This window comes from Schistocerca nitens, chromosome 9 (genome assembly GCF_023898315.1).
Source record: "Schistocerca nitens isolate TAMUIC-IGC-003100 chromosome 9, iqSchNite1.1, whole genome shotgun sequence".
Taxonomy (NCBI): domain Eukaryota; kingdom Metazoa; phylum Arthropoda; class Insecta; order Orthoptera; family Acrididae; genus Schistocerca; species Schistocerca nitens.
The window spans coordinates 382,223,095-382,367,273 of record NC_064622.1 but is presented as its reverse complement, the minus strand read 5'-3'; the positions used below and the strand labels follow the sequence as shown (position 1 = coordinate 382,367,273).

General features: G+C 42.6%; 1 protein-coding gene across 1 annotated transcript; it reads left to right on the top strand.

Moving 5' to 3' along the window:
• Nucleotides 1-85,326: 85,326 nt before the first annotated feature.
• Nucleotides 85,327-137,619, top strand: LOC126204435 (protein takeout-like). The gene is made up of 6 exons (XM_049938824.1): nucleotides 85,327-85,461; nucleotides 109,448-109,540; nucleotides 117,849-117,999; nucleotides 122,279-122,415; nucleotides 129,557-129,706; nucleotides 137,356-137,619. The coding sequence occupies exons 1-6, from the start codon at nucleotides 85,383-85,385 to the stop codon at nucleotides 137,508-137,510; spliced, it is 765 nt and encodes a 254-aa protein (XP_049794781.1). The 5' UTR covers nucleotides 85,327-85,382; the 3' UTR covers nucleotides 137,511-137,619.
• Nucleotides 137,620-144,179: the final 6,560 nt, after the last annotated feature.

Here is a 144,179-nt window from a genome sequence, read left to right as displayed (position 1 = left end):
TATGAGCAGAACTATTCAGTAATTGATGTTGAGACTGGGGATGCTAAACGATGGGTGTGAGATTTAGATATATGAAATATTACGTCTGTTGAATTTAAAGAGCACTTGGTACAAGACTAATGGTCAGAACAGAAACAGGACAGCGAGTTTGTCGTCAGTAAAATGCCAACGCTAGTTGAAAAAAATATCTTAAAAGAAATTTATGAGACTTATTTTGTAAACTACTACATTTAAAGGGAAGGAAGTCAGAATCTGAAATCGTATGAGAGATGTGGAAGGAGCTGCAAGACGGTGCTAAGAGATTCGTAGGAAGAAAAATAAGGTGTTTGAAGCCTTTTTGGAAAAAGTACAAGAGTGTGATTACTGGCACAATATTCATGAAGAGTGAGTTGAGTAGCGTTATAATAGACTCATGCTGACGTCTTTGTCACCAAATTCACTTGTTCAGAACCCGATGGAGTACATTTGGGGCGCTGTCGGGCGTCATTTCCGTACACAAAGACCACTGTCGCGTATTTACGTTGAATCTCTGCTACGCAGAATTGCTACTGTATTGTTTTCCAAAAGTGGACCACCACGGTATAAGTACGTCGTTATAATGTTCTGGTTCCCCTTTGTATCGTTACTTGTTCAGGCTCTATTTTCACAGGATATTACTCAGTTTTGATATGCTCTCTTTATTACTGTGAAAAATTTGTTCTACACACAAGTTTTCCCTGATATATTAGTCGATATGTGACTCCATATGTAGTTTTGCACTGAGTTAAAGGACTTAGTTACACAATGTAACGTGCGGTAGCATTTTTATGGTATGTCCATGCAGTAGTAAATTGCAGAAGCATAAATAAAAACATATGTGTGAAAAAAAGAGTCTGTGTTCAGCAGTGAGTATGTTGTCTCAACTTAGCACGCCAATGCCGCTCCCTCCGACGAAAGTTATATGTTCCCCGTTTCATAGTCCAAGCTGTTTTCTCCACTGGAGTGGTATTATTTAACTACATGAGTGTACTGAGCTTCAGGGATTTTGAGTAACTTCCACTTTACGCAAGTTTTACTACCTTACTTTTTTGTTGACAATTTCGCTGGATCAACATGAGAACACAAGATCGTCTGTTGCGGGGTCCTGAACGGTTTAAATTTCCTCCTATCCCGCTTTACAGAGCGAGCGAGCCTCCGACATCCACCTTCTGTGATGGAACTTGAACGTCCAACACAATGAGGCCTACTCATGGTTTCATAGTACTTAATTTTCCTCAGATTCTGTAGCTTCCCCGTTTCCGTGATACTGGTTTCCTGGCACAGGACCATGACAACTTGCTCTTTGTCAAAGCCGTTTATGTCAGTGGATTTCTCCATTTTCTGGCTGTATTGTCGATAGAACGGTTCATCATTCACATATGCTGTGGTGGGCAGTGGCCATAAAGTTTAGGCTTGTCAATGTCTGTAAAACTGTTTGGGACAGGGTTAGAATGGGAGTGTTGTTTAGCTGGTGATTGTGCTACCGTGGGCTTGATCTATACTTTATAAAAAAAAAGTTGCACAACAGAGCACGTAAGAATACCAAAGTCTTTGCGCTCAGCCAGATGGAATTCAGTAATCTGATGACAAGAATTCAAAACAATATTTCACCTCAAAAATTTAATACAAATTTGGGCAACAATAAAATATAGGTAAAGAGAACTGCTACTGCCTCTGCGCACGAACTTTTTGCAGAAGGGCAGCAGAATACATGACAACATGCTTCTGCCCATAAATAACATTATAAGAGGGCACTAAAACAAAATGAGGACTTACTTCTACACGTAAATTACTTGACAAGGATGCCCTATACTAAAATAAGACAAGAACAGCGATTCATTTTATAACTAACTAAAATCCACTACTTCCAACCTTCGCCGTATCAGGTACGAGACTAACACGACAACACAACTATGTGGAAATACACTACTACACCGTTGACAAGAAAAATGAAATCAAACGAAAAAAAAAAAAAGAAATCGAAGACATCACGTTCCCTGTTGACTGAATAAACTGTTTATTTCAGTATTGCAGTCTTGCCCTTTGGGCCACTATCAATGACCTGAACTGTATACATCTCAGAGTATTTGAAAGTCTGACGCGTGTTGAAGCAAAATCTCTTGCAGTACAGTTAAATAATGGCCTCAAAGCCGAAACTGCAATAGTGACATAAATAATTTATACTGTCAATGGCGAACATGATGCCCATAAAAAAATTCTACATGACCGTGAACCCCGACCATAACAAGCTAAGCGAAAATACAATATCTTGTCACATATACAAACTTATTGTACGATAGCCTCGCCAGGTCTTTGAATTCACAATCAAACTTGTGTACTGATGACACCACGGTTCCACCAAGTAGATACGTTTAGCAACTCTTTTGGCACACTGAAGTTTGTCCTGGCCAGCCATGCTTCTTTACCCACAAAGTGAACCAAGGTGATTCTACTTATCTGGCAACACTGCCTCACAGCTTTCTGATCTTGCATATAGCAAATAACGGCACACCAAAGCACATGTAACTTTACACTCTGCACTGCCTCGCCTTTACCAGACTGTCTAGCATGCTCTCTGTGGTGTCACCGCTAGACACCACACTTGCTAGGTGGTAACTTAAATCGGCCGCGGTCCTGTAGTACATGTCGGACCCGCGTGTCGCCACTGTGGGATCGCAAACCTAGCGCCACCACAAGGCAGGTCTCGAGAGACTGAGGAGACCTCAGCCCCAGTTGTACGGACAACATAGCTAGCGATTGGACGTGCTAAGCCTTGCTCTCATTTGCCGAGAGATAGACAGTAGAATAGCCCTCTGCTAAGTTAACTGGCGACCACCTAGCAAGGCGCCATTTGTATCAGTGCCTATAGCTTACTAATATTCAAGAGAGATGTATTCCAAGGACTAATTAAAAGTTAAGTAACAAGCATCTACGTACTTTTCTTCTTATTCATTTATAAGTCTCATGTTCCAGACCTCACGCCCGTCTGCGTTAGCATTGCGTGCCCTATCGGCTACAGCATTGTGTCTAGGCTGTATGGTCTAGACACAACATTATTGGCGACGAGAAAAAGAGTTTGTATTAATTCGTTTGTGTCATGGCTTCGCCACAATCTCCGGATGTACTGTCCGAATTTTTTCGCTTGCAGAATCAGCAGACGCAGGCGTTATTGGATGCACTTGGACAGCTTGTCCAGGGTCAACGTGTGCTGCAACACGATGCGGCAGCCGCCGCTTCATCGCTACCGCAGCCACAACACGCCATTGCACCGCAATTTAGGCCATTCGTGGCGGCCGAAGAAACATGGCAAGAATGGTCCCGCCAGTTCCAGTTTCATCTAACAGCCTACAGAATTCAAGGTAACGAGCGGCAGCCGTTTTTGCTTTCTTGTGTCGGTGTGTCTCCCTACCGTGTGATAGTGAAATTGTTTCCCCGACGCGACGTAGCAACTCTGACCTACGAAGAAATTTTGTCTGCTTTAGATGCCTATTTCAAGGAAACAGTTAATGTAGTTGCAAAAAGGTATACGTTCTTTCGTACAAAACGTACGGCCGGTCAGACTTATAGGGAGTGGGTTGCGACATTGCAAGGACTTACTAGGGAGTGTGCGTTTGAATGTGAATGTGGCCTCCCTTATTCAGATACTATGGTGCGTGATGCAATTGCACAGAACGTTTCTGATGTTCGCATACGGGAACAGATTTTGAAACTAGTAAATCCCTCCCTTCAACAAGTGATAGACATATTGGATAGGCAAGACACACTTGACTCTGCTCAGGACTCATTTGAAACTTCGCCAGCAGTGTGTCACATTAACCGGCCCGCCGGGCCCGCTGCACGGGACGCTACGCGGCCCTCGCGCCCGTCACAGCAGCGGCAGCCTACCTTGCCAACACGTGCGCCGCGTAAGCCAGCAACTGCAGTGAAATCATGCCCGCGGTGTGCAACTAGACATTCGCGTGAAAATTGCCCGTCACGCCAAGCTATTTGCTTTTACTGTCAAAAGAAAGGACATGTTCAAAGTGTTTGCCAGAAAAAGCTTAGATCAGACAATCACAATAATTCCAGGCCCTTTGCTTCGCGCCGGAATCGAACCCAGGATAATCAGGCTCGTGGACCTTCGCCCATGGACATTCATGTAGTTCATTCCCACCCGTCCAGTGACACTTTAGCTAACAGTGACTGTGTTAGTCCCACAAACAGAGTGCGTCGACGTCGCCGAAAATCCCGTAAAGTCGCAAGTGCTTCTGTACCTGTATCAGTTCAAATTGCACGTGACAGTCGCTCTTGTCGTCAGCAGGACAATAAACTTTTTGTGGACTTAAACTTTGAAGGCAAAGTGATACCATTCCAGCTCGATACCGGAGCTGCAGTTTCATTGCTCAATCACGACACGTACAAACAACTGGGCACACCGCCATTGCGTGCCGCAAATGTTAAGTTACATAGTTACTCAGGACAGCATATCCCTGTGTTAGGACAGTGCAGCCTTCTTGCAACATACAAGGGACAAACGAAACTTGTTTCATTTTACGTTCTTCGTTCTTCTACTGCAGTGAACTTGTTTGGTTTAGATTTATTTCAATTGTTTAATATGTCTATAGTAAATCAGGTCCTATCAGTGAATCCGACTGTGCCTTCCGCCAGTGTTTCTAGTCTTTGTGAAGAATTTGCAGACATTTTTGCAGCGGGCCTTGGTTGCGCTAAGAACTATGAAGCGCATTTGGAACTGCAAGAAAACGCGCAACCGAAATTTTTCAGAGCGCGCAATGTTCCCCACGCATTGCGTGATGAGGTCGCCAGAACATTAGCCGATTTAGAATCTCAAGGTGTCATTGAACGTGTGCAGGCTTCTCTCTGGGCCTCACCCTTAGTAATTTTGCCAAAACCTTCCGGTAAACTGAGACTTTGTGTGGACTTCAAGGCAACAGTGAATCCACAACTTGTGACAGCCACTTTTCCTTTGCCCCGCCCGGACGATCTTTTTGACAAACTGTGCCCGGGAAAATATTTTTCCAAATTGGACCTAGCAGATGCGTACTTGCAAATACCTGTGGACGAAGAATCCCAGCGCGTCTTAGTGGTTAACACGCATCTTGGCTTGTATCGCTTCAAAAGACTACCGTTCGGGTGTGCATCCGCCCCTGCTTTGTTTCAGCAATATTTACAAACTGTTTGTGCGTCGGTCCCTACTGCTGCGAACTATCTGGACGATATTGTGATCTCAGGAAAGACAGAAGCCGAACATTTGCAAAATCTCCGAACATTATTTCAGGTCTTGCGTCAGAATGGTCTTCGCTTGAGGAAGGACAAATGTGTGTTTTTTGCTCGGGACTTACCCTACCTGGGGCATGTCTTAAATGCCCAAGGTATACATCCGAGTCCAGAGCACCTCCGTGCCATACAGGAGTTGCCTTCGCCACGGGATGTTAAACAACTACAGAGTGTGCTGGGTAAAATTAATTATTATGCAAAGTTTGTGCGCAATGCTTCTTCCATTTCAGCTCCGCTTCATCGCTTACGCCGTAAAGGTGTTCCGTTCGTCTGGACGACGGAATGCGAACGCGCCTTTCGCCAGTTGAAATCGGCGTTACTTTCAAATACGTGCCTTACGCCATTCGATCCCCAGAAACCCCTTTTGTTGATGGTAGATGCATCGGATTTCGGGATCGGTGCTGTGCTTGCGCACAAGGATGGCTCGCATGATCGCCCTATTGCCTTTGCGTCCAAATTGCTCTCATCTGCGCAAAGAAATTATTCACAGATAGAGAAAGAAGCTTTAGCTCTCGTGTTTGGTGTTACAAAGTTTCATGATTTCTTGTATGGTCGTCACTTTACAATCATCACGGACCACAAACCTTTGACATCGCTTTTTCATCCGAACAAGCCTGTACCTCCACGTACAGCGCAGAAATTCATCCGCTGGTCTCTTTTTCTCTCGCAGTACCGCTACGATATCTTGTATCGGTCCACTGCTAAGCACGGAAACGCTGATGCGTTGTCCCGTTTGCCTGTTGCTGAGGATAAAGCATTCGATTCTTCCGAACTTGCTTGCATGTTCATTGATTCGGAAACCGATGACGTGGTCGAATCGTTTCCGATTGATTTTCGTCGTGTAGCTACAGCCACAGCTGCTGACCCTGTCCTTGCTACTGTTTTGCGTTTTGTTGCTACGCAATGGCCCTTGTCAAAGTCACGGATCGAGGATCCTTTGGTTCGCCGTTTTTTTGCTCACAAGGAGAGACTTTTTGTCCGACGTGGTGTTTTGTTGTTGCGTTCCGATAATGATCAGTCCAGAGTCGTGGTCCCACGTTCGTTACAGTCCTCTGTCTTAAAGCTTCTTCACCAAGGACATTGGGGTATAGTGCGCACGAAACAACTTGCTCGTCAGCACTGTACTTGGTTCGGAATCGATGCGGCGATTACGAATATGTGCTCTTCTTGCATGGCGTGTGCCGAACAACAATCCGCACCGCCGCGGAAATTCTTTGCATGGCCGAAAGCCACTTCCCCTTGGCAACGCTTGCACATCGATTTTGCTGGTCCATTCTGGAATGCTCGATGGTTGGTTGTGGTCGATGCTTTCAGTAATTTTCCTTTTGTTGTCCGGATGTCTTCCACGACGTCTTCTGCCACAATCCAAGCCTTGTCTGCTATCTTTTGCATTGAAGGTCTTCCGCAGACTATTGTTTCCGACAATGGCCCACAATTCATGTCCGCTGAATTTCAGTCATTCTGCAAGGCCAATGGTATTCAACATCTGACATCCGCGCCGTTTTCGCCTCAGTCAAACGGTGCCGCTGAACGATTGATCCGGACTTTCAAGTCACAGATGTTGAAATTGAAAGAGTCGCATTCTCGGGAGGCCGCTTTGTTGCTCTTTTTGTCCTCGTATCGCTCTCAGCCCCGCGATGGTCGCTCGCCGGCTGAATTGCTCCATGGTCGTTCTCATCGCACCTTGATGTCTTTGCTGCATCCGCCACATCAGGTTCCTGTGCAGCGGCAGACTCCTGCTTTTGCTCCTGGCGACGTTGTCTATTATCGCACCTATCGCGGTTCACAGCGTTGGCTCGCAGGGCGCATTCTTCGCTGCCTCGGCCGCGCGATGTATTTGGTTTTGGGGGCCTCTGGTGAGGTGCGTCGGCATCTCAATCAGCTGCGCCTCAGTCGTCGCCTGGGTTCTGCCGCTCCCCGTCTGCTTTCAGCGACGGAGCCGTCCGGTCAGCGCCTTGGGGACCCATCTACTGGCTCGTCTCATCCCCAGGTGTTACCGACGCTGCCTTCCCTTTTTTCTCATGGCGTCGCGCCGCCGCCGCAGCCGCCGCCGGCGCCGCCCGCAGTGGACGCTTCGCTGCAACCGCCCGGCGCCTCCCAGGGTCACGCGCCGCCGCTCGCTTCCCGTGACCAGCCGTCCTCCGCCATGGACCTCTTGCCCGCTCCGGACCAGATGTCGTCATCGCGCGTCGGATTCCCCGACGCAATGGAGGTCGACCCTTCGGCCCCTCCTGTCTCATTACGTGCGCATACACCGCATGTTGACGTGCACCCTGGACTAGGTTTTCAGGCGTTTCCTAGCTCCCCTCGGACCGAATGGCCGGGTGCGGGTGGCACAGCCTCGCCTGTTGTTAGGCTCCCCACCTCATCGCATACGTCGACATGCGGTCCTCCCCACGGCGGGCGGAAGCCTTATCTCACGACCGTTCGCCGATTTGCGGGGGAGGAATGTGGTGTCACCGCTAGACACCACACTTGCTAGGTGGTAACTTAAATCGGCCGCGGTCCTGTAGTACATGTCGGACCCGCGTGTCGCCACTGTGGGATCGCAAACCTAGCGCCACCAAAAGGCAGGTCTCGAGAGACTGAGGAGACCTCAGCCCCAGTTGTACGGACAACATAGCTAGCGATTGGACGTGCTAAGCCTTGCTCTCATTTGCCGAGAGATAGACAGTAGAATAGCCCTCTGCTAAGTTAACTGGCGACCACCTAGCAAGGCGCCATTTGTATCAGTGCCTATAGCTTACTAATATTCAAGAGAGATGTATTCCAAGGACTAATTAAAAGTTAAGTAACAAGCATCTACGTACTTTTCTTCTTATTCATTTATAAGTCTCATGTTCCAGACCTCACGCCCGTCTGCGTTAGCATTGCGTGCCCTATCGGCTACAGCATTGTGTCTAGGCTGTATGGTCTAGACACAACACTCTTTCTGTGCCTACGAGTTGTCGCATTCTTCCGAAAGCCAGCAGGACGACACCACCCATAACCCCAATTTAATTATGTCTGTGTTACAGCTGGCCACTTGCAATTCACAGCAGCTGTTTCGAGGCTGCTGGCGACTCCACCACACTCCCTTCTCCAGCGTCTGTTTTCCGCTATGGCCATCGACAAATCACGACTGCTCTCAGCGCCTCCTGACGACATGACATGCTGACTCCTTGAGACAGCCACGCTGACGCAAAACAAGCGTGGTCATAGAGCCACATATGTCCCTGCGCTGCCTCACAACTCGTCCAGCATTGCCCACAGCGAGCTCCAGCTGTAGCTCAAATCGATGTCACCACTTCCATCCGGTGCTCCAGATTGCCCACCCGCTGTATCATGTTACCAGAACAAACCTTGCTGTGGCACTGCTTCCTCGAACAAACCTCCAGATGTGCCCTCTGGTGAGACTTGCACGCTTGACACACATTGGCACGACCAGCAGGACAGTTGGGGATACAGTCAGGCTGGGATTGTGGATGGATATCTAGGCAGTATTGAAAGACGTGGGGACACAGTCGAGCTGAGGTTGTGGATGGATTTCTCGGCACAACTGAAAGACTAGAAAAAATGAAGGAAAATGGAGACCAAGTTACTTTATGTTGCAAACCTGACGACAAAATGTAAGTACGAAGGCGTGCTGAAATGCAAAGCCTCGGCATTATTACATGAAAAGTGTTAAGGCGTTTTAAATAAAACAAATGCTATTCGACACATTTATTCTTCATGTGTATTCATTTATTTCCCAACATAGTCACCCTGGCGACGAACACATTTTTCCCAATGAGAGACAAGTTTGTTGATACAGTCATTGTAGAATGTTTAATTTTGTTGACGGAGCCACTGCCCCACTTCCGCTTACGCCGCTTCACCACTATCAAAGTGATGTCCTTCAAGGCGCTCTTTAAGTTCTGAAAATAGATGAGAATTCGGTGGAGTCAATACAGGACTGTGTAGAGGATGATTGTTGAGAGTGAACGCAAGTCATCGATTGTTGCAAATGCTGCAGCGCCAGTGTGTGCTCTGAGATTTCGTTTCGAAGAAGAGGGTGCTCCAGGGGAGGCCGAATTCTTCAAATTAGAAACCCGATTGCGGCACGTTGTTTCTCACACGCTAACATAGTTTCGTTTCATTGCACACCGCCACGTTACACACTATCATTCATAGACCTCTACCGGCAGACGTATGCAAATGTATAGACGTTAAGGATGCTGAGAATGTTGATAACGTTAGTTTCATGTAAGATTTAAGGATTTTAACATAAAAAATTCGGAGATTTTACTTTTGAGCACGCCCTCGTGTGTTTGTCAGTTTGCTTACGTTGAGTGTAGCCCATTTTGTGTATGTAAACTTGTTAAGAAATTTATAAGCAATGAATTACTATGTCGCAGTATTGAAATAATTCATTAACGAATTTTGTACTTACGAGATGAGCGTTGGCAACCAGCTGGGATCAATATATTGCAGAAACAAAAAAATGTACCAGTTTATAAAGGTGACGAACAAAAAGATGCACTCTCTTCCAAACACGCTGTAGTTCTATCACTGGAAAAAACAAATTTCCATCTCATATACTGAAATGATCCCCGTTTCGGCTCGCCGGCCGGTGTGGCTGTGCGGTTCGAGGCGCTTCAGTTAGGAACCGCGTGACCGCTACGGTCGCAGGTTCGAATCCTGCATCGGGCATGGATGTGTGTGATGTCCTTAGGGTAGTTAGGTTTAAGTAGTTCTAAGTTGTAGGGGAATGATGACCTCAGATGTTAAGTCCCATAGTGCTCAGAGCCATTTGAACCCGTTTCGGCTCGAAACAGCGACGTTCTTCACGCCAGCTATGGTCTTGAATGTGCTCGCCAACAGATAACAACCTGAACTGGCTAATTTACAAGCGACAGTAAAGGAATTGTGTCATACTACAACGCATTACTTTTCTTGCCATCGGCCAGGACAGTTTACAGACCTTAAAGGCTCTCCCAGCGGCTAGCACAGTAAAGGAATTACAGTCATATCTCGGAATCGCTAATTTACTCAGCACATTTATTCAAAACTTTGTGTATGTGGCAAGACCGTTTCTTAAAGAAGGGCGTAAAGTATCACTGCATTCGTGACTGCGAAGCAGTATTTAAATGATTAAAAGATGTTAGGCGTATTCACCACCGGTCATGTCCTCACTTTTCACGACTTTAAAAAACAGTCTATTTTGTCATGTGACTCAGGCAACCCTGTTCCCGCTGTGTTTTGAACCAAGACGCAGATTGAAATTAATACCGAACAGCTCATGTTGCTAGTCATCTCAATAACAACGGAGAAAAACTATTCGGCTACAAGAAAGGAAATTTTTGGCATTACACATTCCATTATCTGTATGGTCTACGTTTTGAAGGTCATAACGTACCGCGCGGCGCTGAAACGGCTTCTCACATTTAAGTGCTTGGCAGAGGGTTCATCGAACCACAATCATACTACACTCCTGGAAATGGAAAAAAGAACACATTGACACCGGTGGGTCAGACCCACCATACTTGCTCCGGACACTGCGAGAGGGCTGTACAAGCAATGATCACACGCACGGCACAGCGGACACACCAGGAACCGCGGTGTTGGCCGTCGAATGGCGCTAGCTGCGCAGCATTTGTGCACCGCCGCCGTCAGTGTCAGCCAGTTTGCCGTGGCATACGGAGCTCCATCGCAGTCTTTAACACTGGTAGCATGCCGCGACAGCGTGGACGCGAACCGTATGTGCAGTTGACGGACTTTGAGCGAGGGCGTATAGTGGGCATGCGGGAGGCCGGGTGGACGTACCGCCGAATTGCTCAACACGTGAGGTCTCCACAGTACATCGATGTTGCCGCCAGTGGTCGGCGGAAGGTGCACGTGCCCGTCGACCTGGGACCGGACCGCAGCGACGCACGGATGCACGCCAAGACCGTAGGATCCTACGCAGTGCCGTAGGGGACCGCACCGCCACTTCCCAGCAAATTAGGGACACTGTTGCTCCTGGGGTATCGGCGAGGACCATTCGCAACCGTCTCCATGAAGCTGGGCTACGGTTCCGCACACCGTTAGGCCGTCTTCCGCTCACGCCCCAACATCGTGCAGCCCGCCTCCAGTGGTGTCGCGACAGGCGTGAATGGAGGGACGAATGGAGACGTGTCGTCTTCAGCGATGAGAGTCGCTTCTGCCTTGGTGCCAATGATGGTCGTATGCGTGTTTGGCGCCGTGCAGGTGAGCGCCACAAGCAGCACTGCATACGACCGAGGCACACAGGGCCAACACCTGGCATCATGGTGTGGGGAGCGATCTCCTACACTGGCCGTACACCACTGGTGATCGTCGAGGGGACACTGAATAGTGCACGGTACATCCAAACCGTCATCGAACCCATCGTTCTACCATTCCTAGACCGGCAAGGGAACTTGCTGTTCCAACAGGACAATGCACGTCCGCATGCATCCCGTGCCACCCAACGTGCTCTAGAAGGTGTAAGTCAACTACCCTGGCCAGCAAGATCTCCGGATCTGTCCCCCATTGAGCATGTTTGGGACTGGATGAAGCGTCGTCTCACGCGGTCTGCACGTCCAGCATGAACGCTGGTCCAACTGAGGCGCCAGGTGGAAATGGCATGGCAAGTCGTTCCACAGGACTACATCCAGCATCTCTACGATCGTCTCCATGGGAGAATAGCAGCCTGCATTGCTGCGAAAGGTGTATATACACTGTACTAGTGCCGACATTGTGCATGCTCTGTTGCCTGTGTCTATGTGCCTGTGGTTCTGTCAGTGTGATCATGTGATGTATCTGACCCCAGGAATGTGTCAATAAAGTTTCCCCTTCCTGGGACAATGAATTCACGGTGTTCTTATTTCAATTTCCAGGAGTGTATCTCTCTACCATTCCACTACCGAACAGCGCGCGGGAAAAACGAACACCTAAACCTTTCTGTTCGAGCTCTGATTTCTCTTATTTTATTTAGATGATCATTCCTACCTATGTATGTTGGGCTCAACAAAATATTTTCGCATTCGGAAGAGAAAGTTGGTGACTGAAATTTCGTAAATAGATCTCGCCGCAACGAAAAACGTCTTTGCTGTAATGACTTCCATCCCAATTTGCGTATCATATCTGCCACACTCTCTCCCCTACTACGTGATAATACAAAACGAGCTGCCCTTTTTTGCACCCTTTCGATGTCCTCCGTCAATCCCACCTGGTAAGGATCCCACACCGCGCAGCAATATTCTAACAGAGGACGAACGAGTGTAGTGTAAGCTGTCTCTTTAGTGGACTTGTTGCATCTTCTAAGTGTCCTGCCAATGAAACGCAACCTTTGGCTCGCCTTCCCCACAATATTATCTATGTGGTCTTTCCAACTGAAGTTGTTCGTAATTTTAACACCCAGGTACTTAGTTGAATTGACAGCCTTGAGAATTGTACTATTTATCGAGTAATCGAATTCCAACGGATTTCTTTTGGAACTCATGTGGATCACCTCACACTTTTCGTTATTTAGCGTCAACTGCCACCTGCCACACCATACAGCAATCTTTTCTAAATGACTTTGCAACTGATACTGGTCTTCGGATGACCTTACTAGACGGTAAATTACTGCATGGCTAAGCTTGCTTTTGATTTTGTAAGTTCTCCAAGGAAGTCACATGGGAATGCTGGCGGACCAAGCCAAAATAATTGCACCACACAATGTATTGGGGCAAACGCAGAAGAATGCACAGAGCTCAGGCGACTGACCACTGACCTGGTTTGTCAGTGATGCACGAGGCAACCGCAGATCAGCTGTGACCGTGGAGTACTGTGTAAGGAAACAAGTAGCGGCCACCGGATAGCTGCACCTGCAAATATGTGGAACGAAATACTGACGCAGGCTGACTATTCCTTTTTGGCAGGACATAGTGGCGACATGCCACAGAACGTCACATTGCAGACAATATTTGGTGCCTGACGAGGAAGCAAGATGTAGAGCGCTGCATAAAGAACTGCATCCCTTGGGCTCATAGAGCCTGACTCACTCGTCAGAGAATCAAATTTCAAAGATACCTGATGTGAATAGACGATTCCAGATGATGGACAATATTGATCCCTTCCCACAAACACCAGCAGAGAATCGGTATGTGTTAATTATAATCTATTATTTCTCTAGTTTCTTGCCGATGATAGCTATACTAAATCAACAGGCAGAAACGGTGGCACATGCTATGGTTAGACAATGAGTACTGAAATTTGGAATGCTGGTGGCTGTAGTAACTGAGCAAAGCCCTATCTTTATGTCTGAGGTGCTGAGGTAGTTTTGTCAGCATACAGAAGTTACGAGGCAGTGCACTGCACCCACAAACAAATGGCAGGAATGATAAAGTTCACCAAAGGAAAGGCGAAATGCTGTTAACACATAAATAGCAGCGATAATAATTGAGACGCTGTACACCTTATGTAATACCAGCTTATAACTCGCAGATGCACTAGAATACGGGCTTACTACCTTATGAGATTGTTTTTGACTAAAAAATGCTCTCCTCTTTTGATTTATACAAACCTATCCCAGGAGAGGATATATCCTCCATTATATATTCTGGCAAAAGGTGAAAGCATCTGACTCCAGGTTAAAAAGATGAATACCATGTCGGCCAGTGGGTAATGTTATCTAATAGTTACATACTGAAAGGAAGAAGTAAAAAGTTCATTTCGCGTTACCAAACTACCTTATCAGGTAGTCAAGGTGAAGTCTTCAGTTAATTACAATCCACACCTGAGTCGAAGTACAGCTCTGTATGTAGGAAGGGTAGGTCCATTTTAGGGTGAACGGCAAGCACTGCCTCAGTTGCTGGCACCTCCGTCTGAAAGGGAATGAAAGCGAAGCCAGTGAAGCAGAATGTGCCTATTTCGACATATCCATACATCTTGATATCTTGTAGTGGCCTTGTGAACTAATTTTTTGTGTCTTTTTGTTAGTAGGGGTATTTATGAGAATATATTATGGTTATATCTTCGTTTGTGTTGCATTTTGAGAGAGGCTCATGAGTGAGCGTAAAGGAAACATTCTTGTTTGGGTAATAGGTTAAATTAAGTTTGAGGTGACGTCTTATTAACAATGTTAGCGAAACTTAGTAATATAGTTCAGAAGGGAAACATCCGTGTCGCAGATGCAGTACGTTTATTGTTTTGTCAAGTATGCGTTTTGGGTAGACCTGCGACAGGACGAAGGATAGCAGGAAATGGGAGTGAACATTTTTATATGGGAAACACTTTGAATTTTAATGTGAAGGTGAAAGATTCTTTGTAACGGATGTTTGCTAGGTCATTTCCAAAAATGGTTCAAATGGCTCTGAGCACTATGGGACTTAACTGCTGAGGTCATCAGTCCCCTAGAACTTAGAACTACTTAAACCTAACTAACCTAAGGACATCACACACATCCATGCCCAAGGCAGGATTCGAACCTGCGACCGTAGCGGTCGCGCGGTTCCAGACTGTAGCGCCTAGAACCGCTCGGCCACTCCGGCCGGCTAGGTCATTTCAGCCATTACAGTTGTGGGTGATATGATGATCTGCTACCATCCACTACGGAATTACTATGGTGTAGTGGAGCTGCACCTGCTACAAACGAGATCATTTTGGTGGCGCTTAGACAATATATATGTAGGGGCAAAGGTTGTTGACCGATCGTATACGATACGACACCTCAGGACCTACTTTCCAGTTACAAACCGGAACCACAAAACTAAACACCAACTACTCGTTAATCTACCTGCCAGACCCGGCCTTCAAGATCCTGCCCAGGGAATACTTAATTTATCTAAATTGCGCGATAGTCTCGACCCTGCTTGCTTTCCTGGATCAGATGATGTTTGAGCATTCCAAGAGTGAGTTAATTTACATAATGTAACATAAAAAGGGGTCTCATTTAATGTAAGCTCGAAATAGAAAAATTCCTAAACCTCGTAATAATAATAATAAAAAAATTCAGTAACCTGGTAAAATTTGGACGACAGCAGTGCTGCGTCATGGCCCTGTAAGATCATTCTGAATAAAAAGCAAAAATTCTTACCTCGATAAAGTTGGCAACTGTCTGCTCTTATAATAGCTTTTTCCGGCACAGCTCCGTGCAATGCTGGCCTATACATTTGTCATTTATGAAAGGAAGCAACTGAATTTTCTTTTGCAACAATCGGAATGATCATGGATTGGAGAAATTAGTAAATTCTTTAAATTGAAATGAATGCTTGTTAGAAATTACTTTATATGACAAAGATTATTATTAGGACATTTTTAAAACATTTACATGGGAGTTCACATAACATTACTAGATATGCGCGAGGCTGCTTTTACCTTATACTATAACGCTCAGGCTCCGCCATCGGTGCACCACGACCGGCTCAGCCAACACGATGCACCAGACTCCTCGCTAGCAACAACTTACTGCTACACAGTTCCTACTGCATACAACACTGCTCTTTGGTCTCAGATTCTCTTATAGCTTACATATCGCAGGCAGCGCGTGAGCAATCCATCGAAATTACATCTGCCCGAGTGCGCTAGCAACAAATTCCTTAATCATGGACTTCTTACATAACCCTCCACTGGGGGTGGGGGGGGGGGGGCAAAAATTTGGCAGCGATGGTGAGTCAATTGGACTTGCCATGAGCAACAAATTTTTCTATAATCTACTTAATTAACTAAGTCTACAGTCACAGAGTATATACACTATTGATAAGTGCAGAACATATTAAGAAAGACAAAATGTATGGGCAATGAATACAAAATATATTAACAAATGACATAAAGTGCACACGCGCTGTAAAAGTCTTTAGTATTTTTACATAACATATCATGGAGTGAAATAAAGTGCACACACACTGTAGAAGTCTTTAGAATTTGTACATAACATATCATCGAGTGAAATAAAGTGCACACGCACTGTAGAAGTCTTCAGCATTTGTACATAACATTTCATGGAGTGAAATAAAGTGCACACTCACTGTAGAAGTCTTTAGCATTTTTACATAACACATCATGGAGAGAAATAAAGTGCACACGCACTGTAGAAGTCTTTATCATTTTTCAAGAATTTAAACGCACTGTATAAGTCTTTACCATTTTACAAGAACTAGGAAAGGAATGGGAAGGATTGCATCAAGGTTGTAACACAGTAGGTTGCACGTAGCTGTACTGAAAGTCCATATCTTTCTACAGAAGCACAACACCAAGTGAGACAATCTGAAGTTTTCTTCCTGAAGTATTTATCAGTGTACCCAAGACACTGAAATGTTGTATTAATATTGTATGTTATCATTTTGGTAGTACATTAGGTACACAAAATAGTACAACCATAATAACATCTCCATTGTTCAAGGTGGTGGGCAGCATAATGTGTCAACACCACACTCTTTCATCAACGTAGAATTACTACAAAAACCAAATATGGTGCTCCATGATCATAAGGATGGACAGGACAAACGGATATTGCAGTAATTTCTGGTAATTAGGTCAGAAGGTGAAGGACATTAGGTCTTATGCTAGTCATCATTGAGAATTACACTAGTCTATCAACCGATTTGAGTAATTGGTGGCACTCATCGCCTAGTTACTAAACATTTCTGTACTATGTATGAAGTATTACAGAATAATGTTCATAAGTCATCTGATTACAGTGAACATTGGCACTCATTGGCCAGTTACAAACCATTTTTATGCATTATTCAAAAGTGATCATTCAAAACAAGAGTTAATTAATGGCATACCATTTACATAATTCATCTAGTTATAGTAATCATTGGCACTCATTGGCCAGTTACAAACCATCAGAAGTCATCATCCAAAAGAGGAGCTAATAAGTGTAGCATCAAGCTACTGGTATTCATATATAATAGCATGTAAGTGACATAATACAAATTTAAAATATAAGAAACAGTGGCATTCATTGGCCAGTTACTAAATATATAGCAAGTATTAAATATTACAAAACATTTTTCATCATTCAAGTGACATACGACATATTTAAAATAATTATTGGCACTCATCGGCCGGTTACAAACCATCAGAAGTCATCATTAAAAATGAGAGTTAATTATTAGCATAGCATTTATAGAGTGTAACAAAAATATTATTTACAGAAATTATTGGCATTGCATGTATGCATTATTACAAAATATCATTCACTATTACTCAGAACTCATCATTCAAGTGACATATGACATATTTAAAATCTAACACACTGTAACTATTACTCAAGGTCTGTGATTAGAAAACGTCATTCAGTATCACTCAGAACTCTCTTAAACTGGTAGCATTATTTGGGACTGGTAATACATTTTTTTTGTGCTAGCAATGCATTGCATTGGGATCGATAATTAATTGCTGGGGCATGAAAATATTTGCTTTTGACTTAGTGCTGCAAAAAAAAGGATTAGTAACGTCATTCGTCATGAGTCGGCTGTAGCAAGGTTATGAAACAAGTAGACTATGTGTGATCACATTCATGAATGACACACACAAATGGGTAAAAAAAATGCAAGTACTACAACAGGTTTAATAACTAACTGCTTATAGAACATTAATTTCATGAATAGCTTCTCCTGTAAAAAATACAAAATGGATTATTAAGCTGAAAGAAGAAACGCATATTATGCTGAAAAGTAGTGAACTTCGAATTAACAGGTAATGAAACGTGGAATCTATGTACTCTAGCTGTCCTTTCCAAAACATTCAGTCATTATACCATGTGACATAAGACATACTTTCAAAACGAACTGCAACAAATACTTAAATAACTACATAGCATTTCTTAACTAACAGTAAATATATAAACTTCATCATTATCCTCATCTGCAAAGAAAAACTTAAAAGTGGTGCGTTAAGTGGCCGTATAAAATTTATCGCTATCATCACCTGCAAAGAAAAACTTCGTTATTCATATTAGCATATTCTTCATATAACTATTCATCATCATTCATTACCATCTGCAAAAAGACACTTCATTATTCATTATTCATATTACCATTTACTTCATACAACTATTCATGGTATAGAGTTTCTTATTCTAGCATATTTCATCACTAAAACTAAGATGTGTAGTTCTGTCTGATAGCCTGCATCAATCGCCTCGTATTCTGAAAGAAAAATAATTAGTTAAGACTGCTATCATACGATGTATATAGTATATTCTTGTTAATGCTTGTTAATTCTGATCCATTTACTCTTCGTGACGAGGTATTGCAACTTCTTTCGTTCATTCCGAAGATCTAATTCCCATTTGATAGTAATCCACTGTGGTTTGTTTAATTTATTTCTTTACACGTTATTGCTTTCTGAAAATGTTGAATAAGGATTAAAATCTTGCATTTAAATCATATACCCATTAAATAAAAACTGGTATCTAGTGATATAATTAAGCATACAGCATAGCATGACAGAAAACGTATTATGTCAAAAACAGAAAGTGTTCAGGTGCAAAAATGTACACAGAGTATCATATTGTAGTAGCAAAAAAATGTAAAATAGTCACGCTGTTGAGATATCATAAGGCAAAATGTCAAAGTCAACTGGTGTTTGTTATATCTTAAAGATTTCGTACTGAATACAAACAAAACAGGAAAACAATCATATATACATCAAAAATTAAAATGTGCACAGTCTGATATATAACGACAAGAAATGACTTTCTTTGTGTTCAGCTTGTATGTTGTGTAGTTGATAGAGGCGAGAGTTGAAGACTTTAATGGAGAAAGAATTTGATAAAATTAATATGTCACTAGATAGAATTGCATAATTGGTCATAAAATATGTAAGTTTATCTGGAAAAATGTGCACGGTCTTATGTGTAACGACAAGAAAAGCGACCTGCTAACCTTACCTTGCCGGGCACTTGCCAAGAAAAAATATGATAATCATCAGTAAGTAGTTACATAAATATAATTGCATCATTGGTCATATAAAAATTAGGAAATGGCATTACAGTGTTGATAAATCATAAAGTATGTTCATTCAATAAAGGGTTTAATATTGGAGACATGGTGATTGCCTTTACTTTTTCTGGTTCTCAGAGTTTAGACGTGTACTACATTGGGGTGAGGAATGCTGCGAATTCGATATGGACCTGCGTATAGAAGCTCAAATTTACTGCATCTATTCTTTCCTCTGTTGGATAAATAGTGTGTGCGTACTAATATCTTCTGTCCAATGTGAAAGTCACGGCGTGTTCAAACCTGTTTTTGCTGTCTTCTCCGGCGCTCTGCGGCACGTTTGATGTTGTTCAGCGCAATGTCAATTATTTCATGGTGTCGCAGTCGACGAGATGTAGGAAAGGATACTAATTCTTTAATTTTGTTAGGTGGTTCAACATTTTTCAGTATAACAGTCGGAGATAGCATAGTGGATCCATTTGGTATGGACTTAATTACATCCTGGAATGACAGTATGTGTGTATCCCAATCCATATGTCTTTTATGGCAGTATATTCTACACAGTTTACCAATTTCTTTCATTAGTCGTTCACAAGGGTTCGAAGAAGCGTGATACTTGGACATATAAATCGGAGAAATGCTTCTTGTTTGTAACATACGTGTCCACATAGCAGATCGAAACTGTGATCCATTGTCGGAAATTACTTTCAATACATGTGTCGTACATGAAATAGAAAATGCTTTATAAATGCTTTCGAAACAGATTTAGCAGTAGCTTTGCGTAACGGAGTGAAGGTAATAAATTTTGAAGTGAGTTCAACAGCGACAAAGATGTAGCAAAAACCTCTATTAGTTCTGGGAATCGGACCAAAAATGCCTACAGCGGCCATGTGTCTCTATTTAATAGGTACAGTGCGACGTAATGGAGGAATATGTGAAGTCGTATCTGACTTTGCTTTCTGGCAGATTTTACATGACGCTAAAACTCGTCGAATACGTTTCTCCATGTTGGCAAAATAACAGTTCTGTCTCAGTATAAGAAAACATTTTCTGGCTCCGTAATGTGCGTAACTTAAATGAGTATACCAAATTAATTTGTTAACAAGCTCGTCAGGAATGCATAGTAACCAATTGTTGCTGTCAGGTTGAGAGCGGGGAAACAGAATGTTATTGCGTACAGTGTAATGGTTTCTGATGGTAACATTATTCCTATCTTGCCAAAGGTGTTTAAATTCTTTCCACACGTTGTCTTTGCTCTGCTCTTGAAATGAAATTTTCAAATGCAACTTGTTGAATATACATGACGCTAAAATTTGCTTGGCAGACGTTGGTTGCGATGTCTTGCTGATTGTTGCTGAGAGAACGGGATAGTGCGTCTGCTACAATATTTTGCGTACCGGGAATATGAACAATTATAAAATTAAATTCCTGTAAATAGAGTTTCCATCTGCTTAACCTGTCATGTGTAAATTTTGCTGAAAGTAAAAACTGTATAGCTCTATGATCTGTGTAAACGGTCGTATGTCTTCCATAAAGAAAATGCCTAAATCTCGTAAATGCCCATACAACACAATGTTTCAAGTTCTGTGACAGAATAATTACGTTCAGCAGGTGACAGAATGCGACTCGCAAAGGCGATGTTTTTAATTACTGTAGTACCATCTTCTTCAATTTCCTGAAAAATGTGTACGCCTAAAGCGGTGTTAGAACTGTCGGTGGCAATGGAAAAATTTCTAGTAAGATCTGGATGTGATAAAAGTGGTGCATTCAACAAAGCTTCTTTCAGATTCACAAATTCGTAATGCTCTTGGCGATCCCACGACCAAATAGTGCTTTTACCCGTCAACTGACATAATCTAGGGGTGTCTAAAGCAGAGTAATGAATAAACTTACTAAAAAAGTTAATTAAACCCAAAAAGCTGCGTAGTTGTTTCTTCGTCGTAGGAACAGTAATGTCACGTAAAGCTTGAAGTTTTTCCGGGTCAGGCGCAATGCCTTCTGCTGAAATTACATGTCCAAGAAATTTTATACAAGTTTTGCCAAAGTGCGATTTACTGAGATTAACTGTGAGTCCTTGTGCACGAAAAGTTCGTAACAGTTGTTCAAGAATCAGATTGTGTTCAGACCAGTTAGCTTCTGCAATAAGAATGTCGTCTACATACGTTGTGATTCTGTCTTTAAGTTCTGTCGGGAGTATAGCATTCAAACCGCGAATAAATGCTGCTGAAGAAATAGTTAAACCAAACGGTAATTTACAAACTTGATAACAGTCACCAAAACAGAGAAAAGCCGTGTACTTTCTGCAGTCCGGATGGAGCTGAATTTGCCAAAATCCCGATTTCAAATCTAACGTGGAATAAATAGCAGTACCATGAAATTTCTGTAGAAGTTCTTCTAGTGTCTGTGGGCGATCTGTTTCATTAATAATAATGTCGTTGATGTGACGCGAATCAAGTACGAGACGAAGTGAACCATCCTTTTTCTTAACAATATGGAGTGGGTTTATGTACAGACTAACTGCCGGTTCAATAATACCTTGGTCAAGTATAGCTTGCAATTCTTTCTTAACTTGTTCTCTGTGAATAGTCGGAATGGGATAATGTTTGGCTTTAAATGTGTCGTGCTGTTTAACTTGAAATTCATACATAAAACCAGACATAGTACCAGGCACGTTGTCAAAAACTGGAGCTTGCTGTAAAAGAATTTTGCGTAGTTGCGTGCGTTCGTCGTCTGTATTTGCACTGCTCTGTTTAACTTTATCAGAAATCATTTGCATAACGTCATAGTCGGCTTCGTCTGGAGTATTATAGTTGTGTACGTAGGTATCTGTGAACAATGTGGAATGACAGTCTATGTTACGTGATGCGGAAATGACCTCTGTACGATTAATTGTTTGTTCTTCTACAGATAAAGAGTGCTGAAATTCTAAAGCCAGTTGTACATTTTCATCCTTTAACATTAAATAGGAGTTTTGAAAGTCAATAATTGCGTCGTGTTGTACCAGAAAATTCGTACCTAAAATAACGTCTGTTGTCAATAAGGCAACAATCCAAAAATTTGAGTGAAATGTATGACCTGCAATACAAAATGATAAATGTGTTTGTAATTTTACATCTACTCCTTTACCAGATACTGCTCCTTTTACTTTAGTTTTGCCTAATGGTAACGTAGGATAGGTATTCTCTTTGTTACATTCGTTGAAAGTTTCCTCATTTATAACTGACATAGGTGATCCAGAATCTATTACTGCTGAAAATTTGGATGATCCAATCTTTACTTCAATGACAGGGTGTGAAATGGTTTTTTTAATAACTGGTCTTTCCTGCAAAAGAGTGTCTCGAATGTCGTCATAAGTAATAACATTTTCGTGAACAAGATTCTGCGTGTCAAAAGTATTGCTTGCGTTACTGGAAGATGCAGCCTCTACTGAATCTAGTCAAATTCTATCTGACGTGCTATTATTTTCGGGAGGATTCTGTGGCATTTCGGCTATTTGTACTGTTCTGTTATTTCGTCCTGACGTATTACGTTCGGGATGATATCTACTGTCTGGTTCATTCATGATAATCTGTTGTTGCGGATGATTTTGCTGCTGGTAAAACCGACTGTTATTAAACGTACGCTGAAAATTGTGCTCATTACTTTTACGTCTGTCATGATAATCATTGCTATACGGCGCGTTTCGATACGAGTTAAAATGATGTGTTTTCTGTACGTAGTGATTTCCTTGTTGCTGCGCGTTACTGTTTGGCGGAGCCGACGCTATACGTGTAGACGGCGAAACATTAAAGCTTGGTTGTGTTGTGTCTAGCTCATAAAGCATAGACACAATGAGGTAGCTAGGTGCACGCTAAACTAACGCAGACGGGCTTGAAGTTCTGGAACATGAGACTTATTAATGAATAAGAAGAAAAGTACGTAGATGTTACTTAACTTTTATTCTCTTGTTGGAATACATCTCTTGAATAGTAGTAAGCTATAAGCACTGATACAAATGGCGCCTTGCTAGGTAGTAGCTATGGACTAAGCTGAAGGCTATTCTATCTGTCTCTCGGCAAATGAGAGGAAAGCTTCGTACGTCTGGTCGCAAGCTATGTCGTCCGTACAACTGGGGCGAGGTCATGTCCGTGTCTTGTGACCTGCCATGTGGTGGCGCTAGGTTTGCGATTACACAGTGGCGACACGCGGGTCCGACATGTACTACAGGACCGCGGCCGATTTAAGTTACCACCTAGCAAGTGTGGTGTCTAGCGGTGACACCACATTCCTCCCCCGCAAATCGGCGACCGGTCGTGAGATAAGGCTTCCGCCCGCCGTGGGGAGGACCCCATGTTGACGTATGCGATGAGGTGGGGAGCCTAACAACAGGCGAGGCTGTGCCACCCGCACCCGGCCATTCGGTCCGAGGGGAGCTAGGAAACGCCTGGAAACCTAGTCCAGGGTGCACGTCAACATGAGGTGTATGCGCACGTAAGGAGACAAGAGGCGCCGAAGGGTCGACCTCCATGTGGTCGGGGAAGCCGACGCGCGACGACGACACCTGGTCCGGAGCGGGCAAGAGGTCCATGGCTGAGGACGGCTGGGCACGGGAAGCGAGCGGCGGCGCGTGACCCAGGTAGGCGCCAGGCGGCTGCAGCGAAGCGTCCGCTGCGGGCGGCGCCGGCGGCGGCGGCTGCGGCGGCGGCGCGACGCCATGAGGCAAAATGGAAGGCAGCGTCGGTAACACCTGGGGAAGAGGCGAGCCAGTAGATGGGTCCCCAGGGCGCTGACCTGACGGCACCGTCGCTGAAAGCAGACGGGGAGCGGCAGAACCCAGGCGACGACAGAGGCGCAGCTGATTGAGATGCCGACGCACCTCACCAGAGGCCCCCAAAACCAAATACATCGCGCGGCCGAGGCAGCGAAGAATGCGCCCTGCGAGCCAACGCTGTGAACCGCGATAGTTGCGATAATAGACAACGTCGCCAAGAGCAAAAGCAGGAGTCCGCCGCTGCACAGGAACCTGATGTGGCGGATGCAGCAAAGACATCAGGGTGCGATGAGATCGACCATGGAGCAATTCAGCCGGCGAGCGACCATCGCGGGGCTGAGAGCGATACGATGACAAAAAGAGTAACAAAGCGTCCTCCCGAGAATGCGATTCTTTCAATTTCAACATCTGTGACTTGAAAGTCCGGACCAAGCGTTCAGCGGCACCGTTTGACTGAGGCGAAAACGGCGCGGACGTCAGATGTTGAATACCATTGGCCTTGCAGAATGACTGAAATTCTGCGGACAGGAATTGTGGGCCAGTGTCGGAAACAATAGTCTGCGGAAGACCCTCAATGCAAAAGATAGCAGACAAGGCTTGGATTGTGGCAGAAGACGTCGTGGAAGACATCCGGACAACAAAAGGAAAATTACTGAAAGCTTCGACCACAACCAACCATCGAGCATTCCAGAATGGACCAGCAAAATCGATGTGCAAGCGTTGCCAAGGGGAAGTGGCTTTCGGCCATGCAAAGAATTTCCGCGGCGGTGCGGATTGTTGTTCGGCACACGCCACGCAAGAGGAGCACATATTCGTAATCGCAGCATCGATTCCGAACCAAGTACAGTGCTGACGAGCAAGTTGTTTCGTACGCACTATACCCCAATGTCCTTGGTGGAGAAGCTTTAAGACAGATGACTGTAACGAACGTGGGACCACGACTCTGGACCGATCATTATCGGAACGCAACAACAAAACACCACGTCGTACAAAAAGTCTCTTCTTGTGAGCAAAAAAACGACGAACCAAAGGATCTTCGATCCGTGACTTGGACAAGGGCCATTGCGTAGCAACAAAACGCAAAACAGTAGCAAGGACAGGGTCAGCAGCTGTGGCTGTAGCTACACGACGAAAATCAATCGGAAACGATTCGACCACGTCATCGGTTTCCGAATCAATGAACATGCAAGCAAGTTCGGAAGAATCGAATGCTTTATCCTCAGCAACAGGCAAACGGGACAACGCATCAGCGTTGCCGTGTTTAGCAGTGGACCGATACAAGATATCGTAGCGGTACTGCGAGAGAAAAAGTGACCAGCGAATGAATTTCTGCGCTGTACGTGGAGGTACAGGCTTGCTCGGATGAAAAAGCGATGTCAACGGTTTGTGGTCTGTGATGATGGTAAAGTGACGACCATACAAGAAGTCATGGAACTTGGTAACACCAAACACGAGAGCTAAAGCTTCTTTCTCTATTTGTGAATAATTTCTTTGCGCAGAGGAGAGCAATTTGGACGCAAAGGCAATAGGGCGATCATGCGAGCCATCTTTGTGCGCAAGCACAGCACCGATCCCGAAATCCGATGCATCTACCATCAACAAAAGGGGTTTTCGGGGATCGAATGGCGTAAGGCAAGTAGTTGAAAGTAACGCCGATTTCAACTGGCGAAAGGCGCGTTCGCATTCCGTCGTCCAGACGAACGGAACACCTTTACGGCGTAAGCGATGAAGCGGAGCTGAAATGGAAGAAGCATTGCGCACAAACTTTGAATAATACGTAATTGTACCCAGCACACTCTGTAGCTGTTTTAAGTTCTGCGGAGCAGGTAAGTCCTGTATGGCACGGAGGTGCTCTGGACTCGGATGTATACCTTGGGCATTAATGACATGCCCCAGGTAGGGTAAGTCCCGAGCAAAAAAAACACATTTGTCCTTCCTCAAGCGAAGACCATTCTGACGCAATACCTGAAATAATGTTCGGAGGTTTTGCAAATGTTCTGCTTCTGTCTGTCCTGAGATCACAATATCGTCCAGATAGTTCGCAGCAGTAGGGACCGACGCACAAATAGTTTGTAAATATTGCTGAAACAATGCAGGGGCGGATGCACACCCGAATGGCAGTTGTTTGAAGCGATACAAGCCAAGATGCGTGTTCACCACCAAGACGCGCTGGGATTCGTCGTCCACAGGTATCTGCAAGTACGCATCTGCTAGGTCCAATTTGGAAAATATTTTCCCGGGCACAGTTCGTCAAAAAGATCTTCCGGGCGGGGCAAAGGAAAAGTAGCAGTCACAAGTTGTGGATTCACAGTGGCCTTGAAGTCCACACAAAGTCGCAATTTTCCGGAAGGTTTTGGCAAAATTACTAAGGGTGAGGCCCAGAGAGAAGCCTGCACACGTTCAATTACACCTTGAGATTCTAAATCGTGCAATGTTCTTGCGACCTCATCACGCAATGCGTGGGGAACATTGCGCGCTCTGAAAAATTTCGGTTGCGCGTTGTCTTGCAATTCCAAATGTGCAGCATAGTTCTTAGCGCAACCAAGGCCCGGTGCAAAAATGTCTGCAAATTCTTCACAAAGACTAGAAACACTGGCGGAAGGCACAGTCTGATTCACTGATAGGACCTGATTTACGATAGACATATTAAACAATTGAAACAAATCTAAACCAAACAAGTTCACTGCAGTAGAAGAACGAAGAACGTAAAATGATACAAGTTTTGTTTGTCCCTTGTATGTTGCAAGAAGGCTGCACTGTCCTAACACAGGGATATGCTGTCCTGAGTAACTATGTAACTTAACATTTGCGGCACGCAACGGCGGTTGGCCCAGTTGTTTGTACGTGTCGTGATTGAGCAATGAAACTGCAGCTCCGGTATCGAGCTGGAATGGTATCACTTTGCCGTCAAAGTCTAAGTCCACAAAAAGTTTATTGTCCTGCTGACGACAAGAGCGACTGTCACGTGCAATTTGAACTGATACAGGTACAGAAGCACTTGCGACTTTACGGGATTTTCGGCGACGTCGACACACACTTTGGGTGGGACGAACACAGTCACTGTTAGCTAAAGTGTCACTGGACGGGTGGGAATGAACTACATTAATGTCCATGGGTGAAGGTCCACGAGCCTGATTGTCCTGGGTTCGATTCCGGCGCAAAGCAAAGGGCCTGGAATTATTGTGATTGTCTGATCTAAGCTTTTTCCGGCAAACACTTTGAACATGTCCTTTCTTTTGGCAGTAAAAGCAAATAGCTTGGCGTGACGGGCAATTTTCACGCGAATGTCTAGTTGCACACCGCGGGCATGATTTCACTGCAGTTGCTTGCTTACGCGGCGCACGTGTTTGCAAGGTAGGCTGCCGCTGCTGTGCGGACGGGCGCGAGGCCCGTTTAGCGTCCCGTGCAGCGCGGCCGGCGGGCCGGTTTATGTGACACACTGCTGGCGAAGTTTCAAAAGAGGCCTGAGCAAAGTCAAGTGTGTCTTGCCTATCCAATATGTCTATCACTTGTTGAAGGGAGGGATTTACGAGTTTCAAAATCTGTTCCCTTATGCGAACATCAGAAACGTTCTGTGCTATTGCATCACGCACCATAGTATCTGAATAAGGGAGGCCACAGTCACATTCAAAGGCACACTCCCTAGTAAGTCCTTGCAAAGTTGCAACCCACTCCCTATTAGTCTGACCGGCCGTACGTTTTGTACGAAAGAACGTATACCGTTTTGCAACTACATTGACTGTTTCTTTGAAATAGGCATCTAAAGCAGACAAAATTTCTTCGTAGGACAGAGTTGCTACGTCGCGTCGGGGAAACAATTTCACTATCACACGGTAGGTAGACACACCGACACAAGAAAGCAAAAACGGCTGCCGCTCTTTACCTTGAATTCTGTAGGCTGCGAGATGAAAGTTGAACTGGCTGGCCCACTCAGTCCAGGTTTCGCACTCGGCCTCAAAGGGCCTAAATGGCGGTGCGACAGCGTTGTGTGACTGCGGTAGCGATGAAGCGGCGGCTGCCGCATCGGTTTGCAGCGCACGTTGACCCTGGACGAGCTGTCCTAGGGCTTCCAATAACGCCTGCGTCTGCTGATTCTGCAAGCGAAAAAATTCGGACAGTACATCTGGAGATTGTGGCGACGCCATGACACAAGCAAATCAGAGCAAAGTACAATCAAGTAAAGCAACGTGGGCTCGGCACCACTCCTCGGCGCCAATTTATGTTGTGTCTAGCTCATAAAGCATAGACACAATGAGGTAGCTAGGTGCACGCTAAACTAACGCAGACGGGCTTGAAGTTCTGGAACATGAGACTTATTAATGAATAAGAAGAAAAGTACGTAGATGTTACTTAACTTTTATTCTCTTGTTGGAATACATCTCTTGAATAGTAGTAAGCTATAAGCACTGATACAAATGGCGCCTTGCTAGGTAGTAGCTATGGACTAAGCTGAAGGCTATTCTATCTGTCTCTCGGCAAATGAGAGGAAAGCTTCGTACGTCTGGTCGCAAGCTATGTCGTCCGTACAACTGGGGCGAGGTCATGTCCGTGTCTTGTGACCTGCCATGTGGTGGCGCTAGGTTTGCGATTACACAGTGGCGACACGCGGGTCCGACATGTACTACAGGACCGCGGCCGATTTAAGTTACCACCTAGCAAGTGTGGTGTCTAGCGGTGACACCACAGGTTGACCTTGCACATTACATTGTTGGTTAGGTATGCTAACCGGCTGGCTTTGATGCTGTTGCGGAGAAAAACCTGTATTGTTACCAAAATGTGTTTGCGACTGCTGAAAATTTTGTACATACTGATGATTAAAATTTGGTTTGTTATTAAAATTACGGCGGTAGTTGTCATTTCGGGAGTGTCTAAAGAAAACTGTCACTTTCGGTAAAATTTGTCATATCAGGTTTTCTTTACTCATTCCTAATTCTAGATAGATCGATAGTTGAAGAGCTGTTTTGATATAAAGGATAGTAAAAGAGAAGGCAGCAGTGCAGAAAACTAAAGATGAAACAGCACTACTACGGCTCGGTGCCCTGTGCACGCTACGGCACATACTCATCGAAGCGTAATGAATCCCCTGAGGTCTATTACGCACTGCAAATAAATTTTAGTTTCTGCGTTACAGGCAATGCCGGTGAAAATTCAAAAGCAAATTGTCGTATCCAGTCGAAAGAGTGAATCTGTGTTCTGTCATTATTAAATACCTTAAATTTTCTCACGGATAGAAAGTGTTTGTGTAAGTAGGCTGTTTAGGTTTTTTTACTGGTAACGCCACCTCTGTATGAAAATCACTGGCTGTGCTGTGTGCAGTCTGTGGCTGCTTTACATTGTTGTAATACTCGCCATTGTAGTGTTAGGCAGCTGGCTGTGAACAGCGCGTAGCGTTGCGCAGTTTGAGGTGAGCCGCCAGCAGTGGTGGATGTGGGGAGATAGATGGCGGAGTTTTGAAATTTGTCATGAACTGCTATATATATTATGACTATTGAGGTAAATACATTGGTTGTTCTCTATCAAAATCTTTCATTTGCTAACTATGCCTATCAGTAGTTAATGCCTTCAGTAGTTTGAATCTTTTATTTAGCTGGCAGTAGTGGCGCTCGCTGTACTGCAGTAGCTTGAGTAGCGAAGATTTTTGTGAGGTAAGTGAAGCTAAGTTCTGCAGAAGCCAATGCACTTACCTCATGATACACCAAAATTCAAGTAAACCAAAATGTTGCATTAAAATCTCATTAGCAGTACTGGTAAATGTTCTAAGTATGTGAGCCTTATAGTCGTTACATAATCGTGCAACTAACAAGCAAGAATGTACACACACAATAACACTGTGTCGTCTGTTCACAATAACAATGCATTCGTAATTTCTGTTTAAATAAGTTCTCTTGGTTCTTGACTGGATATTTAACTTCAAACATTGTTACATGTTAACAGATTCTAAGTCTGTCAAAGAATACTAGAAATGTGAAGTGAAAAATTTTGTGGCAAAGACAAAGTTAAAAAGCAGATTATCTTTCAATAAACGGTTTTACATGTGAAATGTGGTGTAAACCTTTACTCTTCCTAGTACGCAGAGTTTCAACTTCAACGCAATTATCATGTGGTATACGTCGGATTCTGTAAGGTCCATTGTAAATCAGAAAGAATTTGTGACTCAAGTGTTTCTTCTTATGTGACAATGAATGAGCTTTAATGAGAACTTTCTGACCAATACGTAATTTCTTTGCATTTGCTTTACCGTGTAGTTTTCTCCTTTTGTCTACTGCAGATTTTATATTTTTAATAGCCAAATCAATTATGTCTTTGTGTCGAAGTTTACGTGTATTCGGGAAAGGTACAAGCTCTCTGATTCTGTTAGGTGGTTTTTCATTCTTCAGTACAAGGGTAGGTGGTAAAGCAGTGGAGTCATGAGGCATTTCATTCAGCACGTTTTGAAATAAGTGTAAATATTTGTCCCAATGCTGATGCGTTCTGTGACAATAAAGTCTGCAAAGCTTATTGATTTCTTTCATAATCCGTTCAGATGGGTTACAATGTGGTGAGTACAATGAAATAAAAACAGGTTTGATTTTATGATTGCGAAGCATGCATGACCAAACAGCAGATCTGAATTGCGGTCCGTTATCTGAAATGACTTTACTAACGTGTCCAACTTCACGTAAGAAATTTTTAACAAAGGAGTTGGATACAGACCGTCCAGTGGCTTTACGTAACGGAGTGAAAGAAACAAATTTTGAAGTAAGTTCAACAGCGACTAGAACGTACGAAAATCCATTCGATGTTCTGACAAGGGGTCCCAATAGATCAACTGCAGCAAATTCTTTTAATTTAGAAGCAATGATAGGAAACAACGGAGCACGATGTGAGATAGTAGATGGTTTCGCCTTTTGACAAAGTTTACAAATAGACAGGACTCTTCGAATTCTCTTTTCCATATTGTTAAAATAACAAGTCGTTCGAAGAATATGATAACATTTTCGTGGACCAAAATGTGCGTAGCTGAAATGAATGTACCAAATGAGCTTATCAACAAAATCGTCAGGAATGCAAAGTACCCATAGCTTGTCATCAACAGTGCAGCGTTTGAAGAGTATGTTGTTTCTAACCAGATAATAATGCCGAATCTGGGTGTGTGTCTTTTAATGCCATTTGCTTTTGATGTCTTTCCGAATCGGATCTTTATCTTGTTCATGAGCAATGTCCTTTAAAGGTGTGGTGATGAAGTTTTCAAAGGCGACTTTCTGAATGTAAAGAATACTGAAATTTTTCTCGAGGTTGCCTTCTGTGTTACTTTTCTCAAGCCCAGCCGGTGCGCGTGACAGTGCGTCTGCAACAATGTTTTCCTTGCCGGGAATGTAGACTATTGTGAAGTGGAATTCTTGCAGAAACAATGCCCAACGTCTTAACCTGTCATGATTTAATTTTGAAGACATAAGAAATTGTAATGCACGATGATCACTGTATACTTTTACGTGCTTACCAGAAAGAAAGAAACGGAATTTGTTAAATGCCCAAACGATAGCTAAAGCTTCTAATTCAGTAACGGAATAATTTTTTTCAGATTTTGTTAGCACTCGGCTAGCAAAAGCAATGGTTTTCTGAATGGTAGTGTCATTTTCTATGGCTTCTTGAAATAAATGGGCACCAAGACCGACTTTAGAAGAATCCGTGCTAAGGCAGAAATCTTGTGACAGATCTGGATGAGCTAGTATTGGCGCGTTAAGTAACGATTCTTTCAAAGAATTGAATTCCAACTGTGCTTGTTCGTCCCAGTTCCAAATAGTATTTTTTCCAGTGAGAGAACAAAGTTTTGGTGTAACAAGAATTTGCATATTCAGAAAACGACGGTAAAAATTTACGAGACCCAGAAAACTGCGGACTTGTTTTTTTGTAGATGGAACTGGAATGGCTCTGATTGCTTCTAACTTTTCAGGATCCGGCTGAATGCCTTCAGAAGAAATAATATGTCCCAAAAACCTCACCTTTGACCTACCGAATTCAGACTTTTCCAAGTTAACTGTAATTCCAGATTCTGCAAAAATACGTAACAAACTGTTGAGGTTGGGATTATGTTGTTCCCATGAAGCTTCTGCTATTAGAATATCGTCCACATATAAGGTGATGTGACGTTTTAAGAACTCAGGTAATATGGAATTTAGCCCGCAAATGAATGCTGCCGAAGAAATGTTCAAACCAAAAGGAAGTTTCCGAAACTGATAACAAACGCCGAAACAAAGGAAAGCTGTGTATTTTCTACATTCTGGATGAAGTTCGATCTGATAAAAGCTGGATCTGAGATCAATGGAAGACAACACTTTTACACCATTAAAATTTTGAAGAAGTTCTTCCAAGGTTTGCGGCCTGTCTGTTTCAGGAATAATGATAGTATTGATTTGTCTCGAATCTAAGACAAGCCTGATCGATCCATTTTTCTTCTCAACAACATGTAATGGATTGTTGTATGAGCTTACTGCAGGCTCAATAATGCCCTCGTCAAGCATAGATTGTATTTCTGTTCTAACACGGTCCCTATAATGTGCTGGAATTACATATGGTCTAACACAAAATTTAGTATGCTCACGAACACGAAATTGGTATTGAAATCCCTTGATTGTTCCTGTTTTATGAGTAAAAACTGTGGAATGTGCTTGTAAAATCTCAAAAAGGTCCTACCTATCAGTGTCATTACAATTCTCAATTGTTTGAATTTTATTCTGAATTAACTCATTAATTTCAAATATGCCGTCGATATCATCCCTGTCAGTACTTGCAGAGTGATTGTTAGTGTCTAGTTCCGTAGAAAATTCCAAACTGTTGTCTAACAGAAGGTAAAGCCGATTAATTTCCTCGTCATGGTTTGAGAGCCAATCTTCAAATTTCAAATCTATTGACTTACCTTCTTTCTCTAAACTTATTTCAGCATCTTGAAAGTTTAAGATTGCTTTGTATTCATTCAAAAAGTCTACTCCCAATATAATTTCCGTCGACAATAATGGGACAATAAGAAAGTTCATAGAGAAGCTGTGGCTTTGGCAAAAGAATTCTAAATTGGTTTGTTGGCGTACATCTAAACTTTTTCCAAAGATTGCACCTTGTAATTTAATCTTACGTAACGGAAGTGTGGGGCAATCGTTCGATTTGTTGCATTTGCTAAAAGCTGTTTCACTAATTACTGAAATGGGACTGCCAGAGTCAAGTACTGCCGTAAATTTTACGTCATTTACTGTAATGTGAATCACAGGATATGCAATATTGTTATGTTTTACGTCGTGTTCTTGGAGTAAGATGTCCCTAATGTCTTCCATTTTTACGTAATTACTAGCTACGGCAGCTGCGTCGTTAGTGTCATAAGTACGTTTTGTGGCTGCCAGAGGTGTGAGTCATTGCCTATTGTCTCTTTGTTGGCGCGCGTCGTTATTGGGATTTGAGGACCTAACTTCTACAAATTCACCGTGACGAGAGGGCCCTGCTCTGTTTGAATCCAGCCAGTTCTGATGCAATTCAGGTCTGTCGTTACGATCATATCGTCTGTCGTCATGTCGGTAGATGCCATTGTTTCTTTCTTGTCGGTCACGTGGTGGAGAATTTCTCCCTGAATCGTAACTGCACGCTGGACCGTTGCGTCTAAAGTTATTCTGTCTCCCTTGATAATAATTATTTTGGTTCCCAAATTGTCTGTTTCTCTGATTGTCTCTGTGATAGTCACTACCGCGGAGAGGTGATCTTTCCCTGTAATTATTACTACTCTGCCAATGGTTGTCATACGGGTGGTGTCTGTTTTGGTCACGATATGTGTTGTGAGAATAGCCTTGTCGGTCCAGTTATTATTTCTTTCATCGCGGAATTGTGACAGATGTGACCTGTAATTGTTGTGCTCCTGTTTCCGCGTTCCCCGATTGTCAGTGTCAATTTCCAGGTCTTGTAACAGTCCCTGAAAAGCCTCAATGTCTTCTTTGCAACGTCCTGCTAAAATAATATGTCGTAAATGTTCAGGTAATTTGATTAAGCAAATGCGGATGAGTTCTGAGGGGCTGTATGTTTAGTGTACTATTTTTTCTGCTTGAGCTATGTCATGTTTAGGTATAAGATATTTCATTTACTGCTGCTGTTTGCCAGGCATAGTGCTACTAAATTTCACTTTGTATTACTCTGTTAAGCTAGTTTTACTACTGATTTATTTTTCTTGTTGCTGCACATTGGCTCATATTAGTTGTAATGTTGCATTGCTTGGTAATTTAGATTTACTGTAGCTTGCTTTGCAATTTTCCATTTTTTTTGTCATTGCTGTTCGTGTTAATTGTTTTGTGCTGCTGCATTGCCTCTTTCCTTAGTTTAGCATCTGAGCTCAGTAGATTTAAGTTAGCTTAAGAGGGGGTAGACTATATAACAAACTAACTATGATGAATTGGAAGAAATGCATTGAGAAGTTATACGCAAAAAGTACAGAAAGCAGGTATAGATAGGACTTTTTGGGAATAATGATGAACGAAGGGAGATCTCCAAGAAAAAAAAGGTTTTGTTTGCAAAATACTGCAGTACCAAATGTTACACTGAAAACAAACCCTGTCCTTTCCCCCTGTGTTATTCTGCTACGTGTTTGTGTACTCTTGTATATTTGTGTTTTTGCCTGTCTTTATGTGTTTAACTGATGAGAGCTATGTTGTAGAATTTTTCTAATACTATGTTATTTACTTTGTAAAGATCTTTAGACATTATTTATTCTGTTTTGTTGCTCACATGTGAAGGTGATGTTTCAAAAGTTCTTCTGATCTTTATGTATGTACTTATGTCATAATTTCTGTAACACTGATGTATATGTATATTTCTATTCTTTTGTAAAGCCTGTATTACTACAAATGTTATCTGTATTGTTACATTCTTTAATGATGTATTTTGTATCTTTGTTATTGTATTCTCATGTTATAATATTGTAATTGTCACCAGTTCATAAAATTAAGTAACTTGTTAGCATTCATTTCACTGCACACATTTCTGTTGGTCATAGTAATGCACAATATGTGAGAAGTTGGAACTGTTAGTGTTTGCACGTGTGTTAATGATTCAGCAAGGGACTGGATAACAGCATTGCTGGTTCTAAGGACAATTCCAAAAATTTCGTGAGTGCACAAGTGGTGGTTTATGGACTTGCTATATTGTCCGCAAGGCTCTTCGATAGTGATTGTGCACCTGCACAGTCGCAACAGATGGCTGCTGGCCGTCTCTACAAGACTACATTGGGTCTGCATCTTTGATGACCCACCAGTACCATTACTTCTACAAGGACTACAGTGGGTCTGCATCTTTGATGGCCCACCAATACCGTAATCTCTACCAGGACTACAGTGGGTCTACTCTGTGATGACCTACGTACCAATATTCTTCAAAACTTCGACTGACTCTGCGGTGGGTTTGCTCTGTTGTGGCCCATTACCTGTCAGCATGTCAAGAGTCAGCACTGTCTTTCCGTTGGAAGGACAACACTACTTCTTCAAGACCGCATGGGAATCCACTACTTCTGTGTGCAATTTCGTTTACTAATGAGACTTTGTGAAAAAAAAAACTGTAATTACTATTATGATGAATGATCAGGACTATCTTTATGGACTGTGAGAAAATTTTAGCTTTTGACCAACATTGTATCAATAAGTTTGTGCATTTGATTTCTTTGTTATTGTAATTGCGATTATGAAAAATTTTAACAAATATGTATTGCCCAGTGCACAAAACAATTTGTAAAATTTTTTGTGGGGAGCATGGGGGCTATGTAAGTAGGCTGTTTAGGTTTTTTTATTGGTAACGCCACCTCTGTATGAAAATCACTGGCTGTGCTGTGTGCAGTCTGTGGCTGCTTTGCATTGTTGTAATACTCGCCATTGTAGTGTTAGGCAGCTGGCTGTGAACAGCGCGTAGCGTTGCGCAGTTGGAGGTGAGCCGCCAGCAGTGGTGGATGTGGGGAGATAGATGGCGGAGTTTTGAAATTTGTCATGAACTGCTATATATATTATGACTATTGAGGTAAATACATTGGTTGTTCTCTATCAAAATCTTTCATTTGCTAACTATGCCTATCAGTAGTTAATGCCTTCAGTAGTTTGAATCTTTTATTTAGCTGGCAGTAGTGGCGCTCGCTGTATTGCAGTAGCTTGAGTAGCGAAGATTTTTGTGAGGTAAGTGATTTGTGAAAGGTATAGTTTAATGTTAGTCAGGGCCCATTCTTTTGTAGGGATTATTGAAAGTCAGATTGCGTTGCGCTAAAAATATTGTGTGCCAGTTTAAGGACAGTCGTGTATAATTGTTCAAAGGGGACGTTTCATTTGTAATAAAAATTATCGTTTCTGTATGTCTTAGCAGGTTCAGGATTGCATGAGAATCTGTTTGTCTGTGTCTCTTCGGATTCTAAGTCGCGTGGTCTCTGTAAATTACTTCAGTTAAACTGGCTGTGTGAGTGTGACAAATGTTCGGAACGTGGCGTATGCTGTGACGTGTTAGTGACTGAAACAATTTTCATTTCTGTCACTTTAAAACATTCATCAATTTGGCTGTTCTGTTGTTCAAATTTCTTATCGACTTCCGCATCCAGCGTGTGTGAAAGTTCTGCTGACATTAATTTAAACTCGTCGCGTGACTGTGTTGCGTTTTCAGAACATTGTTCAGCGACTGCACTAATTTCATCTCTGTGTGATTTCGTTGTGGCTACACGTGTACTACTTAATTCTTGTGCAACAGATCTAATTTCTTCACTACTGTTCCTAGCACAAGTCTTAGTATCCTCACGTAATTGTTCTTTAGTATCATGACGTTGCACGGTAACGGCTGTAATCTGCTCACTAAGCTGTTTGTTCTGTTCATTAAGGTTGTCGTGTTTTTCATTCGATTGTTTGAAACTTTCATTCAACTGTTTGGAATTGTTGTCTAGTTTTTCTTTAAGTTGTTTGAAATGGTTGTCGAATTTTTCATTCTGCTGTTTGAAACCGTTGTTTAGTTTTTCATTCCACTGTTTGAGATTTTCATTAAGTTGTTTGTACGATTCATTAAGTCGTTTGAAATTGTCGTCTTGTTCTTTCTTGAATTGTAGAAATACTGCCATAATTTGATCCAAGCCAAAATTAGCGACTCTATTTTCTATGCTGTGTAATGGTGTACGTGCATTTGTCGCGTTTTGTATAACCATTTGGTTATTCTGTGATACTTGAACAGGTTCGCCAATTGGATGTGCATTGTCAGTCACTACCTCGGAATCAAATAAATCTGACGTATTTTGACTACACTGTTCATTTTCGTTAGAAACATTTATGTGTTCGTTACGTAAATTTTGCAAACCGGGTGTGTCAAACTGGGCAGCGTTCATTGTAATGGAACGTGCCGCGTCATCAATTGTCGTTAAATTAACAGAGGACACAATTGAATTGGTTTGCTCATCATTAGAATTAAAATCATTACTAGTGATCGGTACGCACTGATTATCTGTAATTAGACGGTTATCACTATTACACTGAGCGTCGCAAGAATTATCGGTCAAGTTATTCGAGTCGGCTATTTCACTCATTGTACATCGCGATGTACTGTTAACAGTTTTTTGCGGCATTTTTCACAAATCAAAATTAAGCACAAAATGAAACAAAAACAAAGCAAAAATGGAACAAATAATTACAACAAAGAGCAATAAATTGCCGATGATCTGTGAAAGAAAAAGTGACAAATTAGTAAATGCGTTGCGCCAGATGCAAACTACATTTAAGTAAATAAGAGCAGATATATGACTACTTCTCAGAGATTCACAAAGAAATACGATCCTGGCCGGTTGTCGCCAAGTGTAACCTCCCCACAAAAAAATTTATTAAATAAATAATAATAATGAATATGATTCTAATTTTAGTGTAACCTCAGAACAAAATTGGTTCTCATTTATAACCTGCCTACAGAAATTCATTCACATTTAACCTCCACACAAAATTTGTTTCCCATTTAATGTACCCACAAAATTCTTTTCTCATTTAATGTAAGCTCGAAACAGAAAAATTCCTAAACCTCGTAATAATAAAAAAAAAAAAATTCAGTAACCTGGTAAATTTTGGACGACAGCAGTGCTGCGTCATGGCCCTGTAGGATCATTCTGAATAAAAAGCAAAAATTCTTACCTCGATAAAGTCGGCAACTATCTGCTCTTATAATAGCTTTTTCCGGCGCAGCTCCGTGCAATGCTGGCCTATACATTTGTCATTTATGAAAGAAAGCAACTGAATTTTCTTTTGCAACAATCGGAATGATCATGGATTGGAGAAATTAGTAAATTCTTTAAATTGAAATGAATGCTTGTTAGAAATTATTTTATATGACAAAGATTATTATTAGGACATTTTTAAAACATTTACATGGGAGTTCACATAACATTACTAGATATGCGCGAGGCTGCTTTTACCTTATACTATAACGCTCAGGCTCCGCCATCGGTGCACCACGACCGGCCCAGCCAACACGATACACCAGACTGCTCGCTAGCAACAACTTACTGCTACACAGTTCCTACTGCATACAACACTGCTCTTTGGTCTCAGATTCTCTTATAGCTTACATATCGCAGGCAGCGCGTGAGCAATCCATCGAAATTACATCTGCTCGAGTGCGCTAGCAACAAATTCCTTAATCATGGACTTCTTACAATCTATACATAGGACCTTCCCCCATGAACCATGGACCTTACCGTTGGTGGGGAGGTTTGCGTGCCTCAGCGATACACATGGCCGTACCGTAGGTGCAACCACAACGGAGGGGTATCTGTTGAGAGGCCAGACAAACATGTGGTTCCTGAAGAGGGGCAGCAGCCTTTTCAGTAGTTGCAGGGGCAACAGTCTGGATGATTGACTGATCTGGCCTTGTAACATTAACCAAAACGGCCTTGCTGTGCTGGTACTGCGAACGGCTGAAAGCAAGGGGAAACTACAGCCGTAATTTTTCCCGAGGACATGCAGCTTTACTGTATGATTAAATGATGATGGCGTCCTCTTGGGTAAAATATTCCGGAGGTAAAATAGTCCCCCATTCGGATCTCCGGGCGGGGACTACTCAAGAGGACGTCGTTATCAGGAGAAAGAAAACTGGCATTCTACGGATCGGAGCGTGGAATGTCAGATCGCTTAATCGGGCAGGTACGTTAGAAAATTTAAAAAGGGAAATGGATAGGTTAAAGTTAGATATAGTGGGAATTAGTGAAGTTCGGTGGCAGGAGGAACAAGACTTTTGGTCAGGTGATTACAGGGTTATAAATACAAAATCAAATAGGGGTAATGCAGGAGTAGGTTTAATAATGAATAAAAAAATAGGAGTGCGGGTTAGCTACTACAAACAGCATAGTGAACGGATTATTGTGGCCAAGATAGACACAAAGCCCATGCCTACTACAGTAGTACAAGTTTATATGCCAACTAGCTCTGCAGATGATGAAGAAATTGATGAAATGTATGACGAGATAAAAGAAATTATTCAGGTAGTGAAGGGAGACGAAAATTTAATAGTCATGGGTGACTGGAATTCGTCAGTAGGAAAAGGGAGAGAAGGAAACATAGTAGGTGAATATGGATTGGAGGGAAGAAATGAAAGAGGAAGCCGCCTTGTAGAATTTTGCACAGAGCATAACTTAATCATAGCTAACACTTGGTTCAAGAATCATAAAAGAGGGTTGTATACCTGGAAGAATCCTGGAGACACTAATAGGTATCAGATAGATTATATAATGGTAAGACAGAGATTTAGGAACCAGGTTTTAAATTGTAAGACATTTCCAGGGGCAGATGTGGATTCTGACCACAATCTATTGGTTATGAACTGCAGATTGAAACTGAAGAAACTGCAAAAAGGTGGGAATTTAAGGAGATGGGACCTGGACAAACTGAAAGGACCAGAGGTTGTAGAGAGTTTCAGGGAGAGCATAAGGGAACAATTGACAGGAATGGGGGAAAGAAATACAGTAGAAGAAGAATGGGTAGCTCTGAGGGATGAAGTAGTGAAGGCAGCAGAGGATCAAGTAGGTAAAAAGACGAGGGCTAATAGAAATCCTTGGGTAACAGAAGAAATATTGAATTTAATTGATGAAAGGAGAAAATATAAAAATGCAGTAAATGAAGCAGGAAAAAGGGAATACAAACGTCTCAAAAATGAGATCGACAGAAAGTGCAAAATGGCTAAGCAGGGATGGCTAGAGGACGAATGTAAGGATGTAGAGGCTTGTCTCACTAGGGGTAAGATAGATACTGCCTACAGGAAAATTAAAGAGACCTTTGGAGAGAAGAGAACCACTTGTATGAATATCAAGAGCTCAGATGGCAACCCAGTTCTAAGCAAAGAAGGGAAGGCAGAAAGGTGGAAGGAGTATATAGAGGGTTTATACAAGGGCGATGTACTTGAGGACAATATTATGGAAATGGAAGAGGATGTAGATGAAGATGAAATGGGAGATAAGATACTGCGTGAAGAGATTGACAGAGCACTGAAAGACCTGAGTCGAAACAAGGCCCCGGGAGTAGACAACATTCCATTAGAACTACTGATGGCCTTGGGAGAGCCATTCATGACAAAACTCTACCATCTGGTGAGCAAGATGTATGAGACAGGCGAAATACCCACAGACTTCAAGAAGAATATAATAATTCCAATACCAAAGAAAGCAGGTGTTGACAGATGTGAAAATTACCGAACTATCAGTTTAATAAGTCACAGCTGCAAAATACTAACGCGAATTCTTTACAGACGAATGGAGAGACTGGTAGAAGCGGACCTCGGGGAAGATCAGTTTGGATTCCGTAGAAATGTTGGAACATGTGAGGGAATACTAACCTTACGACTTATCTTAGAAGAAATATTAAGAAAAGGCAAACCTACGTTTCTAGCATTTGTAGACTTAGAGAAAGCTTTTGACAACGTTAACTGGAATACTCTCTTTCAAATTCTGAAGGTGGCAGGGGTAGAATACAGGGAGCGAAAGGCTATTTACAATTTGTACAGAAACCAGATGGCAGTTATAAGAGTCGAGGGGCATGAAAGGGAAGCAGTGGTTGGGAAAGGAGTGAGACATGGTTGTAGCCTATCCCCGATATTATTCAATCTGTATATTGAGCAAGCAGTAAAGGAAACAAAAGAAAAATTCGGAGTAGGTATTAAAATTCATGGAGAAGAAGTAAAAACTTTGAGGTTCGCCGATGACATTGTAATTCTGTCAGAGACAGCAAAGGACTTGGAAGAGCAGTTGAACGGAATGGACAGTGTCTTGAAAGGAGGATATAAGATGAACATCAACAAAAGCAAAACGAGAATAATGGAATGTAGTCAAATTAAATCGGGTGATGCTGAGGGAATTAGATTAGGAAATGAGACACTTAAAGTAGTAAAGGAGTTTGCTATTTAGGGAGTAAAATAACTGATGATGGTCGAAGTAGAGAGGATATAAAATGTAGACTGGCAATGGCAAGGAAATTGTTTCTGAAGAAGAGAAATTTGTTAACATCGAGTGTAGATTTAAGTGTCAGGAAGTCGTTTCTGAAAGTATTTGTATGGAGTGTAGCCATGTATGGAAGTGAAACATGGACGATAACCAGTTTGGACAAGAAGAGAATAGAAGCTTTCGAAATGTGGTGCTACAGAAGAATGCTGAAGATAAGGTGGGTAGATCACGTAACTAATGAGGAGGTATTGAATAGGATTGGGGAGAAGAGAAGTTTGTGGCACAACTTGACTAGAAGAAGGGATCGGTTGGTAGCACATGTTTTGAGGCATCAAGGGATCACAAATTTAGCATTGGAGGGCAGCGTGGAGGGTAAATATCGTAGAGGGAGACCAAGAGATGAATACACTAAGCAGATTCAGAAGGATGTAGGTTGCAGTAGGTACTGGGAGATGAAGAAGCTTGCACAGGATAGAGTAGCATGGAGAGCTGCATCAAACCAGTCTCAGGACTGAAGACCACAACAACAACAAATACATAGGACACGGGCCCAGTTCGAAGCGTTCAGCATGACCCAGGAACACAGTTCCTTCCAGAACTGTCAGTGCAGGGCTGTGATATTTAACACCCTCAGAGCATTCCGTCATCATCAAGTACACAACTGGCCATTAAAATTGCTACAATACGAAGACTACGTGCTACAGACGCTAAATTTAACCGACAGGCAGAAGATGCTGTGATATGCAAATGATTACCTTTTCAGAGCATTCACACAAGGTTGGCGCCGGTGGAGACACCTACAACGTACTGACATGAGGAAAGTTTCCAACCGATTTCTCATACACAAACCGCAGCTCACCGGCGTTTCCTCGTGAAATTTTGTTGTCATGCCTCGTGTAAGGAGGAAAAATGCGTACCATCACGTTTCCGACTTTGATAAAGTTCAGATTGTAGCCTATCGCGATTGCGGTTTATCGTATCGCGACATTGCTGCTCGTGTTGGTCGAGATCCGAAGACTGTTAGCAGAATATGGAATTGGTGGGTTCAGGAGGGTAATACGGGACGCCGTGCTGGATCCCAACGGTCTCGTATCACAAGCAGTCGAGATGACAGGCATCTTATCCGCATGGCTGTAACGGTTCGTGCAGCCACGTCTCGATCCCTGAGTCAACAGATGAGGACGTTTGCAAGACAACAACCATCTGCACCAACAGTTCGACGACGTTTGCAGCAGCATGGACTTTCAGCTCGGAGACCATGGGTGCGGTTACCCTTGACGCTGCATCACAGACAGGAGCGCCTGCGATGGGTGCACGAATGGCAAAACGTCATTTTTTCGGATGAATCCAGGATATGTTCACAGCATCATGATGGTCGCATCGATGTTTGGCGACATCGCGGTGAACGCACATTGGAAGCGTGTATTCGTCATCGCCATACTGGCGTATTACCCGGCGTGATGGTAAGGGGTGCCATTGGTTACACGTCTCGGTCACCTCTTGTGCGCATTGACGGCACTTTTAACAGTGGACGTTACATTTCAGATGTGTTACGACCCGTGCCTCTACCCTTCATTCTATCCCTGCGAAACCCTACATTTCAGCAGGATAATGCACGACCGCATGTTGCAGGTCCTGTACGGGTCTTTCTGGATACAGAAAATGTTCGCCTGCTGCCCTGGCCAGCACATTCTCCAGATCTCTCACCAACTGAAAATGTCTGGTCAATGGTGGCCGAGCAACTGGCTCGTCACAATACGCCAGTCACTACTCTTGATGAACTGTGGTATCGTGTCGAAGCTGCATGGGCAACTGTACCTGTACGCGCCATCCAAGCTGTGTTTGACTCAATGCCTAGGCGTATCAAGGCCGTCATTACGGCCAGAGGTGGTTGTTCTGGGTACTGATTTCTCAGGATCTACGCACCCAAATTGCGTGAAAATGTAATCACATGTCAGTTCTAGTATAATATATTTGTCCAATGAATACCCATTTGTCATCTGCATTTCTTCTTGGTGTAGCAATTTTAATGGCCAGAAGTGTAGCTGGCGAGTAGTGCGACATCCAGTCTGGCCCTGCAAGCGCCGTGCTTGTCATGTAGCTGCCACCACAGTCTATGGGATGCAAACCACCGACTGCTGGCTCGGTGCCTGGGTCCTGGGCAGCCAGCCGCTCTGCCTCTGCCCCCTCGGCAGAGACACAGAGTGAGGGCCAGACAGCTCGACGCCGCCGCCCCTCGCCAGTGAGGACCGTGTTCAACGACCAGGTCACACCTCCTGGGCCTAGCCCGCTCATCCCTGGGCGCCGGTCGTCCCTCCACCGCCGTGCTGCCCTGATGTATCCAACATTTGCAGTAGGGTTTTGGAACTTATACTGTATTCGAACATTATGAAGCACCTCGAAGAAAACGATTTATTGACACATAGTCAGCACGGTTTCAGAAAATATCGTTCTTGTGAAACACAACTAGCTCTTTATACTCATGAAGTAATAAATGCAATCAACAGGAGATGTCAAATTGATTCCATATTTTTAGATTTCCAGAAGGCTTTCGACACCGTTCCTCACAAGCGTCTTCTAACCAAACTGCGTGCCTACGGAATACCGCCTCAGTTGTGTGAGTGGATTCGTGATTTCCTTTTAGAAAGGTCACAGTTCATCGGAAAGTCATCGAGTACAACAGAAGTAATATCCGGCGTTACCCAAGAAGTGTTATAGGACCTCTATTGTTCCTGATCTATATTAACGACATAGGAGACAATCTAAGTATTCGTCTTAGATTGTTTGCTGATGATGCTGTCATTTACCGTCTTGTAAAGTCATCAGATGATCAAAACGACTTGCAAAATAATTTAGGTAAGTTATCTGTATGGTGCGAGATGTATCAATTGGCTGTGAAGAAAGAAAAGTGTGAAGTTATTCACATGAGTACTAGAAGAAATCGGCAAAATTTCGATTACGCGATGTCACACAAATCTGAAGGCTGTAAATTCAACTAAATACTTAGGGATACATTTACAAATAACGTAAATTGGAACGATCACATAAATAATATTGTGGGTAGAGCAAACCAAAGACTGCGATTCATTGGCAGAACACTTAGAAGGTGGAACAGGTTTACTAAGGAGACTGCTTACACCATGCTTGTCCGCCCTATTCTGGAGTACTGCTGTGCGGTGTGGGATTCGCATCAGGTGGGACTGACGGACGACATCCGAAAAAGTACAAAGACGGGCAGCTCGTTTTGTATTATCGCGAAATAGGGGAGATAGTGTCACAGACATGATACGTGAATAGGAGTGGCAATCATAAAAACGAAGGCGTTTTTGCTTGCGACGGGATCTTCTCATGAAATTTCAATCACCAGTTTTCTCCTCCGATTGCGAAAACATTCTGTTGGTACCCACCTACATATAGAGAAGTGATCATCACGATAAAATAAGAGAAATCAGGGCTCGCACAGAAAAATGTAAGTGCTCGTTTTTCCCGCGAGCCGTTCGAGAGTGGAACGGTAGAGAGACAGGTTGAAGGTGGTTCATTGAACCCTCTGCCAGGCAATTTATTGTGAATAGCAGAGTAATCACCTAGATGTAGATGTAGAACCCCGCCCCCCTTCCCACCCCCCATCCCCCCTGTTGCAGAAAACTGTACGCCTCTGTTTTCTACATCGGCGCATCTGTGCAGACAACCTGTTGTTCTATGCAATTTGATGATTGTGAATAGAGGATTTCAGGAGTAAGATGGCTGCTTACTTCATCTGCACTTCCACCCACCTCTGACGAGGAGATACTTTCGCACACCTTCCTAAGAACTCACATTGCAATAGACAAGGTGTTAAGGGTGTAAGTGTAGATATTGTGATAATGGGTACCTTAATATGTACCTGCTACATAACGTTATTTGTTTTTCATCTGTGTCTAACAATTTTTCCGCAAACACGCCACATAATTTGCTACCTAATGTCTGCTGCACATCGTAACTGCACGACTAATTGGCCTAAGTCTCTCAGTACGGACTAGCCATTTTGCGTCCACGCGACCATACTTCAACACTTCACCTGATCCCGAGGGGAAAATAAGCATTAATGGTTTGCTCTTGCCACACGCACTTGGAGGTACTAACCACACAAAAAACATACTATTCTTAATGTTATTGGTCTACAAAGGAAATAATGTAATGTTGTTCAGCACATTGTCCTCAGTCATCAACAAAAATATGTGCACTTATACCCGTAACTCCCTCTGAACTGCATGAGGAAGGAGTAAGTATGTAAGTTCCGAAATGCAGTGAAATTTGATGACTAATGAAGGAAAGAAGCAAATAAATGTCATAACAGAAAGTATTCAAGCTATCTACTGGAACGAGGATCACTTTTAGTTGTGTGCAGAGACTTTCAAGTGCCTTCAGGCAATTGTGCACTCGTAACCAACTACCTACTATATGATCTGGACATTAATATGAGGCTTCCTCTCTTTGCCTTTATTATGGCATTTTCAATGACATGTTTGCATTTCTGCGGAATGGGCTGTCACACAAAGAAGGTAGCGACGTGGAACACTGGAGTCTGGATAGAAATACAGGCTGTTTCAAAATGAATTTAGGGGTTTTGAGGCTTGCTAACATTTGCTACATTCAACGCCCAGTTGTAAATAATACATCAAATGAAAGAGCAACTCAGACAGATTTGTCTGTATACCCGTGCTCAAAGGGAAGAGTATGGAACGACCAACAATGAACGAAAAACATTATGAACGAGTGAGAGTCTATCACGCGTAGTCCCAAGAAATCAGTTCGTCCTTGTCGTTCGCAGATGTTACGAGATCTAAAGCCTACAGACTAAGGTTTACGAGCCAACTTCGCAAACGAAATTTTGCTGCATGAGATGAAGATTTTCTTGATCGTGTCGTCTTCGACATTTCACCTAAATAGAAATGTGATCACAATTAATTTGTGTATCTGGGGGTCAGCAAAACCTCGCGATATGGTTCAGTTGCAACGAGACTTCTCTCGACTTTTTCGGTGAAGCAACTGTAAGTGGTGTTTCTCATCTTGATGCTCTAGAAGTATGACCCTTTCCTCAGCTGGAAGAAGCTGAACGTCAGAATTTTATTTGGCAGCAAAATGATGCGCCATCTCACTGGCATAGCTCAGCAAGCGACCGGTTAAACGACGTTGCACCAGACAGCTGAATTACCTGCTAGGCACTGGATGACAGAGCTCGTTTTATAGGGTCTTCGTGGACACATGTGTTCTGACCCCATGCCTTTCAGGGTTCATAAGGGCTGATGTGTATATGCCTCCGCTACCAGCTGATCTATCCGACTTCAGAAACAGAATCGTTGCAACAATTGCTATAGATACAGAGATAAAGGTTTTGGAAGAACTCGCCTATCGACTTTTATGTGTGACGATGCTGCTCACATTGAACACTTAAGAAAAACTGTTATAGTTGCTTGTATTATTTATAATTGTAAGTTATATATAATAAATGTTACAAAGCCTTAAAACCCGTATATTCATTTTGAAACACCCTGTAGACTTCCTGACTCATTCCATGGGTGTTCTACTGGGTTCAGTTCGGGACTCTCGGCAGAGCAGTCCATGTCAGGAATGCTAATATCCACAAACCACTGCCTCACAGATCCTGCTGTATGGTAGGGTACACCGTCATGCTAATACAAACAGTTGTCGTCTCCAAAGTGTTCCCCTGGTGCGTGCAGTACACAATACCGTAAAATGTGCCCGCATCTTTCAGCATTTAGTGTTTTTTTTTTTTTAGCACAATAAAGGGACGACATGCTAACCACGAAGAACACACCCATACCGTAACACAATCTTGCTCACACAGCACTGTCGGCACGATACGTGATGGCAGATGACGTTCTCCAGGCGTTCGCTTCACCCAAATCCTTCCATAGGAATGCCACAGAGTACGACTTGGTTCATTACTTAAAATTACTCTTTCCCCGTCATCCAGTGTCCAAAGCAGTAGCTCTTCACACCAGCTCAAGCGTATTTGCTCAGCACTGACTACAGAAATTTATGATATACAAGGGACTGCTCGACAATTTCATTTCATCTTTTTAACTCCCTAAGAACTGTCATTGTGCTAGCTGGACTGCTGGTTTCACTTTAAAAGTCACAAGTGATTTCTTTCACTGATTTCATGAGACTTTTTACAACCACCCTCTGCAATCTTCGATGGTCGCTGTTCGTCAGCATGTGACGTCTGCCCGGTCTTTGTTTACCTATGGTTGTTCCTTTAAGTTTCCATTTTGCATTCACATCTACAACAGCCAACCTGGACAGTTTTAGAAGGCTTGGAAAGTTCCTGATGGAACGACTAGTCCACGCTCAAAGTCGCGGAACTCTTCTGACCGACCGATACTGATGTTACCTTTTCTGTGCTGACGACACATACTGTTGGCCTCCTCTATTTCTCCTAATTTCTAGATCAATTCTCCATTACATAGGGGAGTTTGATTACTTCTCTTCACATATTGTATGACGATTGGTTGGACAATCCAATTTAGCTTCTATCCCCATCGCACTCCCCTCAGATTTAGTTATAAGTTGGCACGGTGGATAGGCCTTGAAAAACTGAACACAGATCAATCGAGAAAACAAGAAGAAGTTGTGTGGAACTATGAAAAAAAATTAAAATATACAAACTGAGTAGTCCATGCGCAACATAGGCAACATTAAGGAAAGCCTAAGCAAAGGAGCGTCGTGGTCCCGTGGTTAGCCTGCGCAGCTGCGAAATAAGAGGTTCTTGGTTCAAGTCTTCTCTCAAGTGATAATTTTACTTTCTTTATTTTCGCAAAGTTATGATCTGTCCGTTCGTTCATTGACGTCTCTGTTCACTGTAAGAAGTTAAGTGTCTGTGTTTTGCGACCGCACCGCAAAACCGTGCGATTAGTAGACGAAAGGACGTGCCTCTCCAATGGGAACCGAAAACATTTGATCGCATATTCTATACGACACTGGTGACGGATTGTGCGTCACATGACAGGAATATGTTGTCGACCCACCTAACTTGTACAGTTGGCGAATGGGTAAAAAGATTCTTCTACCTTGCCCGATTTAGGTTTTCTTGTTTAGGTGTAGCGTCCCCATACTACGGCGCAGTTACCTCGCATCGGACGGACGGATAATAATTGTCTGAAAATAAAAAATTAAAACTTTTCACTCGAGGAAAGACCTGAACCAAGAACCTTTTGCTCCGCAGCTGCTCACGCTAACCATGGGACCACGGCGTTTCTGACCTCAGAGTTACCTTAATGTTGCTTATCTTACTCATGGACTACTCAGTTTGTATATTTTGCTTTTTTTTTTCATAGTTGCACATAATTTCTTCCTGTTTTCTCGATTGATCTGTGTTCAGTTTTTCAAGGCCTATACACTGTGCCAACTTATAACTAAATCTGAGGGGGGTGCGATGGGGAGGTTCCCTTGTTAGAGAAAAACAGACAGTTTTTTATTAATATTTCTGTCGATATTGAAGTCGATTTAGCTTTACTTTCAAATTATATCCTTGAGCCGTGCGTCGCTCATGGTTATGCCATCTATTATGTAACATCTTGTTTTACCGTACGGACAACTCGTCATTTTAAATTTCAATTACTGGTGTCGCTGAATTATTGTCTTGACTGCCAGTGAGTGGCAGCAGCGGCGCCCATCGATATTTGCACTGCCGTAGGATCTTTGATGGATGGCTATTACTTCCCGGTCGTGGTGTGTCGTGAAGAGGATCGGACCTGGAGCGGTTGGGGTTGTAACGCGGCAGAAGTGCAGACGGGACGTAGCAGCAGTCGGGGACGGAGCGCTAGGGAGGCGCAGACAGCCAGTACTCGCCGACCGCTCGCGACGCTGGATGAACTGTCCGACGGACGGAGATGGCAGCGGGATGGTCACTTGGTCGGTCTTTGAGTTGGTCGCCTCTTTTGGCGACGTGTGTTTGGTCTTTTGACCGTTTCTGGGCCTCGTCACTGGGTCATCTTGCTGCACGTGGGTCGATTCCCTCTAGGTCGGAGATGTTGTGGCCAATGGGCAAGAGTTACCTCTGCATGATTGGGTCCGAGCCAGTGTGCCCGGATCGCCGTGTCTTCCAGTCCCGGCGGACGCACATGGTTTGAGTAGGTCGTCTGGTCAGACGAGGTGTGTTTCGTCACCGACCGTCCTTCGAGTTTGTTTGTGTGTCCACCGATGATTTGTTCTAGTTGTTCATCAGTGATTCGTTTCACGAGTGTTCGAGTTTCTTGTGGCAGTGTACTCTGTGTCAGTTCGACTGAGCAATGCTTTAAATGCAGTAATGCTGTCTGTATACTGCAGTAGCCAGTTGGTTCAAATGGCTCTGAGCACTATGGGACTTAATATCTGAGGTCATCAGTCCCCTAGAACTTAGATCTACTTAAACCTAACTAACCTAAGGACATCACACACTTCCATGCCCGAGGCACGATTCGAACCTGCGACCGTAGCAGTCGCGCGGTTTCGGACTGAAGCGCCTAGAACCGCTCGGCCACAGCGGCCGGCAGCCAGTTGGTCGGCTGCGACAGAGCAGCGAGTGAGTGTTTTCTTACCGTGTTGATGCTGTCCGCCACGGCGTGTAGTTCCACAGTCGTTGCGATGTTCATGTATGTCAGTACTTATTGTGCCTTGGCTTATTAACAAACCAATATTTGAAGACGAGTGTTACTGGTCCCTTCGCCTCGCTGGCATTTTGGTTGTAGTATTATTGGTCCGGTGAACGAAATCAAGAACCTGATTGGTACGTCGGCTGTCTGTCGGTTGGGTTGCCTTACGATTTAGAGATTGTTGGTCAGGCTCCCTGTCTCGCCTAAACGGGCGTTAGTGTTACAATTCCAGGCCGACCCTTGGAAACTTCTGAGCGCCGTTCCGTGTCTGTTACATGGTAACTTCCCTGTTTGAATTTTAGTTATTTGGTTAGTGTGTGGCCTTCAGCCGAGTTTTTATATATCCTCAATTAATGTTCCTGTTTTGCCCTTTAGACATAAGATTGTTATTTCCTATATGGGGCTTTCAGCCGAATGTTACATCATATCTTTTAAGACCTAAAGATGTTAAATTATTGTGTTGATGAGCGGCCTTCGGCCGAGTTTTAATGTCTCTTAAATTAATGTTCTTGTCTTGTTGTTAAGGCATAAGATTGTTATGCTTTTATTTTAAGATAAGGCCTTCTGCCTCTTGATTGAAACCCTTCTTATCGCTTAATATGCGGCCTCCAGCCAAGTTGCATTAAAATTAAATTGCTAAGGTCTTCAGCCTGTTTACATTGAAGATTTAGGAAATATTCTTGGTTGAAAGCTCCAGAAGAATCTTCTATTTCAGTTTTGCTTAGGCCTTGTGTCTTGGATTTTGAATGTGGCCTTCAGCCTATCTAAAGTTAGTCAAAGGAGATCGATTAAAGTTTTGTAATACTGTGTGTTGATAAATAAAGTTTGTATGTTGAGTGCAACTGGCAGGCACTCATTTTGGCCCCTTTCCACAACCTAATCCGCTCTGTCCTGCTAACCCAGGCGTTTCAATCCTGTAATGACTAGCCAGCATTATAGTATAAGATAAAATGTCACAAATGCAGGAAAATGTTTGTGTGTCCCATACAACTTCAAGAATAGTGTTGGTTTAGTTCCTATGTGTAGCGAGAAGAAGTCACGAATTTGTTTGTGTTTGCAGCTGAATGGATAAGTCCTATTCATTATTTCTGTGTAGGCGTGACCCTCAGATCACTTGATAATAGCAGGAACTGTTACATTTTTAACTCTGTAGAAGGGCTATGGTACTGTAATGTCGCCCGTCATTGAGGAAATGATACAAGATGATAAATAATGATGACGGATTCTTTCAATTATATTGTGACCATATGCATCTGCGTGCTATTAATCTTTGTATTTACTTTACATAAGCAGTGATGTACGCAACCTGAGGTAATTTTCGTGTTATAAGGCTAAGCGAGAATGACATTTTCTCAGCGATGTGATCATTTTTGTTCATTTAGAATTTCTGTAGGATGCCGCCTATGACTGCTACACCCCACGTTTAAAGTTCTCGGCCGCTGACATCCAAGTAGTGGTCATAACCTCTCAGAACGCACTGGTTTATATAATTACATCCGCTTTTAAAGCGTTACTACGATTACAGACTCATTGCCGACAATACAAACGAAGTAATATTTCCACCAAATCTTGAAACAGTTGTATGTTATTTCGTTCGTCTCCATGCATATGGAGAAGTTTACGCGATCATGTCATATGTGTTACTGTCAACGATAAAAGATTTGCTTCATTTATGCCTTTTTTATTACAGGTCTGCATCACCGTTATTTTCGTGATAGTGCCCACATATCTCTTTAGGGATGGCTTGTGTTCTTTACAAATGTAGAATATCAGTGTATTGCAATGCACAAATCACTCACGGGAAAAGCAGCATTACAAATTTCATCGCCTTTGAGAAGAGTTTGCTTTCCTCCAGAAACGTCACAATGAAACCAGGAAGGAAGAAGCTGGAATGATTTTAGACGCAGAGCTGCAAAAGAATGTTACAATTAAAATGCACCGTACTAGAAGAAGACATCGGCAGGTAGTGTGGGCAGCAGAATTTGGTGAATAATGTACGACCACATGATGGAGGGTTTGGTGGATCAAAATCAGAATACATGCCATATACAGATGCGCAAAACTTAAGGGCGAAAGTAAATATCGCATGATGCTTCACTACTAAGTAACATGGGACGATGAAACGTGGAGCTTATACAGAGAAAACTGCCACAGTATAGTACGAAGGATACCTGAAAGAAATACGCAATGAGGTGAATAGAAATGACACCTATGTTCAAAGATGATAATTACTCTAAAGTTGCCGCGATTAATGGTGGTCTCCTGGACATTACAAAAGGTGGGACGTTGTTCTTAATAGGACGTGTGAGCACCACTGTTGGTAATCTTTGCTCTGCAACGTGCTCCCATGTTGCTCTTAAGGTTGGTAAAGAGTTTTTGTGGCATGGTGTTCCACATTTCCTCCAGCGTGCCTGACAACTGATGGATGATGGCTGTCGCATGTGGACCTGGTGCATTACGTCTCATTAACACATCACATACGTTGTTTATGGTATTTAAGTTCGGGGAGGGGGAGGGGGGGGGGCGAGGCAGGCAAATCCACTCATCGAACATCATCTTTTTGCAAGAGTACCTCCACTAGCGCTGTTGAAAGCGAACGCGCATTGTTATCCATAAAAATGAAGCCGTGGCCAAATACGCTCCTGAAAAGACACACATAGGGAAGAAGTACGGGATTACAGTAATTTGACCAGTGAGAGTAACGTGCTCAGAGATATGGGGGTCAGTACGCCCTTGCTATATTAAGCCTCCGCCCAACATAACACCTGAGTTACCTACACGATCATTTTCGATAATGTTTCTGGGTGTATTACGTGTTCCCATCTCTCCGCACATGTGAGTACATGTAGGTTTGTCGAACATTGATAATTTTTGTGATTCAGTAGTTATGGTGTGGGAATAATTCTGTTCCATGGGCTTAACGGGCGCCAAATACACTCCTGGAAATTGAAATAAGAACACCGTGAATTCATTGTCCCAGGAAGGGGAAACTTTATTGACACATTCCTGGGGTCAGATACATCACATGATCACACTGGCAGAACCACAGGCACATAGACACAGGCAACAGAGCATGCACAATGTCGGCACTAGTACAGTGTATATCCACCTTTCGCAGCAATGCAGGCTGCTATTCTCCCATGGAGACGATCGTAGAGATGCTGGATGTAGTCCTGTGGAACGGCTTGCCATGCCATTTCCACCTGACGCCTCAGTTGGACCAGCGTTCGTGCTGGACGTGCAGACCGCGTGAGACGACGCTTCATCCAGTCCCAAACATGCTCAATGGGGGACAGATCCGGAGATCTTGCTGGCCAGGGTAGTTGACTTACACCTTCTAGAGCACGTTGGGTGGCACGGGATACATGCGGACGTGCATTGTCCTGTTGGAACAGCAAGTTCCCTTGCCGGTCTAGGAATGGTAGAACGATGGGTTCGATGACGGTTTGGATGTACCGTGCACTATTCAGTGTCCCCTCGACGATCACCAGTGGTGTACGGCCAGTGTAGGAGATCGATCCCCACACCATGATGCCGGGTGTTGGCCCTGTGTGCCTCGGTCGTATGCAGTCCTGATTGTGGCGCTCACCTGCACGGCGCCAAACACGCATACGACCATCATTGGCGCCAAGGCAGAAGCGACTCTCATCGCTGAAGACGACACGTCTCCATTCGTCCCTCCATTCACGCCTGTCGCGACACCACTGGAGGCGGGCTGCACGATGTTGGGGCGTGAGCGGAAGACGGCCTAACGGTGTGCGGGACCGTAGCCCAGCTTCATGGAGACGGTTGCGAATGGTCCTCGCCGATACCCCAGGAGCAACAGTGTCCCTAATTTGCTGGGAAGTGGCGGTGCGGTCCCCTACGGCACTGCGTAGGATCCTACGGTCTTGGCGTGCATCCGTGCGTCGCTGCGGTCCGGTCCCAGGTCGACGGGCACGTGCACCTTCCGCCGACCACTGGCGACAACATCGATGTACTGTGGAGACCTCACGCCCCACGTGTTGAGCAATTCGGCGGTACGTCCACCCGGCCTCCCGCATGCCCACTATACGCCCTCGCTCAAAGTCCGTCAACTGCACATACGGTTCACGTCCACGCTGTCGCGGCATGCTACCAGTGTTAAAGACTGCGATGGAGCTCCGTATGCCACGGCAAACTGGCTGACACTGACGGCGGCGGTGCACAAATGCTGCGCAGCTAGCGCCATTCGACGGCCAACACCGCGGTTCCTGGTGTGTCCGCTGTGCCGTGCGTGTGATCATTGCTTGTACAGCCCTCTCGCAGTGTTCGGAGCAAGTATGGTGGGTCTGACACACCGGTGTCAATGTGTTCTTTTTTCAATTTCCAGGAGTGTATTTCAACTAGGTATATTCGCCGGTCAACGTTATTGTGAAACTGTAGTCCTTCCCCATGTATGTCTTTTTGGAGCGTGCTTGTCATGACTTCATTTATATGGATGAGTATGCACATCAGCATCGAAAAGCGTGGATTGAGGTGCTCTTGGAACGAGACGAAATTCGGTCAATGGACTGGCCTGCTTGTTCCCTGCATCGCCCGTTCCCTCCTGCCCCCTCCCGGCCACTCGCAGCCTCTTAAATCCCACCTACCACGTGTGAGGTGCTTTGGTGAGATGTACTGCTGATCGTCACATGCATCGTTGTCAACCACGTTGGTGGAGAAATGGAACGCCCTGAAACAAGTACTGCTTACCAACCTTTTGAGCAATATGCTAGGACGTTGTAGAGGTTACATTGTCGTCCATGGTGATCAAACACCCTATTAAGGGGAGATTTACTATCTTTGGCCCGAAAAGAGCATGTTCTTTGAGAATTTTTTTCTCGGGATGTGTTATAGATATCAATGTCAAATTTGTTCAAAACGTTTATTGATATATCCTCTAAAAACTGAAATTTTGTCGACCGAAAACGTCGAAGAGCAAAGGCGGAAATGCCGTCGGAACGAAACAAAATTTTGATGTAGACCTCCACGCGTGGTATTTCACAGGTCAGCCGGCTCGTCTGAAATCAAAATTGAGTTGACGTTAGCGAAGTACATGTGATTCTTTAGGAGTTGTACCTCGCTTAAGTCATTTGGACCATAGGAAACAAAATGGCGGCCATTTAAAAGAAATAGGGTTTTTTCATCGATTTTTCGACTTCGTCGGCCAAATAAAAATATTTATAGTTGATGGATCGGAATAAAAGTGGTACAACTCTTAGACAATTCAGTTAGCTTCGTCTGAAACAAATAATCATGCCAGTTGGTTCAGTAGATTTAAAGTTACCATGTCGTGCGATAAAAAAGTCATTTCGAGAAAAATGCGGTTGAAGTTTTGACTGCATATAAATGCAATATTATGCAACTTACGTTCAATCTGCTATTCCGGGTCCATAAACTAGTTCTTCCTCTTCCTCATAGAGGGCGTTCTGCTCGTTCTAGGTCATCCTGCGCTACTCCAGAGCCGCTCGTACTGCCGGCGACAAGCGGGTTTCGGCCGCTTGACTCCGGTGGTCGTCCAAATCCTTGACGAACTGCGTCGAATAGAGTCCCAGGGTGACGTCCATCGTTATCATGGTCTTAAGAATTGTTAAATACCCCTCGGTTAAGCTGCTTACTGCCAGGAAAGTCGCAATCTCTACAGTATTCGCACCAGAATGCAAATGCATGGGGGCTAGCTTCCAAACACACGCGTCCAAACTTTCATTTGAATTTTGTGTGTTTCTTCCCAAGCACCGGTACAATAACACGTCCTCCGAAAGGGCCTCGTAGATCGGATGAATCACTTTTTGAACTTCTTTTGAGCGCGGCTGGTCGTGTTGACATTGGTCCAGATGTCCGGTAGCCTCTGCAATGCGCCACTTGCAGCAACTAGTTTCCCCAGCGGGACAATTTTCGTGTTGTGGGTGGTGATCCGTCGAACACTTGTGGAAATACGTTGCCCAAATTGCCTTCTTCATAGGTTCCACCGAACTGGAATGCTGTCGGATTGCCAAGCCATAGTACGTCGTAAGCTCCTTGATCACTTTATCAGTATTAGTCATGGGCAAGCACATAGAATAACTTTTCGCGGCTACAAAGTCGAAATTCCCGAAAAAAACTGGTGCGTGAAAAAGGCCGATTTCAAGCAGGTGCATTTTTTTTCAACTACGAATAACAAACATTTCCGTTCCGTTTTCGGAAAAACCGTTTCAGAAGTGGATTCTAAACACTTTTATGGATCCAAAAATGCAATTTAAAAAAAAACGGTTTTTTGAACCAAAAGATAGTAAACCTCCCCTTAAGAACCGTGTCCCGCCTTTTATAATGTCCAGGAGGTCATGAACCGCGGTGACTTCAGAGTAATTATGATCTTTCGATAAAAGTGTCATTTCTATTCGCCTTTTTGCGTATTTCTTTCAGTTATCTAATGTACAACACTACGATAGTTTGGTCCAAGTTTTGTCGAGCTAAGCTACTTGGCAGTGAGACGTTATCGAACGTTTCTTTCGTCCTCAGGTTTTGCGCACCAGTGTCTTTTACTGAAGACCTTGATTGCGGATTTCACGTATGCAGGAAGAGATTGGAAACCTTACGTCAGTCCCCGAGAGACCTCCAAGTAAACAAGGAGAGAAAATCGACTCGAATATTTCATCCCTGTACTGGTATTACTGAAAATGGTTCCTCGTACGTAACTCAGGCGGCTTGTTACAGTGCAGCGCAACCTTCCCGGAGCGTGGAGTTCTGGCCGGACAGGATTCTGAAGGATCGAGTTGGCAGCAGCCTAGTGACTGGTTCTCTCATGCTGCACGCAATGCCTGCAGTGAGCGGCAGGCGCGGGGCTCCGCATGCAAAACTACGTTACACAAAAGACTCTAAGCACATAATTACGTTGTACGCTTATAAGTCACATAGGAAGCATCAGAATAACGTTAGGTTCTGATGTAAGGAAATATTATTATTATTATTATTATTATTATTATTATTGTTATTATTAAGCATCACACTGAGAAGGGGAAGCAACATATACTTGCGTGACTCCCTTTCCCGTTTAGAAAGTGCCGCGTGCCATTGTGGAACAGTGAGGCTTTGTGCGAGCGATGTGCGGTTGGAGAAGTAAAGTTTGCTAGGAAATTCCCGGACGTCACTCGCATTGAAAATGTGCCTAAGGGCCAGTTTAAAACTGAGTTTCAAGAATATTACAAGGGGGGAATATAAGTAGTATGTTAACGTCGGCCTCGACTTGTCTGTCCACACAACGACACGTCGGACACGGTTAGCTCTGTAAAAAGACTTGGCACATAGAAAGTAAATGATTAAGAAAACACAAATTTAGAGTAATTATTGACTCTATAACTAACAACTTGGACTTAACGTACATAAACATGTCAACACTTACGTCAATAACAATGACAGAGCTTGAATGGTTTGAAAAGTTTAGAAATCAGGTAGAAATGTCCATTCATTAATCACTCTGCGTTGTTCACACATGCTACTCCTACATGCAACAAAATGACGGTATTTATCTGTAGGGTTTAACAAATTACAAGTCTAATAATGACGCCTATGTAATGGTGCGTCCATATTATACAGGAGATAAAAAGAGAGAGATATCGTCCGGCAGTGGACGGTGGGCTGCGCGCTTGTTTTTTGTAATATTGAAATGTCTTCAGAGTCTGTCTTTAATATCGATGTTTTTACATGCACGCTGAACTAGTCTATAGTCACTTAGGCGCGTTCTCATTGTAAATCATCAAAATACATCAATATAATGCGTAGTTAAATATTATACATTGACATATAAATGGCTCTTGGCCTCTTTCATTACTCAGATCAGTGTTTTATGTGACGAGATGTGGCGGTGTGAAAATACAACATCTCAAGATCATCTACAGAATGCAAGAACCCAGTGGTACAACAAAAGTTTAGAAAAGAGGTTGCAAACTACAAAACTTTTTCAGTGGCAGGTGCCGGTTCTCAAACGAATCTGCACGTTTGTGACGCCTGTTCAGCAGTTGTTGACGATACATCTGTGTCAAATGAACCGTCCAAAAACCACTCTTCTCCTGACATTGTTTCTTTGAAAATTGCATACATTATGTTCTAAAACGGAGGTTTCAGGATTATTATCCGTTTTCGTAATCTGTTTTCCTACATTTTCATTTTATCTCTGAAAACATTAGTTCTCCTGTGAAATCAGTTTTGATGCTTTTGCCAGTTACCAACATACCTTTGGCAGCATACAAATTATTAAAACTCCGTTGTAGAAATTATGTTTAAGATTGCATAAACATTTCATTCTCTCAAAAATATGTTTGTTTTCCAAATAACATTTAAGGAGATTATCACAGACTCGCTATCGCAGTGTTATCTAATGCACTTTTTTCACTTTCGAATTAAAGAGTCTGAATAAGTCATTTTGAAATGTTGGAAGAGATTAGACGTTGAAAGCCAAGTGTGGGACTTGTCTCTACGCATAACTACGTAATATGCACTAGTTGAAATTGGTGATGCTCCAATACGTTTACATTCAAGAATTGTTCTGCACCTGTTTATGGTGAAATACACAAAAAGTAGATCCTAAAAAAGTATTTGTTTCAAAAGACTACAATTTTGTCCAGTCCTTTTTTACGCAATTCAACAAAATCTCATTACTGACAGATTTGATTTCATGAATACATTATGACAAAGGGACATTGACAGCGTAATGTTCTACTCTTAAATACGTCAAGATCACGGCCTTCGCAATATAACACTAAAGAATTTTTACACAACTATGTGCTGAACCAACAACAACATCAAGAATTAAAGATAAGTATATTTTTTGTCTACTGTTTATTGCAACAAACAACATAGGCGCTACCTATCTATAATCCTGATTCACTAATACTACATATTTCTACGTCTGTTTATGTCCTGAAAGGTTCAAAGAAAACTTGAGTTTGTTTCAAACAAGTACCCGACTCATACGATAATGATTGGTGGTGACTTTAATTTACCCTCCATATGTTGGCGAAAATACATGTTTAATTCCGGAGGTACGCATAAAATATCATCCGAAATTGTGCTAAACGCATTCTCTGAAAATTATTTCGAGCAGTTAGCTCATGAGCCCACGCGAATAGTAAACGGTTGTGAAAACACACTTGACCTCTTAGCAATAAATTAAAAAAATGTTCAAATGTGTGTGAAATCTTATGGGACTTACTGCTAAGCAATAAATAATCCTGAGTTAATAACGAGCATCAAAACCGATTCAGGGATTAGTGAACACAGGGTTGTCGTAGCGAGATTGAATATTGAAATCCCCAAATCCTCGAAAATTAAGCGCAAAATATACCTATTCAAAAAAGCAGATAAAAATTCACTTGACGTCTTCCTGAGAGACAATCTCCATTCATTCCAAATTAATAATATAAGTATAGACCAGATGTGGCTTAAATTCAAAGAATAGTATCGGCAGCAACTGAGAGATTTATACCAAATAAATTAACAATCGACGGAGCTGATCCTCCTTGGTACACAAAACGGGTTAGAACACTGTTGCAGAAACAACGAAACAAACATACCAAATTTAAACAGACGCAAAATCCCCAAGATTGGCGATCTTTTACAGAAGCTCGAAATTTAGCGTGGACTTCAATGCGGGATGCCTATAATAGTTTCCACAACGAAACTTTGTCTCGAAAGCTGGCAGAAAATCCAATGAGATTCTGGTCGTATGTGAAGTATGTTAGCGACAAGAAACAATGAATATCAGTGGAGATACTATCGTAGACAGTGGTGCCAAAGCAGAGTTACTAAACACAGCCTTCCAAAATGTCTTCACAAAAGAAGACGAAGTAAATATTCCAGAATTCGAATCGAGAACAGCTACCAACATGAGTAACGTAGAAGTAAATATCCTCGGAGTAGTGAAGCAACTTAATCACTTAATAAAGGCCGGCCAGGGTGGCCGTGCGGTTCTAGGCGCTACAGTCTGGAACCGCGTGACCGCTACGGTCGCACGTTCGAATCCTGTCTCGGGCATGGATGTGTGTGATGTCCTTAGGTTAGTTAGGTTCAAGTAGTTCTAAGTTCTAGGGGACTGATGACCTTAGAAGTTAAGTCCCATAGTGCTCAGAGCCATTTGAACCATTTAGTAAAAGCAAGTCTTCTGGTCCAGACTGTATACCATTTAGGTTCCTTTCGGAGTATGCTGATGCATTAGCTCCATACTTAACAATCATATACAACCGTTCGCTCGACGAAAGATCCGTACCCACAGACTGGAAAGTTGCACAGGTCACACCAATATTCAAGAGAGGTAGTACGAGTAATCCACTAAATTAGAGGCCCATATCGTTAACGTCGACATGTAGCAGGCTTTTAGAACAAAATATTGTGTTCCAACATTATGAATTACCTCGAAGAAAAGGGTCTATTGACACACAGTCAACATGGGTTTAGAAAACATCGTTCCTGTGAAACAAAACTAGCTCTTTATTCACATGAAGTGTTGAGTGCTGTTGACAAGGGATTTCAGATCGATTCCATATTTCTGGATTTCCGGAAGGCTTTTGACACTTTACTACACAAGCGGCCCGTAGTGAAATTACGTGTTTATGGAATATCGTCTCAGTTATGTGACTAGATTTGTGATTTCCTATCAGAAAGGTCACAGTTCGTAGTAACTGACGGAAAGTCATCGAGTAAAACAGAAGTGATTTCTGGCGTTCCCCAAGGTAGTGTTATAGGCCCTTTGCTGTTTCTAATCCATATAAACGATTTGGGAGACAATCTGAGCAGCTGTCTTTGGTTGTTTGCAGATGACGCTGTCGTTTATCGACTAATAAAGTGATCAAAAGATCCAGACAAACTGAAAAACTATTTAGAAGAAATATCTGAATGGTGCGAAAAGTGGCAGTTGACCCTATATAACGAAAAGTATGAGGTCATCCACATGAGTGCCAAAAGGAAATCGTTAAACTTCGGTTATACGATAAATCAGTGTAATCTAAAAGCCGTAAATTCAACTACATACCTAGGTATTACAATTACGAACTTAGAAAATCTAACAGACCTACTAAGGAGACTGCCTACAGTATGTTTGTCCGTCCTCTTTTAGAATACTGCTGCGTGGTGTGGGATCCTTACCACTTACGACTGACGGACTACATCGAAAAAGTTCAAAGAAAGGCTGCACGTTTTGTATGATCGTGAAATATGGGAGAGAGTGCCACAAAAATGATACAGGATTTGGGTTGGATATAATTAAAAGAAAGGCGTTTTTCGTTGCGACGGAATCTTCTCACGAAATTCCAATCACCAACTTTCTCCTGCGAATGCGAAAATATATTGTTGACACCGACTTACATAGGGAGGAACAGTCACCACGATACAATAAGGGAAATCAGAGCTCGTACGGAAAGATATAGGTGTTCATTCTTTCCGCGCGCAATACGAGATTGGAATAATAGAGAATTGTGGAGGTGGTTCGATGAACCCTCTGCCAGGCACTTAAATGTGGTTTGCAGAGTAGCCATGTAGATGTAGATGTAGATGTAGAAACTAACTTTGCGATTGTTGAACTGAGAGAGCTGCGTTGCTCGACATCTGACCACAACTTACTAGTAATGAACTTCAGATAAAACTCAAGCAATCGCAGAAGGGTGGAAAATGGGGGATATGGGAAATGGAAAAGCAGAAAGATTCAGAGGTTGTTGAGAGTTGCAAACGAAATATTAGGCAAGAAGTGACTGAAACAGAGGAAAGAAATAGAATAGACTAGCTAGCTTTGAGAGATGAAATAGTGTTCGCAGCAGAGGATCCAATAGGCAGAACGACAAGCTCCTGCAGAGATTCTTCGATAACACACGAGATACTGAATTTAAATGGAGAAAATATTTAAAAAAAGACAGCAAATGGTGCTAGCGGTAGGGAATACAGTGCCTAAGAATGAAAATGCTAAATGGTGAAAGAAAAATGATTAGAGGAAAAATGTAGGGCTGTAGAACCAGGTTGGAGTATAAGAAAGAAAGCGAGTACATAAGGAAACCTTTCGAGAACGAATATCAAGGACTCAAGATGGCCAGCAAGTACTGACTTTGCTGAAAGCTAGAAATTAAAATGAACTTTAAGAGAATATTATACGACATACTGAAAAGTAGCGCCTCAGAAAATCTTATGTGAAAACTCTTAAAGCTCTTTAAGAAAAACAAACGTTATTAACATTCTACATCATTATTCTTCACGTCCATATATTTATTGGTCAATATAGTCACCCTGACGAAGAGAACTCTTCTATCAACGAGAGACCAGTTTATTGAAACCGTCATTGTAGAATGTCTGACTTTGTTGACGGAGCCACGACCTCACCTCTGATAGTATTGTTCCACCACTATAAAAATGAAGTTCTCGAAGGTGTTCTTTAAGTTTTGGAAATAGATGACAATCGAATGTGACCAAGTGGGGACTGTATGGAATATGATAGATTACACTGAACCCAAGACCTCGGATTGTTGTAGATGTCGCAGCACTTGTGTGTGGTCTATCATTGTGGTACTGAAGGAGAAGGTACTCCCTGTATGGACAAACTCTTCGAATTCAAAATTCGATTATACCATGCTGTTAGTCACACACCAAAATACACTGACGAAAAAAATTGCAACAGCAAGGAGGAGTCGTGAAACATAAGTGAAAGCTAGTGTGTGTGTTGCTACATCTCAGAGATCATGTCTATTCCAATTTCACCCCAGTCGCAGAACGGTGACTTTAGTAACACCTCTACGAGGATGCACATAAGGTTTGCTGTAAATATATACCGTGACGTCGTGAGTGTTACTTACTTTTGAGACTGGGCTTGATGAGTTGATGTTAGTGAAGAATGCCATTAAGGCGGCTAATACACAGTTATCAACACGTCACTGAGTTTGAGCAAGCTCGTGTAATAGGACTACGAATAGCTGGATGTTCCTTCTGCAAAACTGCAAAAGATTTGGCCGGAATGTAACGATCGTATGTGATTGCTGCGACTGTACATTCACGAGAATGTACAGTCGCAGGAAGTCCGGGCTCCGGACGGCCACGTGACACTACCGAGAGGTTACACCATCTTGTTTGGCGTACGGCTCTGGCGCATCATACTGCATCTGCAGTAGCAGAGCAGCAGTAGAGACCACAGTGACTCAGTGAACTATTATAAATAGGTTATTTCAAGGACAGCTCTGAGCTAGGTGCCCGGTAGCGTGCATTCCACCGACCCCAAGCCACCGTCATTTGTGATCTCAGTGGTGCAAGCGAGAGCTCATTGGAGGACAAAGTCGACGTCTATTGTGTTTTCTGATCAAAGCCGGTTCTGCCTCGGTGACAGTGATGGCCGTGTGTTGGTTAGGAGGAAGCCAGTTGAGGACCTGCAAACAACCTGTCTGCGTGTTAGACACACTGGACCTATACCTGGAGTTATGGCTTGGGCTGCGATTTCGCAAAATCGTACGTAAATCTGGTGATTCGAACTGTTATTCTGCCATTCAGGAATCGTATTCCAGGGGCTATTTTCCGATAGGATGATGATCACCCACAAACCGCTGTTGTAACTCAACATGCTCTACACAGTGTCGATGTGTTGCCTTGGTCTGCTCGATTATCAGGTCTGTGTCCAATCGAGACGACATGAGACATCGGACGACAACTTCAGTATCATTCACAAACAGCATTAACTGTCCTCATACTGACCAGTCAAGTTCAATAGGAATGGAACTCCATCCCAGAAACTGACATTTGTCACCTGTATAACACAATCGACGCACTTTTTCATGCTTGTACTCAGCATTCTGGCAGTTACACTGATTAGTAGTGTACCAGCATTTCAGATTTAATGTCGGGCCTGCATTAACCTGTGATATATATGATTTTCGAGGGAATCATATACAATTCTTCCTGCAAAATATGGAAAGTTCAAGTAAAGTTGATGGAAATAGATGAAGGCTCAATAATAATGAGACCCTGTCAGGGGAGGCACCACAATTCATCCTCCTGACCTCGCTGATGAAAGCTATTTGAACAGCGACCCTGTCGGCCTCCAACATAGCATCACTATTGGATAACAAATTGTACCATGAGATAGACGTGCTCAGCCAAAACGTTCACATAAACCTTGCCAGTAAAGTGACTTTGCAGAATAACCTTGGGACCCGTGGAATAACACGATCTGGCAGCCCAAATCATCACCAAACCCCCCCTCTTGGGACGTAAACTGCACCGGAAGTTGGAAACAGTGTGAAACAAGACTCATCCTACGAAATGACATTCCTTCATTTGCTACAAAGCACATTTGTTATTGCTACGGCACCACATTTTCATCTAACGGACTTTCGCGCCACTGATCAGTGGTTCTGGAATTCCAGGTCATTCTACAATTCTCTGTTTACTGAGCTACCTACGCGTTGTTTTAATGCTCACAGGAACCGTGTGTGCGCCAATCAGTTCTGCAGTTACTTTTGCAGCTCTCGTCCTCTTATTTTTTTGATTTAATCATCATGAATTGTCGTCCGTCATGATTACTCAAAATGCACTTTCATCCACGTTATGACACAGGATTATTTTTTCCCCGCTTACTCGGAATGAACTTGTTTAATATCCGTGTTTTACGTTTTAACTATTGATGTACTTGCAGCGTATGTAAAGGTTCGACTGTGAATGGACACGATCGAAACTAGTCACAGTTACCCTGAATTGTCAATTCATCTGAGACAGAAAAGTAAAGGAAAATAAGATTGAATACAGTCACTATCCTTTTACCAACGCAGTGTTGAAATTCCATAAATCAATTACATATCTTGAATATTTTTAATCTTAGATTTAAAGACCAGCAACTCAATACTACATGGTCCAGTCACATTAATGTGACGAACTCCCATGTTCGACGTTAAAGTGCAACAACCAATTACAATCGTCGGGCTGCAACACAAGCAGTGGTGAGTATCTAAAGAGTGTCTAGGGGAGGCGCAAAACAGTGCAGTCATTGTTCTGTCCCCCGACTCACAAGATACAGTTGCTGAACAGTTCAAAGAAAACTTGAGTTTCATTACAAATAAGTACCCCGCTCATACAATTATAGTCAGTGGTGACTTCAATCTACCCTCGCTATGCTAGAAAAATTATACGTTTAATGCCGGCGGCAGGCATAAAAAGTCATCCGAAATTGTACTGAATGCTTTCGCAGAAAATTATTTTAAACAATTAGTTTATGAGCCCACGCGAAGCGTAAATGGTTGTGAAAGCATACTTGACCTTTTAGCAACAAATAATCCTGGACAAATAGTGAATATTGTGACGAATACAGGGATTAGCGACCACAAGGCAATTGCTGCTAGGCTGAATATCGTAAGACCTACAACCATCGAAAAGAAACGCAAAGTGTATCTATTTAAAAAAGCTGATAAAAATGCTCTTAACGCCTTTTTAAGAGACAGTCGTCACTCCTTCCGATCTGATCATCTAAGTGTAGAAAAGTTGTGGAATGTTTTCAAAGAGATAGTATCGACAGCAATTGAGAGATATATACCACATAAATTAATAAGTGATGGTACTGATCCCCCCAAGGTACACAAAACGGGTCAGATCGTTGTTGCAGAAGCAACGAAAAAAGCATGGCAAATTTAAAAGAACGCAAAATCCCCAAGATTGGCAAAGTTATACAGAAGTTCAAAATATAGTGCGTGCTTTAATGCGAGATGCTTTTAATAATTTCTAAAACAAAATTTTGTCTCGAAATCTGGCAGAAAACCCAAAGGGATTCCGGTCATACATAAAGCACACCAGTGGCAAGACGCAATCAATATCTTTACTGCACGATAACAACGGTGCAGTCACTGATGACAGTGCCACTAAAGCAGAATTATCAAGCACAGTTTTCTGAAACTCTTTCACCAAAGAGGACGAAGTAAATATTCCTGAATTTCAATCAAAAATAACTGCCAAGATGAGAAACATAGAAGTAGATATCCCCGGTGTAAGAAAGCATCTTAAATCACTTAATAAAGGCAAGGCCTCCGGTCCAGATTGTATACCAGTCAGATTCTTCACAGAATATGCTGATAAAATAGCTCCATATTTAGCAATTATATACAACCACTCGCTCACAGAAAGATCCGTACCTAAAGACTGGAAAATTGCTCAAGTCACAGCAATATCCAAAAAGGGAAGTAGGAGTAATCTGCTGAATTACGGGCCTATATCACTAAGGTCGATTTTCAGCAGGGTTTTTGGAACATATACTGTATTCGAATATTATGAAGCACCTTGAAGAAAACGATTTGTTGACACATAGCACGGATTCAGAAAATATCGTTCTTGTGAAACACAACTAGCTCTTTATACTCATTACGTAATGAGTGCTATCGACAGGAGATGTCAAATTGATTCCATATTTTTAGATTTCCAGAAGGCTTTCGACACCGTTCCTCACAAGCGTCTTCTAACCAAACTGCGTGCCTACGGAGTACCGCCTCAGTTGTGCGAGTGGATTCGTGATTTCCTTTTAGAAAGGTCACAGTTCATCGGAAAGTCATCGAGTACAACAGAAGTAATATCCGGCGTTACCCAAGAAGTGTTATAGGACCTCTATTGTTCCTGATCTATATTAACGACATAGGAGACAATCTAAGTAGCCGTCTTAGATTGTTTGCTGATGATGCTGTCATTTACCGTCTTGTAAAGTCATCAGATGATCAAAACGACTTGCAAAATGTTTTAGGTAAGTTATCTGTATGTTGCGAAATGTATCAATTGGCTGTGAAGAAAGAAAAGTGTGAAGTTATTCACATGAGTACTGAAAGAAATCAGCTAAATTTCGATTACGCGATAAGTCACACAAATCTGAAATCAGTAAATTCAGCTAAATACTTAGGGATTACAATTACAAATAACCTAAATTGGAACGATCACATAGATAATATTGTGGCTAGAGCAAACCAAAGACTGCGATTCACTGGCGGGACACTTAGAGAAGGTGCAACAGGTCTACTAAAGAGACTGCTTACACCACGCTTGTCCGCCCTATACTGGAGTATTGCTGTGCGGTGTGGGATCAGCATCAAGTGGGGCTGACGGATGACATCGAAAAAGTACAAAGACGGGCAACTCGTTTTGTATTATCGCGAAATAGGGGAGATAGTGTCACAGAAATGATACGTGGATTGGAGTGGCAATCGTTAAAACAAAGGCGTTTTTGGTTGCGACGGGATCTTCTCATGAAATTTCAATCACCAGTTTTCTCCTCCGATTGCGAAAACATTCTGTTGCCACCCACCTACATAGGGAGAAATGATCATCACGATAAAATAAGAGGAATCAGGGCTCACACAGAATAATTTAAGTGCTCGTTTTTCCCGCGTGCCGTTCGAGAGTGGAACGGTAGAGAGACAGGTTGAAGGTGGTTCATTGAACCCTCTGCCAGGCAATTTATTGTGAATAGCAGAGTAATCACGTATATGTAGATGTGGAAAGGGGTCGATTTATGTGGCGTCCAAAATGACATAATCATTGGCTTTTGGGCCAAGGGTGGAACCATTTCCGAATCAGCTTTGTTTGTAAACTGTTCGTGTGCCTCTGTGATTAAAGTATACTGTGCATGGAAAATGACGAAGTTAAAAACCGACACTGAGCAACTGTGGTGTACGTTTCAGCGAATGTTCCTGCTTATGAGCCTCCGTAGCAGGCGTCTGGTTCATGCACGCCTAAGGACTGCTATTCATCGACAACGAAGGCTGGAGTTTGCACGCCAGTACCGCATCTTGACATCCTTTAAGTGACGATAGGTGGCCTTTTCAGATTAATCACGTTTTGTGCTCCATCGGACAGATGGCTGTAGGGGTAGTGGGTGTGAAACGTCTAAAAGGAAGAGTGAAGCCGAAGGATGGAGCGTTATGGTCTGGGGAGTGTTTTCGTGGCATTCCCTCGGTGGTCTCATCATTCTGGGAGACACATCTACCAGCAGGATTATGCAACGTGTCACACAGTTTTTAGTCTACGTACGTGGTTCGAAGAGCACCTGGATGAGCTCACCGTAATCACCGAATTAAAACCCTGTTGAGAATCTGCGAGCCCATCTCAATCGGGTTGTTCACTCCCTGGATCCTCAATCGACAAAACCTAGCGCGGCACTGGATTCGACATGGCTTCACATCCCTTTCACTACCTTCCAGAACCTCATGGCCTCTCGTTAATGTGGCTGGACATTGTATCACGATAGCTGACTGTATTCCTCGTTTTCAGCAATCAGAGCACACGTATGTTTAAATTGTCAGGGCCTGTTTGGGACTCTTTACTGAAGAATACACTGTGCGCTACACACGCAGTCCAAGGTTACACTAAGCTCGGTTGCTGACGGGAACAACTTTAAATGGCTGAATCCTTTACAGCAGCTCCCATCAGCCACCGCACCGAGTGTCAGCTTGGACGGCGGGAATAACAAAGTATTAAAGTACTTACAGATGTTTATAGAAGTTAATTTGTTAAGTAGATTCCTAGTATTTTACTCATTTTTTAAAGCATGTAATCTAATGGTGGGTTTTTAATACGTAGAAACCGGTACTCTTACTATTTGAGTAACGCGACGTTAGAGTACATGATAAAAAATCTTCAGAAAAAGTCGAGGACGGCAGCGTGGAAGTACAAATGTCATGTGTCACTAATTTAAGATTACAACCTTCCGGAAAAAGGTGACGCAAATGTGCATTTCTTCAAGCAAAGATGATTAAATATCTTGCGAAGCAAAGCTAGAAAACGTCCCTGATAACTATTCTGAGTAGTTTGAACAGACAGTCTTTTAACTACACAGGACTACCCTTGGTGAAATGATACCCCTTTTGCTCTTAACTCAGAAAACAAATATCAAACTCATATGACACAGGCAACCTTAACCAAAGTCCAAAAAATGAGACAATGTTTGTTTTGGCCTTTTGTTTATCAGGAAACAAGTTACCAGTATACCGTCTGCAGAATTAAAAATAAATATTTACACATTCTGGAATATATTGAAACACGCTGTCCATTGTAACATGTATAGCCCAGTATGGTACAAACGTTCTGCATAGTTATTGGAAAAATGATAAATAAATTAAAAAGTTGAGTCATTTCTGCATTGAGCGCCATGGGTTTTCCCAAGACACGGTTTTGACTAATATTCGTTTAGTTCTAAAATGGTGGCTTTTGACAAACACGGGAACGTAGGGGTGGTGGTAGGGGGTGGTGGGGGGGAGGGGTGTATCGTTATTACCGACGTGTATGTAGATGAGGTATCAAATGTGGGACATTAGAAAGGACATTTGGACCAGACGTCGTTTTCGTGGAGTTTTTCGAGCTGTTAAAGCTACGTATATCTTTGGCAAGCCATAGTACAGCACATGGCGGAGGGTAGTCCTGCAAATATTATCAAATTTGTATCCTTTTCCATTCACCTGTTGAGAGAGATTAAGACGATTATCTGTTGCTTCTGTACGAGTGCTAATCTCTCTAACCTTATTCTAGTGGTCTCATCATGTAAATTAAACACATTGATTCGGTACCAAATGAGCAGGGTCTCCGTAAAGCCAGAGCGTAAAGAGTACGTGCCAAGCACTGACAAGAAAGAGGGGCAGGTTGATTACGAATACACTAAGACGGTAGCAGATAAGTTCCATGTTACTAGACGAAGCCATAGATGACAAAGGTAATAGTGGAAAGCAAAGATATGAATTTATACAACAAAAAAACTGAGAATGTCTGATGTCATGCTAACTTGAGCTGTAGAGATTGGCTCGAGGGCTAAAATCATGGTAGGCAAACAAGGGAGAAATCGGATGTCGCAAATAGATAAATAAATGACTGAGAGCATAACGTTAGTGTCAAAGAGGCCTGTCCTCACATCTTGCAGTTCTGTACGGGGAGATGAAGTCGGGAGAAACTTGCTGCAAAATGTATCCTCTAGAATAACAATACATGAGCACAAGGTGCTAAGATAGGTTGTTGATTCACACGATCAAAATGTAATGTCGTACACGTGAACGATCCGACGACTTGTGACCATGAGATAGGCCATCAGTCCTGGAATGAGTCATGAGTATTTGTCAGGCGTGATTTAAGATGGAGCGACCACGTATACACTGACGAGCAAAGAATTATTACCACCTGCTTAGTAGCGTGTTGGGTAACCTTTGTGACACTAAACAGTAGCTATTCTGCGTGGCGTGGATTTAGTAGGTTTTCGGATTTGTCTGGCGCTAGAGGTCTACGCACAGTCACGTAGTTTGGATGAATTAACGGCCGGTGGTTTATGAGAGCGGAGGTGGAGCCCGATAGTTTCCCTGATGTGTTTCCTAGGGTTCAGACCAGGCGAATTTTGTGGTCAAGAAGTCAAAGTGAATTCGCTATCGTGCTCCTCGAACCACCGCAGCACGATTCTGTCCTTCTGACACGGACGGCGATTCTGGTGGACGATACCATCACTGCCAGGGAAGACATCAAGCTGAATGCATATATTATATCTCCAGATTTATTTACTCATATTCAAGAATTCATCTATGGTATATCTATGGTATAGAAGAGCTGTCAAGGAGGTATGATTTCAATTTGTTTTTGAAGCTGTTACTGCTGTCTGTCAGACATTTTGTTTCATCTGGTAATTTATCAGAAAGTTTTGTAGCAGCATATTTGACCCCTTTCTGTGCCAAAAATAGGTTAAGTAAAGAATAGTGTAGGTCTTTGTTTTTTCTGGTATTGTAATCAAGAATGTCACTTTTGATTTTAAACTGGTCCACGTTGTTGAGAAAACATTTCCTTACTGAGTAAATGTACTGTGAAGCAGTTGTACGAATTCCTAACCTTTTAAACAGATGCGTACAAGATGTGCGTCTATGAACCCCACACATTATTCTACTACTTTCTTTCGATCAGTGAATACATTTTGCCTAAGTGTTGAGTTGCTCCAGAATATTATTCCGAATGACATCAGAGAGTGAAAGTACGGAAAGTATGTTAGTTTAATAATTTCTACATCCTCAAAATTGGCATTTATTCTGATTGCAAAAGTTGCTGAACCTAGTCGCTTTAGGAGATCCAAAATATGAATTTTCCAATTAGGGTTCTCATCTATGCTCTACCCTGGCTACTGACTTCTTTTGATGTGTTATGTTTATTGAAGGAATTATACTTTTTGCAGAAGAAAATTGGATGTACTGTGTTTTTACAAAGTTCAGAGCAAGCCCATTGGCCGAAAACCAATTAATAACTTTTCCAAAGACCTTATTTGTATCATTTTCTATCGGACTTTCTTTTACTGGATTAATAATTATGCTTGTATCATCAGCAAACAATGTCAGTTCAGCATCTTGTTTCACATAAGAAGGGAGGTCATTCACATATATCATGAACAGGAGGGGACCCATGATTGAACCTTGTGGAACACCTAATGTAATTTCACCCCAGTTAGATGGAGTGGCAGACTCTTTTGAATCACTTGAAGCATATAAAGATACTTTTTGCTTCCTGTTCTGTAGATATGACTTAAACCACTCATATGCTGTTCCATTTATACCATAGAAGAGTAATTTCTCTAACATAATGTCATGGTTCACACAATCAAATGCTTCGAATAAGTCACAGAATATTCCTACTGGTGACATTTTGCTATTTAAAGACTCTATTATGTGGACAGTGAAATTATATATTGCTGTCTCAGTGGAACAGCATTTCTGAAATCTGAACTGTGATTTATCCCATTACTGTTGAGATGGCTAACCACTCTTGGGTACATTACTTTCTCAAAGAGTTTTCAAAATGCTCTAAGCAAGGATACTGGCCAATAATTATTGACATCTGTGGTTTCACCTTTTTTGTAGAGAGGCCTGACAATGGCATATTTTAACCTGTCTGGAAAAATACCCTGAGTCACTGATGCATTACATAGGTGACTGAAAACGTCAGCTGTAATTGCTCCACATTGTTTTAATAATTTGTTAGAGATGTCATCTACTCCAACATAACATTTATTTTTCAAAGATTTAATCATTTTCCTTATTTCACAAGAGGTTGTTAGATATAACTTAATCTGACTAAAATTTTTCAAAACTGTCTCTTTCATGTACCGCCTGGCTTTTTCTTTTGAACTATTCTCACCAATTTTTTCTCCTACACTTAAGAAGTGATTGTTAAATACATTGGCTATCTGTGTACTGTTGGTTAAGATAATCTCATTCTCTTTAACCGTACTACTACCTACCCCAGTGGTTACTTCTCCTGTCTCCCTTCTAACAACATTCCTTATTGATTTGATTTTATAGCTGGAGTTATTCATTTCTTCTCTAACATACATATTTCTTGATTTCCGTACAGCTTTTCTCAGTATGTTACAATGATTTTTATAGCGTAAAACTGCTTCTGGATTTTTACTAGTTATTGCTGTCTTTTTCTTTCTGAAGACACTTTAATACTTGTAGTAATCCAAGGTTTCTTTGTAAAGTTTATGGTGTTGCATTTAGTAATTTTCATTGGAAAACAATGTTAATTAGTATTTGGCTCATTATATACATCTTCCCAGTTTACATTTCCTAAACTTTCTCTGAAGTGATCTATAGAGACCGGGTTGAGCACCGTCACACTTTTACTTAATGGTTTCTGAAGTGTACACCCTGTTAGGTTTTGTAAGTTAATGAGTTGTGCATCATGGTCAGATAATCCATTTACCACAGGGAAACCATGTGTTTGTTCTACATCCTCTTTCTGTACAAATACATTATCTATTAGGGTACTACTGTCCTGAGCTATACGTGTAGGGAAATTGATCACTGATTCTATCTTGTTAACAACACCTCTAGTTCACTTTTCCTATCAGAGTTGCTTAGAAAGTTAACACTGAAATCGCTACAGAATAATTTCTTCTTTTTGTCTGACAGACAGCACAATAGGAAGTCAAACTTTTTTATGAATAGCTCCCAATCTCCTAGTGGAGACCCGTACACTGTTGCTAATATCAACAGAACATTATCTAGCTGAAGTTCACATGCACAAACCTCAAAGTGCTGATAAACACAAAATTTGCTTACTTCAACAGTTCTGTATTTATACCCTTGTTTTATGAAAATGGCAACTCTTCCTTTATCCATACTAGATCTACAAGTGTAAGATGCTAAATTATACCCATTTATACTGACATTTTTCATCCCCACAGTTACATGGTCCTCAAACAGACAAAGTATATTAATCTCATTCTTAATTTTGAGATCATCTAAACACATTATCAGCTCTTCTACTTTATTTTTTATTCCTCTGATATTTTGGTGAAGTAAGTTGACACCACTCTTAGATTTATCCTTATTTGCTGTGCATGAAGTTTCTTTTCTTCTATTTTCCTTGGTTGTTGTTTGTCTGGAATTTCGCTTTAACTTAAAAAAACCTGTCTGTCTGGTCCCAATAACAACAGGGATCACCCTTTGTGTGACTGTAGCCCCTCTTACAATATCTGCTAATAGAGAACCTAACTTATCTTTCCCCTTTCTATTAAGGTGCAGGCCATGTGTTGTGTAACCCCACCTACCAATAGCATCAACTGAAACAACACTCATGTGAGACTTTGCCGGTGTCTGGAGCATCCCATTCAGCTCAGTGTTAACAAGCCGTACAGCAGTATTTACCCAGGGCTGATCATGGCGTTGAAAGACCTCCACAAACCCCACATACGTGTGCTCAGTTTCTGCTCCTATTTTATCCAGGTCACTCCTAATGCTATACCTTGGATTCATAGCCAGGATGTTTCCTGCTCCCCCAACTATAATTACCTCGTCTTCCTTCTCAAAGTCCCTGCATAGCTTACCTAATTTTTCTGTCACCTGGCTAAGGCTAACACTTGGTTTCGCAAAACTTGTGACCTGGTACTCTGTCCCTAATTTCTCCTGAAGCTGTTGGCCCATACCCCTCCCATGACTACTACCTTTAAGCAGAATTTTTCTTTTCCTATTCTGGTTTGACCCCGACCTGTCTTTTTTCTTTAAGTTAGTATTCTGCTTCGACCAACATTCAAGTACATCCGAATGAGGCTCTTCCTCCACAACTTCAGATAGCAAGCCAAACTGATGTGCTAACTGAATTTCAGAAGTTTTATGAATTGTTTCCCTTTTTCTCCCTTTGCTTGCTACGTTTTCCCAGCGCCCAGAGACCTTTTCCTCCCTTAGTTTACATAATTCCAAATTCGCGATTTCTAATTCAGCCTTAAGGGCACAAATCTTTGCCTCCTGTTCCCCGATTTTTCTGTCCTTTCCACATTACCTACACTGCTATGGAAGAGCCTCATTATCTACCCTCGTTTCCTCTCCTCTGCACTCGCCCCAATGAAACCACAATCTACAGTCTATACAGAACACCCCCTCTTTCAAATTTCTACGGGAACCACCACAATTGTCACACATGGTTTGATAGTAATACGTAACACAAAAGCAGAAAATAACTTCAACAACACAATAGTTTCGTAACCTGTACTAATACGTAACTAAACACTAATGTAAACAAACTTATAAACTTGCTTCAGAAAATTTTAACTAACCACACAAATTCTCGATGAGAGACACGAATTAATTTAACTTTGAAGCGCTAAGTCTATTCAAAAACAAATATCTACGCTCGTACGAGATCATTGACGCGACGGGGCCACACGTATGTATTTTCCAATTTCCACTGTCTCGTACTCACTGCAATCGTAACTGGTGATGGCGAAGGGTCAGCACAGGAACAAGTGGGAGCCTCGTGTTAAAAAATGAGCGCTTTTGCTCTGAAACACTTATACCCGCAGTAGCATTGTACTCTGCCATGAGATCTGTTACAGATCACCGCCTGTCTGCTTTACAGAATGGGCTATCCCGGTGACCTCCAAATCTGTGATGAGGCGTGAATATCCAACAACTTGTGGCCTACTCGTGGCTTCACCGTTTTTCAACCATTTTCTACAGATACGACAGTGGCAGTTTCCGAAACACCCGTTCCTAGGTGCCGCATGATAACAATTTGTCAAAGTCGCTTATGTCATTGGATTTTGCAATTTGCAACCCTTATAGTCACTAGAATGATTACCTATATGTCTCTGTTCCGTATGTACTACTTTCGGACCGTATTATGTACCTGCGACGCCAGTGGGCGACATTCAGTATCTCAGAGGGCAAAAATGACGTTTTCGAGTTGTTAGTGTATGTATCTGTGCGGAAGACAGATGTCAAATTAATATTTATTCGAAGAATCCCAAAGAAGTGTAATTCGTTTGCAAAAACCTATAGTGACGAATTATTCAGTACTGTTCATTATTCTGGTAACGTTGCAAGTCAACGGAAGAGACAGAAAATATTCTAAGAACGGCTTCAAGATTCGCCACGTGTTTGTTTAGTGAGCGAGAGAGCGTCAAAAAGATGCTCAGGTAACTGCAGTCGGAGACGTTACAGGAGAGGCATTATGTATGGTGAAACGATAAAATTCCACGAGTGGACGTTTCAAAACGAGTCGTCGAATATTCTACTTCTTGGAAAATATATTTCGCACAGTGATCATTTCGCTGGATCTAGAGTAAACTGGGTTTACGGAGGGGTAAGGACAGTTGTTCTTCCAGTTTATCTTTCACGAATGGAAAAAAATTTGGGAAAAATGATATTGAGAGCTATGCAACCTCCACCACACACGATATGGTGGTTTGCGGTATACAGATGGATACGTAGGTCGTTAAGTTACTGGACTTGAATTCTGCAGAAGTAGGGTGAATATCTGCATAAACCCGTACCGATTTTGGGGCTTCCGTAGTTTTCTAGCGCCACTTCAGCTTACATTCACACTCCCATTCCTCCACATTCTCTGTCTCACTCAATTTGGTTTAGCGTGTCGTCTCTAGTGAGAAGTTAAACTCTAACTTTTCTTTTTGTTGAGCCAGCTTATCTACAAGATGAAGCCCCAGTATGCAGTAGCGATCTCAGTCCAACAACGTCTTTAGTTCCTGTTAGACAGACATACAAACAGTGAAACATGTGGGTTGTTGTATGCTGACAAATGGACTGTTATTGTCTCCAGAACTCATTACCGATTGACTGTGGAACATCCTTATGGAACACCCTCGCAGAACTCCAACAGCCAGCCGGATTATCTCATTGGTAGGATGTCATTGACATCTAGGCCACACTGGAGCTAAAGGTGGAGTCACGAAATATGGGGTATAAAAGGTATCGGTTATTATGGGACCTGGCAGTACTCATAAGAAAAGGAAAACAACTCCATTAAACACGGATCCGGAAATATACAGTTTCTAAGATCTGAACAAGTGTTCACGACGTGACTTCTAGACATGGCAAAACCTCCGTCTGCCGTTGGGCACAAGGAACCGCTCGTTGTCTGGCGTACGTTGTTTGACATAAAGCAGAAAGTCCACGAAGCAAATAAAAGATAATAGCAGTACCAAGACGAACAATGTTTAGAGTCTAGCTGATTATAAAGAGATCACATAGTGAAATATCATGTCCGTCTTCTTATTGTTCTTTAAGTGCCTCGTCCTCCAAGAACTTTGGAGATCAGCTCGTGATCCATTGTTTGTCCGTGGCTCTTCTGAACAGCGGTTCTGTGCCAATCCAAACCATTGGCTCAAGTTCTTTAAATAGGATAATGTTCTGCGTGCTCCTTAACGTCTGCCTTCAGTCTTTCCTTGAAGTAGTAGGTGAACAGGTTGTGTTTGTTATTGCGCATTATGTGGCCCAAGTATTCGAATTTCCTTGTCTTGGTGGTACTAAGAATTTCTAAATCTTTGTTCATACCCCGCGATACTGTCACATTTCTGACTTTATCTGTCCACATCTTTTCAGAATATGTCTCTTCGACAGACTGTCCCATGTCAGTGCCACTCTTCGTTATAACAATTGAGCCTCCAGTCTGAATGATGAATTTCTAACTTAAAGCGTTACTCTTATACTCTAAGCATAGCATACGCAGCCTACGAAGCTGTCGTCGTACCGTTGGAGCAGGACCTAAGGGAGGTCAATAGCAGTGAAGCGACACGAAATAATAGGCTTGGGAATGAAGTAGAATTTTAGAAGTTTTGCCTTGGTAACACAAGAGATGACCAAAGTACATCTACATCTACATCCATACTCCGCAAGCCACCTGACGGTGTGTGGCGGAGGGTACTTTGAGTACTTCTATCGGTTCTCCCTTCTATTCCAGTTTCGTATTGTTCGTGGAAAGAAAGATTGTCGGTATGCCCCTGTGTGGGCTCTAATCTCTCTGATTTTATCCTCATGGTCTCTTCGCGAGATACACGTAGGAGGGAGTAATATACTGCTTGACTCCTCGGTGAAGGTATGTTCTCGAAACTTCGACAAAAGCCCGTACCGAGCTACTGAGCGTCTCTCCTGCAGAGTCTTCCACTGGAGTTTATCTATCATCTCCGTAACGCTTTCGCGATTACTAAATGATCCTGTAACGAAGTGCGCTGCTCTCCGTTGGATCTTCTCTATCTCCTCTATCAACCCAACCTGGTACGGATCCCACACTGGTGAGCAATATTCAAGCAGTGGGCGAACAAGTGTACTGTAACCTACTTACGCATAACGTCAGTACGCAATTGACAGTCGGAATGCCACCAAGGAAGGACTGCTGATGTTACATGAAATGCGGCCACAAGACGGAGGGAATTGTTACACACCACAAGAGCTGGCTGTCTAGAACACCAGTATAGCAAATGACATCATAGAGATGGAAGGTTACTGTTATTGTCTTGACGACGTGGAGTGAAATAAGAAACCGCAAATCGGGCGTAACAACGATTATTCATAGTACCTACGTTGCGGAATATGTGGTGTCACCGCCAGACACCACACTTGCTAAGTGGTAGCCTTTAAATCGTCCGCGGTCCGTTAGTATACGTCGGACCCGCGTGTCGACACTATCAGTGATTGCAGACCGAGCGCCGCCACACGGCAGGTCTAGAGAGACTTCTTAGCACTCGCCCCAGTTGTACAACCGACTTTGCTAGCGATGGTTCACTGCCTACTTACGTTCTCATTTGCCGAGACGAAAGTTTAGCATAGCCTTCAGCTACGTCATTTGCTACGACCTAGCAAGGCGCCATTATCAGTTACTATTGATATTGAATCATATACCGTCAAAACCGACGTTCACCATTAACGGATTAAAGTTAAGAATTCCACCAGCTACGTCCGTTTTTCTAAATTCTAATTTCCTTGTCCTGTTCCAGACCTCACGCCAGCCTGCGTGAGCTAAAACGCGTGCCTTTCGGCCTCCTCTAGTAACACGGTTTTGGCTCTCCTGCCAACCAAAACAGAATACGTCCATTTCTACTTCTGAAAGGCGAAGGTAAGACGCCTTTCAGCAACTGCCGAAGAGGCCAGAAAGCTGAGCAGTCGGGAAAAGCAGGCCAAATGAAGTCATCGTCACCTCGCAATGTCAATGAATATGGTGATAGTTCCCGTGTAAATATTACTTTTACTCAGTGGTTTGATCTACTTGTACTCAGTTTGCACATCAATAAACGTAGATGGTTCAAATGGCTCTGAGCACTAAGGGACTTAACTTCTGAGGTCATCAGTCCCATAGAATTCAGAACTAATTAAACCTAACTAACCGAAGGACATCACACACATCTATGTCCGAGGCAGGATTCGAACCTGCGGCCGTAGCGGTTGCGTGGTTACAGACTGTAGCGCCTAGAACCGCTCGGTCACCCCGGCCGGCAACAACAAACGTAGAGGCAGGACCTGTGTCAGTCTATCCTCTCTGTGTGGAGATCATTTTCAAGCTCTGATGGAACAGCGAGTCGTGCGAGTGGGACTTTGCCATTGCAAGCCGCAGTGTTGAAATTAGAATAAAGACTTTGAGGGGAAGCTGTGTGCGACGTTCATGATTAAGTCTTTCGGAGGCCTAACAGGTGGGCCAGGGAGCAGTCAATAACTGTCATCGTGGAGGGGCATGCTGCAGTCGCCGCCAGCCTTCTTTTACTGTAGGCTGCCGGCCCTACCTCTTATGGAGGTCCCAGTGCGACACAGTCCGATGTTACTCACTCTGTGCAGTGGTTGCTTACTAGGGCACTGCCTATGACGTGCACGAGAGCGCTCTGGTCGCCCTGGCAACCCACTGCCTCCTGCTGCTAACTCCAGAGGCAAAGCAGACAGTACCGCCAAAGCTGCGGCCAACGTGCCGTGACGTCACTGGGCGTTGAGCGCGCGCTTTGCAGCGGCCAAGGCGTCGCGGCGCTCGCAAATGTAAGCGCATTCTGGCGAGGCAAGCGCCCTGCTGCCCGGAGCTACTGCTGGCTGCCTGGAGAAACGACAGTGACTTTTGGAGTAATAAATGCTTGTCTGTTAATGACGTTTTCTTAACGCCTTCAGGCAGAGAGAAGGGCGTCTCCCACCGGACCACAGCTGACCAGTTCTCTGTGAGTGATGATCTGGTCTGATACTGAACTCGACGACCAAATACCGTTACCTAACGTACCGTCCGGTCACCGGGGTGCTACATCTGGTGTCAGCAGTTCGCGTGATATGATAAAGTGTCTTGCTCTAACCTAAACCTCAGTGAAACTAGCCCAATGCGGATCGGGAGAGACATTCAAAAACATTCTACTCACTGATGCGATAACACGAAGCTACTAGGCATAAAGACGAGCTACTGGGGTCTAAAAACAACGCCAGACAACTGGGAGAAAGTTTTAGCGATTACGAGAGACTGTCTGTGACACATCTTAGTCAGAGTACCGAATTTGATACATAAGGTAGACTTTGTCAACAACAAAAAACTATTAAAACCGTAAGTGAGCTGTTTAGGTTTTCATGTTGGCAACGCCAAGTAGTGCTCTGTATGAAAATCACTGACTGTGCTGTGTGCAGTCTGTGGCTGGTTGAACTCATTGTTGGAATATTCGCTAGTGTAGTGTTGGGCAGTTGGAGGTGAGCCGCGAGCAGTGGTGGATGCGGGGAGAGAGATGGCAGAATTTTGAGAGCGGACGATCTGGACGTGTGCCCATCAGAAAGAGTAAATTTGTAATACTGGATATCATGAACTCATATACAGGGTGAGTCACCTAACGTTACCGCTGGATATATTTCGTAAACCACATCAAATACTGACGAACCGATTCCACAGACCGAACGTGAGGAGAGGGGCTAGTGTAATTGTTTAATACAAACCATACAAAAATGCACGGAAGTATGTTTTTAACACAAACCTACGTTTTTTTAAATGGAACCCCGTTAGTTTTGTTAGCACATCTGAACACATAAACAAATACGTAATCAGTGCCGTTTGTTGCATTGTAAAATGTTAATTACATCCGGAGATATTGTAACCTAAAGTTGACGCTTGAAACCTCCGACGTTCAGTTGCGTGTTGTAACAAACACGGGCCACGGTCGGCGAGCAGCATCTGCAGGGACATGTTTACGATGACGACCGTGTTTACGAGTGTGGCTGTAGTGCACTGTTGTGGTTTGGTCTAGCTGTCGCAGTGTCCGCATGTAGCGAGCGCTTGCTGCTTGTTATTCTGCATTCGTCTCCGCACACAGACCAACTGTAGTTCACCGTGTTACCAGACGTCTGTGATAGTGTAGTGTTGTAGGAACTGTGACCATGGTGTATTCGAACTCTGAAAAGGCGGAGATGATACTCATCTATGGCGAATGTCGACGAAATGCGGCTGAAGCCTGCAGGGTGTATGCAGAACGGCACCCGGACAGAGAGCATCCAACGTGCCGCACATTGCAAAACATCTACCGCCAACTGTATGCAACTGGTACGGTCGTAGCACGCAAACGGGTCCGAACAGGCCCGTCACAGGAGAAGCGGGTGCAGTTGGTGTGTTAGCTGCTGTTGCCATGAACCCACACATTAGTACACGGGACATTGCGAGAGCCGGTGGACTGAGTCGAAGTAGTGCCATGCGCATACTGCATCGTCACCGCTTTCACCCGTTTCATGTGTTGCTACATCAGCAGTTACATGGTGACGACTTTAATCATCGAGTGCAATTCTGTCAATGGGTATTAACAGAGAATGCGTTGCAGTTCTACCTGTTTACAAATGAAGCGAGTTTCACCAACCACGGGGCAGTGAATCTACGGAACATGCATTACTGGTCCGTGGACAATCCACGCTGGCTAAGACAGGTAGAGCGACAGCGACGGGGACTGTAAATGTATGGTGCGGAATCATTGGCGAGCACCTCATTGGTCCTCATTTCATTCCAGGGGCCCAAACAGCTGCAACATACATCGCGTTTCTACAGAATGATCTGCCAACGTTGCTCGAAAATGTCCCACTGGAAACGCGTCGACGTATGTGGCATCAGCATGATGGTGCACCTGCACATTCCGCAATTAACACTAGGCTGACCCTTGACAGGATGTTCGACGGGCGTTTCATAGGACGTGGAGGACGCATAAATTGGCCAGCCCGTTCTCCTGATCTTACACCTCTGGACTTCTTACTGTGGGGTACGTTAAAGGAAAATGTGAACCGTAATGTGCCTACAACCCCAAAGGATATGAAACAACGTATTGTGGCAGCCTGCGGCGACATTACACCAGATGTGCTGCGCGGAGTACGACATTCATTACACCAGATATTGCAATTGTGTGCAGCAAATGATGGCCACCACATTGAACATCTATTGGCGTGAGATGTCGGGACACACTCTATTCCACTCCGTAATTGAAAACGGAAACCACATGTGTACGTGTACCTCACCCCTCATGGTACTGTACATGTGCTTCAGTGAAAAAGACCAATAAAAAGGTGTTAGCATGTGGACGTAATGTGCTGTTCCAGTCTCTTCTGTACCTAAGGTCCATCACAGTTCCCTTCGCATCCCTACGTAATTCGGTGCTCTCCGATACACGCGATCGAACAGCGGAGGAGTGTTACTCAAGCGTCAACTTTAGGTTACAATATCTCCGGATGTAATCAACATTTTACAATGCAACAAACGGCACTGATTACGTATTTGTCAATATGTTCAGATGTGCTAACAAAACTAACGGGGTTCCATTTAAAAAAAACGTATGATTGTGTTAAAAAACATACTTCCGTGCATTTTTATATGGTTTGTATTAACCAATTACACTAGCCCCTCTCCTCACGTTCGGTCTGTGGAATCGATTCGTCAGCATTTGATGTGGTTTACGAAATATATCCAGCGGTAAAGTTAGGTGACTCACCCTATATATATACATATATATATATGATGGCTTTTGAACATTATTAAGGTAAATACATTGTTTGTTCTCTATTCTCTATCAACATATTTCATTTGCTAACTATGCCTATCAGTAGTTAGTGCCTTCAGTAGTTAGAATCTTTTATTTAGCTGGCAGTATTGGCGCTCGCTGTATTGCAGTAGTTCGAGTAACGAAGATTTTTGTGAGGTAAGTGATTCATGAAAGGTATAGGTTATTGTTAGTCAGGGCCATTCTTTTGTAGGGATTATTGAAAGTCAGATTGCGTTGCGCTAAAAAATATTGTGTGTCAGTTTAGTGATGATCAGAATAAGTAAAGAGAAAACTGTCTGAGTACGTTCAGTTTTACTCAGCTGTCTTTGTATCAAATAACGTAGAAGTTTACTATCACAGTCATTGATAATTTTTCTAAGGGGACGTTTCAAAACTATATTGGGTTGGACAAATACTTCCACTAGTTGAAACTAGCTAGGAAAATAAATGGCTGCAGTAGGCCGGTGCGTCTGTAGAGTGAAATCTTCAAAGTGAGGATAAATGTTATGACTCTCTTACAAGAAAATTGGAGCCTTAGTGTTAACGGATGTCGAAACAAAATGCAAGACACATTTGATATGGACAGCAGGCAGCTGTGTCACAGATATTCAGACAGCGCACTCAGTGGGCTTTAAAGACGTAATACTGAACAATATACAAGTTCCAATAAATTTGGGGGATATGTAAACAGGGCGAACCAAGGACGATTCTACTGGAAATAACTGCCTCACAATGCCGCGTTGAACTACCGTCCAAACTACACTAGCTGACGAGCAACATTATAATAGTCAACCTTATGTAAATAAAGACTCCATCTAAGGACTGGATCATAATCTGGCAGAACGTTCACAACCCTATGTTGACAACGGTCATAACATTAAACTGCTACAAAGTAGTTTAAGAAACTATACTAACGGAAGAAACATTGAACAAAATACATTCGTCGGGGATTGAAAAATCTAGAGAGTGCAATTTTTTTTAATACGCAGCCCCACAGCGTCATATGTGAACGGTGTAGAAACAATGTGGCTTTGATCTGCAGGGTAGTATATTACAGCACATCTCAAAAACATCACACGAAAAGTACGAGGGCGTGCTGTAAAGTAACGCCTTCGAATTTTTTGTGTGAAAACTCTTAAAGCTCTTTAAGCAAAACAAACGTTATTAACATTGTACATATTTATTCTTTATGTTTAAGTATTTATCTCTCAATATAGTTACCCCGTTCACGAATACATTTCTCCCAACGAGAGACCAGTTTTTCATACCGTCGCTGTAGAATGTTTGACTTTGTTGACGGAGCCAGAACCTCACCATTGCTTGCGCTGGTTCGTCACTACCAGAGTGAGGTTCTCGACGGTGTTCTTTAAGTCTTGGAAACAAATGAAACTCGCGTGGGACCGAGTCGTGACTGTATGGAGAATGATCGACGACGGTGGACGCAAGGCGTCGGATAGTTGCAGACGTCGCTGCTCTCGAGTGTGATCTGACATTGTCAAACAGCTGAAGAAGGCGCTCCATGTGTGAACGAAATTTTGAATTCAAAACCCAATTGCATCTCGCTGTTCCTCACGCACAGACGTAGTTACAGTACGGAGCCCTCTAGCAGCAGAGGACTGCAAATATGCATACGTGACGAATAAACATGTAGGATGTTAATAACATTTGTTCTCTTCAAAAACCTATAAGAGTTTTTAGATAAAAAAATCTAAGGCATTTCTTTTCAGCACGTCCTCGTATTATTCTAGCCAAGAAAAATACCTGGACATGGCATGTAGGATACACGAGTACTGCGCATTAAGTAATCAGTGACCTAGAAGTGCGATCATATTCTGGCTGTAGAATACACTGTACATAGCAACCCAGGTACAACCGCTAACGAAAGGCGCTAAATGTAAACAAAAGAATATTTCAGAACTGGAAATAATGAAAATGTGAGGTGAGGAAAAGGGGGAATATAAACGAAAAAGGGAGAAACAAGGAAAGATAGAAGTAGGAGTGTAGATATTGCCGTTTCTCCTTGTTGGCTGCTGCCGGCGGCTTCCTCCAATGGATTTGGTGTCCCTCCTCGTGATAACAGAAAAGTATTTTCAAAGATGTGTTGCGTGAGAAAACAAACGAAGCATCTGAGATGGGCGACGCAGCTGTGCCTAGTCACTTTCCTAAGTTTACGTATTTTGTTCCATACCCAGGGGCATTGATGGATTTTACGAGCCATCGTCTAAAATTGGTAAGAGGGCAACTAATCATGTTAGTAAATATTACATGCTGAACCGACAAAAGCCAAAACAGGTTGCTGAGAAACAAATGATCCAAACACAGCAGAACAGTGAAACAGCGAAGACGAAAATTTTCATGGGCACTCCGGACTACCAACGCGTACGTGCTAATTGTAATCTTTGCTTTTCGGAAATCTGTATGTACTGTGTTCGTTGGCTTTCATACATACTTCTCAGGATATCATGTGAGAAAAGAGAAAGCTGACTTTCGCAAGGGCGAGGCTCTCTAAAGCTCTGCTGATTTGTGGACGGAACTTTTCCGTCTCGAATATGAGGATATGTTCAAGAATTCTGCAGCAAACCGATGTTAAGGATATTGGTCCGTAATGTTGAGGGTCGGTTCTTTTACCCTTTTCATACTCAGGATTCGTCTGTGCTTTTTTCCAGTCGTTTAGGACTTTTTGCTGGGATAAATGCAAGCTAAGTAAGGCGCCAGTGACATAGATACTCTTCGCAAAACCGAACTGACATTCCATTCGGACCCGGTGACTTATTTGTTTTCAACTCTTTCAGCTGTTTGTCTACGTGACTCTGTTCGATGATCAAACGACAGTATGTTTTTGTCAATGTTTCATGCTTTCCTGGCATACTGTATTTGGAACTGCAGTTTCTTTGTCCTCGATGCTCGCAGTATATTTGTAATGCAAAAATGTGGATGTTCCGGTAAATTTCGCACTTGTCCTTGGGAGTGGAGTTGCGCGAGAGGCCCAGTTACTTGTTTCCGCGGAGACCGTTGATTGGCCAGCCAGCCAGAGGGTGGCACGTAGTCACCTTGACGAGTTCTGGACGGAGCGCAATAAAAGTCACTCCAGTCTCAAAAGGCCCGGTAGTGTTCACCGCCTTCGTCACTCCCGCGGACTACTCCCGCCATGGTGTCTCCTCCGTCTTCCGCCGTCTCTGTCGTCTTGCTGATGGCCGCTGCTGCTGCAGCTGCCCCAGCCCAGCTGCGTGAGTTGGTCTGCTGCTATAGTACCATATTGTTTAGCGCAGAACCTTTGTACTTGAAACTGTGTAGTGAAACAAAACACAGTTACGAGAAGTTTGTTAGAATTTTGGTGAGATAATGTGGTACATAGATACGGGAGGAGCCAAACTTTAGCTAGGAAAGGAAATGATAACGTCTGTTGCGCAGACAGGTGACCTGGTATCGGTTTGACTGTCAGCAGAGTAGAGCCTTCCTTCACAGCAGAACTGGAAGGCGTATGGAGACAGGCCCGTCCCTCCGGCCGCTTTTTAGCCATGGGAAAGATCTCCAGCACTGATCTGATATCAAACTGAGTAGAGCTGGGGTCTTCCTAAAGAGACTGGAACGAGGAAACTTTCCTGCTCCTAATCAGGCCTCAAACCAAGATCTCCAAGACCGGAGTCTAGTGCTCTGCCCACTAGACAACCACAGTTGCAAGTTTAAACCACTGATCAAAATACATTTCCGCCTGGTACACATGGTCAAAATTATGAAGCTTTAGAAGGTTCTAGACTGAATACATTGGGAGATTAGGAACAGTTGGTTGGTATGGGATGACCGTAACCATTGACAGTCAATGATCAGTTTAGTTGGAGTAGAGGACGCAGTCCATTCAATGCACGCATGGTTCGCGCCATTATGGGGCCACCATGAGCTCGCACAGTGTCTCAGGATCCAACACTGTGGTCATGAGTCCAGGAGAGGCGCTGCAGGCTACGCCGTGTTGTTAACATAGGCACTCGCTGCTGCTATAGCCCCTTACCCCCACGTTTCGCCGCACTGTGTTAACGGATAGGTTCGTCGTACGTCCCACATTGATTTCTGCTGTCATTGCACGCAGTTTTACTTGTCTGTTAGCACTGATAACTCGAAGCCAACGCCGCTGTCGTCTGGCGTTCTGTGAAAGCAGTCGACCACTGTGTTGTCCGTGGTGAGAGTTAATACCTGAAATTTGGTATTCTCGGTACACTCTTGACACCGTGGGTCTCGGAATCTTTAATCCCCTAACGATTTCCGAAATGGAAGGTCCCATGCGTATAGCTTCAACTACCATTCCGCTTCCGAAGTCTGTTAACTCCCGCCGTGTGGCCACATGCAGATGGGGAAGATTTTCACATGAATCACATGAGTACAAATGACAGCTCCATGAATGCACTGACCTTTTGTATCTCGCGTACGCGGTACTGCCGCCATATGTACATGCATATCATTATGCCACGACTTTGTGACCTACGTGATATACTAACCGTTCAGAGCGGTGAGTGGCAGTCTCATGGTATAAATTACGACAAAATGCGTGAACTGATTGACATTTTATGACGTTGCTTATTCGCATTGTATATGATATTGGCGTAATCGCCGCTCCGCTAGTGCTCTCCACGTACTATACGAGCCAGCTGAAGGATACTTATCGGTAAACCGTTCCTATGCGATCCAATTCCATCTCATCATAGTCTGCTGCGCATGTAATTCTTTGTCGGGAAGCTCAGCCAGTTCCTTCTAACCTTAACGATCGAGTTTCTGTCCACTGGTACACATTTGTTCGTATTTGCTTGTAAGTTTTTATCCACGGGGATATATTAATTTCACTTATTAGCATTCCCGCTGGGAGAGATTTGTCATTAAATAAGTCTTCAGGATTTCGTAGCCGTTGTATCTGAGTGGAAACACTTCGTAGTTGTTCTTGTACAAAGTTCTAGAATAATCGACGTTTCAACCCCTGTGCCAGGCCACGATTAACTCCAGTTCTAGGTTTATAGAGAGAATTCTACGGCATTGGTCCGATACATGGTTTACATTTATAGCGAATCTGCGAATCTCCCATCCAGGGGAAAGTTCAAGAGACTGAAAAAAAAAGCAGAGATGGTTACAGGGACAGATCCGGAAAATTACAAATATGCTTAACGTCAGTTTGATGCAGAACTCTTATACGTGTTTTTAGTTCGAATATAATAAATTTTCTTGAGTGAGAAACGCTTGCCTTTTCTCGCACGTTATCCTATGAACCATGGATTAAGGAAAACAGGCAAATTTCTTATTCCTAAATTTTCGGTAACCATTTGACACTGTACCACGCTGCAGACTGTTAACAACTGGTCGAGCATATGGAACAGGTTCTCAGATATGTGAGTGACTCGAAGGCTTTTTAAATAATAGGAACCAGTATGTTGTCCAGAACGGCGAGTGTTTAGCGGAGTCAAAGGGATTGTCAGCAGTGCCCCACAGTAGTGTGAGAGGACGGCTCTTGTTCTCCACATACATAAACGATTTGATGGAGATTGTTCGCATTGGTCTGCGGGAGTCTGCTGATGGCGCTGCAGAGCGCGTGAAGCGTCGCCTTTGAGGATTGTAGGAGGCTGTAGGCTTACTTGGGTAGATATTTCGTTTGGTGTGATGAATGACAGCTTGCTTTAAACGTATCAAAATTTACGTTAAGGAAGATCAGCATGAAAAACGCTTGTATAAATTTCGAACATGTTATTACTTTTGTGCTGTTTGACATAGCCATGTCGATTCTATAACTAGGTGTAACGTTGAAAAAGCGACGAGAAATAGAAACATAAAGTCGGTTGTAGAGAAGGTCAAAGGTCGACATAGGTTTAATTGAGGCAATTCTAGGAAAGCTGGTTCATATATAAAGGAGATTGCGTACAGAACATTTCTACAACCCGTTTTTAATACTGATCAAGTGTTTGGGATCCTCACCAGGCGCTACGGTCGCAGGTTCGAATCCTGCCTCGGGAATGGATGTGTGTGATGTCCTTAGGTTAGTTAGGTTTAATTACTTCTGAGTTCTAGGCGACTGAAGACCTCAGAAGTTAAGTCGCATAGTGATCAGAGCCATTTCCTCACCAGGTCGGGTTAAAGGAACGTATTTATGCAATTCAGAGGCGTACTGCTAGATTTATTACGGGTAGCTTTGATCAACACATGAGTATTTCGGAGATGCTCCGTGAACTCGAACTGGGTTCACGGGAAGGAAGGAGAATTTCTTTTCGCGAAAAATTATTAAGAAAGTTTAGAAAATATACATATGCGGCAAGTTGTCGAATGATCCTACTGCCACCAATATACCTCTTATGTGAGGAATGTACGAGCAAATAAGACAAAAGAAGGCCTGTACGGAAGAACATAGATAGTCGTTTTTCCCTCGCTCAAATTGCGAATGCGAATAAGGAAATGCAATGACTGGCTGAAGTACAATGTAACCTCCGGCACGGACCATAAGATGCTTGCGAAGTACATGTGCGGATGCTGATTCTCTTCAAAATTCTTCTGGTGTCCACGTGTGGATGAATAATTTCTCATAATATTAGTTTCAATGTCAGGCACTACATCCCGCTCCAAGATACATCAACAGTGTGTCTGTAAGTCTGCATAACGAGCAATACTCCAGATCAGCTACTCGTCAGCTAAACGTAGTAAATGAGAAACACCACCGTGTTGTAAACTACCGATGACTGTGTACTGTTTTTCCAGATGTCGCCAAATCTAATGTGGCAAGCCATTGTTTGTTGTGAAACGTACGAAGCTAATAAACGGTTTTTTAACACATTGCTCATTCAAGACGCCACACCGCCACCATTGCTTTCGTATCCACAAATATTACGTTTTAGTGTCCCTTTCCTCTGTATAATTTTCATGCCAGAGGTCCGAGATAGCTTGTGTAGGTATATATTTCGCTGTATGGAATAACTAATGAAGAACACAGAACGTAGCATTTTGTTTAGGATGTGTTTTAGACGTACTGTAATCTTTTTCCAGCAGCAGCGAACTACCGAGGAACGTTATCTATCGGCTCAGTCTGACTACAGACGACGTTGAGTCGCTATTGCAATAAAAGAGAGCCCTGTTTAAATTCTTAGGCTTGCACACCCGGTGTTAGTTCGTCTAAAATCGTTTTGAGTGTTGGGCCGCGTAGTTATAAAACGACTGACGTTTCGGCCGTCTTTACAGCTACTCTCTTCAGGGCAACTAAACTGCTGCATTCTGAATTGGTTTACCTGTGTGAGAATGTACCTCAACGCAGCGACTGTTAACCTGCAACTACACTATGTGGTCAATAGCCTCTAGATACACATTGCTGTTCCTTATGGCGTTTAATCTTCGAGTGAGGTTTTCTAGTGCGCGCTGCTACAAAGAAGATTTTGTGATTCTTGAGTTTCTCCCGGCGTATTTGATAGTCAAAATATCCACGGGTGTACTGCCGGTCTACAGTGTCCAACGGGCACAATATTTCGGCGATCATACATGTCGCCATCATCAGGTGAACTGACGGAGTGAGCTCCTGTGAACATGCCGGCACGGAGATCCGTACACTATGGCTGCTCAGCAGGCGAGGCGTAGATCGTCTGGGTAGTTTCTGATGTGATCCCAATTAGAATAAAAGAACTCCAACGCAGACATGTGCTGTAACAATAACCTTTATTTAGAACGTGACAGTTCCTTTGCGTTTACAAAATGTCATGTATACACGATTTCTTACAACATATGTGACATATTTAACTTCACTCTGAATTACATCGTCCTTCCTAGGTTCGTCACCTGCGATTTCTACACCAATATAAAACGGGTTTACCCCTTGAAACAACTTATTTTTACATTTACATTGATTCTCCAGGTCTGGCCATCCTTTAACCTTACTTATATCAGCGCTGGTCTCAGGTTTACAATGCGTAACAAACTTATATCGACTACGACTACTGAACTTCCTCCATGGAACACCCGATGATTTGTCGGGTCTCAAACTAAACGGCCCCAATTTATTAGTACACGCAATCCTAACCTTCTCCAAAGCCCCCTGGTCTTCAAATATTTTTTTGTTAGCACGGTCATCCAGTGTTAAGCGTTTTATACGAACATTTACCCTATACACATACGTTACAATTTTATTAATAATTACACCATCATATTTGTTAGCGAAAAATTTAAACTCATCCGTTATATCGTAATGGGTTAATTGACTAAAATTATGGGCATTCTCATCAAATTTCTCAATAGCTCCCATTTTCCCATATATACGCTCAGCAGCCATAGTGTACGGATCTCCGTGCCGGCACGTTCACAGGAGCTCAGTCCGTCAGTTCACCTGATGATGGCGACATGTATGATCGCCGAAATATTGTGCCCGTTGAACACTGTAGACCGGCAGTACACCCGTGGATATTTTGATTAAAGAAGATTTTGTTTCTATCCATCCTGGAGTATTATAAATATCTTCTGAATGGTTCTTGGCCAACTAATCTGCCAAGAAGCATACGGCCTATGTCATCCAAAAAATGTACGAGAGTCGTTCAATAAGTAATGCCCACATTTTTTAAGAAGCCATAAATATACATAGACAAACGTCCTTGATGGTGCTTCACACCTGATGTTTTTTCTGCGCACCGGTGAAGTTTGGAACCGTTCTGGAAGATGGCAGAGCCGTGGTACACCGTCAAAATGGCGTCTACATACGACACACGTTAGAAGCAGCGTGCTGTTATTGAATTTTTGTGTTCAGAAAAAGAAACCGCCGTAGGGGCTATAATTTCTCTTATCTTCTGGTCCTCACGCGAAATGTTCGTTGACGGCAGCAGAACAGTTCTGTAGTCAGCTTCAAATTCTGGTTCTCTTAACTTTCTCGGTAGTGTTTCGTGAAAAGAACGTCGTCTTCCCTCCAAGGATTTCCCATTTGAGTTCACGAAACACCTCTGTAACTCTCGTGTGATGACAGAATTTACCGTTCAAATCTGGCAACTGGCTTTTGAATTGCTTCCTTGTTTTCCTTTTGTCCATCCTCATGAGGATCCCAAACACTCGAGCAGTACTCAAGAATGGATCGCACTGGTGCTCTGTATGCGGCCGTCTATACAGAGGAACCACTCTTTCTTAAAATTCTCCCAATAAACTGAAGTCGGAAATTCACCTTCCGTTCTGTCCTTACATGCTCATTCCATTTTATATCGCTTTGCAACGCTACACCCAGGTATTTAATCGACATGACTGTCAAGCAGAAGACTAGTAATCCAGCTTTCGAACATTATGGGATTCTTTTTCCTACTCAGCTGCACTGACATACACTTTTCTACATTTAGAACAAGCTGCTATTCGTCAAACGAATTAGACATTTTTTCTGAATCATCTTGTATTCTCTCACAGTCACCCAGCGACGACGTATCACCACACAACACAGCGTCATCAGCAAACAGCCGCAGATTGCTTCTCACCCTGTCTGTCAGATCATATACAGGGTGTATCAAAAATGACCGGTATATTTGAAACGGCAATAAAAACTAAACGAGCAGCGATAGAAATACACAGTTTGTTGCAATATGCTTGGGACAACAGTACATTTTCAGGCAGACAAACTTTCGAAATTACAGTAGTTACAATTTTCAACAACAGATGGCGCTGCGGTCTGGGAAACTCTATAGTACGATATTTTCCACTTATCCACCATGCGTAGCAATAATATGGCGTAGTCTCTGAATGAAATTACCCGAAACCTTTGACAACGTGTCTGGCGGAATGGCTTCACATGCAGATGAGATGTACTGCTTCAGCTGTTCAATTGTTTCTGGATTCTGGCGGTACACCTGGTCTTTCAAGTGTCCCCACAGAAAGAAGTCACAGGGGTTCATGTCTGGCGAATAGGGAGGCCAATCCACGCCGCCTCCTGTATGTTTCGGATAGCCCAAAGCAATCACACGATCATCGAAATATTCATTCAGGAAATTAAAGACGCCGGCCGTGCGATGTGGCCGGGCACCATCTTGCATAAACCACGAGGTGTTCGCAGTGTCGTCTAAGGCAGTTTGTACCGCCACAAATTCACGAAGAATGTCCAGATAGCGTGATGCAGTAATCGTTTCGGATCTGAAAAATGGGCCAATGATTCCTTTGGAAGACATGGCGGCCCAGACCAGTACTTTTTGAGGATGCAGGGACGATGGGACTGCAACATGGGGCTTTTCGGTTCCCCATATGCGCCAGTTCTGTTTATTGACGAAGCCGTCCAGGTAAAAATAAGCTTCGTCAGTAAACCAAATGCTGCCCACATGCATATCGCCGTCATCAATCCTGTGCACTATATCGTTAGCGAATGTCTCTCGTGCAGCAATGGTAGCGGCGCTGAGGGGTTGCCGCGTTTGAATTTTGTATGGATAGAGGTGTAAACTCTGGCGCATGAGACGATACGTGGACGTTGGCGTCATTTGGACCGCAGCTGCAACACGGCGAACGGAAACCCGAGGCCGCTGTTGGATCACCTGCTGCACTAGCTGCGCGTTGCCCTCTGTGGTTGCCGTACGCGGTCGCCCTACCTTTCCAGCACGTTCAGCCGTCACGTTCCCAGTCCGTTGCAGTTTTTCAAACAGATCCTTTATTGTATCGCTTTTCGGTCCTTTGGTTACATTAAACCTCCGTTGAAAACGTCGTTTTGTTGCAACAACACTGTGTTCTAGGCGGTGGAATTCCAACACCAGAAAAATCCTCTGTTCTAAGGAATAAACCATGTTGTCTACAGCACACGTGCACGTTGTGAACAGCACACGCTTACAGCAGAAAGACGACGTACAGAATGGCGCACCCACAGACTGCGTTGTCTTCTATATCTTTCACATCACTTGCAGCGCCATCTGTTGTTGAAAATTGTAACTACTGTAATTTCGAAAGTTTGTCCGCCTGAAAATGTACAGTTGTCCCAAGCATATTGCAACAAACGGTGTATTTCTATCGCTGCTCGTTAGTTTTTATTGCCGTTTCAAATATACTGGTCATTTTTGAAACACCCTGTATGTACACGTATGTAGAGGATAAGAGCGGTCCAATCACACTTTACCGGGGAAATCCTGAAGAAATCCTTGTTCTTGATGAACAGTCGCCGTCGTGGACGACGTGCTGCGTTTCATTACTTCAGAAGCTTTCGAGCTACTCATATATCTGTGAGCCTAGCCGTATACTAACACCTTCGCTAGCAGTTAGCAATGGGCTACCATGTCTATAGCCTTCCGGAAAGCAAGGAATATGGAATCTGTCTGTTGCCCTTCATCCATGGTTCACAGGATATTGTGTTAGAAAACAGCTACTTAGTTACGCATGAGCGATGCTTTCTCAATCATTGCTGATTTGTGGACAGAAACTTTTCCATCTCAGGAAATTTATTATAGTTCAGAATATGTTCACGAATTTCGCAGCAAACCGATGTTAAGGAAGTCGTTGTTGTAATCTTCAGTAGAGAGACTGGTCTGCTGCGGCTCTCTATGCTACTCTATACTGTGCAAGCTTCTTCACCTCCAAGTAACTACTGCACCCTACGGCCATTCTGAATCTGCTTAGTGAATTCATCTCTTGGTCTCCCTCTACTATTTTTACCCTCCGCGCTGCCCTACTATACTAAATAGGAGATCCATTGATGATCGTCCATGTTTCGCATCCTTACATGGCTACACTCAATGCATATACTTTTAGAAAAGACTTCCTGGCACTTAAATCTATACTCGATGTTAACAAATTTCTCTTCTTCAGAAACGCTCTTCATGCCATAGCCAGCCTACATTTTATATCCTCTCTACTTTGACCATCATCAATTATTTTGCTCCCCAAACAGCAAAACTCATTTACTACTTTAAGTGTCTTATTTCTTAATCTAATTCCCTCAGCGTCACCTGATTTAATTCGACTACATTCCATTATCCTCGTTTTGCTTTTGTTGATGTTCATCTTATATCCTCCTTTCAAGACACTGTCCATTCCATTCAACTGTTCTTACAGGTCCTTTGCTGTCTCTGACAGAATTACAATATCGGCAAACCTCAAGTTTTTATTTCTGCTCTATGGATTTTAGTTCCTACTCCGAATTTTTCTTGTGTTTCCTTTACTGGTTGCTCAATATACAGATTGAATAATATCGGGGATAGGCTACAACACTGTCTTACTCCCTTCCCAACCACAGTTTGCCTTTCATGCCCCTCGATTCTTATAACTGCGATCTGGTTTCTGTACAAATTGTAAATAGCCTTTTGCTCTCTGTATTTGACCCCTGCCACCTAAAGAATTAAAAAGAGAGTATTCCAGGCAACATTGTCAAAAACTTTCTCTAAGTCTAAAAATGCTAGAAACATAGGTTTGCCTTTCCTTAGCCTATCCTCTATGATAAGTCTTAGGGTCAGTACTGCCTCACTTATTCCAATATTTCTACGGAATCCGAACTGATCTTCCCAAGGTCGGCTTCTACCAGTTTTTCCAGTCGTCTGTACACAATTCGTGTCAGTATTTTACAGCCATGACTTATTAAGCTGATAGTTCTGTAATTTTCACACCTGCCAACACCTGCTTTCTTTGGAATTATTATATTCTTCTTGAAGTCTGAGGGTATTTCGCCTGTCTCATACATCTTGTTCACCAGATGGTAGAGTTTTGTCAGGGCTGGCTCTCCCAAGGCTGTCAGTAGCTCTTTTAGAAGGTTTTCTACTCCTGGGGCCTTGTTTCGACTTAAGTGTTTCAGTGATCTGTCAAATTCTTCACGCAGTATAATATCTCTTATTTCATCTTCACTTACGTCCCCTTACATTTCCATAATATTGCCCTGAAGTACATCGTCCTTGCATACAACTTTTATATACTCCTTCCATCTTTCTGCTTTCCCTTCTTTGCTTAGAACTGGTTTTCCATCTGAGCTCTTGATATTCATACAAGTGGTTCTCTTTTCTTCAAATGTTTCTTTAATTTTCCTGTAGGCAGTATCTGTCTTACCCCTAGTGATATATGCCTCTATATCCTTACATTTGTCCTCTAGCCAACCTTGTTTAGCCATTTTGCACTTCCTGTCGTTTTGTCTACTTCATTTACTACATTTTAATATTTTCTCCTTTCATCAATTGAATTCAATATATCTTCTGTTACCCGTGGACTTCTAGTAGACCTCGTCTTTTTACCCACTTGTTCCTCTGGTGGCTTCACTACTTCATCTCTCAAAGCTACCCACTCTTCTTCTATTGGATTTATTTCCCCTGTACCTGTCAATCGTTCCTGTCTCTGAAACTCTCTACAACCTCTGGTTCTTTCAGTTTATCCAAGTCCCATTCCTTAAATTCCCACCTTTTTTGCGGTGTGTTCAGTTTTAATCTACAGTTCATAAGCAATAGATTGTGGTCAGAGTCCACACCTGGCCCTGGTAATGTCTTACAGTTTTAAAACCTGTTTTTTTTAATCTCTATCTTACCGTTATATAATCTATCAGAAACCTTCCAGTGTCTCCAGACCTCTTGCACGTATACAGCCTTCTTTTATGATTCTTGAACCAAATGTGAGCTATGATTAAGTTATGCTCTGTGCAAAATTCTACCTGGCGGCTTCCTCTTTCATTCCTTAGCCCCAGTCCATATTCACCTACTACTTTTCCTTGTGTTCCTTTTCCCTATGACTATTAAATTTTCGTCTCCCTTCACTGTCTGAGTAGTTTCTTTTATCTCATCATGCATTTCTTCAATCTCTTCGTCATCTGCGCAGCTAGTTGATGTATAAACTTGTACTACTGAGGTAGGTGTGGGCTTCGTATCTATCTTGGCTACAATAATGCGTTCACTGTACTGTTCGTGGTAGCTGACGCGCGCTCTGATTTTTCATTCATTATTAAACCTACTCCTGAATTATCCCTATTTGATTTTGTATTTATAACCCTGCATTCACCCAACGAGAAGTCTTGTTCCTCCTGCCAACGAACTTCACCAATTACCACTATATCTAACTTTAACCTACCCATTTCCCTTTTTAAATTTTCTAACCTACCTGCCCGATTAAGGGATCTGACATTCCACGCTCCGATCCGTAGAACGCCAGTTTTCTTTCTCCTGATAACGACGTCCTCCTGAGTAGTCCCCGCCCGGAGATCCGAATGGGGGACTATTTTACTTCTGGAATATTTTACCCAAAAGGACGCCCTCACCATTTAACCATACATTGAATCTGGATGCTCTCGGGAAAAATTACGGCTGTAGTTTCCTCTTGTTTTCAGCCGTTTGCAGTACCAGCACAGTAAGGCCATTTTGGTTAATGTTACAAGGTCAGATTAGTCAATCATCCAGACTGCTGCCCCTGCAACAACTGAAAAGGCCGTTGTCCCTCTTCAGGAACCACACGTATGTCTGGTCTTTCACCAGATACCCAACCGTTGTGATTGCACCCACGGCACTGCTATCTGTATGACCGAGTCACCGAAGCCTCCCCACCAACGGCAAGGTCCATGGTACGTGGGGACCTGTTACGGATATTGATCTGTTATGTAATTTTGCCGATCAGTTCTTTTACCTCTTACTTATAAAAGAGGTAAACTTTTAACCGTGGAGCTGCTAAATTTTATTTGTATTTTATACCAGTTTCGGAGAATTGTTACTCTATTTTCCGTGTAAGTATTTAATTCATCTGTCTTCAAGTGGTGAATAAACACCATGTCTGAGTTGTAAATAAGAGATTTCAGCTATCAGACGTCCTTTGAAATTTTTATTGGTAGATCTAGATTTCAGCTAGAAACTAGCCATTCTCAACGCACTATCATTTTTGGTCAATGCATTAATGCCTGAATATTCAATGAACTGTGAACAAAGCCCGACCAACAGGCATTATATGCAATGAACTGTGAACAAAGCCCGACCAACAGGCATTACATGCATTGACGAAAAATGATAGTGCATTGAGATTGGCTAGTTTCTAGCTGAAATCTAGATGTACCAATAAAAATTCCAAAGGACGGCTAGTAGCTGAAATCTATTATTTATAAATCAAAAATAACGGTCACTGCGTGCAACAACCTCTGAATGGAGGGCAACCTGACCATGTCAGAATGTTTAACAATAGGCTAACAATAATGACGAATACATGTGTCCTTGAAAGAGGCCACATTTGACCAAAGCACACGCAAGAATTACAATAAAAACGTAAAATACCTCGGAGCTACGTGAAAAATAGTATGCAGTTACGTGTCAGATAACGCAGAGAGATACATAGTGCAATGTTTACATCCATGTTAAGCTGACAATGGAGGAGCGTATGTCATAAACTACTGAAACAGAATTGCTTTTACTTAAAATTAACCAACAAACAAAAAAGTATTCATTCAGAAATTTTTTTAATGAAGTATATTGTTGAGACAAAATACAGGGTGATTCAAAAAGAATACCACAACTTTAGGAATTTAAAACTCTGCAACGACAAAAGGCAGAGCTAAGCACTATCTGTCGGCGAATTAAAGGAGCTATAAAGTTTAATTTAGTTGTACATTTGTTCGCTTGAGGCGCTGTTGACTAGGCGTCAGCGTCAGTTGATGCTACGATGGCGACCGCTCAACAGAAAGCTTTTTGTGTTATTGAGTACGGCAGAAGTGAATCGACGACAGTTGTTCAGCGTGCATTTCGAATGAAGTATGGTGTTAAACCTCCTGATAGGTGGTGTATTAAACGTTGGTATAAACAGTTTACAGAGAATGGGTGTATGTGCAGAGGGAAAAGTTCTGGACGGCCGAGAACGAGTGATGAAAATGTAGCACGCATCCAGCAAGCATTTGTTCGCAGCCCAGGAAAATAGACTCGCAGAGCTAGCAGAGAGCTGCAAATTCCACAATCAACTGTATGGAGAGTCCTACGAAAAAGGTTAGTTATGAAACCTTATCGTCTGAAATTGGTTCAAGCACTGTCTGCAGCTGATAAGATTAAAAGAATCGATTTCTGTGATTTTATCCTTGCTCAAATGGAAACAGATGAATCTTTCGTTTCAAAGATTGTGTTTAGTGATGAAGCAACTTTCCACACTAACGGGAAAGTCAACCGTCACAATGTCTGTATATGGGGCACTGAGAATCCGCGGGAAACAACTCAGTATGAACGTGACTCGCCTAAGGTGAACGTTTTCTGTGCCATTTCAGCCAATAAAGTTTTTGGTCCCTTTTTCTTCGAAGGTGCTACTGTAACTGGACTACAGTATCTGGAGATGTTAGAGAATTGGCTGTTCCCTCAGCTCGAACAAGAAGCACAACAATTCATATTTCAGCAGGATGGAGCGCCACCACATTGGCACTTATCTGTCCGTAACTACCTGAACGTCAACTACCCGAGGCGATGGATCGGCTGCCAGGCAGCCCGTGACAGAGCACTTCATCACTGGCCTCCAAGAAGCCCTGATCTTACCCCCTGCGATTTTTTCTTATGGGGTTATGTTAAGGATATGGTGTTTCGGTCACCTCTCCCAGCCACCATTGATGATTTGAAACGAGAAATAATAGCAGCTATCCAAACTGTTACGCCTGATATGCTACAGAGAGTGTGGAACGAGTTGGAGTATCGGGTTGATATTGCTCGGGTGTCTAGAGGGGGCCATATTGAACATCTCTGAACTTGTTTTTGAGTGAAAAAAACCTTTTTAAATACTCTTTGTAATGATGTATAACAGAAGGTTATATTATGTTTCTTTCATTAAATACACATTTTTAAAGTTGTGGTATTCTTTTTGAGTCACCCTGTATTATATCACCATCCACTGCGTGAGTAAAAGCCGCTTGGTGGCATAATGAGCATATGATGCGATAAAGGAAGTATAGAAGACGAGAAAAGACGAATGGGGATCGTCCAGGTGATTACACGAAACGCAAGTGGAAAAATACACGAATACAAGCGACTTTCAGGAAGCCCTGATTGCGATCCGGTGCCTAGGAACGGGAATGTCGGAAACGGCGGAACTGGTCGGCTGTATGTCTGCTACTGTCGTCATCATCTATGGAAACTGGTGGAAGGATGGTGAAACCTTGAAGAAGCGACAACGTATTGGATGTCATTACAGAACGTGGAATTCAGTTCCTTCCCAATTCTGCGAAGCAGAGTAGACAGCAATGTGTGGCAGATACGACGACACGATACAATTCTGGTGCTGGCGCAAGTGTTTTGGTGAACGCGGTTGTGCGCATACTGCTAAACATGGGGCTGCTCAAGCAGACGATTCCTACTCGTTCGTCAGTCCGGAACCGCGCGACTGCTACGGTCGCAGGTTCGAATCCTGCCTCGGGCGTGGATGTGTGTGATGTCCTTAGGTTAGTTAGGTTTAACTAGTTCTAAGTTCTAGAGGACTGATGACCTAAGATGTTAAGTCCCATAGTGCTCAGAGCCATTTGAACCAGCCAACCTACTCGTTCCCGTGTCGACCCAACGTCATCCTCCGTCACAATTGCTATGGGCACAGGATCAGTCATATTGGGCCGTGGAACAATGAGAAAGTGTCGATTTGTCGGACGAATCACTTTTGTTGTTGCACCAGGTCGAGTTCATGTCCAGTTACGCCGTCATACAGCCGAACGGTTGCTCGAAACATGCTCCTCGGCATGCAAGCAGACCAGTGGGGTGTATTATACCATGGATGACGTTCACATAGCCGTCAGTTCGATCTGTAGTAGCAATCGATGACAGCATGAAACATATAGACTACGTGACCTATATTGTGGACCACCTGCATCCCATGATGCTCCTGACAGCGATGGTTTCTTAGAGCAGGTAATTGTCCCTGCCGCAAGGCCAGCATCGAGCTACACTGGCCTGAGTAGCATGCTAGTGAACTCCCGTTGGTGTCTAGGCCACAAAATTCGCCCGATCTAAACTTGATGGAACGCTTATGGGACGTTATGGGGCGTCAGATAGCGAACTACAGCTCACTGGACAGCAGTTTTCGAGAACTGAGTGAGCAATGCGGAGACAATTTGTGCCACGTACCTTCGAAAAGCTGCCAAAGATTTTTCTAATCCATCCCATGAAGAATCGCTGCTGTATACGGTTCCAAAGGTTTAGCAACGTGCTACACTACTGGCCATTAAAATTGCTACACCAAGAAGAAATGCAGATGATAAACGGGTATTCATTGGACAAATATATTATAGTAGAACTGACATATGATTACAGATTCACGCAGTTTGGGTGCATAGATACTGAGAAATCAGTACCCAGAACAACCACCTCTGGCCGTAATAACGGCCTTGATACGCCTGGACATTGAGTCAAACAGAGCTTAGATGCCATCCGACAGCTGCCCATGCAACTTCAACACGAAACCACAGTTCATCAAGAGTAGTGACTGGCACATTGTGACGAGCCAGTTGTTCGGCCACCATTGACCAGACGTTTTAAATTGGTGAGAGATCTGGAGAATGTTCTGGCCAGGGCAGCAGTCGAACATATTCTGTATCCAGAAAGGCCCATACAGGACCTGCAACATGGGGTCGTGCATTATCCTGCTGAAATGTAAGGTTTCGCAGGGATGGAATGAAGGGTAGAGACACGGGTCGTAACACATCTGAAATGTAACGTCCACTATTCAAAGTGCCGTCAATGCGAACAAGAGGTGACCGAGACGTGTAACCCATGGCACCCCATACCATCACGCCGGGTGATACACCAGTATGACGATGACGAATACACGCTTCCAACGTGCGTTCACCACGATCTCGCCAAACACGGATCCGACCATCATGATGGATTCTTCTGGAAAAATGACGTTTTGTCATTCGTGCACCCAGGTTGAGTACACCATCGCAGGCTCTCCTGTCTGTGATGCAGCGTCATGGGTAACCGCAGCCATGGTCTCCGAGCTGATAGTCCATGCTGCTGCAAACGTTGTCGAACTGTTCGTGCAGATGGTTGTTGTCTTGGAAACGTCCCCATCTGTTGACTCAGGGATCGAGACGTGGCTGCACGATCCGTTACAGCCATGCGGATAAGATGCCTGTCATCTCGACTGCCAGTGATACGAGGCCGTTGGGATCCAGCGCGGCGTTCCGTATGACCGTCCAGAACCCACCGATTCCATATTCTTCTAACAGTCATTGGATCTCGACCAACGTGAGCAGCAATGTCGCGATACGATAAACCGCAATCGCAATAGGCTACAATCCGACCTTTATCAAAGTCGGAAACGTGATGATACGCATTTCTCCTTACACGAGGCATCACAACAACGTTTCACCAGGCAAAGCCGGTCAATTACTGTTTGTATATGAGAAATCGTTTGGGAAGTTTCCTCATGTCAGCAGGTTGTAGGTTTCGCCACCGGTGCCAACCTTGTGTGAATACTCTGAAAACCTAATCATTTGCATATGACAGCATCTTCTTTCTGTCGGTTAAATTTCGCGTCTGCAGCACGTCATCTTCGTGGTGTAGCAATTTTAATGGCCAGTAGTGCATAAATATGTAGGCATTAAATTTTGGTTAATCAGTGCAGGTAATACAAGAATTATAGTCCGACCGCGAAGAGATTCCAATTAATGAAGTGTACTAGAAGGGTCTTCATGAAGCGTTATGACAGTTTTCTGTAATTCCGGAAGCGATCTTTGTTAATGTAATTGAAACGGAGATGACTCAGAAGTAAATCTGCTGTCGGTTCGTTAAAAGCACGATACACGTGTAGCTGTTCTGTAAAGCCGGAAGACTGCCAACCGCCATCTTTAGCCCCTGCAGCTGCCAACAAAATATCTACCGTCTCTACGATACTGCGCGTTCTAGGCGAAATAGTGTCATTCCGTCCCGGTAATAATTTTGACTTAAACACTAATAATCGTCACTATCGATCGCTTGTAACGCAACGACAGACGGAAATAGTGATATAGTTGTGGATGTCCGTGTATTTCCGTAACGGCGCAGCGTTTTAAGGTAAAGTCGGCATTATTGCGGTATGCGCATCCGCACAGATACCTGGTTACAGTAGGTCGTGTAAACGGGACTAAAGACAGAAAAGAGTCTGAAAGCAAGTTCGTCAGATCTAGTCCGGATGGAATTGATCCTGTTTTCCTCGACTACGTAAACCGGCTTCCCCAACCGGTATAACGTGACCATCTGTTTTATCTGGAACCAGAAATGCTCGTCGCTTTGCAGTATACCAGTTTGCGGTGAAGGCGAAATTAAAAGTGCTTTATAACTCACACAAAGCGCCTTCAGTAATTGTGGAAAGTCATTAAACTTTCTCAAGAAAGCATGTATACGATAATAATTATCCGAACAGCATTTATTTGGAAGACTATGTTCTAGCATTACATCAAATTACTGAGTATCCCATACAGATGACTTATAAGTCTGAGGGGTATTTTGTACGTGAGTTATGTAGATAAGACTTTTTTTCCAATTAGTATTAGTCTGGCCTCCACTTTGCTACAACTACGTTTATATCGTCGTTCGTTGTTCCTCTCAAAAATGGCTCTGTATGAGTAACCCCATATATTTTACATTTTCGACAGGTTACGATAATCGTTCATCGATGCGATAGCCAATCCAATATCCTGATCATTTCATCCAATTACACTCGAGCTGAAGTTAAATACCCTGCGGTCGTGCGCCCGCACCACCATATCATCGTCTTAGTTACAATTTTAACTTTAAGATTGTTTATGTAGTGGATAAGTAGTCATTCCTTACAGCAAGCATTGATCTGAAAGTTTTTATAATAAATCCCAGTAAATGCATGTAGGCCACGGGGGAAAAAGGGTAAGTCCACACGAATAAATATTACAGGAAAGTAATTTGAAAAAATGAGATACTTCATTTTATTTTCAGTACGACTCCCTTGTGTGGAAAATTGTGTAAATTTGTATGACTGAAAAGGGGGAATGAGATGATCTTAAATTATTTGTAGAAAAAATTCTTCTGACCTATTTTGTTTCAAGATTCTTACTTTATACTTAAAACATTTTTGTCGCAAACTCACTTCCTCATCACGTTTTTCGTGGCCTCCTCTGACAACTTAAACTACAACTCAACCACTCAGGTATACTGTGGTGATGTTTGGTCCATGCAGTGTAGCGTAGTGGGTCACCATCCCCGATCCCCACTAATTATTTAGCATTTATCAGTTCTCGCAGGTGCTTGAAATACGTTATGTTCGTGTATTTTGAAATATTTGATGTTTGTGTAACTGCTTGCTCTCTCAGCCCAGGTGGTCTATTCTGTTCTGGCTGTCTGTCGCTGTCTTTCAGTTCTAAGTGATGTACTTCACTGATGGCCCTGCCTTCAAATTTGGATGTGACTGTGGTGTTGACGTGATAATGTGGTTTGTCTACCCCAAACAGTTGAGCTGTTAAAATTTTTTATTACCTATGATCTTTATGGGCTCTGAATATTATCAAAATAGATCAGTTTTCTGCTTTAGTCTTACGTGGCGCTTATGATGGCATTATGAGCCCCTTGTTTTAATTTTGTTAACATTTCACGTGACATATTTTTAGTACAATTAGTAGATGCAGGTGCGGTAATGTTTCCTACGGCCAGAGATACACTGACTTCATACACGACTTCGCAGGATTTAAAAAAAAAAAAAAATAAAAAAAAACGAAAGTTTACAGCTGGTCACCAGATCTTACTAGTACACCGCTCTAGCGATCACACTGTTGCTAAAACAACAAGAAATACAGTGACACTGAGCACTCGGTTTAGTTACCGCCTTTTTTGGGTGTTCCGTGTGGTGTTCAAAGGTGTTATCCGGGAACAGTCTTAAGAGATATGACGTTCATTATAGCTGACGTATTCGTCGCGAGAGAATTGCAACCGTGTTAAAAATATTTTTACGTGGTAATATTAAAAAAATACATAGAGCTTATTTCACAATTTCAATTCTACAAAAAAGTGTAACTGAGATTGAAAAATGAGGAATGCATATTATCACTTGATAACATTTTTAAAAAATTACATAGAGCTTATTTTACAAGTTCAATTATTAAAAAAAGTGTAACTGAGATTGAGAACTGAAGAAGCTACGATTTTGTTTGATAAGAAGTTACCGATTGAAAAAGAAGAGAAATAGAAAGAAAAAAGAAAGCATAGTTGTCTGCCAGTCTCTAAACAGGCATTTTGTTGGCTTTGAGGCAGAGAGGACCGGAATCCAAGGTCTCGGGCTTTAATAAACCGCTTTAGCTGTATTTTGTCTTTTATTTTTAGATGACTACGAACTTCCGTAAGCAAGGGCATTTCGTCATCGATGTCCGAAGTAAATAAAAAATTTTACGTCCAGAAAACAAGGGCCACACACTAAACATCTGAGAAGAGATTGAGATTATGCGACACATTACTCGCTTTCCACACAAAACGCTAAATGGACAAAGGGAGTTCAAGGACCTTAGCATTTTGGTAAATTTCGAATGTCTAAGTTAGCTGACATAATACTCTGTTTTTCTTTTGCCCGGTTCCCGTCCTTTCTCCCTGGGTCTTTGCATTTTTCTCCCTCCCTCCCTCTCTCTTCACTATTCACCTCACCACCTCCCCTTTATTACCTTAGGTTTCTTGTGTATCTTCCTTTCACGCTCGTTTTTAAAAAAGTTCTCAAGTTTAAACTGTATTTAAAAAGTATCAAAATTCATTTGTCTTTGTTATAATATTTTAGAAACAATAACTGTAGATGTTTCCAGCTGTGAGTACCGGTCGTGAGTCGTGCTTCGGTAGCTCAGTTGGTAGAGCACTTGCCCGCGAAAGGCAAAGGTCCCGAGTTCGAGTCTCGGTCGGGCACACAGTTTTAATCTGCCAGGAAGTTTCATATCAGCGCACACTCCGCTGCAGAGTGAAAATCTCATTGTGGAAACATCCCCCAGGCTGTGGCTAAGCCATGTCTCCGCAATATCCTTTCTTTCAGGAGTGCTAGTTCTGCAAGTTTCGCAGGAGAGCTTCTGTAAAGTTTGGAAGGTAGGAGACGAGGTACTAGCAGAAGTAAAGCTGTGAGGACCGGTCGTGAGTCGTGCTTCGGTAGCTCAGTTGGTAGAGCACTTGCCCGAGAAAGGCAAAGGTCCCGATTTCGAGTCTCGGTCGGGCACACAGTTTTAATCTGCCAGGAAGTTTCAATAACTGTAGAATTTTGAAGTTTTTTTAAAAAGCTCTTAAGGTTAATTTAGGGGCCGCTGTTGGGTCTGTTCATTTTCCCTAATATAACCATATGATGTTCCTCTTTTACGTCATTAAACGCCCTTGGTTTATGAGTTTCTTTTATATTAGCGTATCTCACTGGCGTTCCTAATGAAAATAAATGTAAACTGTCATAATCATGTTCTATTGTTTTTAAAACGTTTTTATATTTGGATAGTCCAATATTCCTTACTGTCATTCACCATTCATAAGTTCCGCCAAAAGATCACCGATTATTCAGTTGTGGCCGCGCATCATCAGCGCAAGCCCAGCTGTTTTCTTTCATGCCGGCACTAAAGAAGCAGCACGCGGTCGTGTCCCCAGTTGTTTGTATATAGACCGGAGAAGTGAAAAGTGTGTTATTTGCGCATCGGTAAGCTATTTACCTGACGCATTTAGTCCAGGTTACTTAGAATATCCCTCAATTTAACTGCAATCACTCGTTGGTTTGTTCATGCTAGCCGCGTGTTAGGTCTTAATACTTTCTCATATATTTTCACCTTACCAGTGGATCACTATGGTATAATTTTTCTAGGCTCCATCAACCGTACTGGATAGGAATCCATGCATCCGGCTGTTGTAGCATTATTGTATTCTGACCGATAACGAATACTGGGTTCCAAGTTCTTAGCTTAACTTTAACGTTTTACTTATGTGAGTACGAATATTTTAACATTCTTATGTAAAAGCATTTACAAGTATTAAAAAAAACCTTTAAAATTTTCAAATATTTTAAAAAAATTATCATATCAATGGATGTGTTAGGATTGTTACTCCCTCGTTATATATTGTTTTGCAGAGGTTCACCTGAAGACGTGGCTCCTAGTGCCATGAAAGCGGTAGTGATGTATAAATAAAAAATACAGATGAAGCGGTTCCAAAATCGTTCAAATACCTCTGAACACTATGGGACTTAACTTCTGTGGTCATCAGTTCCCTAGAACTTAGAGCTTCTTAAACCTAACTAACTTAAGGACATCACACACATCCATGCCCGAGGCAGGATTCGAACCTGCGACCGTAGCGGTCGTGCAGTTCCAGACTGAAGCGCCTAGAACCGCTCAGTCACAACGGCCGGCATGATGCGTTTTATTGATAACCAAGAATTTTACTTATTCCGGCGGTTGCCCTGCCTCCAAGGTCGTTTCTGCCCCCACAGTTTTAAAAAGCAGCATCAAACTGTACCTCACTTTGTACACCCAGATGACATCTATCTCTACATTATGCAAGCCACCCATCCACTATCGTATATCCCCATTCATGTCCCATTTGTGGGTGGTGCGAGAAGAGAACGACTGACGGTAACCATCCGTATGAGCTGCGAATTAATCTCATTTTCCTGTCTTCATCGTTTTGTGAGATCTGTATAAAACAACTTAATACGTTGACATCTAGGAACGTACGTTCTCTGAATTTCAACAGTAAACTTGTATATAAAGCACAGCGCCTACTGTAGCGTCAGCCACTGGAACGACTGTCGTTGTTAATGCTCCCTAGACAATGAGCGTACATATAACCAAATTCGCTCTTTTCTCATATATTTTCACCTTACCAGTGGATCACTATATCTTCTCTGCTTCCCCTTACCCTCACACACAGATGAGCGACATTCACGAATCGGTCGAACGGCGATGTTGTGAGCTGTCTCTTTCGTGGATGATTTACATTTCCCAAGGATTCTCCTTTGAATCTCAGTCTGGTATTGATTTTTCCTACTTCTAATTTGGACAGCCTTTCCACTTTAAGTCACTCCGGTCGGGTATAACAAGCCCCCTTGCCATTGTCGCTGTTTGCAGTTCATTGCAGTCATAATATATAACAGTAATGGATCACTTGACAGCATTAAGTCACAATTATTCAAATCCTTGAGAGAACCAAGAATGACGAAAGTATTCCACCTTCTGTGCAAGACATTTGAAACAGGTGAAACACACTCAGACTTGTAGATGGATTGTTAAAAAGAAGGCAACTGTTGACAGGATTGAATACTACCAAACCGTCAGGTAAATGCCATGGCTGCAAAATACTGACACGAAATATTTACGGAAAAAAGGAAAACTGGTAGAAGCCGACCTCGTGAAAGATCAGGTCGGTTTCCGGAGAAATACAGGAACATGTGTGGGGATACTGTGGCCCTACAACACTGACTGAAATAGAATGTGGTACACAATGAAGTACCCTCCTTATGTAGCACTTCCGCCGTAAGTCCTCAATTATTTGTTTGATGTATTCCAGTTTCTGCGTTCCCTTACCGTTTTTACCTTCTAGAGCTCCCCCTAATACCATGGAAGATATTGCCTAATGTCTGAACACAAGTTCTGTCAACCTGTCCCTTCTTCTAGTCAGCGTTTTCCATATGTTCTTTCCTCACAGATTCTGCGAGGAACCTACTCATTCCTTGTAGTATCAGCCCATCTAATATTCAGCATCCTCCTAAAGCACCACACCCCAAGCGCTTAGGTTTCCGTCTTTTCGGATTGTGCCACGGCCTATGTTTTACTACCATACAATGCAACCCTCCAAACGTACATTCTCAGAAACGTCTTCCTCATATTAAGGTTTCTCAGTACTTTCGCGTCTCCTCGTTTTATTCTTGACACGTATTCTATACTCAGTGCATTGTTGAGTCCTTTGAAACGTTCTGTTACTGTTCTTCGCTTTCAGTGAGGGCAGGAATGTCATGAGCGTATCTTATCATTGATATCCTTTCACCTTGAGTTTTAATCGTACTCTTTAACATTTCGTTTACTTCAACGCCACTTGTTCGATGTATAAATTGAACACTTCTCTCATCCTCTCTATATATAGATTAATTCTCTGCTTATCCCTTTCAAAATTTTCAAATTTCCGTGCCACGTTCATACTTCTGGCATCCCACACTCCGACTAGTAGTGTGTTAGCCTTTCATTGGTTATTCAGTCTCTTTTTCATGCTCTTCCTTGGCAGTCCCCTACCAGAGATCGGGACTAATCCGGAATCTTGTGCCGAAGGAGACAGAATCACGACACTTTGCCCACTACAGGCCACATGTCCTGTGGCTACTCGTTGTGTCTCTTTAACGTCGTGGTATCTGTTGCTTTCTGCATGCTCATGTCTTTAATCATTGGTGATTCCTTGGCCTAATAGGGGCTGTTTTCCACCCCAACAAGAGGTTGCTCTGACAAACTGTGTCCGCTCCTTCGGGCTCTGTGACAAGGCAGTTGGCAGAACGAGCGTGACTCCTTATGTCGGCATTCCTCGGCCGCCATTGCCGACGGTTTCAAAATTTAAGCAGTGGCTGGGATCGAGCCCGGAACCCAGGGCGATAAAGTAAAGGCGCTAGAACTAGACTGAGTGTACTATTCCTCTAATTAATGATTAAACGTTCATTCCATTCGGACCTAATATCCATCGACATCAGTACAAGGTGTGACCCCAAAGGACAAGAATAGATTCTTATATTCTTTGTGGCATGGAAGCAAACGGCTTGCGAATGTCATTTTGAGGAAGTTCATGCTGCCGGCCGCTGTGGCCGAGCGGTTCTAGAAACTTCAGTCTGGAACTGCGCTGCTGCTCCGGTCGCATGTTCGAATCCTGCCTCGGGCAGGATTCGAATCTGCGACCGTAGTGGTCGCGCGGCTCCTGACTGTAGCGCGTAGAACCGCTCGGCCACTCCGGCCGGCACATGGCAGTCCAATCCATCTTTCAGTAATCTGTTGCCGACAGGCGTGGTGGAACTCTGACTGTAATACTCGCCCGGATTAACAGCTGTTGTCATCCGTTTAATCGCATCGGCCAGTCGAACAGTCATAACATCTTCTCGTGGTGTAACAGAACCACAGCCTTCCTTCCTTCCTTGCCACATTTGCCATATTTACAATAAGCTCGTATAAGAATGAAATTTTAATCAATATACATCAAAAACATGGAAATGATGGAGCGCCAGTTTGGTAGCGTTCGGTCGAGGTGTTCACGATTTACCACTTTCCACATCCATCACTGTGTGTTTTAATCAGCAATAAAGGCTCATTTTATCTCTTTTTCAGCTCCATAATGTAATTTTTTACCGCTGACAAAGTCGTAATTCGTTATCTTTTGTTTTCAGCTGCTGAAATGAAGACGTGCAAGCAGACCGATCCTAAGTACGTCCAGTGTCTCAAGATTGCGCTCCAGGACTCTCTACCGACGCTTGTAAAAGGTATGAATTTGAATTATGGTCTCAGCTGCGGCGACATAAGCACATAGGCTTTAATAATATTGCAGTGTGACACATGAGAAGTTTCTTCAAAGTAAGAAATGCAAACAACACAGTATTAATTAGAAAGAGCACAAAATATCCCAAGTGGTGACAATACGGACGGTCTGAAATCAGAAACAAAAACGCTGAAGACTGCTATCAAATTATATTTCGCGAGTCATTAACATTTCGACTGGTTTGACGCCTTCTCCATCTGTCGAGTTCTAATCTTTCCATTTCTATATAGCTGTACCTCCCAGCGCCTTCCACACCCTGTTTTGCATACTGTAGTCCTATTTTTTTTAATCAGCAGTTTCCTGACTGGTTTGACGCGTTCCAACACGAATTCCTCTCCTGTGCCAACCTGTTCATCTCAGAGAAGCACTTGCAACCTACGTCCTCAATTATTTGCTGGATGTATTCCAATCTCTGTTTTCCTCCACAGTTTTTGACCTCTACAGCTCCCTCTAGTATAATGGAAGCCATTCCCTGATGTCTCAACAGATGTCCTATCATTCTGTTCCATCTCCTTGTCAGCGTTTTCCACAGATTATTCGGTTCTGCGCAGAACCTCCTCATTATTTATCTTATCAGTCCACATAATTTTGAACATTCGTCTGTAAATGTTTCAAATGGTAAAAATGGCTCTAACACTATGGGACTTAACATCTGAGGTCATCAGTCCCCTAGAACTTAGAACTACTTAAACCCAACTAAATTAAGGACATCACACACATCCATGCCCGAAGCAGGATTCTAACCTGCGACGGTAGCAGTCGCGCGGATCCGGACTGAAGCGCCTAGAACCGCTCGGCCACAGCGGCCGGCATATTCGTCTGTTACTCCATATCCCAAATGCTTCGATTCTCCTCCGTTCCGGTTTCGCACAGTCCATGTTTCACTCCCATACAATACCTTGCTCCAAACGTACATTCTCAGAAATTTCTTCCACAAATTAAGCCTATGTTTGAAACTAGTAGACTTCTCTTGGCCAGGAAAGCCCTTTCGTCAGTGCTAGTCTACCCTGCTTCTTTCCCTGATAGTGCAACTGTTTCTGGGTGCTGTAGTAGGTGTGCCATTTATTTGCTCTTCTTCTGGTAAGGGATCTGTTAGCTAATCTGTTTTTTCCAATACCTCTTAAAAGAATAATCTGTCAAAATAACTGTTAACACCTTTTTCAGTCGTTCCTTTTCGGAAAACCTTAGAATTTATCATTTTCCTTTTCTCTCAGTGTATACAACTGATTCACCTCCAGGCGAAAGTTTTGAGAAACGTACTTCTTATCCACATCACATTGTTTGTTACAGCAAGAGTTAGATTGTGGCAGTAAAGGTTCTTCACCTGTACCAGTCCATTTACGATACCTTTCTCATTTTATGTAAGTATTTTAATTTAACTTGATGTGATTAAGACCATCAGGCTTCTTACACATCGGACCAGAGATTTCGTACGCGCAGTACCTCTTTTACATCACAGGTCCCTAAAAAAATAATAATTTTAATATGAGAAGTACCCTGGTGTCCATAATTAAGGCAACAAACGGAAATTTTGCAAGACTGCGTCTATTTCGGAACGAAACAGTATAAAAAGGTGATAGAAAAGTAGAAACAATGTAAAGAATACAGAACGTAAATAATTGCGACATGCAGAACAGTAGACGAAATTGTTCTTTGTTTTTCCCAACTTGACACATTTACACATACATTCCGACAACCGGTTGATGTGCTCACTATGGGGTGTGACCACCTCTGGCAGAAATATAGGCTTGACAGTGTCGGCGAATGCTGTGGATAACGTCATCAATGTCATGTTGAGGCAATAACGACCATTCTTCCTGTGGAGCTGCTCACAAGTCTTGGAGAGTGGCTGGTGGATGTTGGAGTGATGCAACCCGTCTCCCTTGTGCATCCTAGACATGCTCTCTGGGATTCAAATCGGGAGAGCAAGCAGACCACGCCATGCGCGCATTAAATTTCGTTTCCAAGAAAGCATCAACCACTCGTGCTCTATGAGGTCGAGCATTATTGCCCATCAATACGACGACTTTGTGCACAGAACCTCGCAGGAACCGTATATGAGGTCCCAAGACCTCGTCATGGTACCTGGCAGCAGTTAATCCTTGCCGATTCACCCGTAAAATTTCATAAATAAATGTTCGAGTGGTCAACAAAATCCCTGACCACACCATTAAGGATCTTCCTCGATATCGGTGTCTTTGCACAACGTTTGGATTCTAAAATAGTGTTCCACATTCCTTCCAGATGCGAATGCGTCGAGAATCACTCTCCAGGCCATATAGGGACTCATCTGCGAAAAGAATATTGACACACCGTTCTCCCGTGCAGGTGGCATGTTGACGACAGCAATTTACACGTTCCCTTCTGTGAAGACGCATCAAAGGTACACCTACAGCAGGTCTCCGCCAAAAAAGGCCAATCTGCCGATGCCTTCTGTACACCGTGTGCCTCGATACAACCGTCCAGTGGACGCTGCGAGGTCAGATGCTAGATGCCGTGCAGTACTAAGGCGGTAACGTCGTACCCTTACGGCCAAATAACGGCCCTCTCTCTTTGATATCACTCGTGGTCGGCCTTGAACCGGTCTATGGATACGTTTTCGGTCTCTATAAATCGTCGCCACATCCGAGAAATAACAGAACGATTCACATTAAGCCTTCGGGTCACATCAGTTTGCAACTGTCCTACTTCCATTCTTCCTATGGTCGTCCACCATAGAGAGTCTTGTAGGCGTGTTCTCTGTGTCATGGTACACGGTGTGTGACTGCGTACACACCGATTGTGGATGTGGGACTACCCGGCAAACAATACTCCGTTTAATAGGTACCCTGACGTCATCATTGGCGTGGTTTTCCGTTGACCGAAATGCGATCTTCCGTGCAGAACACGACCGTACGGACATCTGTTGACAGTCTGTATGACTATATCGCGAATTAGACCCAGGACGGGGAAATAGCGGTTTGTTACTTAAGTTTTGGACACCAGTATAGTATTAAATTGATGTAGTATTAACAAGATACAGGTGTCTATAGTGGCAATGTGAGTAAATAATACTGGCTTTCAAATAATAAAGTTAACACTGGCAGTATTTATACTACGGCGTCTGGTACTACTAATTGTTTTTACGTCATCCATTTTGATCTTAATTTCTGCGTAGGACATTTCTTTCAATTTTGTTACTAACGTACTATTTATTTCCCACTTTAGATATTAATCATATCACTAGTCTCGTTTTTAGCATTTTCATCAACTCTGTCTTATACTTGTCTATCACTAACTCATATTCTGTGTTAAGTGAATCGTCCATTCCATTACTTCGCGACTATAGGCCACATTCTCAACCAGTTAGAAGAGCTACTAAAATTCCTGGCATTTTCTTTTATATTATCATAAACAGTATCATATTTTCTAATCTTTTAGCCTGACACTAAACTGCAAAATGTTGCAATGAAACAGAAGCTTCATATTTCATTTGTAAGCTGATAGAAAAGTAGTCTTTTCCGTAAGAATTTTGTAACAATGTGTAATATTTTAACAACAAAGAGTGCGCAAAAAGTCTTGTACATAAAGTTGTTTTCCAGTCGTAGCTGTATAGGTACTGTAACCGATGATTATAAGTTTGAAAATAGTACCGCAATGTGAAGAGACTCTACATCAGAAAGTGCTGGTAACTAGACAGCTGTTATACTGTACATCTGAATATGGCTTGCACATCTACAGTTATATACTTACTCCGTATTCCACTTTGCAGTGCGTGGTAGAGAGAATCCCGTGCCAATATTAACGATTTTTTATTCAACTGCATTCGCGCAGTGAGTGACAGAAAAATATTCTTTTTTATGACTCTGTGCTCATCTTAATCTCTCCTATATTGCTCTCGTAAATTCCTGCGCGAGCTATACGTCTGTATCAGAAAAACTTTCGCACAGTCTTAGTCGTTTACTGATTTCCTAAAGTGAGCCGATAGGGTTTCGCCTGAGTAGCGTTGTTTTCTTTCCAAACATTCTCGTTTAATACCTCTGGTACACATTAGTATGAGCTAATACAGCGTGTTAAAATCCCAGAAGGGCGCCCCTCAGTTTTCTTGATTGCAGTCACCCCTACTTAAGGAAAAACCCCAAACACTACGTGTGACTGAGATGAGGCAATGCTGAGGCGGTGAAGTCCTCCCGCGAGGACGACGATTCAAAACCCATGTGGCTATCCGTGACTCCCATAATCGCTTGAGGCAGCTGCCGGTATGATTCCTTAGAAAGTGCACCGCCCAGTTTCCTTCTCTGTACGTCGACCATCCCAGTTGCGAGTGCAGAATTCCTCGTCTGTTCCGACTCTCCGATTGCCCTTTACTCACTACTCTTATAATCAGCAGATAAAGTAGTTCAGAAATCCAGGACACCCTTTTCCATTTACAGAGCCTGCAGAAGGAGATGTCTTCCTGCTGGGTGCCAGAGCACATGGGTAGTAAAGGGAACGAAAGGGTGGACGTAGCAGGCAAGGAGGCGTGTCGCGATCCTCAGTTAGATTAGTGTGCCATCCCTCCACATGTCAACGCCTCGCCGTCGAGGAAACAGAGACATGTGTGGATGGGAAGAAGACCACAGCCCTACGCCACTTGGCTTCTTGCTCCGGTGAGAGGACCCTCCCACGTGTGGTGCTTTTGGCGTACTGTTTACGGTACACCACATTTTAGCAGACAGTGTTTTGTATTCATACAAGATGATAGCAGCTGATTTGTCAACTGATTTTTCCATTCAATTTAAATGACAATGATATGAATGTGGTATGTCTTTCCAAAATTTGTACGACGTGACTCCTGTTATTTGAAAATTTAGGGTGACGTTTGTAATGTCTTATCAGGGTGGCTGGCATATCCGCACCAAAATCAGTAAAAAATGAACACTTATAGGACCACTTTTTTGTCCGTCTGTCGACGGTTAAGAACATTTTTCTCAGGAATGTGTAAACGTATCAAACTGATAAGGTCTCCAAACCCTTGTCAGTGTAAGGAATTCAAGCTTCTAAGTCAAGCAAGCAGTAAAGGAAACAAAAGAAAAATTCGGAGTAGGTATTAAAATCCATGGAGAAGAAATAAAAACTTTGAGGTTCGCCGATGACATTGTAATTCTGTCAGAGACAGCAAAGGACTTGGAAGAGCAGTTGAATGGAATGGACAGTGTCTTGAAAGGAGGATATAAGATGAACATCAACAAAAGCAAAACGAGGATAATGGAATGTAGCCGAATTAAGTCGGGTGATGCTGAGGGAATTAGATTAGAAACTGAGACACTTAAAGTAGTAAAGGAGTTTTGCTATTTGGGGTGAAAAATAACTAATGATGGTCGAAGTAGAGAGGATATAAAATGTAGACTGGCAATGGCAAGGAAAGCGTTTCTGAAGAAGAGAAATTTGTTAACATCGAGTATAGATATAAGTGTCAGGAAGTCGTTTCTCAAAGTATTTGTATGGAGTGTAGCCATGTGTGGAAGTGAAACATGGACGATAACCAGTTTGGACAAGAAGAGAATAGAAGCTTTCGAAATGTGGTGCTACAGAAGGATGCTGAAGATTAGATGGGTAGATCACATGACTAATGAGGAGGTATTGAATATAATTGGGGAGAACAGGAATTTGTGGCACAACTTGACAAGGAAAAGGGACCGGTTCGTAGGACATGTGTTGAGGCATCAAGGGATCACAAATTTAGCATTGGAGGGCAGCGTAGAGGGAGACCATGAGATGAATACACTAAGCAGATTCAGAAGGATGTAGGTTGCAGTAAGTACTGGGAGATGAAGAAGCTTGCACAGGATAGAGTAGCATGGAGAGCTGCATCAAACCAGTCTCAGGACTGAAGACCACAAAAAAAGTCAATTAAACCAGAAGATATGGCCATATATGCCGCAATAAGTGATAATCGCAAATTCACTGAAGAAAACATATAGGGTACGCGCCGATGATGTAGAATCATGAAATTTGGCAAGAAGGAAGACTTCACAGTCAAGTAAAGGAAGTTACGAAAGTAGTTAAATTGTAATTATATCAAATCAAAAAATATTTTTTTGGCATTAAAAAGTTACATTGCATTCGTAACCTGTCAAAAATGTATGGAAGTACTGTAGCGATTTTGAACTGGGTTTCAGTAATACGTAGAGTGATTCACGAGGAAGGTTTGTGTGTATGATTTACAACTATTTGGTGCTAATTGGCTGAGCTACTATGAAATGAAGTATCTTGCAGCTGCGAAAACAATGCGTTTGCCATATAGCGGTGACAGGCGTCAGGCTGTCCCACTGCTGTACGGACCGACAATCTATGCCTACGAAATGTACAGCATATGTAATATTTCAAAGCAAGGTAATACTGGTAACTGATGCAGGATTGCAATCCCATTGTTTCGGATAAGGTCCAATATCCCTTAAAACATCCATTGAAGCGTTCTACAGAACAACTGAACGTTTATATAACAACAGTGGCCCTATGACCAGCCTTGCCGTTTTCTTCTCTGGAGACTTCCGTCAAATCTTACTGGTAAGACTGGACGAGAGCGGACGAAGTCAGTCCACCTGAAATTGGTATTTAATATAGCACGTTAATGTACGTCCAAAATTAATGAATTAAATGAAAAATTACAATGGTGAATGTCAATTTGCACAAAAAATTCAAACAAACTTAAAATTAAAAAATTCTCGGAAGTCATAGAATTTCTGTGACCGATGTCATGCATGTACGAATATTGACAATAGGCATCCAGCCGTTTAAGTTAAGATGTTATTTTCTTTTCTTTTGAAGATTAGCAGTTTCAGCGTTTCACTACGCCATCTTGGAGAGATGCTTATGCATATGGGACCTGAAGGTGGAATAGTGAAATGCTGAAACTGGTCGCCTTCCAAATAAAATGAAATAACATCTTAAGTTACACGACTTTTGGTGAATTTCATTGACATTGATGGGCAAATATCGTCCAAATTCTTGATGTCCTGGTTGGATGGACTGTCTATATACATTATTAAGATTTTTACAGAAACCTCGGTGCACGTGCCCTATTCGCACATATCGTGATGTCTTCTATAAGTTATCAGCCAACCACAAATTCCCTTCAATCTACTTTATTTTTCGTCTTGTTGTACTTAGACTGACTTAACAATTTTAGACCACCATGTCTGAGATTTCTTTACCCCATCTACCTCGCTTTAACCACTCTACTTTCTACTAATTTCGTATGGTTGCTAACAACCTCATCTTCGAAGGCCCCTAGCCGATAACCACCCCGCCCCCCTTCAAAAATGGTTCAAATGGCTCTGAGCACTATGGAACTTAACATCTATGGTCATCAGTCCCCTAGAACTTAGAACTACTTAAACCTAACTAACCTAAGGACATCACACAACACCCAGTCATCACGAGGCAGAGAAAATCCCTGACCCCGCCGGGAATCGAACCCGGGAACCAGGGCGTGGGAGCCCCCCCCTTCCATACACACACACACACACACACACACACACACACACACACACACACACACACACAATACTACTATTTGCTCTTCGTCTAACGACCTCGTTAAACACTAATGTTCCTTCCTTACTTTTAGACTCTCTGACTACATTCTAGAATTGGTCGCTCTTGTATACCATTTCCTTTCGAAACGAACTGCATTTTCCCAGAAATGTTTCAAAAAATCTTCCGTAATAGTACCATTTGCTCCTTGTCTAACAACCTCGTTAAACTCTAACGTTCCTTCCTTACTTTTAGACTCTCTGGCCACATCTTACAATTGGTCGCTCTTGTATACCATTTCCTTTGGAAAAGAACTAGATTTTACCATAACTGTTTCAAAAATCTTGCGTAATAACGACGTAGGACTTTGACCTATTTCATTTTTCACCTTAGAGTTACCCTTTAATATTTAAACGGCTTAACGTAAAACACATGTTAGCCGCTGAGATTGTAATTGGATACTATCGGGTGCTTTCTCTTTGTTATAGATCTCGTCTTACATCTATCCACATTTAAAGCGAGATGCCATTGATTACAACAATTGGAAATTTAGTTCAAAGCTTTCTGCACTTCCGTCTGCTCGTCGAACAAAGATACATTCTTGTAGACGGCAGCTTCAATGCCGAACAATCTGATAGTGCTGCTGCCCATATCTGACTATTTATGTATGTTCCCAGAATTATAGTTCCTATTACGCACCTATAAGGGACGGCGTTGCAGCTCCAAGGGAAATCTGACGTCGTCATTATGTGCAGGTGTTCGCAGTCTCGGCACGCAGCCTATCGACCCGCTCAAGATTGTGGCGCTCAGCATCGCCGAGGAGAAGAACAAGCCGGTCGCCGTCAACCTCGACTTCTCTGACGTCACCATCTCCGGCGTAGGCAGCTCCGTCATCGACGCCGTTGAGTGAGTACTCAGCACGAAAAATCTGTGCACAGAGTGAACGGGACGATGGCGATTGCTATACTGAGAAAGGAACCGCGGCCGTTCTTCATCAACGATTTCGTCCGAATTTATGGTATGTGCAGGGCCTGGGCAGAAATAAAAGTGACAGACGTAGGTGGTCCACACGACCAAGTGTTTAGAAAAAGCAGCATTCTTGCGTGGGTCGACCGACGTGTGAACCGTTTAGATTCTAGGCTGCTGTTGGTGCAGCGGGCTGAGTACATATCGGTAATCTGAGGGTTGTGGGGTCCACTCTATATTCGGGAGGTTTTTTTTTTAAATTTTTACGTTATTTGCACTACAAATAAACCGAAATAATGTTATGCATATTGCATTTATTAAAATTTTCATATCATGCATCAAAAAGAAACGCAGAGGAAAATTTGGATTGCAAATAAATTTCCGAGAAAAGATTCTACTTATAGCGTCCACGACGCTTCTTGCTAATAACTTTGCAAGACAGAATAGTAATTAAAGTGTACGTGTCACAGTATTCTGTTAGTTGCACTTTATCCTACGAGTAGCCCCCGGAAGCTAATGCAACCATGCGGTATCTAGTTTCATCGTTAAGTAAAGACATTGAGCAAAAAGCTTCGAAACAGCTCTTATCTCATCGAGTGAGAAAAACAAATCACCTCCCGAGAGGCTACATCAAAATAATTCCACTGTATCTACATCAGCAGCTATCCTAGCCGATTATATGCAAAAGGAAGCGTTACGCGTGGTTTATTACCAAATTGTGTGATGAGAGAGAATCTGTTATGAATTTAAACAAAGTTTATTTTTCTATAGAAACTTTAAGCAACAATGTAATTTTTAAAATGCAGCGTTTACGATGTGCGCAGAGAAAATTACTGCTTCCCCTATTTCTACGATCAATGTCACTCAACACATGTAAGACATCAAACGTAAAATTATAAAAGTGCCTAATGTTACATCCGAAGTTCTCGTGTTCAGCTTAAATACCGTTCCGGAAATGTATTTGCAGTTATAAATTTACGTTTACATTTCCTTTTGATTCCTTTTATGAAACGATTAATAAATATAATGTACTTATCATTGCATGGGTTCACTTACAGTGTAAGTAACGTTAAAAATTGAAAATAGAAGAAATTACCGCATGAGAACTCGACTCACAACTCTCGGATTACCCTCCTGCACTCTTCTCGCTATGCCAAGCGCAGTCTGGAAGCTATACTAACACAAATGGCTCATGCCTCGCCCGATCCATGCCAAAAACTCTAGTTTTTCTAAACACTCGGCCATCTGGATCTTGCATTTCTGTAACTTTCATTTCTGGCCAAGACCTGCGTGTAGCATAAATTTGGACGAAATCGGCGGTGACGAGTAGGCGCGGTGTTCTTCTGAGTGGCCGGCCAGAGCGGCCGAGCGGTTCTTGGCGCTTCAGTCTGGAATCGCGCGATCGCTACGGTCGCTGGTTCGAATCCTGCCTCGGGCATGGATGTGTGCGATGTCCTTAGGTTAGTTAGGTTTAAGTAGTTCTAAGTTCTAGGGGACTGATGACCTCAGAAGTTAAGTCCTATAGTGCTCAGAACAATTTTAACCATTTCTTCTGAGTGACACAGTAAATAAACGAATTTATCTACTCGCTGCCGTTCGTGCCAAAATACTGAGTGGTTATAATGAAAGGGATGGTGTTCCGAGTACTGCAGTGTGGGCTGTATACATTAGATGGCACCAAAACATTGCACGTCTGTTCATTAGTCCGGTGCGCCCGCGCAATAGTCCGAAAAAATAATACGAGGGCAGTTCAATAAGTAATGCAACACATTTTTTTTCTGAAACAGGGGTTGTTTTATTCAGCATTGAAATACATCAGGTTATTCCCCAATCTTTTAGCTACACAACACTATTTTTCAACGTAATCTCCATTCAATGCTACGGCCTTACGCCACCTTGAAATGAGGGCCTGTATGCCTGCACGGTACCATTCCACTGGTCGATGTCGAAGCCAACGTTGTACTGCATCAATAACTTCTTCATCATCCGCGTAGTGCCTCCCACGGATTGCGTCCTTCATTGGGCCAAACATATGGAAATCCGACGGTGCGAGATCGGGGCTGTAGGGTGCATGAGGAAGAACAGTCCACTGAAGTTTTGTGAGCTCCTCTCGGGTGCGAAGACTTGTGTGAGGTCTTGCGTTGTCATGAAGAAGGAGAAGTTCGTTCTGATTTTTGTGCCTACGAACACGCTGAAGTCGTTTCTTCAATTTCTGAAGAGTAGCACAATACACTTCAGAGTTGATCATTTGACCATGGGGAAGGACATCGAACAGAATAACCCCTTCAGCGTCCCAGAAGACTGTAACCATGACTTTACTGGCTGAGGGTATGGCTTTAAACTTTTTCTTGGTAGGGGAGTGGGTGTGGCGCCACTCCATTGATTGCCGTTTTGTTTCAGGTTCGAAGTGATGAACCCATGTTTCATCGCCTGTAACAATCTTTGACAAGAAATTGTCACCCTCAGCCACATGACGAGCAAGAAATTCCGCACAGATGGTTCTCCTTTGCTCTTTATGGTGTTCGGTTAGACAACGAGGGACCCAGCGGGAACAAACCTTTGAATATCCCAACTGGTGAACAATTGTGACAGCACTACCAACAGAGATGTCAAGTTGAGCACTGAGTTGTTTGATGGTGATCCGTCGATCATCTCGAACGAGTGTGTTCGCACGCTCCGCCATTGCAGGAGTCACAGCTGTGCACGGCCGGCCCGCACGCGGGAGATCAGACAGTCTTGCTTGACCTTGCGGCGATGATGACACACGCTTTGCCCAACGACTCACCGTGCTTTTGTCCACTGCCAGATCACCGTAGACATTCTGCAAGCGCCTATGAATATCTGAGATGCCCTGGTTTTCCGCCAAAAGAAACTCGATCACTGCCCGTTGTTTGCAACGCACATCCGTTACAGACGCCATTTTAACAGGTCCGTACAGCGCTGTCACCTGTCGGAAGTCAATGAAACTATACGAGACGAAGCGGGAATGTTTGAAAATATTCCACAAGAAATTTCCGGTTTTTTCAACCAAAATTGGCCGAGAAAGAAAATGTGTTGCATTACTTATTGAACTGCCCTCGTAGTTCCACTTTCTGCCACCAGGTGGAAATATGGCGTTGTATGCAGTCAGTATGTGAAATGTTTTCTGTTTTGACGTTAGTATGCTGCTTGTCTCTGGGCAAGATGTGTTAATTTCTTTCGTGAAACCACTATTGGTGCTAAAGGGATAAGAAGGTTAAAGTTTTCTGTAGTAATCCCAGCGGCTTTTGAGAAGGAAGACTGTGCACTGCTGGTAAAGTTGTTTCATCAGAACGACAACAACAGTCTGCATTGTGGGAATATTGCCACAGAAATAGCTGCGAAGAGGCACGTGCCAATAAATGGGCTAAAGAATATGATCAAGAAATTGGAAGAAACAGTTAATTGGGTCGTGCAGCACAGAGAGGCAGATGTTCCATTCTCATGGTAAATGTTGATGGAGTTGTTATAGCTGTAGCCAACCCTGCAGCACATGCACCAAATTCTGCAACAAGTGCTCGAGCTGCACCATGGGAACAATCTTTCCCCTGGTCAACAGTTTAAAAGATTTTTGAGTCGCATTTTACAGTGGTATGTCTACACTATTTAGAATGTGCACCCAATAAAGCCAGAAGACAGGCTTCAACGTCGTGAATTTGCCCTTCGTTTTTTGTCATGCATGGAAATTGATGACATGTGGCTGGGAAATATTCTTTGAATGGATGAGGCACATTTTCATCTGCACGGTGCAGTGAATGCACAGAATTGTCGCATATCGGGTTCTATTCCGCAACATGTTGTGCGGAACTTCCACTGCACGCAGCTTATGTGACTGTGCGATGGGATCCCACAATCCCGTTGATTCTCGGTCCGTTTTTCTTCGAGGAGGTGACACCTCACGGACCTGTTAGGAATGTAGTGACATCTACACGTGATGGAGATCTCCTTGTGCAGCGCGTGATTCTGGTTTGCGGATTACTGACATAGATAGAGATGTAATGGTTAAGATTTCTTCTTCCCCTTCACTGACACCGGAAGTCAACAGTCACGTATACAACCAATATACAAGGATATGATTAAGATTGATCTTGCTGTGTCGGTTTCATTCTGAACCTCTGAGTTGAGAATCTATGTTCTGACTGTGCAGTTCTGTCGCTGTGTTTGTGCGTCAATGACGACATGCGGAACGACGTGTTCGCAGGATGACGCCCGGCAGCTACGACATCAAGATAATCGCGCACGCTGCCTCCCCTGTTACAATGAACGGCAACTACAAACTGGAGGGGAAGGTGCTCGCGCTGCCCATCCAGGGGATGGGCGACTGCAACATCACCATCTGTAAGTATCCATCACGAAAGGGTGACTAGCCTGCAGGTGTAACACATCACACTCATGAAATGTCCGTCCGGTAATAGGTGTGTTCGGGAATTTTTCTTTTATGAAAAGAGTTCCATTTATTCGTGTACGTTAATGTTATCCTATCCAAAACAGTAACCATCAGAGGTTACACGCCTATGCCAGCGCCTTTTCCAGTCTCAGAAACGCATACGAAACTCCATCTTCGAGATAACTTTTAATCTCATCTATGCTTATAAAATGGCGGAACTTCAAGATTTTATTCATTTTGTCAACAGAAAAGTGTCACATGGGGCCATGTCTGGCGAATATGGGGGGTGCGCCATCATTATATTATTACGTTTGCGCGAAAATTTATGAACAAGAAATATGAGGAGCTGCATTATCATGGTGCAAAAGCCATCAATTGTCTCTCCACAAATCCAGGCTTCTTTTTTTTCGGAATCCTTCATGCAAACGGCGTTGCCCTTGCAAGTAGTACTCGTTATGGATCTTTTGACCTTGTGGCTATAACTCACGGTGCACTGTGGCGTCAAATTCGAAAACACGGTGAGCATAATCTTAATATTTGAGCGCACTTGTCCAACTTTTTACGGTCTTGTCAATCCAGAATGCTTCCTCTGGAACGACTGAGCCTTTGTTTGACGTGTTTCATAACCTGCTATGACACGTTTCAGAAATTCTGCATCGTTGTTAATAGGAGCTCGTGACTCCTGAGCAACTTGCATTACGCGCTGTTTTTGATCGAAACCCAACGATTTTGGAACAAATTTTGCTTCACATGTTTCAATTACACATTCCCGACATATTGTCGGTGGAAGAGCGCTCTATAGAACACTGAAAAATTATATGTTTTAGCCTACAGTAGTAGATTATTTTTCCTACTGGCTACCGGTTTTTGTACACACTACCACCCATTGACAAAAAAAGGTCGATTACATAGAATAGCAGCGCAAGAGCAATTACAAAAATATCATCCTCTATGCCAGCAAAAGTTTGGTATATTATGCCGAACAGAAAAAGTATAGGCAATCTTTTACAATAGGCACGCAGTTGCTTCGCTCGCTTTCCAAGTAGGACTTTCCAATACTGAAGGATAAGGTCACTGTTGAGCTATAAATAGATATAAATTGCGACCAGCAGTGATACGAGTGCCGTCCTTGTACAGAGTTTATTTTCATTTTTTAAAAATGTTTCCATCTTTAAAAAATAAATAAAAATAAACTGTGCCCCCTTATCACTGTTGGCCGCAATTTACATGTCTCCGCAATATCCTTTCTTCCAAGAGTGCTAGTTCTGCAAGGATCGCAGAAGAGTTTCTGTGAAGTTCGTAAGGTAGGAGACTAGGTACTGGCATAACTGGAGCTGTGAGGACGGGTCGGAGTCGTGCTTGGATAGCTCAGATGGTAGAGCACTTGCCTACGAAAGGCAAAGGTCCCGAGTTCGAGTCTCGGTCCGGCACAAAGTTTTAATCTGCCAGGAAGTTTCATATCAGCGCACACTCCGCTGCAGAGTGAAAATCCCATTCTGGAAACGAATACATGGTTCAACCGACAGAGAAACTACAGACAGGTTTCACATTAAAAGAAAGAATAAACAATTCAGTTAATATGAAAAACAATGATGATCCTTTACGACTGTTTTCATTCGATTACTCTCACGGAGTGAACACACTCGAAACAAACGAATAATAACCCAGCCAGTATGTAAAACTACATCAACTGTAAATGGTTACGATAACATATTCCACCTCTTAGCAACAAGTAGTACTGAACAAATAGGGAGCATCGTGATCGATACAGGGATTAGTGACCATAAGGTCGTTGAAGCGAGAGTCAGCATCGTAATGTCTAAAGCGACCAAAAATGTATGCGAAATATTTCTGTGTAAAACTAAGAAAATACAAATTCAGTTGAGACCTTCCTAAGGAACAGTCTCCATTCGTTCCAAAATAAATATATTAAATATATAAATATAGGCCAGATGAGGCTTAAATTCAGGGAAATAACATTGACAGAAGTTGATAATACCAAATAAATAAGAAACGGGCCAGGTCCCCATGGTACATAAAGGGCCTCAGAACAGTGTCGCAGCAGTAAAGAAAAAAGCATGCCAGACTGAAAAGAAAGCAAAATGTCCAAGACTGTCGATGTTTTACAGAAGGTCGAAGTTTAGTGCGGATTTCAATGAGAGATTCCTTTCTACATCAACATCTACATCTACATCCATACTCCGCAAGCCACCTGACGGTGTGTGACGGAGAGTACCTTGAGTACCTCTATCGGTTCTCCCTCCTATTCCAATCTCATATTGTTCGTGGAAAGAAAGATTTTCGGTATGCGTCTGTGTGGGCTCTAATCTCCCTGATTTTATCCTCATGGTTTCTTCGCGAGATATACGTAGGAGGGAGCAATATACTGCTTGACTCTTCGGTGAAGGTATGTTCTCGAAACTTCAACAAAAGCCTTTACCGAGCTACTGAGAGTCTCTCCTGCAGAGTCTGGAGTTTATCTAGCATCTCCGTAACGCTTTCGCGATTACTAAACGATCCTGTAACGAAGCGCGCTGCTCTCCGTTGGCTCTTCTCTATCTCTTCTGTCAATCTTACCTGGTACGGATCCCACACTGGTAAGCAGTATTCAAGCAGTGGGCGAACAAGTGTACTGTAACCTACTTCCTTAGGATTCTTCCAATGAATCTCAGTATGACGTCTGCTTTACCGACGATCAACTTTATATGACCATTCCCTTTAAATCACTCCTAATGCGTACTCCCAGATAATTTATGGAATTAACTGCTTCCAATTGCTGACCTGCTATACTGTAGCTAAATGATAAGGGATCTTTCTGTCTATGTACTCGCAGCACATTACACTTGTCTAGATTGAGATTCAATTGCCATTCCCTGAACCATGCGTCAATTCGCTGCAGATCCTCCTGCATTTCAGTACAATTTTCCATTGTTACAACCTCTCGATATACCACAGCATCATTAATAGTTTTTACAAAGAAACTCTCTCTTGAAATCTTGAATGGACTCTGCTGGTATGTTAAGTACACCAGCGGCAAGACACAAAGAAATCCTTCACTTCACAATAGTAATAGTAATGTTACCGACGGCAGTGCCACTCAAGAGAAGTTAGTCTCACGGTTTTCCGAAATTCCCTTACCAACGAGGACGAACTAAAAGTGAAAGGAATGGCACTTCTGGATTGAAGTTTATGCAAAGCGTAAATGGTGGACGGAACAAAAAGTGCTCAACTGCTTTGTCTTGGTCTATGTATGCTGTATTTCCAGATTCTGGTACTCCTGGTCGCCTATAGGCTCCGAAGAAATAATATCGATATTTCGACATTGCTATTATACTAACGATATCGGCCATTGCCCCCATCTGTCGGGCTTTTATACTTTTACTTTCTATATATTTTTCCTGGATATTGTGTGTAAGTAATCACAGTTATCTAGCATATTTTATCAAATAAACTTAACAACACAATTTCATAAAGAATTTCCAGTATCAGATTCATATGACAATAATTAAGGAGATGAGAGATTGTCAAATTCACAAAAATAACAGTAAATACAAATGCATTTGAGACAAAAGCTAAAGATGACAGGATTTCTAAATGGAGAAACTTTTAAAATCGCGTTTGAGTTGAGGCCCACCGGAACTCCACACCCCACAAGATGGAACAAATTTTGGTTTCGTCAGATATTGTCAGCAACATGCATAGACCCCTATGTCATAGCACAGACAGAAGTTTCACTGTTACATTGTTTCCTGACGTCAGTCTTTACACACTGTACGATTTTAACCATGACCAGCAACTTGACAGCTGGATTTTTGAAGGAATTTGATACGAGGTTTAAGGACAGTGAGCTGACACGTTTAGTCACTGTGCCAATGGTTTTGGACACTAGGTTCGTCTTTGAAGCGAAATTTATCTCATAGAACTATAATTTAGATTGAACATTTCCCTGGAGTGCTGTCAGTAAAGGCACCATGATCAGACACAGAGAGAGAAATGAAAGAGTAAGATAACATTATAAGCCGCTCGAAATGAACACGACCAGGAAAATGGAGGCGTCTTTTACCTTGTTCTGATAACCTTGAGTTAGCAGACTTGGCATCTCCTGTAGCTGTCAATCAGAGGACCAATCCTGTAAATGTGGGAAAATCTCGAGCATGCGTACCCGACATTGTTACTTGTTAGCAAGAAACTAGCTGAGTGGTATTACAAGTTCAGTACCAGCTAAGACCCCATTTTCAAGAGCTGGCATCATCATTACTGAAAAAGAAATAGAAAAATATTGTTAATCCTGTTAGAACTGAATGTCTGAAGTATAGCACAGCTCACTTGTCAATTTAAATAACGATATACATTAACGTTGCTGCTTTGTCGTTCCTATTTGCGATTCAGAAGATTTGCCTTTACTCAAAGCTTACATTAACTTCAGTGCCACTCCGTAGCTTCATAGATTTTCTTTATCTAGAATCTGATGAAAAATTACAAAGAATGAAAAATACCTTCAGGATCACTATTGATTTTCTAACAATGATGATCCGTTTTTACCTGAGTAGCAGATCGTCTTCAGATGTAACGTTGTAAGGTGCGGTTTGTCAGTAGTGACCGCTACTAATAAACTGCACGTTGCAGGACCTGATTCGAACATTATGTCATAGTCAGACCGAAAATGGTTATCAATGATTAAAACAATAGTTTTTCATTCATTGTACGAAGAGGGATCTCGGTTTACTGAGACATGCCGCCTACTATTAAATATATTACAGTTCTTGCACACAAAAATTAAACAAATTTCTTGAAACATATTTATAAATCAACAATAACAGAAATATAATACAACAAGTAACAATTTCTTGTCTGCGGACTAACAAGGTTTTGTTTTTCGAAGTAGAGTCACCCTTTCTGATATGCACTACTGGCCATTAAAATTGCTGCACCACGAAGAAATGCAGATGATAAACGGGTATTCATTGGACGAATATATTATGCTAGAACTGACATGTGATTACATTTGCACGTAATTCGGGTGCATACATCCTGAGAAATCAGTACCCAGAACAAACACCTCTGGCCGCAATAACGGCCTTGATACGCCTGGGCATTGAGTCAAACAGAGCTTGGATGGCGTGTAGAGGTACAGTTGCCCGTGCAGCTTCAACACGATACCACAGTTCATCAAGAGTAGTGACTGACGTATTGTGGACGAGCCACTTGCTCGGCCACCATTGACCAGACGTTTTCAATTGGTGAGAGATTTGGAGAATGTGCTGGCCAGCGCAGCAGTCGAACATTTTCTGTATCCAGAAAGGCCCGTACAGGACCTGCAACATGCGGTCGTGCATTATCCTGCTGAAATGTAGGGTTTCGCAGGGATCGAATGGAGGGTAGAGCCACGGGTCGTAACACATCTGAAATGTTACGTACACTATTGAAAGAGCCGTCAGTGCGAACAACGGGTGACCGAGAAGTGTGACCAATGGCACCCCATACCATCACGCTGGGTGATACGCCAGTATGGCGATGACGAATACACGCTTCCAATGTGCGTTCACCGCGATGTCGCCAAACACGGATGCGATCATCATGCCGGCCGGTGTGGCCGTGCGGTTCTAAGCGCGTCAGTTTGGAACCGCGTGACCGCTATGGTCGCAGGTTCGAATCCTGCCTCGGGCATGGATGTGTGTGATGTCCTTAGGTTAGTTAGGTTTAAGTAGTTCTAAGTTATAGGGGACTGATGACCTCAGTAGTTAAGTCCCATAGTGCTCAGAACCATTTGAACCATTTTTGATCATCATGATGCTGTAAACAGAACCTGGATTCATCCGAAAAAATGACCTTTTTTTATTCGTGCACCCAGGCTCGTCGTTGAGTACACCGTCGCAGGCGCTCCTGTCTGTGATGCAGCGTCAAGGCTAACCGCAGCCATGGTCACAGAGCTGATAGTCCATGCTGCTGCAAACGTCGTCGAACTGTTCGTGCAGTATGGTTGTTGTCTTGCAAACGTCCCCATCTGTTGACTAAGGGATCGAGACGTAGCTGCACAATCCGTTACAGCCATGCAGATAAGATGCCTGTCATCTCGACTGCTAGTGATACGAGGCCTTTGGAATCCAGCACGGCGTTCCGTATCACCCTCCTGAACCCACCGATTCCATATTCTGCTAACAGTCATTGGATCTCGACCAACGCGCGCAGCAATGTCACGATACGGTAAACCGCAATCGCGATAGGCTACAATCCGACCTTTATCAAAGTCGGAAACGTGATGGTATGCATTTCTCCTCCTTACACGAGGTATCACAACAACGCTTTACCAGGCAACGCCGGTCAACTGCTGTTTGTGTATGAGAAATCGGTTGGAAACTTTCCTCGCGTCAGCACGTTGTAGGTGTCGCCACCGGCGTCAACCTTGTGTGAATGCTCTGAAAAGCATCTTCTTCCTGTCGGTTAAATTTCGCGTCTGTAGCACGTCAGCTTCGTGGTGTAGCAATTTTAATGGCCAGTATGTATCTAATCTATGACGAACCGAAAATATAAATATAAGTGGCGATGAAAATATTCTGTGCGAGAGTGTTGCTGTAGCATATATGCAACGCATCGCGACTCTGATGCTGGTAGATAAGCACCGACAGTAGGCAAAAGATTGCTGTGGCATTCTTGTCTTTCCAACGTGCATGCGGTAAATGCGAAACGGTCAACTAACGGCGACGTCATTACCAAATGTGTCGGAACTCGACCAACGTTCTGTCATTCCTTTCTTGGCTGCCTAAGGGCAAACATCCGTAGACGTCCACCGAAGAACGAAGAATGTGGGAGGGGCTCCACGTCTGTTGAAAACCACCATTGCAGACCGATATCCTCAATCTGGTGCGTCAGTCGGGTGATTACCTCTGTGCTCACGGCGATTTTGTCTGATTGGCATACCGATTCTGGATTGTACAGTGTTCGAACGGAAACTTTTTGAAAGTCCCTGATACTTCACCTTCCCTATATCGTCGGCATCGATACCATATAGATGATTTGTCGAAATGTCGGTAGTTCAGAAAGTTTTTCCATCAGCAGGGAGTACAATCAGTGAAGCAACTGCTACTGTTCCAGCCAACACGGCAGTGGAGCTCCTGCTGAAGGGCGCACCGCTGGAGCAGGACGGCACCACCTACTTCGACGTTAAAGACTTCAAGTTCAGCTTCACCACGGACCGGGTCTACCTCACCTTCAACAACCTCTTCAACGGAGACAAGGCACTCGGTGAGAACTATCGCACTCTGCTGCAACCATGAGCTGCTCTTGTGGTCTCCAGCCCGATTACTGGTTTGATACAGCTCCGCCCGCTACTTCATCCCGTGCATGTCTCTTCATCTCTGTGTAACTACAGCAAACTGCATCCATTTGAACCTAAAGCCTTGGTTTCCCTAACAGTTCCCCCCTCCCCTCCAAACAGTTCCCTCTAGTACCAAATTTATGATTCCATGATGCCTCGGGTTAGATTAGATTAGATTAGTACTTGTTCCATATATCATGAATACTACACTTCGCAATGATGTGGAACGCGTCAGATTAATAAAAGGTGTCTATACAATATATTACATTACACAAAATATTACATGACACTTAATATTTTTAATTTTTTTGTGGTGGTAGGGGAAATTACCCACTTACTATATCCAAAAATTCATCTAATGAGTAGAAGGAGTTGCCATTAAGAAAGTGTTTTAATTTCGTTTTAAATGCTATATGGATATCTGTCAGACGTTTGATGCTATTAGGTAAGTGACCAAAGACTTTTGTGGCAGCATAATTTACCCCCTTCTGAGCCAAAGTTAGATTTAACCTTGAGTAGTGAAGATCATCCTTCCTCCTAGTGTTTTATCCACGTACACTGCTATTACTTTTGAATTCGTTCGGATTGTTAATAACAAATGTCATAAGTGAATATATATATTGTGAGGCTACAGTGAAGATCTCTAGCTCTTTAAATAAGTGTCTGCAGGATGATCTTGCATGAGGTCCAGCAGTTATTCTGATTGCACGCTTTTGTGCAATGAACACTCTTTTACTCAATGATGAGTTACCCCAGAGTATCATGCCATACAAAAGCAGAGAATTAAAATAGGCTTGGTAAGCTAATTTACTGAGATGTATATCGCCAAAATTTGCAATGACCCTAATAACATAAGTTGCTCAACTCAAACGTTTCAGCAGATCCTTAGTGTGTTTTTTCCAGTTCAACCCCTCATCAATGCATACACCTAGAAATTTTGAATATTCTACCTTAGCTACCGACTTCTGATCGAAGGCTATATTTATTAATAGTGTCATTTCATTAACTGTGTGGAACTGTGTGTACTATGTTTTGTCGAAGTTTAATGAGTGCCCATTTGCAGAGAACCACTTAATGATTTTCTGAAAAATATCGTTTACAATTTCACCAGTTAATTCTTGTCTGTTGGGTGTGATAGCTATACTTGTATCATCGGTAAAAAGTACCAGCTTTGCGACTTCGTGAATATAGAATTGCAACTCATTAATATATATATTAAGAACAGCAGAGGACCCAAGACCGAACCTTGCGGTCCCGCAGTCTTGATTGTTCCCCAGTTTGAGAAATCACGAATTTGTTGCCTATTATGTGAACTGCTTATATCAAGTTTCTGCACTCTTCCAGTTAGGTATGATTTAAACCATTTGAGCACTGTCCCATTCATACCACAGTACTTGAGTTTATCTAGAAGTATTCCATGATTTACACAATCAAAATCCTTTGATAGATCAGAAAAAATCCCAACAAGTGACTTCCGGTTACTCAGAAGATTTAATATTTTATTAGTGAAAAACCCTTCTGGAAACCAAACTGACAATTTGTTAAAACTTTATTTTTACAAAGGTGTGAAGCTACTGTACAGTACATTACTTTTTCAAGAATTTTGGATGAGGCAGTCAGAAGAGAGATTGGGCGGTAGTTGTTGACATCAGACGTATCCCCTTTTTTATGCAGTGGTTTAACAATGGCATACTTCAGTCTATCTGGGTAAATACCCTGCTTCAGAGAGCTATTACATATGTGGCTAAGAATCAAAACTTATTTTTTGGGAACGAGCTTTTATTATCCTGCTGGAAATGCCATCAGTTCCATGTGAACTTTCATTCTTGAGAGAGTTTAGTATCTTCCTAATTTCAGAAGGAGGGGTGGGGAGGTGGGTGGAATTTCAATTGTATCAAATGGTGTGGGTGAGGCTTCTTCCATTAACTGCCTGCCTGAGTAATATCAACCGATTTCATCTTTCAGTCAAATTGTGCAATAAATTTCTTTCATTTTTTTAAGTTAGATTTAATACATGTTAATCAGTTACTCATTCTGCCTATTTAATTTTCATCTTCATTCTGTAGCAGTACATTCCAGAGGCTACTACTCTCGTGTTGTCAGAATAGTGTATCGTCCATTTTTCACCTCCTGACAAGTGTAAACTTCAGACACACATCTTCAAAAGAGATTTCCTAACATCTGAACTTCCATTCAATGTCAACAAATATGTATTTTCATAAACGTTTTTTTATTACTGTGGATTATTTGTTCCATGTCTTCTGTAAATCGGTCATCATCAGTTATTTAACTGCCGAAATAGCAAATGTAGATGTAGATTCAGAATATGCCACTTCTTACTTTCTTCATGAAGGATATGACAATAGGAATTACCATGAGGCCTTATTTTCTCCCGGCGTTTACAATCTTCAAATAACTTATGGGACCGCAGCCGGCTGATGCCGTCGACAACCGCCGATGTTTCGACAGGAGCACACCCTGCCTTTTTCAGGGCAAAACTGCAGCATGTAAGCTCTGTGCACCGATTTCCAAGCGTTTGCCAGTGGTACATTTTATCACTTTTGTTGAACAGGCTGTTTCTAAACTACCTTCTGCGGTTGCGAAGGAGGGAGGTATGTTATGTACTGACTGGGGCATGTCCACCCAAGAGTAATATCAGAGCGACTGAGACGGCTGCTTTTCGTTTAATTAGAGTTGAGCAGGATGTCCTTCTTTTATCTGTGGCCGAGGGCAATGCTACCGCTGTTTTGGACAAGCGGGATTACGTTCAAAAGATGCTTTGTTTACTTTCTGATTTAACGTATTCCAGAATCGGTGCCACCACACGAGAAGTGTTGAGAGAAAGACTAACAGCCTCCTGAAGAAAAGTTCCTTATCCCTGAAGACCATCAAGTGTCTCATTTCGATTCGTTCTCTTCCCCCTAGGATATATGGCCTCACTAAGATCTGCAAGGAAGGGGTTCCTCTTGGCCCGATTGTAAGTAACATCGTTGCTGCGACATATCATGTAGCAAAATACCTTGCTACTTTGTTGAGCCCTATAGTTGGTCGGTATGAACACAACATTAAGATCTCGGTGGACGCCTTACATCGATTAGAGGGAATGCGTTTGAATGGCTCTGATATTCTAGGAAGTTTTGATGTGGGCCCTCTATTCAGCCGTGTTCCTCTATCTTATTTGTTACGGTTGATTGACGTTCGGTTCGGTGCTGAACTAACGAACCTATTTGGACATGTGTCGACTTCGAGTTACTTTTTATTCAATGTCAAGTACTACGAGCAGACAGATGTTGTTGCTATGGAAAGCCCATTGTCACCTATTATCGCCAATTTGTTTATGGAATACAGTATTTCAAGGAACGGACCTTGGAGTCGACGTCTTTGGAATCTGCGTGTTTCTTTAAATATGTAGACCAAACTTTTGTTGTTTGGGCCCATGGCAATAAGAATTTTGAATGACTTTTTAGAACAACTGAATTCAATCCATCCGAATATTCGTTTCACAATAGATGGGGTTGTCTTCCCTTCCTTGGTGTGTTGGTCTGGAGTGAGGTGGATAGTACTTTGGGTCATGCTGTTTACAGGAAGCCTGCTCACACTGATTTGTATCTGCAGGCAGACAGTTGTCAGTATCCAGCTCAACGTGAAGAGGTACACCGTACATTGCTTCAGAAGGCCCAAGTCATCTCGGACCCTGAGAGTTTATCAGCTGAGTTAGTCCATCTCGAAGTCGCTTTCGTCAGACTGGTTGAACTGAAAGACAGGTTGCGCTAGCGACCAATTGTGCGCCGGACGAGTGATGATAATACCGAGGTGGCACAATAGTTTACGGGCCTTTTGCCTTACGCAGAGAGAATTTCGAACAGAATTGGTCGTATTTTGCGGAAATATGATGTGAAGTATATTTTCCAACCGCAACCTATGATTAGCGTCCTTCGAGGCTACGCAAAGGATGATCTTGGTTTGTGCAAGGCGGGTGTCAACCTTATTCCTTGCAGATGTGGCAAGTCAAATATAGGTCATAGTATCAGGTCTGTGGAGGACCAGTGTCCTGAGCAGAAGCGGCACACAGCCGAGCAGATCCGCCTTTGCACAACATTATCTTGGCACAGGTCATTCTATGGAATATAGCAACACTGAGATTCTGACATTTACTTCCAGTTATTGGGATAGTGTTATTAAGGAAGCTGTCGATATTAGATTAGCAAGTAACCTTGTAAATAAAGATGACGGCTTTTGTTTAAATTCTGTGTAGAGTCCTGCTCTCTTCCTTGTCAAAAAACAGATGCTGCCTCACCTGTTGATTATTAATTTCTCTCTCGATAGCTTCTGAGATCGGTCATCTTTGGTTTGTGATAGCGCTAGTGTTTACAGTGCGTGCGTGTTATCTTTACCTAGTTACAGTGGAAACCGGGTTTAAATTTCACTTGCATAACACTTATTTCCTGCAGTTTTGCCTTGAAAATGGCAGAGTTGTACTCCTGCCGAAATATCGGCAGTTCTCGACGATGTCACTCGGCTACCTTACCGGGTTTTACCGTTCTTGCTGCATCCCGGGGAAAATTAAGCTTCCTTTCGTTGGAGAAGTACGGGTCACGAAAATCCCTGCTACCTGTGACCTTCCACCAGCTCGTCTACGGGGACGCAAACAGAAGCGACACTGTTCGCCAGACGTCACAGAATCCCACTAATGTCCTAAATGACTCTTGCTCTACATTCTGCAAATGTATGTATGATGTCTCTAGTACAGAAACACCTGGCAGCTCGAGACCCCAAACCAACATTAAGTGATCTGGTTCCGGCTGTTTGTAGTGAGACTACGCCTTGTAACTTCTGTCAGTACATCCGTCTATTTGTCAGTGCAAGTGGAACGGTCCTACGATCTTCTCGCTGTGTAACCTTCAGTAGGACCAGTACATATTCTACTTGCCGCAATGTTCTGAGTCCACTCTATCACAACTTTTTCTGCACTCATTATTGTCTATGTGATCTGTCAATACGATTTTCCCCATGTCCCTCATGCCAAGCGACGTCCACTTCGAATCTTATAATGACGTTATACACGCAAAGTAGCCGTCATGTGCACATACCACAGGAATGGTTCTTTTCTTTGCTGAAAAAAATCTCGCAAAAGAACAAAGGTTTAATTAACATTTCCCACAGGCATGAAAATACTGGAGTAGCAGTCAGGTAGCGTTCGAACAAGATTTTCACCGCATACCACTATCCATTTCCGTCATTGTATGTAGTACTATATCGTATGTGTTCGTTAAACTGCGGCCAGCGGGTAAAATATTCGTGTGGCCCGCGGTTCTCAGCCGTATGTTGTAATAATACGCATCTAGCAACTAACAGCCAAATCCAGAATATCAACTCGCATTAAGAGCTTCTTAAGAGAGTAATTTTTCCACTCAATAACGTCCAAAGACAATTGAGGCAGTAAGATTGAAATATATGCTTAATTTTAATTGAGCTGGTAACTTCGGTAGTAAAATAACTTAAGTTGGCCACTTACCTCAGAGACAGAGGGATATGTCTTTCAATACTGACAACTCACGAGTGTCAGCGATTCGTACCGTCAGCGACTCGTACCGATCAGCCGCTATAGCATAAATTTTGACACAGACTGCCACCTGAAAATACGGTTTATATTCGTAACAAGGATCACGAAAATAAATTAAGGTAGGAAAGAAGATTAGTGTTTAGCTTCTCGTCGACATCGAAGTTATTAACGTGGAAGCCAAAATTCGGAATGTTTGAAAGGAACCGTAGCGGCATTTGCCTGGAGTGATTTGGGGAATTCAGGGAAAATCTAAATCTGGTGGCTAATGAACCACTAATTTACGTAGGTTGCCAATTAATAACAATATCGATACAAATGCGGACCGAGGTGCTATTGCACCAGGTCAGTATCGCTCTTGAACAGAAAAGTTTGACGGCCAATGGTCTAACTTAACAGTGGAGTCAACGTCTCATTTTTGTTACCCTCTGCTTTAGCAACGGACCAAGCGGCCAGCAAGTGACACTTCTGAACAAGATACAATTTTACCGATTAAACTGATTTATTAGATAGTTTTCACAATAGAGAGCGTATGTAATTCCATAATGATGGAGGATAATTAAAAATGGACACCACATTTGTCATTCTTTAGTTTCCTAAGGACCCTGCGAAGTATGAAACAGTACATTACAAGACAGTTTATTTATGATTAACTTGTAACGTTTAGATATTCACAGAAAAATGTAGTTTTCCTCTAATAATGAAAAATTGCTAGTAAACACCAGATGACATTACCTTTTACAGAAAGATGTCTTGAATCTACGCAACAACGCGAAGTTTTGCTCGCTACACTTTTAGCTGAATCAGTGAATGTGAAACGTAGCAGACATGTGTGGAACGTAGTAGCTACATTACTTAACGTATCACCACATCCGTAGCTGAAGGGTAAACCACATAAACGTCGTAATAAAATGTCAAATTCAATAAAACTGTTTCCCAACACAGAAGAAAACAATTCCAGTATTCTTACTACATCTGACGCAAAATGACAAGAATATTCTGCATATTCGCTGTTGAAGGAGGACTATTTTTATTTACAAAAATATTCGTGTATTAGGAAGTCGAATAAAGTGTAAGAATGGGTTATCATTAGACTTCGTTAAAATTTTTTTTCACGTCAAGAAAAGTGCCTATCATTACAAGAACAGACCACAACAGAATTATATGCTTCTAAATGGTTCAAATGGCTCTGAGCACTATGGGACTCAACTGCTGAGGTCATTAGTCCCCTAGAACTTAGAACTAGTTAAACCTAACTAACCTAAGGACATCACAAACATCCATGCCCGAGGCAGGATTCGAACCTGCGACCGTAGCGGTCTTGCGGTTCCAGACTGCAGCGCCTTTAACCGCACGGCCACTTCGGCCGGCTATATGCTTCTCATGCATGAAACTGTATTTATACTCTCTTGCTGTCGGCAGAGTAAACTGCAGCTATACACATATGCAAATGTATTTCTTCACGAATAAGTTGTAGTTTATGTCGCTGAATCAATTAAATCCGGTTGTTTTTACATTTCTCGATAATTCACGTTTCTTGATATCTCATTAATGCATAGAACGCAAAAATCCAACAGTTATTTCGTTAATTAAGTAGAAAAAAGAATAAAAACGTACATTATCCTTACGAAGCATGTGTCTGCCGCCTTTCTTACCACTTGGAGTGCTAGTGCCGCTCCAGCTGCCAAACGGTAACAGATTTCACACCATATAGAGGGTGGTGACTGTGTACTAGGCTTTGGTAACAATTTATTTCCGACTACTGTTCTCTGCTAACGTCTTCCACAGTTCCCACTTACTCGAAAGTACGACGTTTCAATCTTTACCGCTGGTGTTCTGGACCACGTGCAATAGCAAGTGTAGTGGTCCTACATCGCATCTTGGGATTTACTGAATTTTTTATTTCCCGATGAAAGAGAATGTTGTGTCATACAATCCACGTACGTGACTAGATGTCAATTATCTCCTTGGGATTAATAAGCTGTTCCTTGCTAATCAATTTGCCTTTCGTTGCAGGAGACAACATGAACAAGTTCCTGAACGACAACTGGGAAGAAATCCTGAAGGAGCTCAGGCCGACAATTGAAGAAGCATTTTCTGTGGCCTTTAAGGACATCTCCAATAATTTATTTCACAAGGTGCCATACAATGACATCTTCCCACCAAAGTGAAAACTACACTCCCATCATAGACTCACTTAGATTGAAAGAATACTCATTACTGAGTTTCCATTTTATACATTTGTACAAAAATACGCCTGTTACCAAATAAACGTGTTTTAATACTTTTTCGTTTTTCATTCTAAAGCGGTACAAAACTCCCATTGAACAAGATATGTTATTGGTATTCCAGTAAGTTACGGAGATCTTAAACTCTGAAAATGGAAATTCTCTGATTTCAAAATTCCGTAATATATTATGCAGTTGTAAAATAAGCACCCAACGGTAGAAGAGCTACTAGAAAGGTTTATTCTAAATCCCATTCAAGAGGTCATTGATTAAATAATCCTCGTCGAAAAGGTGGCTTTAGCAAACATCAAATCTACTGCTACTAGGTTTTAACATTGGCAACTCTAGCAGAAGCTGGATTTCAACGAGGTCTCAAATATGCTGCAATTTTTGTAGATCTAGTGGCAGCTTATGGAACTGCATGAACGGAGCGATTGATGTCAAAGTTCACTGAAATCATCCCAGGCCAAAAGCTGGCGTTTGTAGTAATAGGTGTACACTGTGACAGGCGCTTTAAGGTTTTCGTGAATAGAGATCAGCCCTGGCAGCAATTCGAAGGCCTATTCAATCTGAGATGATAATTCCTCAGTTGGTATCCACATTTACTTCATCTGCTGCATTTACCACTTCTAGATTTTCGTGTAATATTCTAAAGAAATAAATGAAACTATAAACTGGGTGAATGAGAGTAATTAATTAAAAAAAATATTTTGTCTGATGGTACCCAGTATGAAGTGGTTATGATTTTATATATGAAAGCCCCTGCTTCCAAATAGCTTTGCGTCTAAAAATAGCTGAAATGAGTGTCTATTTAAAACGTCACTTGCAACTCTGGCAACTTTATGTTTTAGTTTGATTGGTAGGATACTGAGAAAAAGTAGTCATTTTACAAAGGAGGTTACTTACTAAATACTCACATGGCACATCCTAGGACACAGCTCAAGTGTATTGGATCGATACCAAACAAGACTGTTGGAAGACATTGAAAATATACAAAGATGGGCAGTACCAAGGGTCACATATTCGTTTTATGATGAGAGAGTGTCACGAAAGTGCAGAAAATGCTGAGCTGAAGAAGCTTGCAGTTACAAGCAAATTATCTCTAGAGACAGTGCGTGTAACGTTTCAAATACAAGCAATATGTGACACATTTATGAATATACCACAGCTCCCCATGCGTACCTATCTTGCGGTGATTATGAAGATAAAATTAATCTAATTACAGCTTCCACAATGTTATTTAAGAAGTCATTACCTAGCACTCTATGACTTAATTAGTAGTACGAAGAGAAGTACCTTCTGCCGTGCAGATCATGAATGCACATGGAGAGCAGAAGTAGATATATGTTGTGCAAGAAACCTTGCAATGAGGAACGCCCAAACACGGCACTGCTAGAGTGACCTTGAAGTAGCCAGTCGTGGCTCAAGTTTCAGAAAATGCGACGGTAGTCGCAGTGCGAAACACAAACCTGACCTACAATCACCTGGTGACCCTTGTAGCGAGCAGCAGTGGAGCAGGTTACATTGGCTGGTAGGGCTCTGTGGGCTCGTTTCATCGTCGCTGGATCATGGCGGCGGGCAGCGAGGTGGCAGCATAATGCACCATAAGAGGCTTGCCTTTAATATTATGCTGCAGTAGGATGCGGTACCCAGAAAACGAAATGAATGTACAAGGAAAAATATTGCAACAGGCTGGATCTTAATTGGAAGAAATGTATCGCCATTGGCGGAAACTCAAGACGAGAAACTGATTACTAGATAGTGCACACCACAGAAAGAAGAAAGACAGGGAAAGTTAGGGACTTTGCCCCATGGCCCCAGATGTAAGCAAATGCGAATCATTTAGTCAGCCTTAGTTAGCAGACAATATTGTGTAAATGAATGCCGACGACACAGGGAGTTGAAGAGTTTGGAAACGTTTTATACAGGGCGAAGATAAAATTCGCGCATTCGGAGTTAACAGTGCAATTCGTCATACACTGGTAATACGAAAACGTCTGTCGCAAAATTTCATCCTGCGCATATTTCAGGCAGTAAATGGACGTTAAAGCTAGGCAGTCTGGCAACACAGTAAACACGTGTACGGTAACTGTCTGTGTCTGTACACCTGATCAGCATTGAGCAATTGGTGCAGTGGATAGACTTTTTGGCTTAGCCTGCAGGAGGTCGAAGGTTCGATTCTGGATCGAGGCTTATTTGTTTTAATTTTTTAAGACAGCAATTACAGTGTGTCTTCTACAAAACATTTGAAGTTACCTACTACGAACACAGGAATGGAAATACAATCGTTTTCATAGGTAAGTTTCTAAAGAAGTCTTTTGCATGGCGTGGATGTGAACGATTTCGCACCACTCCATCCACTAAATTCCAAACTTGTTTTGTGCGTACCCTTCCCCAACGGTCCCATCGATTAATACCAACTACAATCCGGCGCGCAGGTCGCCCAGTGCGGTGTCGAATGTAATAAGACCTGCACCAAGGCGGCCGGACCTGCCCCGTAAGGGGCCTCCCGGCCAATGACGCCAAACGCTCATTTGCATTTTCCATACCAACTACTATTCTTCCCAAGTTTAGGTCTATTACATTTCATTGGGCCTTCACCGGTAAGACCAGCAACGTGCTTTGCAAATAATTTCTATGGGACCAGTGGGGGAGGATACACACAAAACAGGTTTGGAATCTAATAGATGCAGGGGTGTGAAACAATTCGCGTCCACGACGTGCAAAAGACTTCTTTAAAAGATGACCAATGAAAACGATTGTACTTCCATTTCTGTATTCATAGTATGTAACTACATATGTTTTGCAGAAGACCCACTGTAATCGCTGTATGACGATTAAGACGCCAGATACCGTACCACGCAGACAACTTTTAGCAAATAAAATCAAATAATCCTCGACCCAGAACTGAAGCCTCAACCTCCTGCATGCTAACTCAAAATGCTATCAACTGCACTAACTGCACAGCTTTGCTCTACTTGCTCATAGAGGTAGTTGCCGTACATGTGATTACAGTGTTGCCAGATTGCCAACGTTTAACGTCCATTTACTGCCCGTAACGTGGGCAGGACGAAATTTTGTGTGAGACATTCTTGTATTGCCAGTACGTGAGGAATCGCCATGCGAAGTCCGAGTGCTCGAATTTTTCTTCGCCCTGTATATAACTGAATTTGAAATGGTATGAAATTATTGATCCTTTCAATGGAGATAACTTTTGCACCTAACATTGAAAGCTAAGTTTCGTATCGGCTGAGGTCAAGTGCATATCATTTTGAAGTCACACACAGTGTTTCGACCTCTATCGAAACAGTTACTACCGTCAGCCAGCGCCCCGAGTGTCCGCTCAGAGGAGAGATTAATACACAGAGCGACAGGTCAGACGGTACGCAATGGCGCATAAGGTCACGTACAAATGATACTCACTGCTATAAATTACTAATAACTGAAACGAAACACAGCGCTAAATAATGATAATGAGACTGGATTTTCAAGCACTATCAAATCATAACACATGCATCCATTCATACAGTATTATATCGTGAGGCATAGTGAGGCAACAAAACAATAAAAATGTGCGGTATAGAAAATCAGTTTTATATTTCTATTTTGTTCTATAGCAGTACAAAAATCCATTTTCTTTCAAATCACCTTTACTTATGCTCATACATTTTTGCACATAGAAAATAACCCTTCTGCGTCACAGGAAGTAACAGATGCACACTAAAGTGAAGAAATTTCAGTCAGTCAGATCATGTTGACCGTATTTTACATTTTCACTGCAAAACGTTAATTTGTCTGCTTCGTAAACTAAAAAGCAGGATTTGATCCGATAACGTTTTTCATCTTATTTCTTTGCTGCGACTCCAGCTGCTCCATAGGATGATTGCAAGGATTTTTCAACTTCTTCAATAAATGTCAAAGATTTTACCATTTACTTTTCGTTTCCAACTTCCTTACTGTCGCAGGCAAATGCACAGAACTTTATTTGATGTAAATCAGATCTTTATTCAAATTGGTTTTCTTGTATGGCACTTCCACACGCTGCATTACTCGCTTCGAAAGTGTTCGCGAACCACAACCGACAAAAAACAACTAATCACAGTAGCTTTAAGATTTTCAATGGAATGGAGCAATCAGATATTTACTTCAATAAATGTGCAAAAATTTACTGTCTGTTACCGACTTAACCTCATTAAAATTATCACTGTAAAAGATGACAGCATTTATCCAGGTACTCCATTTTGTTAAAATAGGTAGTGGTGGTAAAGCTAAATCTGGCAGTTTATTTCTAAATGCGGCAACATTGCTTTCAATACCAACACTACCAAAAAGAGACGGTGCATTTCATGTGACTTAACTAATGCTGTCAGAATTGTTAAACCTCTGTATTATGTGCCTCCATTTACCTTTATGGTGAAGGATTGTCGTATTGTACACGTTCTGTTTCAGCTATACGATGTAGCTGCATGGGCTAAACATGTAACGTTAAAGTGAAATATTTTAATAGTTTTCCTGGGCTTCATCATACATGAGGCAGCGCCGTTTAACAACGACAGGGCCCTTTGTTACTCAAATTTATTGTCACGAAATACGTTGACTTCTGCCAAAATCTGACGAGCAGGATCTGGACGCCTGAGATCACTAAAAAGTTTACAGGCTACAACAAAATACGCGAAATTAGTCATGTCCTGCGCTTTTGGCTTAATCCTTATGAAAAAAATTATCAGTAAAAGGTGCTATCAGTGAAGCTATTGGAATATACCCACTCAGGCAGAAAAATAATATAGAACGCATTATAAGTGTCTACATTCATGCAATTATATCTACGATATCTTTGAAATATTCTTTTACTACCAAAATGGCAAAACCCTGGCTCCACTGATAATTATGTAAGGGCTATCGCGCACAATATTATTTCATCGCGAGAGTTGGCTGAAAAAAGAATCAAAAAATTGGCAGCTTGAATTCAAGCGATTTCTATTGACAGGGAAAACGAAAAACCATGAAAGTTCGGGCGCACTGTACCGGCATTCAGATACGAACTGCACTTGTACCGCTGACCCACATTATTTATTTACACATCAGCAGAAACAACACCACATTTCATTCCTTTTATAAGACACCAGTGTTAAGGCAAATTATGTGTGACACGAAAACAGCTTAGTGTTTGAAATCAGCCTATAATTGTCAGAAATTCTTTTAAAAAACGTGTTATTTCTTGTGAGATCTGCTTGGAGAACGTGTGCTTCAAGGCATCATGGTGACCCACTCGAAATCGAACAATGTCTGTACGAGCGAATGGCGAGATCAGTTGAAACAGAAACGTCCTTTGAGAATGTGTAACCTGCAGTATCCAGATTTTCCTGTTCTTACAAGATTTATAAAATTCATTCGTATCCAAAGTAAACTGCCTCACACAAATCTTGATAAACTATCTGGAAGACTGTTTTCCAGAATAAAAGTACCCTCAATATAAATGTGCCGTCGAAGATCTCCATATGCATTAATCATACATGAATATGAGATGCTCTGCAGTGCTTCCACAGAAAGGTATAATCAAATCGACGTACGTATTTTGTGTTTTACGGAAGGGAGGAATTTAGGCGTTTGCTGATTGCTTACCTCCTGACGGCTCTTGCATCGTTGCTGTGTGTTCTTACTGGAGTCCACGGTTTTCTCAATATTCTGCTGACTGTTGATGCACACACTCACGTTGTTCTTCAGTCAACTCGCCTCAGACTGTTGCTAAGCAGCGGCATGGGCCTCTGACAAGACCCCTGTATTGTTAAGAACTGCGTCACCTGGGAATATGTTGTTTTGTCTAAGAGAGTGTGCGGAAAATAATGGCGGTATAGTTGAGGAAACTATCCAGGGATAGTAGCGACAGGGTGGCTAGATGAGACGACCTGTGCAGTGCCCACGAGGTTACAGTCCCTCTGGAAAGAAGGAAAAAAGGAAAAAAGGAGAATATTAAAACGGAGAAGGAAAGTGGGAAAATTAGAAAAATTGATGTCAGGAGCAATAGGTTGAAATAATGAAAGATTGTTTTGTAAATAATCTTGACGAAAGATTCGCGAATCATTTACCTCCTTTTCCCAGGTAAAACATCAGTCTACATTAGGATACCAACGTAAGTAAACTGAATGTAAACAACGGAAGGGAGTGGATGTGAGCAAGTGCTTCTGCCAAGGTTTTGACGGAGCATCCCGCATGAGCGGCGTATAGTACGATGTTCGAAGAAAAATCAAGTCACAGTTGAAATTTAGGCCTTAACGACGCTGTATAGGCAAACAGGCTTATCTGGAAATAGCCCATTTCTTAAAACAATTAAGAAAATTACAAAATTACATTTTTTTCGTTACATCATGGGACGGCCGTAGGATTTTAAAAATTTTTCCGAGAGTGCTCCCAAGGTAACGCTAAAGAGATCAAATCCAACGCATTAGGATGGCGACCAGAAACCATCTGCACAGTTACACAGACATTCATACGTATCCGTAAGGCCTAGACATGCATTGTTCGTAGGAGAAAAGAAATATAACGAACGAAGTATAGCAATAGATATTATAACACAGTTGTATGCTTTTCAGATCGAATATGAATTAAGAGGAA

Bases quoted from the DNA above. Each gene is read 5' to 3' on its own strand.
- LOC126204435 (XM_049938824.1), top strand. From the start codon at position 85,383: ATGGTGTCTCCTCCGTCTTCCGCCGTCTCTGTCGTCTTGCTGATGGCC. The intron at 85,462-109,447 runs GTGAGTTGGTCT...TTTTGTTTTCAG, and splicing joins AGCTGCCCCAGCCCAGCTGC to CTGCTGAAATGAAGACGTGC. The intron at 109,541-117,848 runs GTATGAATTTGA...CATTATGTGCAG, and splicing joins TCTACCGACGCTTGTAAAAG to GTGTTCGCAGTCTCGGCACG.